Genomic DNA, 144,179 nt, shown 5'->3' with positions numbered 1-144,179 from the left:
CTTCTCTGCATGACTGGAGACTCCTGTACACCATCCATCTTCCAGAAACTCAGGGTCAACTATGATTTTTGGAGAGCAATTCTTTGCTGAATTCTCTGATTCTCACTACTAAATTTCCAGGTACCAGTTATTAACTTGTAAAACGGGGCAACTGCCTTCTCTGAATTGCTGTCTGTGGGGAGTAGGTACAAACACTGCCCATAGGTGTGGAGTTCTTTATGCACTATTGCAAGTAATTTCCCCAGACAGAGCTGCACAGATCTTGGTCCTTGTGTTCTCCCTTTCCCTCTGGGTTGAAGCCCTCGTCTCTGTACAGGTTGACCTTAGGCTTGCCCTGCCAGAAGAACAGGCTCCATGCTAGGAGACTGGGGGCTGTGTGCATAAAGTGAGAACTGGAACAGAGCATCTGCAAAGAGGGCTTGGGAGCAGCCTTTCTCTGGGCAACACCCTCGTCCCAGGGTAGGAGGGAAGGGGGCACTCTGCTCTAATCTTGATCACACGTGCCCTGAAAGAAGTGCTGTGCGTAGAACTTCAGTCTCCTCAGGAGGAAGGGATGGCAAAGCAACATGGTGTGCCACAAATGCTCCAGAATCTCACGGCTCTTGGCATCATTTAGAGGATGTTTTCCAATAAATGCTTTCCTCTTTGCTGTATGACCTTAATAATATTTCAGAGACTTGAAAGATTGACTTTTAAAAATAATTTTCATTGGTTAAACTGTTGTTTCCCTGAAGACGGTGTCTGCCCCATTTCTGCCACTGTCAGCCCCAGAGTCCCGCCATTTCTCTCTCCACTGTCTGCTATGCCTGCTGCAGGATCACTGTCACTGTAGTAACGTCTTGGGCCCCACCTGCTCACTCACGCCCACTTTCTAGACAGGGCCATTTCACACAGGGCAGTAACTCTCTGCTCATGGATTGAAATATTCTAAAAACATTGACCATATTTATTATTTTAAAATAATACATAACAAGTGTCCATGTTTTATTACAGTGAAAGAGAGATGTACTTTGGGCAATAATAAAAATATGATTAAACTTCATTAGTTTACCGTCACTTTAAATTTTAGATATTTAAATTTTAAATATTTTATGAGTTTACTAATTTTCCTTTATATATTCTTCCTTTTCAAGAAGGAAAACAAATGTTCTGCTTACTTTTAATCAATCTTCAAGATAAAGGAAACCCTAAGATTTTGTAATCAATACCTTTCTTAAAACATAAACAAAAAGTGAAGTTAAGAGATAAAATTAGAAGTTAATGCCACAATAAAATCAGTACAATCAATAAAACCTCTACTAAAAAACACTATAGTTATTTCGGTCAGTAGTAAAATCTTATATTGTGGGTGACTCTGTGGGTCTATATTCACTGAAATCAATTTGCTGTGTGTCTATATGTAAGAAATTGACTTGTAGAATAGACTATTACTGTACCAAATTGTATGCTTGTGTTTATATTAGGTATATAGACATATAGACTAAGCTTAGATGTGTATCTAGATTTAAATCATTCTCTTTGATATGCTAATATTTAAAAAACTAATAGAGTTATTTTTATCTTCTGTTTTTAAGACAGATATTAAACTTGGAATGGGTGGTAACATCACCTTTATATCACTTTTATCCCAGATCAACTGTTGTACTTATTTGATTATTCTAATAATTAGCAGTATGACTTTTCAACCATCACAAGTCATGTGGTGGAAACAGGAATCTCTAGTGCATGTTACAACACAGGTCAAAGAAAAGAAATGAATGATTTAAAGGGTCGTCTTCTGAAAGTAAAAACCCGCCATGCTGTGCAGCCATGCTGTGGAAACAGAGCTACACCATAAAGATAAATGAGAATAATTGATTTAATCATAATTGAAAAAATCTGGTTTAATAAATCAAGTCAGACCAATTCTCAAACCATATAGATGGTTACTCAACAATGGACTGTAATAATTTTTGCTTTTCATGAATAACTTTCCTTTGACTATCTAGTTATTTTTCCCTGTGTTTAGGCTGATAGTTATTTATCAACATTGCAAAGTGCTAAATGTAATGAAACAATAATTAAAACCATCTGTTACTAGGAGAGGAAAAGACAGATGGATAGTTGGGACAAAATAGCCCTGAAAAATACCATTATATAGAAAAATTCAGTACACTGAAAAGCAATAAAATAAAACTGATAAGGAAAAAGAAGTCTTGTTAACTACACAGGGTTTAAAATTTGGTTAAAATTTAAAGAAATAATATATATCATATGAACTCCTCAGTATATCACCAAGTAAATGGCAAATGAATTAATTTGTTAGATTAAAATACTACAGATAGCATGCAACTGAATAGTATTATGCTGAGAAAATCACTGTTTTCTAAAATTAAGAAAAAGCACAAGAAATTACAAAGCAATGGCTCAAAAGCATCTGCTTCTATAAAAATAAAACACTCCAATTCTCCTCCAAATTTTCCATAACAACAATAACAATGACAAAAGAGAGGTAATATTTATAGTAAATATGCTCATTTTTCAATTAGCTCACAACTAACAATGAAAAATAGTAAGACTGGTGAATAGATAGGAAATGACAAAGATATTTATCTTACAAAAGATAAATTAGAAATGCAAAATAAGCTTTTAAATTTTTACTCAATAATACCTCCACAAGACAAAATTCCAGTATAACCTAGTGGAGTTACATTCACTCATTCTATTTGCTAAGCATTTACGGAAGGAAAAAAGTCACACCCAATGTTGATGAGTCTATCGCTCACAGTGGTATAAATTGGTAGAATGTTTTAGAATGTAAATATATGGACATGCCTTACAAGGTATGAAAATAGATTTTTCTTCTTATTGGGTAATTGAAAGCATGAAAATTCTCAAAAGACATTATGCTGAATGCTATCATTGTTGTCTTAACTTTAATAATAAAAGAGATGATAAATTCACATGTAATAATTTAAAATCAAAATTATGTATACATATTAATCACTTAATGGCAATTACAAAGAACTTAAAATATCTAAGTATAGTGTGGCTTAAGAACATAAAAATAGGAGAAAGAAATAAAAATGTAAATTTTGAAAATATCTTTCAATGCCATTTTGACAAAGTAGGTCTTATCTTCTCAATACAATTTAAAAAAATCAAATCCAAAAAAAGTTATAAGAACAACAAATAATGACCAGTAATGGTTTATCTCTAGAATGCAAAATAAGCTTATCATTTGGAATTTAAGAAATGTACTTTGTCATATCAATAGACTAAAACTACCATAATTAGATGTCATTACGCGTCTACTAGATTATCTAAAGTGAAAAGCATTGACCATAGCTACTGTTCAGGAGTAGATGGGAACAATGGAAGCTTATATACTACTGGTAGAAGTGGAAAATGAAAAAGTTGTTTTGAAAAGTAGGTTTCTTAAAACATTCTTCCTTAAAGAAACTTCTTGAAACATTAAATATTTACCTGCCATATGATCCAGCCATTCCTTTCTGACATTTTTATCCCATATAAATAGGAAAAAAGTCTGTCCAAAGAATATTAAACAAATATTCATAGCAACTTTATTTGTACAACACAACTAGAAAGAACATAAACCATCTATTAAGTGAATGGTTAAACCCATACGATAGAGTAGAAAATATTTATAATGCAACCACATGTATGTATGTCTGTGATCCACATGTGAACTGCCTCCCATCCTTGACAATATGATACCTAATATGATTTGATTCATATGAAATTCTAAGAAATGCTACTTAACCAGTAGTAAAAGATGAAGATGGTTGATCTGATTGTCTGTGCTTGGGTGTTTAGGCACTTTGGGGAGTGAGGTATTTGGGATAAGGAAACTTGGGCATGCCAGATATGTTCATTATATTGGTCATAGTGTATTACGTTGTTACTGCACTTTCTGTGTGTGTGTGTACACATAAGTAGATGGTTATAGACTCTTAAGTATTTACCATTTATTGTATTTCAATTATACCTTGGTTAAAAATAAAACAAAGCAGAACAAGAACCAGAGAATAGAGAGGGATAAAGGGTGTTTTATCAATCTGCTCTTAGACTCTGAACTTCCATCTCTCTAGAGAAAGATCATAGAGCTAACAAAAACCCAGGAACTGGAGGTTCCATGTTAGTGACCCACACTTTCAATACTGAGAGACAGATGGATGGCTGGGACAAGGTGTCCCTGAGAAAACAATATTGTGTAGAAATATTAATTGAGATGAACAAGAGTAAGTCTTTTTGCTAAGAAAGAAGTCTTATTCAATACAAAGTTTAAATATTTGATTAAAAAATAAGGGAGGTAATTGATTTAGGGTACACTCTGTAACACATTGCAGAAGTAGTAGTAGTCATGTTGATTGAGTAGAGTTAAAAAGTAGGGCATAAAAACCCCAAAATGATAAAAGAGCCAAGCATATCACTGAATATGAGAGCTTTGGGGAAAGAACCATCTTTTAAAATAGAAATATTTTGCTGTCCACTCAGTGCCTGGACCCAGCATGTGTGTGAGGCTCCTGAGGGAATGACCGCTGCCCCTTCTGGGCTAGTGCTGCCCTCCACTGCCAGCCCCCACATCTTTGTACTGAATAGTGCTTAGGTTTGTTGTGTTCAGTGTAAGAGGTCAAAGGCACTGAGTTTGGTCAGGAAATAGGGGGATCGGGAGCCAGAAATCACCCAGAAGTCAGAAAGGAAGAACTAATGAGAGCATAGTTGAATACAGAGGCCAGAGGCAGTCCTCCCTGAAGGATGGGGCGTGTTTTCTGAGGGGAAACTGGTTGAGTCTAACCATTGAAGGTCCTGAAATTCTCTGAGGCTGTTTTTCGCTTTTCTGGTCTTAACCTGATCCATAAGACTTTCTAAATTGTGAGTCTCTCTGTCAAAGACATGGATGGGCCCTCGGAGATGCTGCAGGAAAGGTCACTGCTCACTGAATAATGGACATTTGATGACAAAGCTCAACTGCTTTTTTTTTTTTTTTTTGCATTGCTGGGGATTTGAACCCAGGGCCTTGTGCTTGTGAGGCAAACACTCTACCAACTGAACTATCTCCCCAGCCCCTCAAATGCTTATGAAGTAGAACTTGGCTATCAGAGAACAGCCCCAGCCTCTTACTTGTCCCAGTGTTCCCTGGGATACCCACCTCTTGGAGAACTGTGTTTCCTTGAGCGAATCCTTCAGTAGAAGATCAGGTGCTCATTTTTTTTTTTTCCTCATCCTGCAGCATTGCAAGATTTAGGCTATAATCAAAGGCATTCAAAATGAATATCATTCTATATAAACATACCTTTTTTTCAGAATTTATGTTATAAAAACATACATATTTTTCTACTTATGAAAATGTGAACTAAATATGAAGAATATTCAACTACATGACTAACAGCCAAAATCTACTAAAGTGTGGAAAACCTTTGCTCCTTCTTTGATCTTGTGTGTAATAACACTGCAATGATCATATGGAACAAAATGTTAGATTTGAAAGGAGTCTTGTGGAAATTCTCCCAAATTAGCTGTTGTGGTTATGATTGACTCAAAGACATTTCAACTACATATCCATACATTTGAAGTGAAATGTTTATTCCAGTGATGTGATTTAGTCATGTCTAATGATTTTTAATTGATTGAATATGTTTTGTAAAATTTAACATCGGCTATTCCCACGGTAACCTGTAGAGTGAAGGATCAGTAAAGCATATGGAGGTGAGGGTCGATTGGAAATAAAAGGCTGAAATAATAGTACTAAGAAATAAGGACAAAGGACACCAGAAATACAGTTTGAGCAGGTGCTTGACAGGTGGAAATGGTCTGATGGGTCTAATCCTAACAAAGAGTGAGAGTCCGCATGCTTTATTGATAGGGGAGCTCATCAAAGGGATTTATTGTGATGAAGCATTCTTCAAAATTAACAAAAAGTGAGAGGCTGTAGGAAGCTGGCCTGATTGAGGGCTGACCACTTGTGCAGTCAATCTTCTTCCTCCTGGCAGCTGGCACCTCAAGGCTCCTTGGGCACCCTGGTCTCTCCTTCCATCTCCGGGGAGTTGGGCTTGAACCTAGGACTGTCTGAATCAATAAATTCCATGGTATCACAGAATTCTCTTTGCTCAGGACGTTGCCAAGGCAACAGAGGGGTCTCAAGGTCTTAGATGGTCAGATGACACCGAGAGTTCTCCAAGGGGCACACCTCTGCTTAAAGATGGCTCAGACAAGCCAGCAATTCATTTGTGGCTCCCCAGAAGCCAAATTTAAATTTCTTGGCAATTTAAACACACCACATTTCTATAAAATATCTTCTAAGTTTAATTCATGATCAATATATACATGTGAATGGATGGGGAACATCCATATGTGGGTAGTGTTATAATTATATATACTAATATAGCAAATAATCAATCATATTACATTTCATCCTCCAAAATGGGTTATGTATGTGAATTTTAACATTTATATATGTTAGTCTAAAAGTAATTTTAGATAAATTATAATTAAGTTATTTCAACTGGAAAGAATCTAAACTTAACAAGAATATAGTACTGAATGGAAATGTTTAAAATCTCAGTGGAAATATTGGATTATCCTTTCAACTTTAAACTATAAATTTGTACTGTAAGTAACTAAATCTGTTTTAATTTTAGGAGAGGCTGTCTTCGATCATTGTATTTGTAGTATATGTGGAGACATCATAAAGGGACAGAAGAGGAGTCTTCCATCTCCCTGCAATGGTAGAGCCAGCTAGGGAAGCATTTCATCAATGCAAATAAAAAGAAGCACGAAAAAGAGGAACTTTAAAAAACTGTAGGAAAGAAGCAGGTCTGTGAAAACAATGTAGGGCAGGCAGAAGCTCCAGTCCCCTCTCACTGTGCACACATCTCTTGCTATCCAGGACAAGTGGTTGACCAAGAGATTCTCAACAGTGAAGTTCCATGCTCCTTGTCATACTTACACTGTCAAGTGATCTCTCTTAGTTAAGCCAAGAAGCGACCCATCTGACATAATTTTTAAGCAGCAATGTAATAGAAGATATGTTCAAACACCAAATTTTTAGTGCTTTTTTTATGTCATGAATCTTTTCATTTACGTGTTAGTGTTTAGATTCTGTATGTTAATTTAAGGCCAATAGTTGATATTCCCTAGATAGACCCGAAGTTTTCACTAGAAAACATGACATATTAGTATTTGAGTGGAGGGAATAGTCATTTGATATTAAATAGATTGGCATTATATTACATGAAACACATATACACACAAATGCACATATCACAATAACATTATTTATGTAAACGATTACACAAATCAACATATACAAAAGGGAAGAAAATGTAAAGCAATAGAAATATAGTAATAAGTGGGAAATAAATTCATGTTTGAACATGTATACTAACATGTCTGTATATTCATGGTTTCTATTTTAGTAAAATGAAAATAAAATTGAAGCATTAACAAATATGTCATTCAGAGATAGAATATCTGTTCTCTTCAAGACCCTTACTGTGGATGGGACTTAAGTCTGCACAGGAGTGGCTCAGCTCTATTTCTATGGTTTCGTTCTTTTGAGCTTTGCTCCTGTGTTTCCACTGATGGTCATGGTCTCTGAGAGCAGGGAGTCCTATTCCTGGCCGCTGCCTGGATTGCTCTAATTTGTTCTCTTAATGGGCTCCAGATGTCAGATTATAAAAGGAAGCTGAACCAGGCTAAAAGATTGTCATTTTGACCCTCTATTGGATTCCAAATCTCTTGCCCTTTTGTCTTCTGTGAAAATCAAATATTCACAGAGATGGTGAATGAAGTGGGACAAGCTGCTCTCCTCCTGTGGAAGCCATCACAGCAGAAGGAAGACGGATGCTTGGCACTTCTCTGGAAGGGCAGCATCTGCCACTGTTCTCTAAACTGTGCCTTGATGGGGAAGGTAAAATCAGAAAGAGGAGAAAAGAAAAGTGCTTGCAAGCTCCACTCCAGAGAAAGCTTTCAACGACTGCTAGTCTTACACAGTTGAATTCCCCCCAACCAGGTCTTTGACATCTTCCTTTAGTAAAAATGAAGAATAGATCTGAGATTTTGTTTTTTTTTCTCTTTTATTTTTCAGTAACCACAGTGCTAAAATGTATTTACTTATATAATGCATATCTAATTTGTAGCATTTGTCACTCCATTTGTCTTGGTAAAACACATTTAAATCTGAAAAAGTCTCCACAGAGTAAATCAAAGTGAATATAGTCAGATGCCTGCTGCTGTTGATAAGAGTACAAACTGGTGATAAAGTCGATCAACTAGTACAGGATTTACACGTCTGAGCATTTAAACCTCATTTTCATTAACTGATTTCCTACAGGATCATAAGGTTGTGTGCAACTCTCTCTGAATTTGTAATGAAGTTTATTCCAAAAAATTTCAAAAGGTTTATGCTTTCTTGTTATAAAAGGGGGGATTTCTGTTTCAGCTAGTATTCCAATAGCAGTCATATTTGTTTTCTGCAGTAAAGGTATAGTTGGAGGAAGAAAATACCACTTATTTTTTTACTGAGGAAAAGATGCATTTTGTTCTTCTCTGGATAATTAGGAAATTACAGGGAAAAAAAAGGAATTGGCTATTTATTCACACAACATGTAATAAAACTTTAAAAAATCAGATAAGGATCTGGAATTATTTCAAATTTATAATAATGAAATAATTGCTTAGTAGTGCTGAGAATGATATAATTTAAGGTCAGCTACAAACCTAAGGTGTTTTTAGGAATCACTGTCCTTTGGTCCCTGGAGCCTGAAAATATTCACATCTATCTCTAGACTCCTCCTATGCTCAGGAAACCCTGATTGCTATGCCTTTAGGTGGTAAGCACCCTGAAATCCAGGAAATGTTTATCCCTTGGGGGAATGGAATTAGGCGGTTTGGCGGAAATCACACCATCATAGCAAATACACAAGAGTGAATAAAAACAAATTCAGAAAACTGCATCTATAAAGTTAGGGGCAAAGAACCATTCCATTTAAAACATGTCATCTGAGCTCTTGGAATCGGAGTCTGATTTGAGATCAATTAAATTCAATCCAAATATGGTGAGCCCTGAGTCATCCTTGCCCAGCCTAGAAAGGGATGGAGAATATGTTGATACATTCCAATCTCTTTCCCAAGCATAGGGTTTAAGACTTCCAGAAATGGGTGTATCAGAATTGTCCAGCCAAGGAAGGAGTGAAACCCTACAGTGAAACTCTGCAAATGGATTCCCATAACAAGTTTGACTGCATAGGGTGGGAGCTGAGAATTTATGTAACTGCACAATAACTGAAACAATAGAAGGAGGGCATCCTACTTCACAAACCTCACCAAGAAAAATAGGGCTGCTAAAGAATATTGTAAATAATAATGTCTTAAATCTTTAATACCATAAAGCATTATTCTTAAGTGACCACAATTATTAGATTACAATCTCCTTTCAATGTGGTGTTAGAATCTGTACATAGTAATGAGCTCAACCTGAGTAAAATTATTAACACCAAGACGATTTCTCAATCAAAGATACATAGTAAATAAAAAGCATCTCACTAAAAGTCCCTTATATAAAGAGAGGAGAGAATCATTCCAGAAGATGGATAGAAATACTAAAAATAAGAAAATTAAGGGAACAAGCTAACCCAAGTCCCTCACAACATAACTGGTGCCATCTGTGCCACAATGGAGGAAATACCAGAAAAAGAATTTAGAAAGTTGATAATTGAAATGTTCAATCAAAAAACAGAAGATCTAAGGAAAGAACTGAGAGAAAATATGCACGTAATGAAAGAATATTTTAATAAAGAGATAGAGATTCTAAAAAAGAACAAAACAGAAATCCTGGAAATGAAAGACTCAATAAACCAAATAAATATTCTGTTGCAAGCATCAATAGATTAGGCCACATTTACAACATATTCTCAGACTTCAATGTGTATAATCTTAAAATAATTTTGACAATAAAGAAAAGATGTTAAGAGATCATGACTAGAATATTTCAATTTTTCTGGGATGATATTAAGAGATCAAATATAAGAATCATTGGCATAGATGAAGGCACTTAAATCCAAACAACCTTAAATAGACAAAATCAGAAAAAATCTTCTACTAGGCATGGTATAATTAAAATGCCTAATATACAGAAATTTAGAATTCTAAAAACTGCAAGAGAAAAATGGTAGGTCCTGTTTAAAGGGAAGCCAAATATTATTTTTACTGAATAATCTGCCCCAAGTCTAAAATCCAGAAGAGGTTGGAATAATATATACCAAGTTCTGAAAGATAATAGGTTCCAGTCAAGATTGCCATATTCAGGAAAACTATTGTTCAGAGTTAAAGAGTAAATAAAATCTTTCCATGATAATCAGAAATTAAAAGAATTTGTAATCACTAGCCAGAACTACTAAACATATTCAGTGAAGTATTTCACACAAAGAAATAAAAAATAAATATCCAACTCAGTGTATAGATAAATATTTTCAGATGAATAGTTACTTAAAGGAGAATTAAGTGTGAATAAAGCATCAGAAATCAATCAAAATGGCAGAAAATAAAAATCATCTCTCCATCATAACTCTGGATATAGAAGTTCTAAGTCTCCAATCAATAGACATAGATCGGGAAAATGTCTCAGAAACAAGACCCAAGCATACATTGTTTATAAGAAACTCACTTTACCAGCAAAGACATCCACAAATTGAAGGTGAAAGCAGAGAAAAAACTATGACATGCAAATGGAGACCAAAGCAAGCAGTAGTATCTACTCTCATGTCTAACAGTAGATTTCAAGTCAAAATTGATCAGAAGAGACAAAAAAGTCACTTCATACCAGGTAAGGGAATCATCTAACAATAAAAATAATGATTGAAAATATTTATGCTCTTAACATTGGTGCATCTACATTCATAAAACAAACTGTATTTGGTGCGAAGAATCAAGGAGATTGCAATATAATAATACTGGGTAAACACCGCTTTCACCAACAGATAATCCATCCTGACATAAACTAAAGATTTCAAAACTAAAAACTAGTATTAATAAAATGGACCTCCAATAAACAGAAAACCTAGAAGATACTGATATGATATCCCCTCTTCATGATCCAAACTCTCTTTATCTTCATCCTGCCCCAGTATGGATCAGTATCCACTAATCAAAGAATATATTTGGCCTTTGCTTTTTGGCATTTGGTTTATTTATCTTAGCATGAAATACTGTATGTCCATTTATTTACATGAAAATGCCATGATTTTATTCTTCTTTAAAACTCAGTAATATTCTTGTGTGTGTGTGTGTGTGTGTGTGTGTGTGTTTATACATATACCACTTTTTCCGTATCCATTGAATGCAAGTTTGCTAATCCTTTATTGTGGATTTCTGCATCTATGTTCATCAGGGATATTGCTCTGTAGTTTTCTTTTCTTGATGTGTCTTTATCTGGTTTTGGTATCCAAGGAATAAATGGCTTCATAAAATAATGGCTTCATAATAAACAGATATTATGTTCAATTATTATCTACAGCATAAAAAATAGGTTTGCAATAAGGTCTACAATTTCTAATGGTGGATAAAGAGTATGGGGAAGGGGTGTAGGATGTAGTGTTAATGAGGTAACAAGTGAGAATGTAGAAGGACTAGATTATAGGAAGAGTGAAAGCAGACTCAAAAGAAGGTGGTTGTTATCATGAGAAAGAGACTCCAAGGAAAAAGATAAGAGGAAAATAGAGTGAGAAAAATACAAAAATTAAGAATTAAAATTAAAATTAAAAAAATAAACTATAACAAAGCTGTTATATACTATTTAAACTTCCCAGTCTTCAGTAACCTGATGCATGAAAAGTACTTGATTTCAAAGATGATAGGGATATGAGAGTGGGAAATAAAAAAAAAAAGAAAAATATTTGTCGATTGGATTACTTGCATTCTTGGTGTAGAGTTTTTTGAGTTCTTTATAGATTCTCGAGATTAGTGCTCTATCTGAAATATGATTGGCAAAGATTTTCTCCCACTCTGTAGGCTCTTTCTTCGCATTGCTGATAGTTTCCTTTGCTGAGAGAAAGCTTTTTAGTTTGAATCTATCCCAGTTATTGATTCTTGCTTTTATTTCTTGTGCTATGGGAGTCTTTTGAGGAAGTCTGGTCCTAAGCCGACATGTTGAAGATCAGGACCTACTTTTTCTTCTATATTTTGCAGGGTCTCTGGTCTGATTCCGAGGTCCTTAATCCATTTTGAGTTTAGTTTCATGCATGGTGAGAGATACGGGTTTAGTTTCATTCTGTTGCATATGGATTTCCAATTCTCCCAGCACCATTTGTTGAAGAGGCTATCTTTTCTCCATTGAATATTTTTGGCACCTTTGTCTAGTATAAGAAAATTGTATTTATTTGGGTTTGTGTCCATTGACAAATGGGCTAAGGAAATGAATAGACACTTCACAGAAGAAGATCTACAAGCAATCAACAAACATATGGAAAAATGTTCAACATCTCTAGTAATAAGAGAAATGCAAATCAAAACCACCCTAAGATTCCATCTCACCCCAATTAGAATGACGATTATCAAGAATACAAGCAACAACAGGTGTTGGCGAGGATGTGGGGAGAAAGGTACACTCATACATTGCTGGTGGGGCTGGAAATTAGTGCAGCCACTGGAAAGCAGTGTGGAGATTCCTTAGAAAACTTGGAATGGAACCACCATTTGACCCAGCTATCCCACTCCTTGGCCTATACCCAAAGGACTTAAAATCAGCATACTACAGAGATATAGCCACATCAATGTTCATAGCTGCTCAATTCACAATAGCCAGATTGTGGAACCAACCTAGATGTCCTTCAATTGATGAATGGATAAAGAAACTGTGGTATATGTATATGCAATGGAATATTACTCTGCCATAAAGAATGATAAAATTATGGCATTTGCTGGCAAATGGATGAAATTGGAGAATATCATGCTAATTGAGATAAGCCAATCTCAAAAAACTGAAGGACGAATGATCTCGTTGATAAGCAGATGAGGACATATGATTGGGGGTGGGAAGGGTTAGTGTTAGGTTAGGGTTAGGTTTAGGATTAGGGTTAAGGAGGGTGGTAAGAATGGAGGAAGGAAGGACCGTATAGAGGGAAAATAGGGGTGGGGGGGGGAAGGGAAAAAAATGACAGAATGAATCAAACAACATTACTCTATGTAAATTTATGATTATACAAATGGTATGCCTTGACTCCATGTACAAATAGAGAAACAACATGTATCCCATTTGTTTACAATAAAAATAAATAAATAAAAAAGGAAAAAAAAAGAAAAATAAATAAAAATGGAGAAGAGAGAAAGAAAAAAAGAGTCTTGAAGGAAAATTGAACAATTGTTTCTGCTGGAGTTCAATATCTTCTTTGCCTCCCTTCTCTTCTGGTAGGCAGGGTTGTCTGGAGTTTCTTGGTAGCTGCACCCTCAGGATGATGAAAATTATTAATGAAGGAGGATTAGACTTGGAGGAAGGACTACGGAGGCTGGGTACATAGTAATTGCCAGTCCCCAGGATTCTCCTTTGGGATCCACTTTTGTGACACAGGAACCTGGTCTTAGCCCCTTCCCTCACTTGTGGACTCCACAATTCTTGGTCTATAATTTAGTCTCTAAGTTATATCTCTCCTGCCCCTGCTCTTTTCATTTCCCATTAAAGAACCTTTCTCCCTCTGTGTCTTGAGGGCTGAGCGCCGAAACCTATGTGCCACTCCCAGAAAGCTGTACTGTATTGGGCAAATCAGGACCAGGTGTTGAAAGCTGTGGGTCAGTTATGTAGTTGCAGGCACTGGGCCAGTTAGTAGTTAGGGATGGTTGGGAGCCCAGGGATTGAGAAGCCATAGGGCCCTGTTGATTGCCAAACTAGTGGGATCAGGTGCTCGGTGGAGTCATGGACCAGGGGAATGCTGGGTTCCAACAAGTGCTCCCAAGTTGTCTCTGGGATCCTGGTGGGTACCTGGCTGGTTGGCTGGACAGGTTGGGATCAAGATACTTTCACACCCTTTTCCTACCTACCGACCACTTACAAGGTTCTTTCCTGCCTCTGCAGCAAGATGGTGGCTATTAGCACACATAGCAGGAATACCTCAGGTGCAACCAACACTGCAGGGCCCTTGGTGATGATTTTTCGGTCCTGGCTCTTATCCCTGGTTGTAAGCATTCAAATCCCAGGTTGGTGACAGCAGCAGCAGGTAGTAGGTACCTTGATAATGAACTTCTTGTCTCCAGCAGGTGTCCCCAGATGGAAACAACCCCAACTAAGATGGCCACAGTGGTGGCACGGACAATCCAAGATGGCGGCAAAGACATCCCAAGGCCTTGGTAGAGGGGGAGTCATGCGAAGCAGGTGGACTGGCACTGGAGATCTTCCTATTTTTCTTATTTTTCCCCAAATGTCAGAAAATCCAAGTATGGTTAAGTTGTTCTTGAGATTATAATAATATTATAAGGTGATTTTGTTATTTTTGTAGTACTTTCTTTTATTTAGGATTTCTTTGAGAATAGCAACTATTCAAGAAATAAGCTTAAAAAAAGATACTAAGATCCTCTGGGACACTCACACTTCATTGTTGGCATCCTTAAATCTTGTTGATAGTGCGTACATGCATGCTAATTATTCAGCCTATGCTGTAGTACCCAGCAGCAGGTGTGCAGGTTGTTCAGTATTGAGCCATGTGCAAGTAGCAGGATGCACTGTCAGGACCAGGCAACAGCAGCTGAGAGTGTTCTGAATGCTAATGCTGGTGTCTCTTCCCTGAGCCTGTTGTAAGATGACATATAGCTTACAAGACCTTTGAAATTTAAGTTTTCTCATCTATAAAGTGGAATTAATATTTCCTGATTTATCAATATTGTATAAGATATATATGTATACACTCTGAAATAAAGTAGGCATTCTAATCAATTTTATTATAATATATATTATTTACTTCAGTAAATAAGATTAGCTATCTCAATTTGGCAAATTTATATGATTAATTCTGCAAATGTTATACAAATTTCACTGCTTATAAATATTTCATGTAGAATTGTTTAAAAATAATTGCACAGGTTTTTAAAATTTTTTTAATTAATTTTTATTGCATAGTTTTGTACCAAACAGTGAGATTTGAATTCCATACACAAATAGGAAAAAAATCTCTAAATATAAGCAGTTGAACATATTACCTGAAATGTTTGAACAAAATTATCATTATATGAAAAAAGAGAAGGTTAATTGCATCCTACCCTTCTTGAAATGTTTGTTGCTATACTTGACATTGGTGATCATTAAACATTTTAAAGATTTTAATTTGGGGGTCACAAATATGCTAATTTTATATGAATTTTATTTATTTGGCATTGTGTATAACAGAGTTCATACAGGGAATTATCAAGTATGATGTGTTAAAAATGCAATAGAGAATTTTTTTTGAAAAACAAGGCCATGATGAAAGTTATTTTCTGAGTAAAATATTCCCTAGCTAACCCACCTTTAATAATCACTTTGTTGTTTTTACATTATTCCTTTCCAAAGTCATGTTTCTCATTGCCTTTGTATGCTTTTTGCTTATTGCAGAAAGATTTTATTTTGTTTTTGTTTTATTGGTACTGGATATTGAATGTAGGACCTTTTGTGCCTGAGCTACATTCCCAGCCCTTTTTATTTTTCCAGACAGGGGCTCACAAACTTGCTACGATTGCTCTTCAACTTGCAATCCTCCTGCTTCAGCCTCCCTATTACAGAAGTGAGCCACTACACTCAGCAGAACACATTTTTATAATGTACTTTTAGCATTATGAAAAATAGCAATAATTTATTGACTTTTAATAATAATGGAATTTAAAATCATCTTGGAATAAGATATTTTCTTATAATCAGGTAAATATGCAGTACTATATTTGTAAATCCTTTTGACTATAAGCAGGTACATGGTTTTTAAGGAAGATGTGAATCATAATCTTCTACTTAGGGCTAGTGAGATAGACAAATTATACTAGGTAGTTAAGAATAATTACATTTATTACCCATTACTTTGAAATATCCTTGGCATTAGTCATCTGAGAGTTAGATTCCTTTTTAAGAATTTTCTAGCTGTAGTCCCCTGTTTAAAAAAAAAAAATTACTTTCTGGCAATGTGTACGTAAGGTAGTAATGTAGAAATATTGTCTGTGACAATATTTGCATGCCTTTCATCCTCACAAAAACACACTCAAGTCTTTACAGAAGACAAAGAAACAGGGTCCGTGGCCACAGAAACAGAGATGATGTAAGAACAATTCTTTCTGTCCCCAACCAAGGCTAAATTCATTGGGTCCTTCCCTTGTGAACAAATGAATTAACTTGATCTTGTCCTTGTTAGATTTTGTCACGAGGGAAGGAAATCCTGATTAGCACATCCCTGTATAAGAAACCCTGTAGAATGGTCCAATAAGGGTACAAAACCTGACTTATTGGTGTAATGTGTTAATTAAAGACATAGTTGAAATAGAGATTGTCATTATAGTGTTCTTGTGTAAATGATAAAGGGAAAAGCATCTCCAGATGTGCAGATGAGTTAAGAGAAGTTCTTGGATGATCAGGATCATTCATGGAAGATTCAGGGTTTAACGGAAGTTGGAATGATGGGAAAATACTAAGACAGATGATACACAGTCATCTTAACTTTGCAGTTGAGAAATTGAAGTGTGTATTAGTATAACAAAGTGATAATAGTAAAGAGGAAACAGGGATGCTCTCCAAGGAAGTCAAGGAAAGCCAGTGTAAAAGAAACCAAATATCCCAGCATAAAGCCAGAATCCAGAAGCCTCCACACAGCCTAGTTTTAATCCAGAAGAAGGGGAGGCAGAGGAGACCACCTCTGGAAAGTGCCCTGGTCATTAAGACACTGGAAAATCTTGACTTTCCCAGAGTGTGAGTATTGTATGTGGCCAGAGTTTGTAGTAATGAAGGACCTTTGGGAACCTAACAGTAAAGTCACAGATAGTGCAGATTGCAATTTAAATGGGTTAGCATAGGCTAATCAGGACAGAGGGACCCAGATGGGACCAGACAGGTGGGACTCAGCATGTGTGGGTGGGACAGCAGAAGGAGATTAGCTTTTTTGTTTAGTCAAACTGTATTCCACTGAATTACACAATGAGCTCAAACTAATCATTTAAAATCATGTCCCTCCTTTCAAATGGGAGATTCTAAAGTTGGTGGTGTCTCAAGGAGATGTAACTGCAATATTTAAAATATTAAATTTTATGAATAGTGTATTTACATTTGTAAACTTAGTGCTTTGATATGCACACAGGTTTTCAATGTGTAATTTAATAAACAAAACTTGGGAGTTTTATGAAAAATATTAATTGTGATTAGCCATGAACATTGGGATTATAGGTTATTAGTATGCTACCTTTACTCTTTTCTATTTGAGGTATATATTTATTATAAACAAATTATTCTTATAATCAGAAAATATTTTCAAATTTTTTAAAAATATGCTTTACAATTGATCCCGTTGTAAGTATAATTACAATGAGTGTTCTGCACTCTGACATCTTATGTTTGCATTCTCTCACAGGCAACTTTTCTTAAAAGTTCACATTAGCAGTCCACTAACATTTCATGATAATAATATATCAACAATGTTAGTATGCTATCTAGCACACAGTAGGTTCACAATAAATATCAGTTGAATATAAATCCACATCTATTCTATTTTCAGATATATCAAGTTATTTTTCCTCAATCTTTAGTTTATAGTTTGAAATTGCATAATAAAAAATGATGCATCAAAATACATGGAATCCATTTATCTCGCCTATGTTACTTCACTGAGAATTACTGCTCCCGGTTCTCTCTGCAGAGCTGACTGACATCTGGAACAGACTTTATCTATCTTTCTGCATTATTGGAGCTGCCATTTCAAATCTCATCTGAAACCATATCTTTTTCTTCTACTTCTATCATTGCATTCCATAATTGCATTATTTAATTCTGTCAAATGTACCGGGATACAGTTTCCTATGAAAATAACTTGCACACAAATATAGGCAGCAGCACACTATTTTAAAATTAATATCCTAGAAATGACTGCCCCCAGGTTAGAAATACTGTTTTTTTTTTTGTTTGTTTGTTTATTGGTATTCAGAAATCCAGCTGTATAAGCAAAGACAATATATTTTCAAAGGACAAAAAAGAATAATCTTAGAAGAAGACAAGATATTTTCCTTAATTTTAAAATGTGCTTAACATAATATTACATTGATGTGTCCATGCTTCTGGCCACATACCAAAAATTCATCAGGTGCTTGCTTAAAGATAATCTAATTCTGGAGATGGAGTTTAGTTTTGGGGAAAAAACTGGAAGAAAAATACCATCTCCTTTTTATTATTTCTGTTATCATTTCAGCTCCCATTGTATGAATTTTACCCAAAATACAGAAATTGTGTTCAAGTCATTGTTAATAATCTTGAAATAAGCAAAGATGAACCACCTGAGAAAAAGAATACCCAAAATAAAATGAGGTGACGCATTGAGATTTGGCTCTACAGGATGGGTGGCTATAATCACCTGCCTTTAGCAGAAACTCAGAAGTAGGGGTGGGGGGGCCTCTGTGTTGAGCCAAAGGGACAGGTCTGGGTATGTTCTGAGTGGCAAGTAAGGAAGCCAGAGGGGTCCAGCCAGAAGAGGTGCCCTCTGTGACTGGTCAGGGAGCATACTTGACCTTCTCTAGGAGGTTCTGAGTAAGAAGCAGAGACAAAAATTTAGTAATTGTCAGTCACTAATCAAGTTTTTCTTATCTTTCTGGCTTCTCAAGTGCTCCTTGAAGAGACCATGGCCAAGTTTTATCGTCACGCTATGTAGTTACCTTTGCCTATTAGTATATCTGGTCTCTCAGTAGAAAAAGAATATAATCTAGAAATGTGTCAACTTTTTAAATAAAATATCAGATGTAAATAACAAAATTTTTAAAAAACCATTTCCTTGAGGAAGATATAGTTTAGCACATATCTGATGGAAAAGTGAGAAATAGCAAAGTGAAGGAAGCTCAATAAGAGGACAAATTTAAAACAATTTATAAGCAAAAGGAGTAGATTCCTTAATGAAATATAAAGGATGACACTCCTTGCTGGGGAAAATGAGGGAAATGGATGGATTAGAATAGTGCCTCTCAAACACTTGTGTGCTGCGTTTGTAAGCAGGTAGGTCTGGAGTAGGCAGGTCTGTGGGAGAAACTGAAGACTGCATGTTTCCAATGGCCACTCTGGTGGTGCTGATGTTCACAAAACAGCCAATCACTGATGTTTGAGGAACAAATGGTAAGACATTTATTTTCCTGTGGTATGAAGCCATTTAAACAAAAAATGTTGCAATGCCATTTTTCAGCTTGAAACAGAATTCATTGATAAAATAATCCATGAAAACATGCAAAAATAAATTAAAAAGTGATATCAAATTAATTATAAAAAGAAAATGAAGAAAAAGTTATTTATTAAACTTTGAATTTCAGCATGAAAATATTCCTATATGGCCATAGTAGAAGACATATCATCCTTTTTCATAAGTATATAAACTTGGTATGTATAATAGTACTAAATGTATAGAAAAACAAAATGTTGCTATAAAACCTGTGGTAATACCATTGTGTATCTGTATGATAAAAAAATTAAGAATGATTCAAATAAAATTATCATATTCCTTCAATTTTCACAATGCTTTGTATTTGAGTGTCTTAAATCATGGAACAGTTTATTTGTGCTGGTGTACAAAACAGAGTAAGGTTCAAGACTCAAAATATTATAAAATTTATATAGGGATATTCTATATTTTATGCAAACTGGCAGAAAACTTCCTTATTCTGTACATTGCAGACTTGGCACACACATGGCCCCAGCCCAAAATATACCAATCTCAACAGCCTTACTTGCAGATGCCCAGTTTATTTCCAGTTTTTTTCCCCCATTATAAAAAAAATGTTTCAATAAAAATTGCGATCATGGTAACTTGTAGGAAACGTCTGGGTATGCGTGAAAGAAATTGCCAAATGTCCTCCACAAACAGTACCAAGTTAGAGTTCCATTATCAAACAATTCAAATAGAGGGGATGGTCTATGTTTAGTGAGGGTTCTACACAGATTACCTAATGGAAAAGAAAAAAAAAAAAAAAGAGAGAGAGAGAGAAAGGAGATGTATTAGGAAAATTTGTTCCCTCAATTATGAAGGCTCAAATGTCCCACCATAAATTGTTTGCAAGCTGGAAAACCAGGGAATCCGCTAGCAGGGTTCATTCCAGGCTTACAGGCCTCAGATCCAGGGAAGCTCTTATTCTGGGGCCAAAGGCTTGAGACATGGGAAAGGCAGGGAAGGGAACCAATTTGAGCACCAGGGTCCAAAGGACAGAGAAACTGTAGTCCTGACACCTCAGAGCAAGAAGAAAAGTGTGTCTTGGCTGCAAAACACAAAGCATGAATTTTGTCTTCCTGCCCTTTCATGTTCCATATGTGTGCTGACTGGATATGTCACCCACACTGAAGGGGGTGGGAGGCTTTCCCCCACTCATCACTGACTCACTCACCACTTTCCCCCAGAATACCTGCCCAGGCACACCTGGAAGACCAGTTATTCTAACCAAAGCAAAACAGCTGAATTTCTCTTTCAGTAGAAGAGAGATGGGGTGAGTCCCTTATTGGAGTTTGACAACACACTGATTTACCAGCTCTCTCAGTACCCTCTGATCCAGTCAGGTCGACACCCCAAATCAACTAAGGTAGGCTGACCATTAAAACATTTAGAAACCTGGAGGGGCTGAGGGAAAGAGCATCCCAAAAGCTCAATGTAAGCATTGCGAAGTCTCTGAGACGGAAACACCTGGTACATTGGAGGAGCCGGGAGTGGGCTAGAGCAGAGGGACATGGGAAGGAGCATGGCAGGAAGACAGGCTGTAAATTCAGGCAGGGCCAAGGCAGGGCCAGGCCACCCAGGCTTTACAAAATGACTCTCCAGGTCACTGCATTTGCTGCAGGAAGCACGTGGACCATAGAGGACGTCCTATCATCCATGTAAGAACTGAGTGCCACTCGTACTATTTTTATCTTAAGTCAGGAGGGGTCTCTTCAGAATTTGCTTCTATGAAGCAATATAAATTTCTGAACAGATGAATATTATTTATTTCTTAGTACAAATGTTTTAACATTATTATTTTTAAAAATGCAACGTGACAAAAATGTTTGTCAATTCCAGGAGACCTAAAATTCACCTAGACAATGGGATGACTCTTGACAATTTGAAATTACCTATTTCCAGAATTTTTGTCTTCACCCTTAGGCATGTTTATAGCAATATACTTTCTTTAGTTGGTAAAGGGATGACATAAAATTGTGCAAATCATCATGAAACCTATTGTTATGTTTTAAAAATAGAATATTAACATAAGCAACAAAATATATTTTTAAATTTATGAAAAGTTATAAAATCAACATTCATTAATTTATACACAAATTAAGAAAGTATTAACTGATTTTTTTCCTGGGAATCCCTAACTATTTTACCAACCATTTTTCACTCTATTTTTCATTCTATGTTTTCTACATAGTTTTAGAATACATATTTATTTATGATATTGTTACCATTTGAAATATTTGTATTATAATCTACAAATCCCCTTATTTAAACTTGAAAACCTCCATCCCCACTTTTCATCCTTTGTAAATTTTCCTGATTTGATCTTTCCACAGTGCACCCATGTAATAAGGTATCACGTCATATCCCATAAATATGTATCATTGTTGTCGATTTAAAAATAAACTTTAAGATTGATGTGTTTGTAGAAATAAGGGGACTGAAATTATCCAGGTGATGGACAGATGATGAATAATACAAACAGTATCTGGATGAATATACTTCTTATATCTTTCAAATATATCTCTGTGAGTGTGTATAAAATGGTTTTATCTAATAGCATCAAACACATTTTAAATTTATATATGTGACTGGTAATTCAGACAAAATGAATGGAATTTAGGAAAACTATCTGACAATTTTAATTTTTAAATTTTACCATTTCTTCTAAAGTTGCAAAATTTGACCAATTCCTATTTTTAAAACAATAGACAGCAATAACTGTACTCATATGATAATGCAAATCATTTCAGAGAGTATATAAAACTAAAACAAAGCTGTTAAAATTCACAAAAAATTTGTTTGCAGTTTATCCAGTGATGTCTAAATTATTAATGTGCCACTATAACTCAACTAGTCTAATTAAAGTGCCATATTTCTAAAATCTAATTATGCAACTTTTTTGCAGTTTAGTTAGTATGAAAACAAAGTCATTGTGTAAGATTTTTAATTTTGTTTATTTAAGACTGTCTTAAGTATTGAGGTAATTTTAATATATTTAATTTATGAAACAACAGAAATATAATTTTCTTAGATAAATGCTTCTTGCCAATATTAGATATTAGGAAAGTGTTATTGGGGAAAAAAGAGACAAAATTGGATACTAAGAGCAGGTTCTCCCTTCTTTGACAAATTATACACCACATTATTATAGTTACTAGAGCCCAATACATTTTCATCAGGTATAATCAATTTCATCAGGTATATGCAGTAAGTGTTTTGGTTCATATTCTCCTAATGTATTTCAAGTCTAAGGGAACTTCAACGTGCTGCACATTGAACATATGAATATGTCATTTAACAATATGCAATTAATTTTTTAAGTAACAATGAATTGATTACATGCAAAAAATAAACAATTATATGAAAAAGAATTTACTTGAATCTAGGAAGTTATGCAAGCCCAAAATTAATTTAAATAAAAGAGCAAATACACACATTGGGCCTAAGATAGTTAAGAATAGAAAACTTGATAGGAGATCCAAAAATTAGGAAAGTATAAATCAAAATGCAAGGACATAAAAAAACAAGACAATTTGAAGCTAATATAATGATTAAAAGAAGAAGAAGAGAAGAAAGTAAAGAAGGAGGGGGCAGGGAGGAAGAGAAAGAAAGGAGAAAGAAAAGGCATCATGTATAAGACAGCAAGTACATGAACACACTTGACCCAGGTGCACCTGCTGAGGGAGGTCACAGATGGCCTCTCCAGCTCTGCACCTCTTCTAGGAGTGCCATCAAATTCAGGACTAACTTCCCGATGGGTCTTCATGTTCCACACCTGCACCACTGCATTTTCTACCCTGTTTGCTGCCCATGCTTAAAAGTCTGTATTTTTTCTGTATTATTTTCTTATTCATTTATCCACTTCATCAGCTATCTTGAAGCAATTTTACCCATATAAGTTCTCAATTTTAATTATTTCATTTTTCTAATAGAGTTTCTAATTGTATTTTATATCTAGATCCCAATTTTCAGCTGAAATTCTTTATCTTGCTATCTATCATATGCATGTATTCAGTACAACTCTTATAAGCTCTTCCTATTTTGTGTGTATGTGCTACAGATTAAACTCAGGACTTCATACATCCTATACCTATTCTGCCTTTAATTATGTCCCCAGCTGCCAGTCAGTTTCTAATACCTTAAATGCATAGGTTAGCTCTGGTTTTGTTTATTTTTTTTCTAAAATCTTGATTGTTTTTATCAGATGTCCTATTGAATGTCAGACATCTCATATGAAAATCCACAGTTTCCTTCAGTGTAGATGTATCTGATGGGTTGCTGGAGTGAGAACAAATCTTCTCAATCAATTTGGGGACCATACTTATTCCTGGCTGGCATGTAATGTTTGTATGTACCAATCTAGCTTTGGTTCACCTTCAGTCCAATGTGGGAACCCTTCTGGAGTATCAAACAAGAAACTTGGATAATTATTAGGGTATGCATTTCCTAAAACATTCCAACACTATGGAATTAACATTCTCCTTTAGTTTTCAGCTACTTTTCTGCTTGGCTTCTTAGTTTCTCTTCCTAAACCTCTAAGGAATGTGGAATGCTTCAAGAATATCAAATACCAAGATCAGTTTTCTGGACTTCTCTCTCTCCTCTCCATAATCTTGGCCTTTCCAGTGCTGCTTGTCTGAGAAACCATAAAGTACATGTCCCCAAGGTTTGTGAACTCTCTGAGACCTATGCTCTGGAGTCCTTGGCCATCATGAATGTGTGACTTCTCAAATTCTCACCCAATACGAGGTGTCAGGAAGTACCTGGAGGAAAAAGAGGTGTACAGAGTGCTGGGCTCACTCCAGGGAGCACAAGTCCTCTCAAGAATTTTGGTCCTTGCAGTATTCTATGCCCATCCTGACATCTATTGCTACTTGATGTATTTTCTTGGCTTCTGTTGTAGTTATGGAAGAGCACGCAGAAGCTGCAAGCTCTCTGTCACAGCCAGTGTTAAGCCATTATTGCCTTTTAATTCTGACAGGTATTAGCTAAATACCTATGCATCAATTTCAAAGAAAATTGAATGAAAATGCAAAACCAAATTCTAGTAAATGAAAATAAACTTTTAGACATAACTAACTAACATAAACACCTATCAATATCAGATGCCCCCAAACTACTAGGACTAAAGGAATTAAAGAGTGAGTATGCAGTCCCATTTACCTCATTCCCAACAAAGTTCACGAACAGCTGACAGGGAGTTGACAGACTGTCAGTTAAGTTTCCATCAACCTGAAAAGTTCCACATGTGCATCAGTGAATATAAGATATGAGATGCTAGCAGGACCATTTTCAGTAACTTTTCTATAACTTTTGCCTGTTTTAGATGGTCCATAAATACCAAATACCTATCAATCACAAAGCTCCTTTGTAAGGACTTATTAAAATGAAGGAAGCCCCATATGCATATGTGAGGGGGGGCTGCAATTTTAACTTTCATTCAATGTCAATTTAATTTCAGTATCCTTCCTACACCCAGTTTATGGTTTGTACAAATTACAGCGGTGATGTGTTTGCTAGGGTAATGGTGATGATATGTCATTAATTCCCCAGAGCGTATCATATTTTCTGAACACATGGTGTAGGGAAGGTCACATTGAATCCATCTATTTTACAATACTGAAAATAAGCCATCACCACTGAGCTGTTGTGGTAGGGAAGGACACAGACCAAAAGCCATAAGCATGATGTCATTATGCCCTTATTTATATCTTCTCTAGCATCACAATTTAGTTTGTACTTAGATGATAATTTCACAAAACCTTGTTATGCTAAATTTTGATAATTAAAAAAGGGGGAGAATCAACATAGAAAATTGGCTAATAAAGTTGTCTCAGTGTATTAAATACTCTATACATTTGATAAGAAAGAGAAAGTGACCACTCGTCACAGGAACTTTTAGCCCCAACAATAGCAGCTGTTAGTTGGAGACTAAATACTAATAGTGAGACAGTGCCCTCTGGGTCCCTACTGAGTACCCAGGAACCGCAAGCTTTCCTTTCCAAGACTGGACACACTATATATTCCTGGTGTTACCTTTGGTAGCCCTGTGGCTACCTTTGGTTGTTTAATTTTCTGGCACCAGGTAGTTGCCACTTGCTTATACTCTAATTAGCCCTCAGCTGAGGATGTATGGGACCCTCTGGTTACAAATAGGGAATGATTATGGGTCTCACTTTCTCTCTCAAGTCTCTCACGGATTATCTTATGTGGCTTATTGACCCATATCTGGAAAAACTTTCAGTTTTTTAAAATACTACTGAAAATTCAGCTCTTATCATCTCATCTTGAAGAATGCACTATGTCTGTAAATATTATTTTGACTCTAAAAATGCTCAAATATTGTTGGGCAGGGTGGTGCATAACTGTAATCTCAGCAACTGGGGAGGTGGAGACAGGAGGATTTCAGGTTGAAGCCTAACTTCAGCAAATTAGTGAGGCCATAAGCAACTTGGTGAGATTGTCTCAAAAAAATGTTTAGGGGAGCAGGGGAATATAGATCAGTCATAAAATGCCTTGTGCCCCCCATAAATTTTAAATGTTGATTTCCCCAAATTTTAATAATTTACAAATACATCCAAAAGCAAGATACCCTTTCCTTTTAGAAAAGAAAAAAAGTTATCTGCTTGATCTCTAAAACCTGTGTGTGTGTGTGTGTGTATATATATATATATATATATGTATATTCTTTCATATTCATACATTATTCTTATTTTCTTTTGAAATACATAAATAAATACGTTTAAGTTTTGCCCAAAGTAATTTCCTTTTGTATTATATGCAATATATACATTAAAAATTTAAATCAAAATGGAATATCTAACTTACATTGGTATATAAAATATGAGTATTCCAGAACCACATAGTTCTAAATTTATTAAATTTCTTTAATATGGCACTTCCAAGTAGTGTCAAATTTTATTCTATGTGCTATTCATGAGATTCTTAATTACATTTTCAACAATTTAATGTGTCTGAATGAGTTCAAACTTATAAATAACACAGATTTTTTGGAAACATCTTTATATAAATTCTATAAATCTTAAAATTACTTTTCTGTATTTTTTAAATCTTGTACTTTCTTTTTTGACTGTGCTCATCTATACTATTTTATCTTCCGTTAAACATTCCATTTTTCCATGAAAATTATTTATTAAGATATTTTACATGCATGCATTTTGAAAGTTCAAACTAAGGTTAAAGAGAATAGTTCCAATTGTTCAAATACTTGACTCAATCTTTCTTGTAAAAAATCTACCATCTTATGCCACATAGACATTTCTAAATTTCTAAATCCTTCTTGTTTTAAACAACTGAATATTAGTATGAAAGTGTCTTTGTGGTTAGCATAGAATCATTGACTTACCTTTCTGTTGGTCTTTTCTGTTTATTTAAGATATTGGATTAAAGAGTGTAACAATGCATCTCCTATGCCATTGCACAAAGATACATGGTATCCTGGACAGATGCTACATCTTCTCTTCCTGAAGTTGTAGTTTCTAATCAAGAATGAGTTTGTTTCCAAAGTACACTTGAAATGTTTGGAGACATTTTTGCTTTTATTACTGGGGCTACTGCTGGCATCTGTGGATCTCAGCCAAGGATCCTGCAAAGCCTACATCCATAAACACAGGATGACCCCCTGGTACAGACCATTATTCAGTTCCAAGTGTCACTGTGTCAAGGTTAAGAATCCTGGTTTAAAACAAATAGTTCTTAATGTCCAATAACTAAACATATGATACAGTAACTAAAAAACTACAATTCGTATGTAATTCTCAGTGTTAAAAATTCATTATCTATTAATTTATAAGTTAATCTTAGTCTTCTGAAAGAAATATCTCTTCACCTTTTAATACTGAAGAAACATGAGAAACTATATGCTAGTAAATTAAACTCTTTAGCTGAAAAGGAATAATTCTATGAACAACACAAATTACTAAAATAAACTGACAAAAATGTAATTCTGACAAATTTACAGCAATGAGTTGCTTAATTCTTTGAAAATTTATATGCGAAAATTCCAATATATGATTTCACAGGAAAATTCTGGTAAATAATGCAATGTTATGCTAGTTCTACATATTAATTTACAGAATTTTGAAGGAAACAAACATGTCTACCTTTATTTTAGCTGATCAATATTATTACAATTAAGTTGCATATTTTGAACATTTGTCAACACACTTTAAAGTTTCTGTTCAGAAATCTTTTCTAAATTGAGAGCAATCTGTTAAATAAACTTATAGTTTCTATTCAGTAGAAACTATTTAGAGACAAGGTTTCAGTGAGTCAAATAATGCTAACTGCCAACTTGGTCAGATCTAAAACACAATAATGCAATTAAACATAATGAAAAATATATTCCTAAGTATGTTTTAGACAATTGATATTTTCATCAATTTTATTCTCATTTGTTTATATATTTTATGTCATATCCCTTCAGTATCTGGCTTAGTTTACAACCATATTATAGTTCTTATGTAAAAAAAATTATTAAATTCTTTTATCTTTCCAATGTTTGTTATCGGTCCAAATTAAAATTGGTAGCAATATGGTTAAAGATTAAACAGGATATTGCAAAACTGTGGGTCTCTGGATGCAAATCAAACAGTTAACTGCACAAAATCCTGCATCTGAAATGTATTTCTTTATACAACTTAAACTGACAATATCAATATAAAAAAAGAACAACATCAATAATTTTGCTTTGTTGGTTGTGAACATTTACATCTTTTGGATACATTCAGAAAACCCCAAGTCGTATTTAAAATATTTATTGCATTTGTTTCTGGTACTCCAGCCAATTTCAGACTGCCCATTTCATGAAAAAATTTGATACCATCCAGTGTAACCATCTTCATGTGTATTCAATTTCAATCATTATATGAGGAAATACTTTAGAATTCTAACTTCCACATGTACCCATCAAGAGTCAGGTCCAATAATTAAAAAAAAAAAAAAAAAATACACTGCATTCAGGAAACAGATTTAAGGAAGAATTCTGTGTATTTATTTGCATTTAGATTTGGTCTGAATCAAATACAGCAGAGGCCACAAGTGTTTAGAGCCATTTGCCCTGCCAAAACATCTACTATCCTCCCCAGACCTGAGTTTCCTACTTAAAAAGTCTCTTTGTTCTCCATGTGACAAGAGTTAGGAAATGGGTTGAAGGTGCTGGCAGGATGTGATGCCAACAAGTAGAGAGAAAGCTGAGTGGGGTCTCAACGAAGGGTCAGAACTAAAGGATCACCCAGGAGCCTGTCCCATCTCCGGGGTAAGAGCTCCAGGGTAAGAGTGGGAAAGGTCAGAATGGACCTCTGTGACTACTCCACGCACCTAGCAATTTGTCCACACTGAAGAGCAGACTGTGGGCTCCATGCCGAAACTATCATTGAATATTTTTGTTTGGGATTTTGGAAAAAAAACATATCTTTCTAATACATAATTCTCTGGATCAAAACTGCCACATCTGGACATGAAAACAATAACAAAAACAAACAAATACTACTCACAGTTCCTGAAAGCAGAGATTGGAACACAGTGTCTCTTCCCTGGGGAGAGCGTGCTCAGGCACAGCGAAGACAGGAATTGAATATGTGGACTGCAGTGACCCTCTGGACTAGTCTACTAACATTTCCTGCTCTGCTCCTGTGGGCCTCACATGTTTTCACTGCCTGCTCTACGAAGACCATAAAATGTGAGTAAAACCTACACTTGTCAGGTCTGGTTGGAAATTTAAGGCCAGTGGACAAGATATCAATCTTCCCTTCTCTGGGCCTGTACTCAGACATTTAGTTCAGCTCACCACAGTGTCCACCCTTTTCACAGGAGGTGGGGAGTCAGGAGGGTTCACACAGCGGTGTTTCATTGCTGTTAACAATTTTAGAGGAGGAAACATTTATTTTTCTCAGGGTTTCATAGGTCTCAGTCTAAAGATGTCTAGCGCCATTGGTTTGGGCCCAAGGTAAGGCAGAATATCATGGCAGAAGAGTGTGGTGGAGGAAAGCAGCTGAGAACATTGAGAACATGGCACCAGGAAGCCCAGAGAGCAAGCTTCACTCAACAAGAACAAATGTAAACCCCAAGCCTCTCCACCAGTGACCCAACTCCTCCAGCCACACCCTACCTGCCCACAGTTACCACCCAGTTAATCCATTCAAGTGGATCAGTTCACTAATTAGGTTAAGGTTCCCATTCCTCAATGGTTTCACCTCTAAATTTTCTTACATTGTCTCACACATGAGCTTTTGGGGGAATACCTCATATCTAAAACACAGTGCTGTGGGTACAAAAGAATCATGTGTTTGTGATTTTTTTTTTTAAACCACAGTCTTATTTAGTCTATCCTGATAGATAAAACCAACCCTTTCCTTTTACACCTTTAACAAAGGTGTGCAGGGGGAGGACTGGTAATTTACTTTGACCCAGTACTGTATTTCATGTTAGTTAATTTAGACATTATCTCAAGGCTAATAATGTATTTGTATACAGAATATGCCTCTTTAGTTGTTACATAAAGAAGGAGTTATTAACACAGCGCCCATATTCTGCAGTCAATAAGGAAACTATAGCCATAGTGAAGAAAAAGTTATTCTAAAAAGAAGCAAAGCACCGTGTACTGTGGATTCTAGTGCAAAGAAACATCCCTGTTCCCCTGTACCTATGGAGAACTTTACAAAAATGTCAAAATAATACATTTTGCATACTTTCCCCCCCAGTAACAATGTTGTTTTTAGACATAGAAACTACCTAGGTAGTACATTTTACATTTAAGAGTGTTTCCCAGTGAGAAGCAATCAGTGAGGCAATTGTTATCTTGTTGCAAAAAAATACATACCAGGAGAGCAGCACAGAAAATACAGCTTGCATTGTAGCTATCAATTTTATTGGTGAAGAAAACAACTACTATTCATTGGTTTAGGTTAGAAATACTTTTTGCTACAGATTTCCTTTACATGAAGATGTCCTTCTTGGGATTTTTCTAAAAGACATACTGAAATGGAAAAAAGTAAGTGTTTGGACATAAATCAATCTTTACAAGTAAGCTGCTTCCTAGGAACTGGATTTATTATTGATAATATATAGTGAAAGCAAAATTTACAAAGAGAGAAAAAATAAGTTTTGAGCGGTGAAGCTAAATTTAGCATATCAAAAGACTACCAGTTTTTTAGTTAAAATGATTTTGTGTGTTTCTCAACAAAATCATATGCCAAATAATATTTGAGTTGACCAGATCTTTAACAGCAAAGACTCTTTCAAGTGCCTTTTAATTTAGTACATATTTATAATGTTTACATGTAAATGAGGTTAAGATTCAGTAACATATATGAATAAACTCACAGGACTATAATTATATCTTGCATTTCAGTTTTTGTAGAAACTAAACACCAATTTTCTTTGAATGTGTATGAAAAATGTGCTATGGTTTTCATGCATTTGAAATAACTTTCTGAAGGATAATTTTATTCCTAAACTTGAATATGCACATCAGCTGTAATATTAATATGAAACGACTTGAAAACCAGCCTAGAATGTTAGAAACACTGTGCATTATGTTGAATTACCTCATATATTTCCCAAGGGTAGTGTGCAAGTGGCTCATGGCCAACCTTATAATGCTTAGTGTCATAGCTTGTTATACAGAACTGCCTTTATCATGTCTTATAAGCTTTCATATTTTTGATATTTTATTGAATATCCAGGACACCACTAAAGCAATTTAGTTATTTGTATCATCCAACTAAGTCAAGTGCCTCTTGTTCAGTCATAAAGTTCAAGTGCAGACATCCCAACTAATGAATTAAGACATCCATCCACACATGCAGAAACTTTGGTAACGATACCTTTGTGAAGTGCACAGTAATCATTTTAGTATGAAGTGCAGGTTAAGTTGACAAAAGTACCATTGACTGTAGAGAAAGTGCTTTTGACAATACTTGCTATCTAACAAAATTACGATAAATACACTGTTGCAATATAGGCAAAATCTTAAAAGCAAAAGGGCTGGATCAGAAATGAAAGAAGCATAAGATGTTCTACTTAGGAAAATACAATGACAAATGTCTAGTTTGTTTTTGTTTTTGTTTTAATACCAGGGTTTGGAACTCCTGGGTGCTTAACGACTGAGTTACATCCCCCACCCTTTTTTATTTTGAGACAAGGTCTTGCAAAGTTGCTAAGGGTTTGCCTAAATTATGGAGGCTGGCTTTGAACTTGCAAACCTCCTGCCTCAAGCCACTGGGGTCACAGGCTTATACCACCATGCCCAACTTGCTTTTTCTATTTTTAGTGTTCATCATTCCTACCATTTAACTCCACAGTAGAATGAATCTTTAAGTAGAGGTATATTTGTCTGTGCATCTTTCATTTCCATCTCAAGCAATCTAAGGAGGGATCAACCTTTACTGCACATTTCCCTTCACGCTCAGCAGAAAAGGAGAGTTCAGGGTTGGTACACCAGAGTTCTGGATGAAATCAATGGTGGCAGAGAGCAAAGACAGTAGCAGATGCCCTGCCCTTCCAGATGGACAATAACTGGAAGACATTCTGAGTATTCTTTGCTTAGTCCCTGATATTCACGTGCATCCAAGGTCAAGTAAATGATCTGAACTCAAAAAGTTCCACCAAAAGTAACATTGACATTTAATATTAATTTGAGTAGGACATCATTTTTAAGAAAAAAGAAAAGAAATTTCCTTTTGCAAACTTCTGGGTGTTTTCATGATGTTGACCATGAGAATCTCCCATATGGTCTACCATTGCAGAAAGCATAGTTTCCTGACCTCTCTGGGTCTCAGCCCTCTGGTCTCACTATCCACCCATTTGTGCTAACTTCAGAATTTCCCCAGGCTGCTGCAAGCTGGTGACCCACCACGATGGGGGCACCATTCTGGGTCCTTGCTGAGGAACTTGAGCCTTTCTCAGCAAACTGCTGTTTTGACTCAAAGTCCTCACATGAGCTCAGCACAGCCTTACCGAGTGGTACTGCAATGTTGGGTTCATTTAACTTAATCTTCCTCCCTTTCTGCTCTCCTTCACAGGCATCAGGTTTGCACTGCGATCCAACTGTTCTCTCCACTGGCCTCTGGATCCTCACCCTCATCCTTCCCAGACATGTCCTTCAACAAACTGCTTGCACATCTCATCCCATCTGGATCTTGGAAGATGGGAACCAACAAAATTATGTATACATTAGTAAAAACATGAAAGCAAACACTTTCTTGACTTTCCATTGACTGTTATTGATACCACATAATGCTAGTACAGATCAAACCAAGCTATAGTAGTGATTTGTTTACCTTGACATACTTCGTTATACATAGTGTGATATATGTACATATTAATTTCTGTAATCGATACTACAGTGGTCTTACTACTTAGTTTTTGAAATATGACTTCAGAATCTATGTGTCAGACATGATTAGTATATGAAACATCCTGAGAATGAGTCGTGTTTCAGTTAGAAATTTTGCTGCTGTGACCAAAAGCCCAGACAAGAACAATTAGAGGAGGAAAAGTTTATTTGGAGGCAAAAGTGGTGTCAGAGGTCATAGTCCGTAGAAGGTCATCTCCTTTCCTGAAGGTTTAAGGTGAAGCAGGATATCATGATGGAACAGTGTGGGGAAGGAAAGTGACTCAGGGCATTGTGCCAAGAAGCAGAGAGAGACTGCACTCAAAAAGGACAGAATCAACGCCCCAACGGCCCATGCCCAACAACACACCTCATCCAGTCACATTCCATCTACACGGAGTCACCCACTCAGTTAATCCCTCTCAGGGGATTAATGTACTGGTTAGCATAAAGTTCTCATAACCCAATCATTCCACCTCTAAACTTTCTTGCATTGTCTCACACATGAGCTTTTGGGGGACAGCTACTATTTAAACCATAACAAACCCACACTCCTGAGGTGACCACAAACAGCACATTGAAAGTTGCTGTCTAAATACGCATGCCAAATTCAAAATAATACTTCAATTTTCTTGTGATTTGAAATGACTGATGTTGAAGCAATGTGTGTTTTTTTTTTTTTTTTTTGGTCAAAATACCCAAGTACATTGACGGTTGCATGGACCCAATATGATGTTAGCCAACATTCAATGCCTTCTAGTGACTCTACTGTAAATATCATGTATTGTAATTTCCATGCATCACTACCCCAGAATAATGGATCCTTATTTCACTATATCATTTCATGAATTTGCATTAAGTTATTAATGAATTTGTGCAACTCTGAATCTTTTTTTACAAGTTTTGTGTGGCTTTGAAGGGAAAGCACTGTATGTAGAGGGCATAGCAAATTAAAACAGAGATTTTTTTGTACTTTGTGATGCACAGCAGTGGGCCTGTTGGGTGGAATCGAAGTAAAGCGAGCAAGCAGAAATAGAGTATATGAGGGCAATGCAATGTCTAAATGAATCGCAGGCCCTCTTTGGTGAAAAATTGTTGGTATTAAGTAAGAATGGTTATAGACTAGAAAGATAAAAAAGGAAATTTGGATAACGTAATGCATGAAAACAAGATTGTGCAAAATGTCCTTGGTAATGACAGATTCTGGGATATGACAGCTGGCTAACATGAAGTGGAAAAGCCTATCAGAGAACAGTATTTCCAGGTACAAGGACCATGTAGGTTGCAGGAGTTCTCCTGGAAAGATCTGGAAAATCTTGTTGGAGAGAATACTACTATTACAAGAAGTTAGGACCCTTATGAACTGAGAGAATAGGACCCAATTTATTTGGGGTCCCTGTTAGGAGGGGGTTATACACAGCACAGCTGGGATCTTGGAGTGAGATCAGTTAGGAACAAAAAGAAACCATTCTGGATTTCAAGACTTTCACTTCTCATGATATGGGAAACAAAAATGGAGCCGCGAAGATCACTGTGAAGCAGTATACTCCTGGAGAATGAGTCTGGTTAGAATGAGAAACTGAGAATACGTTCGTAAATGATATTTTTTTTTGAAATTTTTTAATATTCGACTATAAGTCCAGAAAGGATTTTGGAAGGAGAGAGCTCTGTGGTGACGAGCTTCAGGCGACAGGGGATTCCCTGAGGGTCTTAGAATTATCGTGCTAAGAGCAGATTTAAACAGCAGAGTTGGAATTGGACTTGCTGGCCCCCAGGCAGATGCTGAAGCTGTCCATGCTGTCAGAGGGAAGTGGAGGGTTAAGGTCTTTGCAGGGAGTATAGGCATCTGAAACTCTCTGCTACCCTGTCAATGCCGTGGTAGAGGTTGAAGGTGTGTGTGTAGGGTGCATTCATTCAGAGAATCAGGCCTTTTGTGTTTATTATTGGAGGCAGAGACGAGAGGGTGGCATGTGTGGTCTTATCCACGTGTTTTTTCTCACCTAATCCCTCTGAAGGACATTTATGTAACCTAACCTCACAGAGTTTCAAGCAAACTGACTTAAGTCAATTTGCAACACAATCCAATCTTTCATGGTACTGGCAGCAAAACATTTGCATTTAACTGAGAAATAAGTGACAGTTTGTCAGCATGAGTAAGAAGCTTGCAACAGTTTGATTCATATTTTACAGTCGAATATTCATGCAACGCTATCCACTCTATGGATAGCAAAAAACAATGAGTTGTCCTTAATCATGCATCTTAGGAATGGAAGAGCTGAACTGGAAATCTGTTCATAAGTTATTTCTAAGCTTTTCTAGTCAGTCACACTCCATTTCAGAGAGTGGCTCACCCACCATTAGTCAATTTTTCAGCTGTACCTCTATATACTGACTTTGGCTTTAAATAGACAAAAATCTGGTTCATGATCTCAGTATCAGAGCAGGCATGAATACATTTTTCAGTCTTCAGCTACCTGATGGGCAATGAACTATGTGTGGAATCTATTACTGACCTTTGCAACTGTTGTAGTGATGAGTGTTTTGTTTTATTAGTGGAAATATCCTAAAAGAGAATTGTTAAAAGGAAAAGTCATAGGAGTAAGTATCCCTGAAACACACAAATATATTACCAAACCTTCATGGAATTTAAAAAAAAAAAATTTTTTCCCTGAAAAATTTGTTTCAGATAGCACTGATTTGTCATTTATTAATCTGTGTCCTGAGGACAGAAAATTATTTTGCTAAGTTATCTTGGAAAAGTCCTTTAAGAGTCACATCATCATGTATAAGTTCTGAATGTTAAGTTTTAAAATTAAACTCACATTTAAACTTAAATAACCTTGGTTGCACTTAGTAATGTTTTCCTCTAGTTCATAAGCCTCATTCTCAGTATGCATATCTTTGACTTCACATTAATTTAAGAAACACTTTGAAAATATCAAATTAAGAGCTACTTGTAAAGCAGAATCTTGCCTCAGGAATATTGCTTTTTATGGCTAGCCTTTGACACTGACTTTCATGTATGACTTCTGACTTCTAATGTCCATGTACTGTTATTTGGTCAGAAGATAAGAACTAAAAGACAGAGTCGCTTCTGGAAGGAAAATACTTCATATTAAAAAGTATGATCTTAATAAATATTTATGATATTTACTGTATCAGTGTAGAAATAATATATAGGGCTATTGATATAAGGTTAAATAAAGGTCTGAATAATTAATGAAATAGGGGCACATTTGAAATGAGTTAAGAAATACTATTTATCAAAGTTTTATGTCCGTGTGAAGAGACCAGTATGAACGGCATACATCTACTAGTAGTAGCTGATTCCATGGAGAAGCAGGAGTCAGAGGAATGGTTCCTAGGTTGCTCTTGTCTTAGTTATCTTCTGCTACGTAACAAGTTACCCCAAACTCGATGCTCTGAAATAACACACACTTACTATTCCCCAGTGTCTGCCGGTCAGGAATCCAGGCAGGATTTATCTGGCTGCTCTGCTTCAGGATCTCTGCCAAACTGCAACTGAGGCAATGGCTGTTGTCCAAGTTCATTTGTACTGCTGTAACAAAGTAACCTAAGATGGGCTAATTTCGAAACAGGAGAAATTAATTTCTCACAGTTCTCGGGTCTGTAACTCCCAGTACACGGTGTCATCAGATTCAGAGTCTGGTGAGGAACTCTGCTTCCCGTAGGGCACTTTAAAACCACATCCAAGTCAGGAGGCATGGAAGAGGTAAACATGCTGCCTCAAGCTCTCTTATAAGCCATTCAATCATGCATGAGGGTGGACCCTCATCTTGGCCTGATCTCCCTCTCTAAAGTTCATTTCTTAATACTATTGTGCAGAGGATTCAGTTTCAACATGAATTTTGGAGGGGACAAAAAATTGAAGGCCATTGCAGCTGGGGCTATGGTCTTTCTCATCTGAAGTCTTGACTACAGAAAGTCCCTTTCTAAGGTGACCCACATGATTGTTGGTGGGATTCAACTACATGGGGACTAGTAGACTATTGGGCTCTTGTTCTTCTTTGGCAGTTGGCCAGAGGCCTCACTCATGATCTCTTGGACCTCCTCTGCATGCTGTATTGGAGAAAGCATACAAGTAGAATCAGAGAAAGAGACAGAGACTGCAAACAAAAGAATGAATCCCATTAAGAAGGAAATCACAGTGTTCTGAAACCTAACAAAAAAGAGGCAACCCATCACCTTCATCCGATGTGATTCCTTAGAGGTAAATTACAAGATCCAGCCTGCACTCCATGAGATGGAATCATAGAGAGGTGTGAATATCAAAGTGTGGGGTACATTTGAAGAACGCTAGCCCAATTTTCATGAAGGCATATGTAAGTATTAACTGAACATTTACTGGGCACGATTTACTGTGATAGTTAACAAGCTTGTTTTCTGATCACAAGGAATGTGAAATCTATTCAGATATCTCAGAAGATCTAAACTTGAGCAAGTGATACATACAGAGATTTCATGACTTCACAAACTCTTCTATTGAAAAATAAATAAGAGGAGCTGATATAATGATTATAGTAAAAATATCATGATATTTCTTTTTAGCAGGATAGAACAATAAATATTAGTCAAGTAAGGGTTAGTCATACAAAAGGTGAACATTCTCAGTTTCATGCCATGTTAAAGCCACGGAGCCTGGAGAGGGGACTCTCTTGATACTGCAAACTACACACACATATATACTTATCTAAATAAAAGAGAATGATTGCTTTTCTAGGTTCTAGGACAAATTATTGCATGCCAACCTAACTATACAACACAATGCTGTATTAAATATCTTTTATAAGCGTTCTTGAATCTCCACAAAATTTGAGGTCAACAAGTAGTTCATTTTGATAGAGTTCTTGAAATATTTCAGGTAATGAAGGAAATATAGGTGGACTCCAATTTTTCTATTTACATGCAGTCTTAATTTAGAGATGAAACACTGTATATGTGGCAGAACACAAGTATTATCTATGTATTGCCTTAAATATGTTCAACATTTGACCCACACAAATGTAAATAGATTTATTGAGAAAATACATGATAACCTTCAATATAATCAGAAAACTAATCAAATGGTACTTTAGCAAACTCAACTAGTAATGTGTAAGGAATAGATTCTCGTGGAATGCACCATCTCTAATTTACACTGGGTCTAACAGTTCTTTTTATTTGAAGATTTGGATTTCCACTTTTTAGTTGGAATCATAAGAATATAAAATTACAGAATCTCATAAAATCAACTATTTCACAGTAAAGAATATCATAGAAGAATAATTTGATACAAATTTCTGCAGCTTTCACTGGGGTAATCTTCAGTTACCTGATCCAGGTAGAATCTGTTGCCATCTCATGCAGCTCAGTGCAGGTAAGCAGAGAGGTACTGTGGAATTTTGTTAGCAAAGTCAAGTTAGTTGCCAAGGACCACTGGATATCCTGGGTGAAGACTTAATAATTACAGCTTTCTGCTTTTCTTAGATCTTTTATGACTGACTGATTTTAGGTTTCTTTGGTATTCAAAACAATCCCAAGCAATTTCACTGCTGAACTCTTGGGATAAATCTATAATCAGTAGTTCCACAATATATAGAAATAGTTTTTCAAGTCAGGCAAGTTGGTGCAAGTTTAGAGAAGAATATGTATGGTAGCAACCACAGGATGATCATAAATTTTTAGAATATTTTGGAGTCTGACTAATAAAGTTTAAAATCTGTTGTTGAATGTACCCAGTTGGGTGATCTTGGTGTACACCATGGTCATCTTCCTTGTATCAAACGATTCAGTACAACAATGCACTACATATAGACAGGGGGTTTCCATGTGGCTGTACAACATGGACATTTTATGATGGAGGAAATCTTTGCCCACTTACCTGAGGCAAAGAAATTCAGGAAAATATTTGAAACATTGGTTTTGAACATCAAGGAAATGTAACCAAATGATCTCTGGAGAAAAGGAAAGTGAGAAAGAAAGTTACCTTTATTTGGGAAAATAATGAGTGTAATGTATAACACTGCTCCCCTGCCCATTCTGGTGCAGTCATTTTACCCGCATCCCAACCACTTGTCAGTCTGTGAACATCCTGGCTAGCTATTGGTTCATCAGTCAGTTTGCAAGTATCCTTCTCCCATATTGGTCCCATTAGCCTGGCGGAATTCAACCGCCATCTTTCCTCTCTTGCTTCTCTCTCCTACACACTTGCTTTTCCTCCTCCTCACTTTCCACTCTCTCTAGCGCGTGCCCTTTCTCTTTCCTTTCTCTTTTCCCCTCATTTTCTCTCTTACCATGCAGGGAGACACTCTGTTTGCTTAATAAACTCCCTTATGTGATTTCCCGTGTCTGGCGTGGTTTCGTGGGAATTCCTTACAATGGTGCCATGACTTGGGATGGGTCCTTCTACTGTTGCGAGTGGAACCCCATCGATGCCCCAGTGCCCCTGCACACGGCCCCACCTTCCATTCTGCCCAGATGCTCTGCTCTGCATCCATCACTGGACTTCAGGTTGGTGAGTCCTCTAGGTCGGTTTCCCTAGGCCAGTTTATCCGGGACCCTCGAGGCGGCTGAGGGGTGGGGGTACCTCCAGCCACAACTTTTATAGTTACGGCAGCCCCCTTAGTTGGTCTTATCTGCCGGGTGGATTCCTGATTTCATGGTGGAGATTCTCTCAGGGTTGAGGCTCATCTCGCACTCGCATTCACACTTGAAAACCCTGATATCAGGTCCTCAAACCCATCTCAGCTTTTGCCTGGCACACACATTGGTGCTTGTGTGATGACACAATCAATGTGCTGCCCCTCATCTCCAGCCCAGTACTCTGGCCTCGGGATGCCCTGGCCACAGCCTCGGCTGCATCAGTCCCCACCATGGAATCTGGGTCCTCCAATCTGGCAGATTCCACCCTGGGAACCCTTCACCCGACCCCTGGTACTTAAAGCCATCAAAATCCATTTGTGTAATGGCACACAGCTTCCGTGAGCGAGCGGGCAGATGGAAAGGGATTCCTTATCTTCGAGTCTCTTCTTTCTCGCTTCTTGGCTTTTCCTGCAGGCTCAGGCGCCTCCAGACCCTGCTTCTCCGTCTTGCCCTGCTTCCCCATGTAATGTAAGCAGCCCCATTCGCCAAGTAGTGGGAGAAAATTGTTTGACAATTTTCTGCGTGGGAACCTAAATTAATTACTAACCAGGAAAAAGGGTTAAAAGGACCTAAGCATCAAGTTTCTGCTAGAACATTTTAGCCCCTTTCAGATTCAGATCTCAGTCAAGGCTTACATTGAAATGTAAATGAACACTGATGTGGCTGTGTCTCTGTAGTATGCTGATTTAAGTCCTTTGGGTACAGGCCAAGGAGTGGGATAGCTGGGTCAAATGGTGGTTCCATTCCAAGTTTTCTAAGGAATCTCCACACTGCTTTCCATAGTGGCTGCACTAATTTGCAGCCCCACCAGCAGTGTATGAGTGTACCTTTCTCCCCACATCCTCGCCAACACCTGTTGTTGCTTGTATTCTTGATAATCGCCATTCTAATTGGGGTGAGATGGAATCTTAGGGTGGTTTTGATTTGCATTTCTCTTATTACTAGAGATGTTGAACATTTTTCCATATGTTTGTTGATTGCTTGTAGATCTTCTTCTGTGAAGTGTCTATTCATTTCCTTAGCCCATTTGTTGACTGGACTATTTGAATTCTTGGAGTAGAGTTTTTTGAGTTCTTTATAGATTCTGGAGATTAGTGCTCTATCTGAAGTATGATTGGCAAAGATATTCTCCCACTCTGTAGGCTCTTTCTTCGCATTGCTGATAGTTTCCTTTGCTGAGAGAAAGCTTTTTAGTTTGAATCTATCCCAGTGGTTGATTCTAGCTTTTATTTCTTGTGCTATGGGAGTCCTGTTAAGGAAGTCTGGTCCTAGACCAACAAGGTGAAGATTTGGACCTACTTTTTCTTCTATAATCTGCAGGGTCTCTGGTCTGATTCCGAGGTCCTTAATCCATTTTGAGTTTAGTTTCGTGCATGGTGAGAGATATGGGTTTAGTTTCATTCTGTTGCATATGGATTTCCAATTCTCCCAGCACCATTTGTTGAAGAGGCTATCTTTTCTCCATTGCATATTTTTGGCCCCTTTGTCTAGTATGAGAAAATTGTATTTATTTGGGTTTGTGTCCGTGTCCTCTATTCTGTACCATTGATCTACCTTTCTATTTTGGTACCAATACCATGCCGTTTTTGTTACTATTGCTTTGTAGTAGAGTTGAAGATCTGGTATTGCAATACCCCCTGTTTCACTCTTCCTGCTAAGGATTGCTTTAGCTATTCTGGGTTTCTTATTCTTCCAGATGAATTTCATAATTGCTTGCTCTATTTCTGTAAGGTACACAATTGGGATTTTAATTGGAATTGCATTGAATTTGTATAGCACTTTAGGTGGTATGGCCATTTTGACAATATTAATTCTTCCTATCCAAGAACATGGAAGATCTTTCCATCTTCTACGGTGTTCTTTAATTTCTTTCTTTAGTGTTGTATAGTTCTCATTGTAGAGGTCTTTCACCTCTTTTGTGAGATTGATTCCCAAGTATTTTATTTTTTTCGAGGCTATTGTGAATGGGGTAGTTTTCCTAATTTCTCTTTCTGAAGATTCATCACTTATGTATAAAAATGCGTTGGATTTATGGGCATTGATCTTGTAACCTGCTACTTTACTGAAATCACTTATGAGTTCTAAGAGTTTTCTGGTGGAATTTCCAGGTTCCTCTAAATATATAATCATGTCATCAGTGAACAGGGATAGTTTGAGTTCTTCTTTTCCAATTCGTATCCCTTTAATTTCTTTGGTTTGTCTAATTGCTCTGGCCAGAGTCTCAAGAACGATGTTGAATAGAAGTGGTGAAAAGCCACATCAATGTTCATAGCTGCTCAATTCACAATAGCCAGACTGTGGAACCAACCTAGATGCCCTTCAATTGATGAGTGGATAAAGAAACTGTGGTATATATATATACAATGGAATATTACTCAGCCATAAAGAATGATAAAATTATGACATTTGCAGGCAAATGGATGAAATTGGAGAATATCATGCTAAGTGAGATAGGCCGATCTCAAAAAGCCAAAGGACGAATGATATCGCTGATAAGTGGAGGATGACACATAATGGGGGGGAGGGAAGGGTTAGAGTTAGGGTTAGGGAGGGGGGCAAGTATGGAGGAAGGAACTACTGTATAGAGGGTAAAGAGGGGTGGGAGGGGTGGGGGGAAGGGAAAAAATAACAGAATGAATCAAACAACATTACTCTATGTAAATTTATGATTACACAAATGGTATGCCTTTATGCCATGTACAAACAGAGAAACAACATGTATCCCATTTGTTTACAATTAAAAAAAAAAATGTAAATGGAGGAAGGCGCAGTGGGAGACCAGTCTCAAACCCAAGGGAAAAAAAAGTGTCCATTTTAAATTTCTCCTGGGCTACAACTCAGAATACTTTTCTCCCTTTCACCTTTTCTCTCCTTCTCATTTTCTCATGCTGTAATTAATGACCATTATCATTTTTCTTCTAGGACTTTTGTTTTTCTTAAATGCTATATTTTTGAGCTCACAATTTTGATCCTACATACTTAGGTTAATAATTTTTGATCAGTTCTTTTTATCCAACTCAAGAGTTAGTTTTGAACACCCGTTACATTGCAATGGAGATAAGCATTACAAGGCCTTTGATTTTGTGTTAAATATAAGCGTGCATAAAAATGGATCCAAATGTTTTTAATTCACGTGATTTAAAAAGGTTCAATTTAAATTGAGTAAACTAATAGAAGTAAAATGTCCTTAAAATTAACTCGCAAGTCTCTAGGTGGTCAAACTAATAAAATGTTGATGTTAATAAAATGTCTAACATCAATTCTTCTAGGACTTTTCTTTAACAGGAAAGAGACGACAAATAGCGTTTACACTTGTCTGACATCTTGTTTTTGCACACTTGTCTGATATCTTGTTTTTTTTACAATAAGATGAGTGAATTAGAGTTGACATGTATGGGATTACTCAAATATGTTTGTTAGAGACATCTGATTAATTTACAAAGTTATTCCATGGGGTAACATACTTGAACATTATTCTTTGTATATTAAATGTGTTCATATTTTCCAGGTATACAAGCCTTTAAAGCAGAAAATTTATCAAGCTGCTATTCTTCAAATTAAACTTGTCTGTAATGGTAAACAAATAATTTAATGTTCTATATAGGACCTGCCATCAATAGGGTATATGTAAATTTTGTTAAATGTATTTCTAAAACTTATGGAGAGCCTCATTTGTTTAAAGGTTAAGCATGAAAGCATTTTACCACTTTGCCACACAAAAGGAAACTTAAAAGCTCTCTCAGCCTTTCTTTAATTCATGTTTTAGATATAATGTTAAATTGTGTTAACTAATGTTCATATAGACTCAGGAGTCAATATATGTAAACTTCTTAAAATGACATTTAAGAAAGAGTGTAATGCGCACTAGAAAAAATGGGACAACAATGACTGAAATTGGGGTCTCTGATGACCTCATGACTGTGGCATGCCTGGTGCCTGGGAGTGCTCCTGTGCAGGGGCACAAGATGCCTAACTGCTGTGGCAGTACATTGATCTCAGCACACAGCTCTTGGGCAAGAAGGAATTCTTTTGCTAGGTAACCAGTGTCTCATCAGCAACCTTCTCTGATTCCTGCCCACCTTACAGTAACTTTGGAACCTAACATTGCACATATATAAAGATTGCTGACATAACTCTAGATCTCTATTTCCATCAGAGAACAGAGCTAAAAGCTCCGGCTCACCTGAGATAAGGCTCTGCCTCACAACCCTGCTTCATATTAGAATGACTCCAAAGTAAGCCAGACTTTAACTCATCTAAAGTTTTGTTCAAAAGTTTGGTGTTTGTTGTAAAGATTACTGTGATCTCAGACAGGGGATATAATGAATAACTCAGCCAAAATTCAAGATAGCTATTACACAATCTGAATGTTTTACTGTTGGTGATTCCATTTTGTATTTTCCTTGTAAACTCTAATTGTTGCCTGATCAATATTTTGCAGAAGTATTGCTTTAAGAGTGAACATCATAAATTAACTTGGAATAGTAAGCCATCAGCTATAGGACAGATAATGTAAACCCCAATTAGATAAAAGGGGGTAAATAACTGTAAAGTCATAGACATTGAAGCTAAAGCTCAGTACTCTTACTTTATGACTGGTGAGACTGACTTGCTTGATGGTTAAGATCAAACTTAGAGATTGAGATTAAATACAGAGGTCAAGAAAAGTCCATATTTTGGTCTTGCCCTCAAAGTCAGCCTGAACCCAGGGAACAAGAGGACTTCTCTAAGGAGGTTTGCAACTCTGGGTCACACAACCTCCTGATCAAGGAGACTGATAAGGCCACTAGAGGAAAAGCCACTCAGTGCACCTGCTGCAAAGGAGGGTCAAGGAAAAAGGTAGACATCCCTGGTGCTTTCAAGGGAAGCCACCTCATCGACTAGACCCTGCCTAACCAATGGCACTAATAGAGCTAAGAAGCTGCTGTTAAGTCCTCTATGAGTGACCCCTGTGGGAGCTCAGCTGACTCTTTAACAGATAGGAACAGGTCACTTTGACCAGCTTGATCGTAAACATCTAGAAAAACAGTTAAAACCAAAAATATAGCCATTCTTGGGCATTTAAAAGTAATAATACTTAAATGTAACTTAAGATGTACACTTGTGTTAGCCCACTAGAATAAAGACTAAAAGCTACAAAAGAGAGATTCTTAGGCAAATGTGCCTGATAAATATCAAGAGAGACTGCCAGAGTCAGAAGTCTTAGTCAGTTTAAGGCCTACAGACACAAATAGGCTTAATATATGTTTGCTAGTAACAGAAATATAGAGAGCTCTACTAAATATTGGGTTTACATTCCTGAAAACCTGGACAATGTTAAAGTTCCCAAATAAAGGCCTTGTCCTCTCCAGCCTTTGCTAGGCCTTGTTATGGGAACAACTTCTCAGTTCTTCCACCCCCTGGTGAGGAATTATTGACTTCTGTCATCTTTATGATATGCATTAGCATGTTCCAGATTCTGCAACATTTATATTATATCAATCTCATTTTGGTACTCATGTCTTTTTGTTCTTCTCTCATAGAAGCACCCATCCCCAGATGCCTTTACAACCTGCTCTTCCCCAACCAGACTTCTACCATAGACCCCTCAATTGACTCGATTTCTAAAAAGGGAACTCCAAACTGCTTGCCCCATGCTGCCCCCTTTCAGCTAAAAGAAGCCAGAGCAGTCATCGACCCCCTTTCCCTACAGCAAAGGAGTTCCTAAAATTAGAGGAGTGAATGAAGCCAGAATTGGGGACAAGCAGTTAGTGTAAAAATAGGGGATCAGTCAAATCGAGGAAATGAAGTCCATGAAAACCATCTGCCGCTGGAAGTCTGGAAGGAGAATGGACTTTTTACATCTCACCTGCAAATCCAGCCCCAGTCACTTAGCAGAAAGGAGAGAGAAGGCTTCAGGAAGAATTGGACAGAAAAGATTTTCTTATAAAACAGAAACGGAGGAATGTAATGTATAACGCTGCTCCCCTGCCCATTCCGGTGCCTCCCAACCACTTGTCAATCTGTGAACAACCTAGCTATCTATTGGTTCATCAGTCAGCTTGCAAGTATCCTTCTCCCATATTGGTCCCGTTAGCCTGGCGGAATTCAAACGCCCTCTTTCCTCTCTTGCTTCTCTCTCCTACACACTTGCTTTTCCTCCTCCTCGCTTTCCACTCTCTCTAGCATGTGCCCTTTCTTTTCCTTTCTCTTTTCCTCTCATTTTCTCTCTCACCCTGCAGGGAGACACTCTGTTTGCTTAATAAATTCCCTTATATGATTTCTGGTGTCAGGCGTGGTTTCGTGGGAATTCCTTACAATGAGTAACTAGTATTTTATTTATTTTAATTATAGGGTAGACTAATTCAAGAAGTCAAATTAAATAAGCCGGCTTGATTTAAAAGGTTACATTGGATCATTCAATGTTGACAAAGAATTGTCACTCACTGTTCCAAATGATTCCACAACTGTCTGGTTATTTGGTATCTTGTTCCCAGAACTTTTTTACTTTAATATTGAAACTGCAAAAAGATAATTGAAACTAAGTGCAAAATTTATTTTGTGTTCTATTTAGAGGGAAAGGAAAAGGATAATAACAGGGAAACGAAGCAGGATAAAAGAAGTAGGAAGGGGGCTATGCTATTCAAATCCAGGGCAAAAAATGAAAAACAAGTGATGTTGGGCTTTGTTTATTCATTTTTTTTCAACATAAATTGATTGAATTTGTTCTTTCTATGGGCTTTGTACAATGGAAATGGCACTTAGTGTTGGCAGAATCTTTGTTTATGATGCAATTGAATGGCATAAAACAAAAGTATTTCCTCAAAATTTAACAATACAAACAAAAACAATTAATAAGTATACCAGCAGCAATCAAAAAAAGTCAGTGAAGGAGGCAGACATGTAGATATTCTTCTAACACTTGCAGGTTTGTTTAGATGGTGACCTGTGCTGCTTCACAACCCCTCCCCCCCATAATCTCCATAACAACACGCTTTAGTGAAGAGCAACTAATATGCATCCAAGGGGGAAAATATTTCCCTGTCTCTGCAAGGTGCCTGTGTTACCAGCTGTGATAACAGCTGCAGTCAGACATCTTGCATCTCTGATTTAGCAAAGGAAGGCAGAAAGGTAAGAGGTGCACAGGAAGTCACAGCTCATGATTTAAAGAAGAAAGAAAGAAATGCCAAGCGAATAAAGATAAAATGTTTAAGGAATTCTGAGGTAGGGGTGATTGTGAAGAGTAACAAGGAAGCCCTCAGTGAGTCTGAGTCCCTACTTACTGGTAAGTTAAGATAAGTTTACACAGAGACATGCACATACCTACAAGAGTTTATCTCTTTGAATAAGCTGAGAATGTCTAATGATGAAAATAAATTCAAAGCAGGTATAGCAACCTAGAAAGAGCTTCTCTGATAAAATTGATGAGTCCCCCCTTTGCAGGTTGAATTTAAAATAAATGACTAGGTAGATAAATAAATAAAAATACATGTTTTTTGCAACATGAAGTCAGACATCACCTGAAGACTTGAGAGTATAGTCATTTTTCTGAAGAAAGGGAGTGAACTTGGTGAAAGAGCATTTATTACAAAAGCAGAGAACAACTTGGAAGCACTTCTCACAATCAGGAAGGCCCCACCCTGCTGACTTGGCCTTTCAAACCTGAGCCACTAGGGCAGCAGGTTACAGGTAAAAGAAAATAGAACTCACCTTCCTCTATTTCTGTGAATATGAACTCTGTACAGACCACACCTATAACAGGACTGTGGGAAATGAATTATAACAAGAAAATGAAAACTGACATATGTAGTTCAAAGAATATTGAATAATTTTAGATTTGAAGAGTATTTTAGATAAAAATGTAGCCCATGAATAATATTGTTTATAGTGCTTCTTAGTACCAAAAAAAAAAACTGTAAAACATAAATAAAACAAAAACTGTAAAACATAAATAAAACAAATCTTCATAATTAAAATGTAATTAAAGTGAAATTGAAAGTGACTCCAGCTAAAGAAACAAGTTGAGAAGTGATTAGAATAAAAATATTTAGGAAAAAATAAGGAACACATGATAGAAGCCAAAAAAAAAAAAAACAATTAAGAAACAAGTTTTCACAGGATCACCATGAATGAATTAACAGACTCAATCAATTAAAACTAACACAATTTATAAAAATAAAGTGAATTCTGCCAAACAATGTCCTTAAAGAACAAATGCCTAACTAGCAATTAGAGAAATTTTTCAAAGATAAAGTTTATAAAAACAAAAATGCATGTATAAATTCTAAATACCAAGTAATAACTGGTTCTGCCCATTGGAAAGAAAAAATGGAAATACAAAGATTAAAAATAATAATAGTAATAAAAATACCATATGGAACAATTAACTCCAGGGTGAATAGGGATGCTATTATTGTGTTATTGAGAAAGGTAATATAGCAAGATGATCTTAAACTTAAACATAAAACATTTCAACTGGAGACAATGGGGTATTAACGACCATGAAGTAATAATGAAGAGAATGTGTTGACAAAAACCCACAAACTTCAAACACTGAAAATGAAAACTATAAAAGTAGACAAGTGGCCTATTAGTCAGCTTTGGTTTCTCAGTGAGGAAAAGACCTGACAAGAACAACAGGAAATGCTTACGTGGGCTCAGGGTTTCAGAGGTTGGATCTGTGGCCTACAGACTCCGTGGCTCTGGGCCTGAGGTGAGGCAGAACCTCATGCAGGAGGGTGTGGGAGAGGAGAGCAGCTCAACTGATTTTAAGTCCTTTGGCCAACTTTTCTGAAACAGTTTTCTGAAAAACACAAAAGTAAATTGGTCTGGTAAACTTATGAATCTATTTTGCAATGTAACATAAGAAAAGTATAGATTGGCTGTTATCTCCATTATTTAGTTACATGTAGTCAATTTTATAATTGATTATCAAATTAGATTCCCATTTTTAAAATTCTCATATTTTTTATAGATTTTTCTTAGCAGGATTTTCAATTTTGGATAATTTTAGGAGAACAAACAACCCCTGGATGTGGAGCTGACTAGTGCAACTCTCACAGTAGTGTGAGCTAGTGAACAGAGGTGTAGTGGGCAGTGTCCCCTGGAGTCAGCTGACCTGTAGGTTTGAATAGCTGACCTTTCATGCACACTGGAGTCTTGGTGCGTGCTCTTCCGTGGAACCTCCTTACTTGCTGTGAGTCAAAATGGAATACCTCAGCTTGGTTCTTGGTTATTTTTAATGGATTGCATTGCTCTTGCTGGTTTATTCTTGCCTTTTAAAATTTCACTTCAAAAACGCACACTTTTCTAAATTAACACTAAATTTCTTATTGATTTTCTACCCAATTGGACAATAAATATTCCTTTAGTTTTACTTTGTTACTTTTTTTAATGATTGAAGTTTTTCTCTTGGTAGCATGCTTTTAAAATGGCTGGTTTCTTGTCAACTTTCAAGTATGTAGGCAGTTTTTGTCAATTCACTAATGCTGTTTTGAAAAATCCTAAAGTACTATTACATGATTTCTCTATTAGAAAATTAATTTCATATCAGGAAAAAAACAAAAAGTCAAAATCCCTATTTCAATCATTCCCAATTGCTCCAAATAATTTTAATTAACAAACAAATAAAATTAGTTTCATATTTGTAGTCAAAATATATATTTTCTGCCTCTGTAAATAAACTTCCTAGCTATAGTTTTATCCTTTAAAATTCAGAGACCACAATCTTTTATCTACATAAAATTCTTTTATCTGACCAAATTTTTTTCCAGTTACATAATTCTGTGATTAGGATTTAATAATAATTAACAATTATTTAAAATTGTGGACAATATAAGTAACATCTACAAATTTGTAAAAACAAATATGACCTATCAAAAACTGATAAACAAGTCTACTTCCTACTTCCTAAATACAGGTTCCATTTTCTCTAAATATAGTGGTATGTGGAGCCATACTATGACACAATAATAACCCATAAGTACATTACCCGTCAACTTGTCCCAGGCCACCAAGAGTAACAGTTGAGCTAAATTGTGTCCTTCCAAAATTCATATGTCAAAACTCTAACCCTCTGTACCATGGGATATGATGATATTTGGGAAAAGTGTCTTTAGACAGGTGATTAGGTTAAAAATGAGTCATTAGGGTCAATGTTTATTCAAAATGACTGCTATCCTCAGAGGAAAAGAAATCAGTACACAGTGGAAATGTGTACACACAAGGAGAAGTCCATGTGAGGGCCCAATGAGATGGTCACCATCTACCACCCAAGGGGAGACCTTAGGACAAAAACCAAGCTGTGAACACCTTGATCTTGGACGTTCAGCCTCCAGAACGATGGGAAATGTTTTCTGTTGTTGAAGTCAACCAGTCTGTGGTAAACCAAAACACAATGAAAGTAAACTAAAACAGAATCTTGATTTCTGTTCATGTGATTATTTTTAAAAATGTATTTTCGTTAGGCAGGCGGAAACAAGGGGAAAGGGATGGCGTAGGTTGGGAGAGGGAGCAGGTATGGAAGAAGGACTCTAGCTAAGTTAACACGGCATCCACGTGTCCTGTTCTCTCTCTTTGCCAAGTCAACTTCCTTGCATCATTGTGCTGGAAAGGACGGGGGAGAGGATTGATCAAGGGGATCAAACTCATGGAAGCTGCCTGGGACCAAGGCTCACACTCACCATATCAGAGGGATGCAGGGATTTGGCACCTGGTTCCATTAGTTAGCTGGCTTTTATTGATGATTCTTGAGTAAAAGTTACTTTAGGTAAAAATTATTTCCACTCAGGGTGGTTGATTTAATACATAAAATCTTTGAAGTGGTCTCATATATTTCATATGCAAAGAGCACATTATGGATATGGAGGCCGCTGGTGTCTCTCTGATGCACTTGGTAAATGTGTCTTGGTCTTTCCTTTCATATCTATGTTAAGAGAAATTCACAGGTTACTTAATTTAGCTTATCAAATCTCATAAATTATTATTTTATAATATCTTTATACTCTTTATAAATTATTCCTCTGGCTCATCATTTTTAAAAAAAATTTTTGGTGCATTATAATAATATTTAACAGTGAGGTTTGTTATGCCATATTTGAACATGCACATAAAAATTTGACCAACCTTATTTCCTAGTTACTTAGTTTTATCTACCCCTCTTACTTTCCTGTCTCCTAAAAGATTTCACTGTTCTAACATAGGGCAGTAATTACATATTAAATGTAGAGTATGCAATTTCTCAGATAAATACAGAATAAAATTTCAACACTAGGTTTACTGTTTCTTTTGACTATTTTTCATGATACTTTTAAAATGGGAAATAATAAAATGATTGTTCTGAAGTTCTATTATGTCGGAGGTGGTGATTTTAGCTAAGTGAACAGAAATAATGAAATGTTCAAAGTCCTTCCAAAAAGTTAGCAATGTAGATACATTTAGCCATCCATTCAAGATTTATTGGTTTAATGCCTACAATCCAAAGATTTGGAAAAGGTCCTATCAGAGAGGAACAAATGAATTAGATAATCTCTTACTTCAAGTTTGGCAGAGGCAGTATGATGAATTCATCATAAAATTTCCTGTCTCCGAATACAGAGAAGGATATATTTCCCAGTCTCTATTTCAGTTATGTTGGGGCCAAATGACTGAGTACTGACCAATGAATTGTGATCATAAGATTAGATATAAGATACTGACAGACCTGGACCTTAAAAAATACTCTGCATAACCATCTATTGTCTCTTAATTTTCTGCAAGTCGCTTCATAGTTTTCTAGAATGTAGAGACGCAAGACTGAAACATCCTGTATTTCCAAGTCAATACTTAGTAAAGAGCTACTTAGGAAAGCTGTGGTCTGAGACATTAATGAAACTTCTAATGTTAGCAAAATCTTATATCAATAGATATTCCAATGCAACATAGTAATTGATGTGCAGTGATTCAGTATAGAAAAATTGAGTATTGGGGAATTGAGTGTAGGAAGATTGCTCTTCAAGTTAAAAACCATTTAAGAATATGTAGAAATGTCTTTCAGGTGTGGATTTGGCAAATTTAGAAGCATAAGAAATGGGTTTAAAAGCATGGGAGCCAGTTAACCATGTGAATTCAGTCCGTATGCTATAAAGAGCAAAGTTCTTATTGAAGCTTCCATAAGCCCAGTTGGACAACTGGAAGGAGATATATTTAGAGGTTGCAAATATATTATATATTTCCAGAGTATTTTTTGTTTGTTTGTTTGTTTGTTTAGGTTTTTTTTTTTTTTTAAACATAAAAGTGGAGATGGGATTTTTGAAGAAGAGTGTGATGGTAGCAGAATTATGGTTAATGAACATAATCTAATTCCCTCTCCACATGAGCTGCATGCTTTGTGGGACATTGTAGAAAACAAAATTCAAAAATCATCAGGAATATAAGGATTCCTACAGCAAAGCATTAAAGGAAGTGTGAGGTGGTTCTCAATAAGGATCCCTGAGGGACTACACAAGTCAGGTGCTCATGAACCGTGTCAAAAGAAGATAATGTCTTTAGGTGGAGTTACAATAGTGTGTAATGTGGATAGAAAGAAAGTGTTCCCCATTCTCAGAGAAAAAACAATACTGTTAATAAAATTCATTGATAAACCAGTAGGGATGGAGGATGTAGACACCAAGATGGAAACTAGTGTCTAACACACATGTTCAAGATGTAAAAAAATACACATTGACCATACAGGTATTCTCTTCTTACAGTGGGAATAAAATTCCCAACTTACATATGTGGAAAACAAACAAAAATAATATGCTGCGGGTATAAAAAAGAACCTGTGATTTTAACCATTTTTAAAAAAATGACTGATTTGGTTGATTGGCTGACTGCTCAAATCCATTTTCATTACTGTGAGTTCTGAGTGTCTCAACTGTATTCTAGTAAACCAGAAATTGCATAATATTTATAAGCTGTTCAGAATCACTATGAGGAGTTGGTTTGATTCAATAGGGTGTCCTAGATAAGGTTATGTGGTTCATTGGATAAAGTTTTCATTATTTTTTAATTAATGTTTTATTTGTTTTAATTTGTGGTCTATGACAGTAGAATGCATTGGTATATTTTGATAGATCATATATAAATGGAGTATAATCTCTCATTTTTCTGATTATGCATATTGTAGGATCACATCAGTCTGCAGTCATACATGTACAGGAGGTAACAATGTCTGTCTCACTCTACCATCATTTCTACCCCCAGACCCCTTCCCCTCCCTTCATTCCCTTCTACCTAATATAATATTATCCTAATACAGAATAATCTGTGTGGCTACTTATCTTGACAGAATCTACCTCTGCTAAGAAAAAGTTTTGAGAGGTGAATATATTTGCATTTCCTTTGTCATTTATAAGAAAATATTTAAATCTTTTTGTTTGCTTCTTTCTGTGGTAGTCTGGTCAAATTGTATTAAAGTGTGCATCATGCAAAAAGTTAAAGATATAACCTGAGGTAAAATAAACATTAATTTCCTCCATATGACCTCCATCAATCACAAAAATAAATACAAGGTTGAGTATATAAATTGTTAAGTGAACAAATCTGTTCAGAAGAAGCATGCTTTTAGCTGAGAAAACATAATAAATACTAATACTTGCTGTTGTCATAATGAAAAGTCTCTAGTTTCTTACATTGTATATTAAAAATCTAAGGAAGGCTTGCCATTAGCCATGGCACATACCTGTAATCCCAGCAACTTGGAGTCTGAGGCAAGATAAATTTGGACAACCAGATGAATCCTGTTGCAAAATGAACTAAGAAATTGAGTGAGGTGTAGCCCAGTGGTAAAGTGACCCTGAGTTCAGTTTTCAGTAGTGATAAATAAATAAGTAAGCAAACAGATAAATAACTAGATAGATAGATAGATAGATAGATAGATAGATAAATAAATAAACAAACAAATAAATAAATAAATAAATAAATAAAATAAGACTAAGAAAGAAATAAAAAGGTGCTTAGAAAGAGAACCAAAGGCAGCTGTCTGTCGTTTGCACATGCCTTGGACCAGTTGGTGCTCATATTGTGAGATCAGATAAGAGAGGCTTAGGATTTATATGTTAAGTAAAAACAATCCTAAATTCGGATAAAAGACTTTACCGAGAAGAAAGACTATCACCGTAAGGGGGTGCCCCCACTTCAGAAATTAGTCAATGTCTAAGGTCAAAAAGAACAACAGTTCTTTAGAGTAAGGAAGGACAAGCAAGGATGAGCTAAACTTCCAAGGGAAGCTGGACAGTTCTGGAGAAAGAGCAGCTTGGTGTGACAGGAACAGACTCTCCCCATGGGGGACCCAGGAGAAACTCATCAGCAACTCGATTCACTTTTAGTGCTTGCTCAGACTTGGGGCAAGCAGAGTTCAGGGCCTGCAGGGAGGAGGGAAGGCTGCAAGACAAAGCCAAGGCAGCAAATTGGCAGCAGTGCCTATTCTATTAAGTCATTGCTTTTGATTCAAGTAAATGAAATTGGCATGAGTGGAAGGGTTATCACTGCTTTGACATGACATATAGTACCCACCCTTAGCATCTAGGCTTATAAAAAAGTCTGTTTAGAAACATTTTACAAAGTGTTAATTTTAGTGTGTTCTGTTAAGTATTAAAAAAAAAACCTTTACTGGTGAATGGATGTATATAATACAGTTAAAATTGAAATTTGACATTGTAGAACTGCTCAGAGTCACCATGATGCACATCCCAGGGGACTCTAATTGAAGAATATTAACATGACAGTGTCCCTGAGGGCACAGCCTGAGACACTACACAGCAGCTTGGCTCTAACCACAACTCTATAAGGAGTACTGTGTTTACAGAAACAAACCAGGTTCAGATCCAAGTACAGACGTAAATGGCACTTATGATTATCATTTTTATCATTATTTCACAAACTACATATATTATTGATATTTTCCCAGATTTGTTTTTTATCTGATAATTAGCAAGTGCAATTATTTGAAAGCAAACCACCTGTGCTTACATTTGACATTACTCCTAACTCACACCTATAAATTCCCCAGAGGTTATAGGTTGCAATTGTAGATTCTGGTTTCATTCTTCCTGGGCTTGAATCCTGATTCCTTCACCTGCTACCTGTGCAACTGTGAAGAAGTTCTTAACCTCATTCTCTGGAAGTCTCTTCTGCACTCATATGGGAAAAGACATCTGCCTAACAATGCTGCTGTGAGCAAGCAGTAAGTAAAATACTATGTGGAAAAAAACTTTATAAAAGTAGATGAGGTAAAATAAATAATTGTTTATATAATTTGGTTTCTATTACCTGTTATAAAAGTATAGACAAATTTCAGGTGCCAAGTTTTTCTAGAAATGGCAAGTATAAATGGTTGGGCAAAATCTCCATCAGATGTCAATCCTAGATGTCAAATTAGAATCTCAACATAATATAGAAATATAATGTGTATATATGTGTGTGTCCAGCTTTGTTAATAACCATATATAAGCTTTTAAAGCATGTATATGCATGTATGTAGGTATGTACAGTGATTTAAAGATTTAAATATAAAACACATTAGAAAATATTTTGAAATGAATGATAATGAAAAACATATCCAAATTTCTGGGTTGTAGCTAAAGCAGATATTGTATAAAATATTTTAGGGCTATAAATATTCATACTGAAAAACAATGAAAGTAGAAAATGATATGTGACCTTTTAAAGAAACTCTGCCAGCAGATTTTCTTGTTGAAAATACAGACATTACAAAACATAGCAAATGAGCTATATCTGAAAGTGTGTCATTATTTTTCTATGGGTAGGAAGATGAGAGTTGTGAAAGATATGAAAAAGTAGATGTAAGTACTGTTAGAGGGCATAGAGGAAATATTTTAAAAATTAAAAAGTAAAACCTGGACCAAAGGCCTGAGCAGACATCTCACCAAAGAAAACAGAAAGAAGAAAGTTTATAAAGAGGATTTCAATGACATATGTCATTAGGGAACTGAAAATGGAAACAAAGATGAAATATCACTACAGACTTATAAAAATGGTCCACATCCAAAACACAGAACCCCATGATGCTCAGAATGTGGATCAATAGGAATTTTCCCAGAGGATGGGACTACAGAGCGGTGCGGCCATGTTGGAGAGCAGCATGGTCGTTTTTAATAAAACAAACATACCCTTAAAAGAGAGTACAGCAACTGTGCTTCCTAGCATTTGCCCAAAAGACGTGAAAACTTATGTCCACACAAACCTGCACATGGGTGTTTATAGCAGCTTAATTCATAAATGTAAAAACATGGAAGCAACCAAGATGTCCTTCACCAGCAAACAGATAAACAGTCAGATATACAGACAGACAGTGTCACTGTTAAAAGTAATCTATCAAGCCACCACGAAAGGACATGGAAGAAATTTAAATGCATATTTGTATGTGAAAGAAGCCAATTTGAAAGGTTACATATCGTGAGTCCAACTCTGTGACATTCTAGGAAAGGTGAAACTGGAGGCAGTAAAATGTTCAGTGGTTGCCTGGTTTAAGGGAGAAAAGGGGATGAATAAATGAAGAATGTATGGTATTCATAGAAAAAAACTACTCATAATAACAAAAACACCATTGTACATTCATCAACAATTCACAGAAGGACAACACAAAGAATGAGCCCTAATGTAAACTGTGGCCTTGGGGTGACAATATTATGTCTATGTAGGGTCACGTTTGTATCAAATGTTCCACTTCAGTCTTGGATGTTGATAGTGAGGGAAGCTTTAAGGATGTGGGAGCAGGGGTTTAGGTCAATTCTCTTTACCTATCACTTTATTTTTCTGTGAACCTAAAACTTCCCTGAGAAGAATATTCTACTAAAAATTTAAAATTACACACCTAGTTTACATTATATTTCTTTAACATTTTTTTCAATTTCTAAAATGAATAGAAAAACAGATTCATGATGGTTCACTTTGTGCAGAACTATTAGGATAATATCTCAGAGAACATAGCTTGACAATCTACACCAAAAGCTAAGTAAATAAATTTTTATAAACTAACTAAATAAACTAAGCTATTAGTTTATAGCTATTTACTGCATTTGACATTTAGTATATTTTAGAATATATAGCAGCATATTTTTTAAAAAGTTAATATTTCATTTAGTCCTACTAATTCATTGACCCAGTGACAGGTAAAATTTTGTAGAATAAGAAAATTTCTGCTACATAGATTTGGGTTTTTAATTTTCTATTTATGTGTGCACTCACATACACACATATATGTATATGTATGTATACACATGTACTGTGTTGATCACACACATATATGATTTAACTTTAAGTAAAGTATGTTGTATATAGTAACTGAAAGTTACTGTATCACATGAATCAGAAACAAGTGTAAACTTCCCTGCGAATAGTTAGATAGTAACTATGTCAGGTTCCAAAGATGAAGAACTTGGCTCCAAATACACATCCCTACATTGTAGAATAAAAGCAGCCAAGACAATACAGAAAGTAGGTAAGCAAACTCCACCTAACACTTCCTTCCCAAAATTTCTGATACCTACTCTTTTATCCTGGTTCTCTGATTTCACCTTTTTAGATATCACATATAAGGAGATAATATGGTATTTGCCTTTCTGATCCTGGATTATTTCTATCAATACACTGTTCTCATTTTTCATCCATTATTTCATAAATGTGTGGTCCATTTTGGCAGAATTTTCCTTAAGGATGAATAGTACATTATTGAGTTTTTATACCAAACTTACTTTATCTTTTCATGGGCTGATGGCTTCTTAGTTGGCTTTCATATCTTTGCTACTGTTAGTAATACTGCAATGATCATGGAATGAAGAAATGCCTTTGAAATACTGACATCATTTCCTTTAGATATATAACCAGTAATGAGTTTGCTGGATCATATGGTTGTTTTATTTTTAATTATTTGAGAAACCTCCATAGTGTTTTATGTAGTGGCACCCTCTAATCCTGTCCAAGTGCTCTCCATTTTTCTACATACTAACACTTATATTTCATAATTTTTATATACTCACTGTAACACGGATGAGGTGCTGTCTCCTTGTGATCTTACTTTGCAATTCTCTGATGATTAGTGATGTGTAGCATTTTTTATATAGTTGTTTGTCAACAAGGTGTTCTTGGATTGGAAAAATTAATGTTGTACAAATATTCATTCTGTACAAAGCTACCAGCAGATTTATTAAAATTGCTGTCAAAATTGCAATGATATTTTTGACAGGAAAAAAATACTAAATTTTGTATGGAAGCAGAAAAGACCCCAGAAAGTCAACAAAATTTTAAGACAAAAAAAAAAAAAAAAAAAAAAAAAATGGGTAGAGATATTCCACAACTTCGTTTTAAAATCTTTTACAAATTTGTAATAATCCAAACAGATAGTCAGATAGTAAAGCATAATACAGGCTCATGGGCCAACAGAACAGAGGAAGAAACCCAGAAATAAATCCACGCATTTATAGTCCATTGATTTTCCACAAAGATGCCAAAACACACAACGGGTAAAGGACAGTCTCTTCAATAAAAGGTATCAAGGGAACTGGATATCTGCATAAAGTAAAGTAAAATTAGATGCTCATCTTGCACTACACACAAAAATTAACTCAAAGCGGACCCAGTTTCAGAAAAACCAGTCTAACAATACTGTTCAGTGGTAAAGTTTTTATTTATTAAGAATAACAATAATTGCATTTTTAAAAAAATATTATTTTACTTGAAATATATTATTTTTATTTCTACCAAACACAATTATCTTTACTAAAACTATTAAAAATAGTGGCAAGATCAATTAATAGTTAGTAATGGTACTAGTAATAACATAGGAGTTATATATCAAGAACTATGCTCAGTATTCCCATAATTTATTATAATAAAATTGTATTTTTTCAATTCTCAATAAAAACTTAATTATGGAAAGTACATTGACTACAAATGGTTAATAAAAGTCTTGTTTGTCAATGTGTCTTTATATTATCTATCACAATGCCTTGTATATAGCATCATGATGGATGTTAGACAGTTTGATACTTCATATAATGTCATTATAATTCTAAATTATAGTATTATAATTCTAAATAATTCCAGAGAGAATGTTTTTAAATGCTGAGACCCATAAACTCTAGATTTTATAAGCAGCCAAAATTTTACAGATCATACAATCTCTTCCAGAAATTAAAGGTCCACATTTTCCTAGTGACTCAAAAAGTAAAAACTAATCTTCAGTCTCTGAGGGGGTTTTGTCTAGGTGAGAGTGTTTCTGGTAAATTCTGGGATTATAGCCATGGGTCAAAGGTGAAATACTTCTCTTTGTTTGCAACTGAATTTAAGTATTTGAGAGAGAGAAGAAGAGAGAGAGAAAGAGAGAGAATATGTGTGTGTGTGTGTGTGTGTGTGTGTGTGTGTGTGTGTTTGTGTGCATGTAGTGTGTGTGTATGTGTGTGTGTATTTCCTGTTACATATATGTGAATTTTAGAGAATGGACACTTTTGTTATTATAGAATTACTTATTGCCAGTTACTACAATGAATTTCTTCTATTAGGGAAATATCATTGATATATATAATATATATATATATATATATATATATATATATATATATATATGTATCCCCCTTAGATTCAGGGCCCAGAGCAATGTCTTCTCAAAGAAAAAAACAATAATAAAACAACACAGAAAGAAAATAAAGAAAAATATTGAAAATGGATCTTTAGACAGATATATAGACATATGACCAGCAATGATTTAATCATATTAGACAAAAGGCTGCTGTAACTAGAATTGAACAAATAATCTCCTAAGATCTTGCAAATGGTGCCATATTCAGGAGACTGTTTTTTAACTCGAAGCCTAATTTCTTCTGAGTGTGGTAATAGAATATTTTATAGTGTTTGAAAAATATGGATTAGCTGGTGTTTGTTTATTGTCTTTTCTATTATTATGCATTTTGTTTTCTTTTCCCCTGATTTATTATTGTGATATACACTCATTGCTAAAAGCAGAAAAGAAAATCGGGCAAATTGGAGTATGGGAAAAAAATAACACGTAAACACTGCCCATGAAGGAAAGTTATGTCTATTTTCATACTTTTCAAAGCTCTTTTAGGTAAGTGTCTATAATGAACAGTGTTGGGTCCAAGCAGACTCCCACAACCCACAGCTGATTTGGGGAATGCATATTTTTCACCAAGTTCCACCTGGGTTCAGCAATAGCTTATTGATTGAAGTGGACCTATTTGTTAATATATAGAAAAATGATAATTTTAGTCAATGAGACAAAAACGGAAGTGTTCGGGGTCTTTGTAGAAAAACTGATTACCCTTAAGAGAACCACAGAGAGAGAGAGAGAGTCGATGGACTGAGGACTGGGGGGCAGCTAGCCCTTCCTCTTGTTCATGTCTGCTTTTGAATTTTACTTGGATTTTCTTATCTGCTTGTTGACAAAAGATTCCTAAGCGATACAGTGATATCATAGATATCCTCAAATACCATAAGCCTTTTATTTTTTTATTTTTTTTATTTTTTTTATTTTTTGAGGACTGTTCTAATCCACACAGCTAAGCCCATATAGTTGAGCCAGGTGGGGCCTCCCTGCCTTTCAGCCTATCTACCAGTGACCTTCTCTTCTAGGGAGCATCGTTATTTCCTAAATTAGTGCCTCGAAAACAAATCTACTTGGTCTCTTTACATAGACGCTTTATAACACAGCTTTAACTTAATAAAATCACAAATTGCTGCTAATGGTATTTTATATTAAATATATAGTTTCAAGTTGTCAATTTGGAATAAAATGTAATCCTGTGTCAGTGTGGTTTCTGTAGTGCTGATTGCCCTTTTAGTGCTATTGCAATAATCAGGGAGGTGAATGCTGACCACACTCGCTCCCTTATGCCTTAAAATAATCCCTGGAGACATTGTGATGAACTTGCACTCTCAGTTTTAAAAAAGTACTCCTGCAGTGGAAACAAAGCTGGGCGTCAGTTCCACGTCTTGATGGAAAATGGCACTCCGTAACATGTTAGAGTCTTACTGTAACCCTAGAATACATCGCACACTAGCAAGTTATTTAAAGAGGTATTTTCTAAATAGGTATTTCAACATGTATTCATACTTTTACATATATAAAGGGGGAAATATTTAACCATTCCTCTGACATTGTTGGTAAAATTTCTTATTCTTTCCTGTTCATTAGTATCTTGGAAATTTTAAGAGAGTTTTTCTTCTTAAAATATTTTTTTCCACATTATTCCTGCTGTGGTTGTCTGAAGATTTATTCTCCCAGATCCATCTCTGCAAAATTTGCGTACAACTTCCTGCAACCATCTCATATGCATGCCTGATGGGAAGTGCAATTGTGTGTGAACGTGTGTGTGTGTGTGTCTTTGTGTGCAGGTCCTCTAATTAAATCACTGCCTAAAAATGAGAGGTTGGAGTAAGAAGACCAAATGATCTGAATTTGGAAAAAGATAGAATATCCTGCTCCTACATTAAACTTTATTTTATTGCACAGGCAAAACAATTAACCATATTTAAGAAATTCGCTTAACTATTGTTTTGCTCATTGTTTTTACCAAATGGAATAACCAGTTAAAATATATAAATATTAAAAAAAAGCAAACCAAAATCCAACATAGAGATGAGAGACTCACTTTCTAGAACAAACTTCAGCACCAAGCAAATACATAAACTACTACCTATCTATGCAAACAAGAAGATGCCTAGCACTGTAGGGGATTTGACAAGTACTCCAAGCTTACGTGATAATAATGATACTAAATAAAAGGGTGATTTTGAGAACATGTTTAAGGTAAGACTGTGATAACAGCAGCAAAAACAAGAAACAAAAACAAATATAAAGAGGATTAGGTAGAAAAAATGATTATCAAAGGCACACCTGGAGTTTGCAGAATTGGAGGGAGCAAAGATTTGGGGAATGAACACGAATGATTTATTCTTCTTTAGAACTTTAGCTTGAAGTTTTCAACAGTTTCTTACTGAAGAGTCTGGGAACATCTACAGCTGTGTACCTAATGCTGGCTAATTTGGGGAATGTTTTCAGGCAATAAGTTTTGACCTTAATTACATTTTTCTTTTGGGCTATTCTGTACTGCAGCAATTCCGTTTATTACTCTAGAAGGGAATACAACCCAAAGAAGGTGCTGATTTACTGAATGGAAGTTTAGACTACCATACATTAGGAATGTTAAAATGTCAAAATGGTCAATATTTTTTGAAAGACAAAGATTTTTATTTGCAAGAGCTTAGCACTGTGAAATCAACATTATTAGTTTTACTCATATGGTGGTTCCTGTCATTTACCTTTTGATTTTGAAGGAGATACAGAACTGGATGCGAGAACTGGATGTTAAGCAGGGAATCAGAACTTGGAGCACAGTGTGTATAGAAATGATTTATGATGATGTCGAGACTAGATTTCACATTATCCCAGTAGATGGGTTAGAACTTGGGAGAAAAAGAGAAAGGAACGTGTGTGCTTTTTCTCCCAAGTTGCTTCTCCTAGTCAAGTCTCAGGGATGTTAGATAACTACAAACATTTCCCCTTTGTTTAGGGTCTTGGAAATGCCAGAAGTGTTGCCTGGATTCTCAGGTGTTGAGGACACACTGAGACTCACAGTGAAGTTTTGTCCCCACATTGCTGTGAAATTTGAGGAGCAAGGCTGACGTGGGGTCGTCGCTAAGGAGATTCATGAGTGTAATATGACTTAAGGTATCAGCTTAAAATATTCTCCCATGCCCTGCTCCCCCATGCCTAAAACTGGCTAAAATCAAGGTGTCACAACCATGATATTCCTATCATTTGGAGCCCAAGGTGGAGGCCAATTTCTAAGTGAGAAACTGTATGTTCTGGAGATGTTCACCACCAACTCAGGAACTGAAACGCAGACCAGAGCAACACACACGTGGTCATAGAAATGCAGAGAGACTTTCAGCAGGAATAGAATCCTTACTTTTAAAAGGGTTGCCTGTAAAAGTCAAAAATAAACATGTGATTAGTGGAACTGAGCACCAGTGACTTAGTATAGATTTAGCTGCAGTGATTAAAAATAAAATGTTCTGGAATGCTGTGACTGAAGATTTACACCAGTGAAATGATGTGAAGTGATGCATTATTGATGAATTAGTTGTGGATTTTTTAATAATATCCATGCTTTAAGTAAACTGTACCTGTCTATAAAAAGTTAAGATGATAAGTAAGTAAATAAATACATCAGAGATTTAGGAAGTTGCACTTTGTACATAATGTTAATTGGCAAAGTTTATTTTTGTTTGGTTTTGTTGCATGTTACAGAATCATCTCACATTTTTTGGCAAATAGTGACTAATAAGATTTGGTTGTTGTATATTCCAAAATGATATAAACAGATGAATCTTCATAAGCCACTAGTTGTAATATAATCCCTTTTCCACTCTCCTTCCCCAGTAATTCTAAATTAATAGATAAACAAAACAGTGGACCTGCACGTGGTCTCAGTTCTATAAAACTCAAGCATATTTCTGAAATTGAAGGCTGTTTTCTTCCCAATAATTGAATATTTAAAAATATTATTTAATAGGCATTAATTATGGTTTATGACACTGTTTACATTGTTTTTTTAACGCATCTCTGGTTTAATTAAATTGTTCTGAACTAAAAACAACTTAAGTAAAGAGCATGAAGAAAAAACATATTTCACAGTAGATCGTTTGGTAATAAAATTTATTTAGGAATAAAGTAATAAATATCTTAATTTAATAAATAAATCAAGGAATAGAAGAAGATTGATTATAATTTAGAACTTGCCCTGCTATTGTGTATTCTACTTCATTCCCGGCTAGAAGAGTCAGAGTCGAGGCCTAGACATATGTGGACAACCTTTTTGCTTCTAGTAAAATGCCTGTGTCTGCTCCAGACAGATCACTTGCTTCATAAGCTAACCCCCAAGCAGAGGGCATGTCCTTTCCACTTGCAGAATTCTCTAGCATAAGCTGAATTCCCTCCTTGTCACCTCAACTAGAAAGTACTTTAGTTTCTTTTAATTTGTTGTTGTTAGGAAGATGGCCAAAAAAAGAAGAAAAGAAAAAAGAAAAAAGGTAGGGAAAAAAAAGAGAGAGAAAAGGGGAGGGAGGGCAGGCGGGGGTGGGGAGAGAGAGAGAGAGAGAGAGAGAGAGAGAGAGAGAGAGAGAGAGAGAGAAAGCCCCAGTTCACCAGTTCATCCCCTTGCTTGGCGGTCTGCATATTCACCCTAGACTATGAAGGGACATCAGGATGCCCTTATGATATTTTGCACAAAAGGCTCAGTGTTCGTGGCTCCAGGAAGAGAACCCAAAATAGCATTCAGTGAGCGGTGACATACTGACAGTGCTGTGGTACAAAAGCACAGCGTGTGTAACTCCCAGCAATGTGGCACATGGAAAGTTTTCAGAGACGCCTGTGAAGCAAGTTTCCTTCTCTTCTTGGGTCTTATTAGAAGTTTGGATTTCAGTTTCCTGGGAGACCCTAGAATTTGAAGCTATTACCGGTAAGACTGTGATAATCAAGATTTTTTGAATTACATAAATCATGTCTTATTGAAAAACAAGACCAGAAATACTTGAAAAACTGTTGTTAGTTTGTATTTCATTAGGAAAAACTGAATTTTGAAATAATATGTGTACTGAATTTTCTTTAAAATACAAATATCCATGAGAACAAATCTCCATCGTGACAGTAAAAATCAAGGGGGAAATGTAGCTCAAATCTCAGACATATAAAACTTAAGTTTCTTGATGAATGTATAGCTACTGCACATTTTTCTTTCTCTGGGATTTTAATTGTTAACTTACCATACATTTTCTTTGTACCATTGGGCATTATGAATAATGAAGTTGTTATCACCTAAATTAGAGACAAATAATTATTATGAAAAAGAGTAATGTAAAACTTTATTTCTTAAACATGTTTTTTCAGAAGGAAATTTTTCACTTATTTAAAGATGAGCTGTTATTGAAGTTACCATATGATTGTATTGTTTTCTTGCTCTTTCCTGTCTTCTTTTCTTTTTTGGTTAACAATATTTTAATTTTATTCAAAGATTTTAAGGCCAAATTCTTTAAGTAATTCAAAATATTGTTGCACTTCTAATAGAAATAAAATATGGAGTCTTATGAATACAAAAGCATTCATAGCTATATGTTCATATTTGCATATACATGTACATGCATGTGTACCCTGTCAATTATATGTAATGAAATAATAATCCATCAAATATGCACAATACAAAGGGAAAATTAAGAAAATGCAAAAGGTAAAAGTCATCAAACATTGCCTCATTCTGATACTATTAATCATATTACTTATTTGAATAAAATTTTCAAAGTAAATTTGCCAAAGGGATATACTCAATCTAACCAGAACATTTAAAAAAAAACATAAAATGTCCAGCAACAAAAGAATAATCCTTAGAGGATGGCAAATGTTTTCTTTATAGAAAGTTATACTTCAGCTCTATAAATTCTTCTGCAAGGAAGACATTATTTAGATAAAAATGTGCAGCTTTAATATTTTCTATATTTTGAATATTGTTGCAATAAAAAGTGAAATTATATGCTTTATATAATATTTACATTATAAATTTTAAATATTTCAAATTATCATAAATATGATACATACTAAAAGTTGCATGCAAAATATTTTAGACATAATTCATACCTTTTTATTTATCCAATTCAAAAACTCAAAATATTTATAAAAGTAGTACACATCTCGACATTTAATTTAATTTGTCTAGGATTTTTTAAAAATTAACAAATTCATGTAATTTAGAAATCACCTGACCTCCTGCTCTTTACAGGTGTGTTTTTGGTTGTCAAAGCTTTATAAAAACTAATGAAATACATCACTTTATGTAAATTAAGTATGCATTTTATGGCCTCATATTTTAGTAATTTTTAAAAAAATTTGTGTTCTCATAAAGTATTGCTATTTTTCTTTTTATACACACACTAAAATACACAATTTATAGACATGTTTAAGCATATGTGATTCATTTACACTTTTTGTTTTGAATTATTTTCCATTTTGGAATATTTCCAAGTTATCCATAGGATTTTAAAAAAATTTATTTGATTGAAATATCCCAAATTAAACATATTTTAACATGATGTTAATTTTGAAAGGATTTACCATACAGGAGTGATGTTCAAGTGAAATAGAAATAGGTAATCTAACTTAAAAAAATACATATACATGTATTTAAATTCATAGTATCCCTTTAATATGTACAATATTTGTTTTTATACATCAGTTAAAATGGATTTGAATTTTAAAATGTAAAAAGTGATGTGCATAAATGTCTTCCCTGTATTTTTTAAAAACTAGACCCTCTTTCAGGAGTTTCTCATAATTCAGCTACATAAAATATGATAAGTAATAATCTATAAATAAAAACAAATCCAGATGTTTTTGCAACTCATGATTTAATATGTGCACTTTAATTTTGGTTGTTTCCATGTTAAAGAGTATTGCTTGGCATGTAATTGAGTATGAGTACAGTAGGATAAATGTGTTCCTCTCTGAGAGGATTATGATTCTTTTCATACACCTTCTTCTCATGAACAGGGGTTGCTCCTGGCATGGTGCTGGTGAATGAAGGAAAATAGAATTCTAAATCTTTTTTTATTTTTCACGATGACTTTCCTTAATATCCATATCTTCTGACACAGGTATCTTCACCTTGGTGTAACAGATTGAGACTGAAACAAAAATGAGTGTGGAACCTACTAATAATCACACAAAAATCTTTCCTATTACTACTGAAGACAGATCACAGATTCAATAAGCTACCTTTTCCAAATTACCCAGAAGATATTTAATACCTGAAAAACAAAGCAAAACAAAATATACCTTTTAGTTTCTTACACACTATAGTCACCCCTTACTTGAAAAAACTCAGATAAATGCTCTAAAACTTGTTTTCCAAAGTTTATGATAATCAGTTTCTTTTTCAAATGATTCTTCTTTTGAAGATTTTGGAATGATCCATTAGCATATGCTTGTCTGATTTTAATCAATGTCCTAAAATTAGTAAAACACAAATATTTTTGTCAGAATTGTTATATTAATTACCAAATAATAACATTCAGAATCAACAATGTCTTAACATTAAAGCAAAACTCATAGTTTTTAGACATCCTACTATGGCATATCAAGTCAAATTTTAAGTTATTTTAGAACTTATGAATATAGAGGATCAGTCCATCCACATTTTATCTGGTCTTTAATGCTAAGAAATTGCCTGATAAATGGAATTTGCAAACTCTCAAGACAGCATATTAAAATGGGAATAATTTTACACACCAGTCTTGCTCAAACTAACCTAGGTAATTTTCTCTATGTGTACAATTTAGAAATGTAATTCCTGTGGAGATGAGAAAAGTATGTATAAATCACAGGAATGGAAAATTCTACCATTTTTCTATTCATAAATTATATTATAGTTAAATTTTTCCAAAGAGTTTTCTGTTTTTTTTTTATTAGAAATCTCTAGTAGAGAGACTATGACCTTCTTTGATAAAAAGATAAGTTTGTAAATATACAAACATAGAATGTAAGCATAACACTAAAAAAATAAAGAGGGAAGGATACAGACACATCTCTGTTTGAATCTTGAACAGAGTACTGTTATTTGTCACTAAGAAAATAATTCTTGACAGTGCTTGAAATTGTTCTTCAACTGGGAAAGCAAAATCTAACCCTTTCTCTATAGTGTTTGATCAAAACAAAATGGGCTACATTATTATTTTCCAGTTAGATATACATGTGTCTCTTTCTTAAAATAATACTTTTATTTATGGGGCTTATGCAGGACATAGGTTTCTCTTCCTATATTTTCTCTCTTCCATGCAATGTCTCTAAATGGTGCCCATTCTACTGGACTATCAGTATTTAACTTCGAATTTATTGGTTAATATTAAGTAAGCTTATGTATATACACATGTATATCTATAATCCTATGATTTTTGTGTGTAAGATAGATAATTTCAAACTAATATATGTATATATACTTTGATAATTTTATGAGCATATAATCTTTGTTAAAATGTACAGCTTTTTATAGGATATGATTTCATAGTTACTTTTATGAAATCTACATTAGACTAAATTTAAATATATGAAGAAATGTTATCATTGTGTCTGTGTATGTATGTACAGGTGTGATCATTTGTATCTAAATACTTATGCATTTTAGGTCAATGTTTAAAACATAATTTTTAATTTGAAGTATAAATTTTATGAGCTTATGATACTGAACTTTTTTGTGTGAAGGAAAGCAATACACTTTTAAGATTGCATATGTGGATGGTAAATACTATAAAGCTCAGCAAGATATCAATTAATTTCTTTCTATATATTTTAAAAGTAACTATATTAAGGTTACTGGACTGATGATGAGGACTTATTTTTATATAATTCCTTCTCACAGACCATATAAAATGTCTCCCTACCCATTGACAAATTAAAATGGGCTATGGCCACATGATTTAAAATTTTAGGAGAAAAGATGCATTCATCTACTCAATAATCCTTTAAGCCATTTCTCCAGGTTGTACTGAATACTTCTACACTGAATAATTAAAAGGAACTTGTTTTTGTGTTTGTTTGCTTTTCTGTCTGGTATCCACTCCTAAGAATTCAAATCTTAAAGGAGGCATCCTTCTTTTCTTTCTGTATCCTTTCTGTATCTCAAATTAACTATAATCAGGACTTTTTTGTTATCTTAAATTGATTTGTGTTTTTAAGCAATCCTAGTCCTTGGAAATACACTTAACCATGGTGTGTAAAAAATTACTTCTGTTTTATTTCTTCTCACAGATACTTTTATTTGAAATCAAGGTGATGTACCTAAATTTCCAAGTTTAGGAATCGTACAGTAGGAAATTATTTATTCTCTATGCATGCCATTCATGATAAATGACTTAGCAACTTCCCTTATGGGATATTTCCAATATCATATTTACTGAATCACCTTATTTATCAATCTTTTTAATTGATACTTACTTAGAATTACTTATTACTTAGAATTATGTGTGTAAAATCATTTTCCCAAAATAGATGGATTGAGCTCATCAAGTTCCTGGATTTTATACACTTTAAAGATGGAAGTATTCATTATCCATATGAATCATAGAATTTTAAACTGAAGAAAATATGAAAGATTATAGTGTACAATAATGAGTTTTGTATGTTTGTTCATTTAAAAACAATTACTATTACAATGGTCAAATATGTTGTTCTTTGTTAGGGGCAGAAGCAATGCTTTTAATATTCAACCCAATTCATCTGAATTAGATACCATGTGGTTTTGTGACACAATTACATTAATTTTAGTTTTTACAGTAATTCTACACAGCATGCACACATATCTATATACAAAGAAAAGCAAAATATCAACTTGTTTCACTTTTAGTTTTTTCAATTCACTAAAAATTGTGCCTTTGAAAAATCATATTTTATTATGCCTTTTCCAATACCAAAATATGTTTTCCACACCATTTACCAGTGATGCTTACTAAGTATTTCTTTTGACATCAGAATAAGTTTATGGATATTGTAGTTATGCAGAATATGTAGTGAGAAAGAAATCAATAATTGGAGAAAGGAACATTTGCTTGATATATTTGTTTAGGTATTATGTACTAGTATCAAACATCAGCAAAACTGTCTAATGGAACAAAATTCTATTATTAACTCTAGTAACTTGTGGCTAAAAAGATTTTCAACAAGTAGAAAGCTAAAAAACACCTTAATAACAAAATTGAAAACAAAAATATATGCTTTAAGAAATTCTTGAAACAATAGCACATATAGTTGGTAAGAATAAAATGATTTTCCCTCCATACATTGTCTGTAGCTAAGTATATGAGTCCAAATTGTCAGATATTATTCATGTGAGGAAAATGGTTAATTATCCAAAATAATGTTTTCACAATTCTGTGATTATGGAATTCCCTATTATTAACATTTATATTAACTGATGAATTTGTCAAATTGTCATGACTTAGTGATGCTTTATGAAGTTTCAACCTCTATTTATGGTTTTTACTTTCCTAAACTTTTTAGTTAGTGATTGTTGGAAGTACAAATCATTTTTTGTTGGTCTGAAAACCGTTCATTCATTAAGACCAGAGTGAGAGTAAGAAGAAGCATATAATGAATGTTATGTTTTCCAAATCAGTGGTGCAGTTTCATTTCTGTATTTATTATACTCTGAACTTCAAACTGTGAATTTATAGACATTATAGACAGTTGGAAAAAAATACAATGTTCTTATTTGTTGAGACACAATTTGTGTGGGGGGGAGTGTGTTTGTGTGTGAAACACAGAATAGATTGTTCCTATTCATTAAAATAAAAACAGACTTGATCCAGTTAAGCATAAAGGTAAAATCTACTTCAGACCAATTAACAGGTAACTCCATTCTCATAAAACAAAATACAGTGATTTAAATTAGACATTTCCTCTCCATCAACAGTATAAAGTTTATATATGACATACTCAAAGAAAAGATTATGGGGAAAAATGGAACTTGTTTCTTCTAAAATCAGTAACAAGACAAGGATGTCCACTCTCACCATTCCTATCCAATATTGTACTTGAAATCTTAGCCAGAGCAATTATGCAAGAGTAGGGAAATGAAAAGCATACAAAAAAGAAGTCAAAATTTCAGTGTTTGCAGATTATATGATCCTGTGCTTAGGAGATCCAAAAAGCTCCACCAGAAGACTTCTACAACTGATAAATATATTTAGTAAAGTATAAGAATACAAAATCAATAGCTTCCTGGACCCAGTGGTGCATGCCTATAATCTCAATGGCTTTGGAGGCTGAGTCAGGAAGATCACCAGCTTGAGGCCAGCCTCAGAAACTTAGCAATACCCTATCTCAAAATAAAAAGGGTTGGGATGTAACTCAATGGTTAAATGCCCCTAAATTCAATCCCCCAGTACCACACACACACACACACACACACACACAATAGCTTTTCTGTACACCAATAACCAATATTCTGAAAATGAAATCTGGAAAACAATTCCATTCACAATTGTCTCAAAAAGAAAAAAAAAAAAAAAACCCTTAGGAATAAACCTAGGGGTTCTAGGGGTTCCATATATCTACAACAAAAATCACAAAACACTGAAAGAATAATCAGAAGTAGAACACCACCAGCTAATGGAAATACCTCCTATGTTTGTGGATAGGCAGAATTAATATTGTTGAAAGGTCTATTACCCAAAGCTCAGGAGATAATATGAAAAATGAATAAATGGATGGCATCAAATTAAAAAGATTCTGCAGAGCAAAGAGAATACGATCATGAAGAGAAAACCTACAGAACAGGAGAAAAATCTTTGCTAGCTACTCTTCAGTTAAAGAATTGATATCCAGAATACATAAGGAACTCAGAAAGTTGACACCAACAAAACAAATTACCTGATCAGTAAGTTGGAGAATGAGCTAGATATATACTTCCTGCAGGAAGAAATTCAAATGGTCAATATATGAAAAGGTTCAACATCTGTAAGAACCAGGTAAATGCAAAACAAAACTACACTAAAATTTTATCTCACTCTAGTTAGAATGACAATCACCAAGGATAGAAGTAATGATAAATGCTGATGAGAATGTAAAGGAAAAAAGAACACAAATACTTTTGTTTGGATTGTAAATTAGCATACTCACTGGGGAAATCAGCATCAAGGTTTATTAAATAATAGCAATGGGGCCACCATATGTCCCAGGTGTATTTAGCTAGCAACTAATCAAAGGCAATACACTGTAGGGATGCCTGCGTACCCACGTTTACAGCTGAAGTTCTACTCAGCTATAAAGCAGAATGAAATTATGTCATTTGCAGTAAAATGAATGGAACTGGAGAGCATCTTGTTAATCAAAATAAGTCAGATTCAGAACATCAGGGATCGTACATTTTCTCTGGCATGCAGAAAATAAAGGAGAGGCCAACAGGGTAGAGGAGGTGGATCAGGGAAGAAAGCAGGCAAGGGAAATTATTTGGGAGATGAAGTTACATCACCTGCACATATGTGTGTGTTATAATGAATCCCATTATTATGTGTAATCACAATGAACCAATGAAAATTTAAGAAATACTGCAGTTCCTCATCTAAAGTATATAGATATGATTAATAAATACCAGTGTAAGGAGGAAGTAAAAGAAGATCATGTGAAACTATGTGAAAATAGTTTGGAACTATATGCTAAGTTCTTCTTATACAATATATAATCGAGAATGGTTTTTATATATTTATACAACTAATAATATTTTTAGAATATTAGAATTACCACAAATACATTAATGTGTAATTTAGACTTTGTTTTCATCTCATTTTATATTTACTACTCTTAACTGTCTTTTTTATATTTATCATAATTTACATTTTCCACTGGTCTCATTTTCAACATGTAAGTGGTATTATTTTACATATTAATTAACATCAGAAACTAAAAACAACTAACAAAGTTATTTTCTGCTTGCCATCTCATGGGAACCTGCATATGATGGTGACTATACAGGTACCCATACACTGGTGTGAAAAATCGTCAAGTATGACTCAAAAACTTTTAAGTTTTGAATGGCATACCCAAAACTGCTCTTAACATTTCACACACTGTGGGCACACGTGTGAAATGAAATGTCAAAGGACTGCACTAAAAGCTGAATGCTCTGAACAAATAGGGACAAGACATGGAAAAATTGAACTTACGTCAAAAGCTCCTCTAAGCACTTGCTTTTCACGTAGTGAAAAAAAAGGCAGAATAATTAACGTAGTACGTATTGTGGTAGAGAAATAGACTGGAAAAATGAGGACTGAGTTGAACAAGAGAGGCGAAGCCCTGACATATACCCAAGAGGAAATTAACTCAATTATATACTCTGTGAGGACCTCCAGCCTTTTCACCCTTAGTATGTGCTCTTAGAAACGACTTAACTTGGACGGCTGTCTAAAATAATGGTTTTGAAATTAATATGCAAAGGCACTTTCCCCCCAACTTTGACCATGCTCAACCCTTTGTATTCTTTTGAGTTAAGCATTTTTATCTATTCCATAACCGAAAAAATTTTTACTGCAGCTATTATGTATAGTTGCCCTGGATGACACTATTATTTTTTGTCTCATGAATTCACTTTGATATTCTTTCTTGATTTTTGAAATGGAGATAATAATTGCTCTCATTGAATTACAATGGAGGATGAACAAGAAAATAGATGATCTAGCATCTATTTTTTTGGGTGATAAGCTATGTTTCAGTAACTAATGGGCTTCCCAGTTTTCAGAAACATCCTATCACAAACGTTTAGCAGAAATGAATGAGGTGCTGGGGTACTAAGCTTCACCCAGTCTCTCAGTGATGCCAGTTTGGTATAGGATCCACCATTTACAAACTACAGCCTCTGGTAGGTAAAGAAATGGAAGTAAATAAAAGAGCATTACCCATAGGCCTCTCAGTGCCTTTGTTCTTAAGGGGTGTGCATCTTCATCTTTCAACAGTAAAGCGGATCGTGTGAACCTGTCCAGTTGCAAGATGGATATTGATAAATAACTTTCTAACATGAAGAATTTCAGTTATTTTTAACTCCTTTCTTTCCTTGCTAGACACAGTAATTTTGGCTGACCAATTACTCAGAGATTAGAGGAAGTACATAAAATCCTGTGGAGGGATAGCATTGAAGGAAGGAGATAAAATCTTAGTATGGAATATCCATGGTCCACTTAGGACATTCACTTTTAGTTGTGAATATATGTTCATGTGCTGGTATAAACAATTACTTTGGGCATTCAATCAGTCAGTAGATTGTCAGTTTTCTCCATATCATTATTGATTCTTTTGTTCGTATTATCCCTTTCTGGGGAACAGAATTAGTCTGAATATTTAGACAGGTTGACACTTTCATGTGGTTGATAGGACTCAAAGTGTTTGATGGGTGAAACAAACAAATGTTTCAATATCTTGAAATTACACATGCTTCTAAGTACTGATTAGAAGATTCAAATTATTTTTTGAAATCTAAGATTATAGTGCAAATAAAAATATTAAATATTTTATAATAAGAATATAAAATAAAACCAAATATGAATTAAATAATAAGGCAATATTGAAATACGAAATAATATAGAAGGTAATACAGAATCCCAAAGATATATCAACCAGGATAGTTTCACAAGGAGATCTGATTTTCTTTACCTAACATGTGTTTCTATTATTAACATCCTTCTATCTGGACATTGAACTTCATTTTTTTTTTTCTTTTCATTTTGTTGTTTTTGTGTTCCTGTTAGATTTTTGTAGCAGGATAATTCTGGCCTCAAGGAATGGGTTTCAGGATTTCAATTCTATGCAACAATTTAGAAGCATTGATGTTGGTTCTTCTTTAAATATTTGATAAAATTCAGAAGTAAAGACATCTAGCTCTGGACTTTTCTTTCTTAGGAACATTTTCATTACTAATTCAATCTCATTACTTGCTATTATGATATTCAGGTTTTAAAATATCCTCTTGGTTTCACAGGATCATAGCAATAGATGCAGAGAGAAGATTGGTAAAATCCAACATCCTTTCATGAAAAACAAATTCCCTGAACAAATTACATATAGACAGATCAGACATCAAAACAATAAAGACTCCACCAAAAAACTATTAAAACTGATAAACAAATTTAGTAAAGTAGCAGAATATAAAATAAGCATGCAAAAATCAGTAGTTTTTTCTACACATTAATAATGAATTTGTTGAGACCTTCACAATGGAAATTTAAAAACACTGAACAAAGAAATTGAAGAACACCCTAACAGTTGGAAAGACCATGTTCATAGACTGGAAGAAACAACAGTATTAAAATGTCTATACTACCAAATAAATCTACAGATTTAGTACACTCCACTCCCCATCAAATACCAGTATTCTTCACAGACCTACACAAAGCAATTCTAAATTCATGTGCAACTGCAAAAGATGCCTAATAGCCCAGAAATCTTGAGCAAAAAGACTAACACTTAAGGCACCACAATACTTGATTTTAAGACATACTGCAGAGTCATTATAACAAAACAGCATGGTTTTGACATTAAAACAGACACATTGCCCAATGAAACAGAATAGAAAACTGAAAACTATATTGATTCTTGACAAAGATGTCAGAAGCATACATTGAATAAAGAACAACATCTTTTAACAAATGGTCTGTGTAAACAAGATATCCACATTCAGAAGATTAAAGGTTGACTACTATCTCTCACCCTGTATAAAAATCACCTCAATATGGAACAAAGAACTTAATTGAAGACCTCAAATATTGAAACTACTAGATAAAAACACTCAGAAATATTTTAAAGAATTGGAACAGGCAATGAGTTTCTGGATACAACTCCAAAGTATAGGGGGAAAATATTAAAAGCAAGAACTGACAAAAGGAAGTATATCAATCTAAAAAACTCTGTATAACGAAGGAAACAGTGAACAGAACAAAAAAACAACCTAAACAATGAGAGAAAATCTTCAACGGCTATTCATCTACTGAAAGGTTAATCTCTAGAATATATAAAGAGCACACACAACAGACACACACACACGCACACATGCGACACACCCACAAATCAGTAACAAATCCCAAGGGCTCCCTAGTAATCCAAATTTTTAAGTGGGCAAATGAGCTGACTAGACACTTCCCCCCAAAAGTAAATACAAGTGACTAATAAATATATGAAATAAATATTCAATGTTATTATTCATCAGGAAAATTCAAGTCAACAGTACAATGAGATGCCATCTCACCCAAATAAAAATATCTATTTTCAAAAAACAAACAAAATATCACAAATGTTGGTTGGCTAGGATGTGGAGAAAAGAGAACACTTACAAACTCTTGGTGGGAATTAATCAGTACAGTCACTGTGGAAAATAGTGTGAAAATTTCTCACAAAACTAAAAATAGAACTACCATGTGATCTAGTTTCCCACTCCTGGGAATATGTTCAAAGGAAATGAAGTCAAAATATAAAAAAAGATAAGTGAAAACCCATGTTTACTGTGATACTATTCACACAGCTAAGATTTGGGATCAGCCTAAATCTGGGGTCTGCTCATTATTGAGCAGATGATACACAATGTATTCATCCAGAATGACATCCTTTTCATTTTCAGAAAAATAAAGAACTAGAAGTAAGCATGTTAAATGAAAAGAGTTAGGCACACCAAAACAAGTACTGCGTATTCTCTCATATGTGGAAACTAACAATAACAACAACAAAAGAACCTGGAAGTCATAGAGGGATATTAGGGACTAAAAAGGGTGCTGGGGCAGGTGGGCAAGGGTCGAAGGAGGGTGGACGGGAAGGATATGGTAAGTCAGGATGTATGCATGTATATCAAGACAAACAGACTTTGAGATACAGATGGAAACCTGCCACCAACCTTCCATATTGTTGCTCTGCAATGTATTTATTTTATATGTGCTTATAGAATAAAGGCTAACTGTAATTAGATACTTCAAAGCCTTTATTTATGAAGTATCCCTGAAACTGAAGAGATAAAAGAGAGGTCTGTTGCTGTTTCCCAAAAATCCCTCATTGTGTTTGCTTCACATAAGTCTTTATAGTATTTCTTTGTTTCACACATTTAGATCGTGATATATGAAGTTGTATGTTCTTCTTTAAATTGATGTAAAGAAACTTTTAATCTTGTTTTAGCAGCATTTTAGAAAACTTTAAGAGATTTCCTTAGTTCTTTTTTAAGCTTTGGGACTTCCCGATCCTCACAAATTATGTCTTATGATGTATCATTTTGGCCAAGCCTAGTCGATAGTTTTCCAAAGATGGGGCCATTACATTAATTGCCATCTGCTTTTCTCTATGAGAAGCTGAGTTTAGTGACATTCAGTATTTCAGTTTTCCACAAGCCTTCCAGAATACATTATATTTTTTATAAGTTTTCACAGATGGAATAATTATCTTTATGTAACCAAGAAGAGGTCATAGAAAAGACAATTTCTAATTAGATTCAGTTTCAAACTGTATAAGTACATAGATATAATATTTTCCATCCCTAAAGTCATAATTAGTCTTCTTTGAAAATATAATTGTTCTGAGTCACCCCGGGATCATTTTCAGCTTATATATGTCCATGCAATATTATGTATTGCTTCAAGCATGACAATGTTTATTTGTCATAGTCACTTAACCATGCTTAGAAAAAATGATATTGAAGAGGCCTAAACTATATTTGCAATAGTCATTTATAAGGATTTTTTTTATGTGTGTATTGTTGCAGAAATAAAAATAGCTGAAGATTTCAAAGTTGAGAAATATAGAAAACACCTGATCTTTACCATTAGGCTATTGTCAGCTATTTTTATTTAATTTGTTAACAATACTTAACACAGCCACTTCAGGCAAAATTCTCATTTTATCAAGAGCATGATTCTGGGGATAAACAATTATTATCATCAGTTTTCAGAGGAGGCTACTGAGGCACTAGAGATGAAGTCATTTACTCAAAGTTGCATAACTATTATAGGAAGAGATGGGTTAGCTGTCTCAGGACATCACAGGAATGTCAATGGGAGGGCCCTGCAAAGTCAAAGAGGGCATCGGAGGAGGACATATGACTCTGTATCACTTTATCTGCAGCCAAGGGCTTCTTTGTGACAGTAAATATGCGAAGCACATGCTTCATGAGAGTTTGGAAATGGGACAGAGAAAGATCATTCATATTCCAGCTCTGTGGAGTGAATGATTTTGGAGAAGGAGTTGGCACATCATTTATTAACAGTCTCTGGCCTAGCGATATCGCCTCCTTTGCACTTACGTATGCAAGCTATTTCCACACACATTTCTTTCTACATTTCCTTCTGAGAAAGCCATTTCAAAGTCTTTATGTCTAGTGCCATTCTAGGAGGCTGCCAAGTTTCCCTTGATTTTTAAGAGATCACAAATAGGATTAAGTTTCTATATTTATCCTATCCACTTTTTGCAGCTTCGACTTTTATCTTCTTCCACCAGCCACGAAATCCATCATTTTGACTTATTTTTACCACTTTTTTTTTTTTTTAACCTGAAAACCTCAGAAGAGGGTGGGGGAATAGAAGGCATCTGTAAGGGGATAATAGAAAGCATTTTACTATGTCTGATTTCAAGAATGGCCCAAAGGTTAAAATTCAGTGTACAGATCTTTATTCAATGTAAACAAGGAGACACGTCAGTGACAGATGTCACAATGCTACAAACTGTGTACTTCCTGTCTCCTGTTTCAGCAAAGCACCATGTGGTTTTCAGTCCTCTTTCTACACTCAAATAAATATTTGATATTTGGCAGGTCACTTCTGAATATAAATCCTTTCCCATGTGATATAATATATTAGATGAAATACATTTTTTCAATACTAAATTCGTATATTCTATTTGGAGACAATATTTCGAAGATGCTTAGGATGTTATTCCAATAGTAAGATAATTATAATAGTTATCTGTTATTGTGCCTTATAAGTTCGACACCATTTATATGTATTATATATTTTGAAATTTACTATACTGTATAACCTAATAAAATATTTAATAGTGTACCTACACACTAGCAATAAGAGAATAACTCAAACCAAACTAATGTGAGACACAGTATTAGCATGTTTCTTTCCATATTGAAGTATTATGAATATTTTTATTAATGTATTCACCTGATTGGAAAATATAACCAGGATTGCAAATGCAGGGCAGAAATGCCACTGCTGGTTTCTTCTGAGGCCATTTCAAATATAACTAATTGTGAGCATTTTTCCTTGCATGCCTAGACTCAGCCCAGAGTATTTCTCAGTCTTGCACAGCTGACAGCTGTCATCAGTCTTCAATCAAAAGTACACCATTATTTGAAAAGGATTTTTTCCCTTACCCTGAAATATATGACCATTATAGAAAATTTCAAATATATAAGTATAAATAATAAATAATAAATAATATATAATAAATAATATAAATAATAAATAATAAAACCATAGTATTTCATAAGTCAGATATAACTATTGCTTCTATTTCATTTATTCTTTGCATATATGAATATATATTTGGACGTTCATGTTTTAGAATTATAAAATGATATGTTAGCTCTTAATTTTAAATGTAGCTATTAAATATTTCAAATATGAACTTAATTTGAAAAACATGTTCACATAGGAGAGACATAACTCACATTTAGTGACTATCATTATATTTGACGTATTTACTTTGGATTATTTCAGGTAAAAGAAAAGGTGAAATTTTTCTAAACTTCAAACACTAAAACAGCATAACTTCCTACTATCATGATAGTTACCATAATAAATGTTGTGGTACATTTGTATATGACTAGACTTAGTATTATATATGATTTATTCATATATTATGGCCTTAAAATTTAGAAAAAAACTTATACAGTGAATATCATACAGAATCCTAATTTGAACATTATTTTCAACTTTTTTTTCCAAATTCATCCAATGTATACTTTCCTCATAGTGGACAATTTTGGACATTTCTTTAGGTGTGAAACTGTAAAATATAACTCATACCTTATACATTATACACCTTAAAATATATTACTTGGCCAAACTATTCTCCAAAATGCTTGTCCAAATTTTCATTTTCATGAATATTATGGAGTACTCCTGCTTTCTGTGTATTTTCATCAATAGCTGTTATTAAAATAACTATTGATTTTAGTCTACCATATTAATTTCAAAATGATACTTATTATTTGTGTTATTGTTTTAATATATGTATTTAAAAAATGAAAAAAATAAAATAATAAACTACCCAAATACTCGTGACCCAATTTCAACAATTATTATCTAGCTTTTGCCAGTTGTTTTACTTATCTTAGTATTTTATTCTGGAATATTTTAAAGAGAAGTTTAGATATTCTATTTTTTTTTTCCAAAGCCAGTATGCACCAGATACTGAACTATACATAACCAAAAATATGGCATGATTTTATATGACCACAAAGAAACTTCCAGTCATTAACAACGTAACCTCATTATCAGTTAATATAGTACTGCATATGCATTAAATTTCCATGCACCCTAAAAATGTAAGTATAAAATTACAGTAGTGTAAATCATGATCCAGTTTCCTTGTTTTCTACCAGTTTTTGTGTTTCTTGAATTTCTTTGAATCTAGAATATTGTATTCCCTATTTCTCTACTTTGAAATTTTTTCTTTCTGAAAACATTGACATATTGAAGAACCTAGATCCATTTTCTGGTACCAGTGCTGTTCAGAAATCCTGTCATATATGAACCTCAAGGGTAGTGTGACAAAATGCTGACTCAATGTCACTGTGACTGGAGATGCTGGCATTCACATATGCTTCACAAACAGCTGCTATTGCACAGGTCACACTGGGTAGGAAATCTCCAGAGAAACTAACAATTGGGATACATTTCGTTGTTTCCTTTGGTTTAGTTAAATGAGTTCTTGCTAAATTCCTATAATTTGGAAATTATTTTCAAATTTCTGGTAAAAATACTTGTCAAAAAGTGTTTATTATGTCAAAATGTAACATATCAGGATATCTATTATCTATTGTGGCACATATCATGTAATTTATTCCTCTGAGATTGACAAATAAAAAATTTTAAGAATAATGATGTGGTATAACTGGCACAATAAACTTTATATATTCAATATCAATTGTTGCTGAGATTTTTTCCCCTTTGGATATTTTTTTATCAGCACAATCAAGGTAATGAACAAAGCCATCCCCCACGCTCTATAGTTCCCTTGTCCCTTGGAAATTCCTTCCTTCTGTTCTTTCTCCCAATCTCATTGCCTCTCAGATACGAGGCGAGGCTGATTTCTGTCACTGTGATTGATTTAAACTTTCTCAAAATCTGCATACATAATGGGAACATACAAACTGAATTAATTTTTGTCCGGTTTCTGCCCCTCGGTGTCCCTGTTCCCTCCTGTGTGCATCAATTCTTCATTCTTTTGATATTGAGTATTACATTTCATGGTTTCTAAGTTGCTTTCAATCCATTGAGGGAAATCTCCTTGGTAATGGTTTTTTGCTGCTGTGCAGGCCTGACCATTTGATCGGATGTCAGACAAGGAATTTTACCTTGTTTGTTGTTGAAGTCTTCATTTTCTTAAAACTATTCTTAAGATCTGTTCAGAGATGCTTTTAATTTACCTGGAAACACTGACCTTTAGGGTCTTGCTTTTAAGATTTTCTGGAGAAACCAGGACATGGTTTATCTAGAACCACTTTTTTCTACTGCCTAGGAAAAATTACAACAGAGTACCCCACATAGTACCCATGAACCATAAGTCTTCTCATTTTCCCTGCTGATGACAGGCTTTGGGGATACTCCTCCAATGCTTTCAGGTGGTGCTTTCCACAGGAAAATATAGTTTCTTCACACGCATGATTTGAGCATTAGTCTATTAAATATTCAATGGAGATACTCTAAAGATTGCTGAAGTTCACTGGTTATACAACTGTCTCATCTTTAGTGGTCTCCCTGTGACCTGTGGATGCCTTGGTACCATGTTTCCAGTCCTCATAAACTCAGAATGTAAGCTTCTGTCTGACTTCCCTACCCCTCAGAACTGCTACCTGGACTCTTATGCATTCAGTAATTTGGGGTAATTTTAGGACTTGTCGCTTTTGTTTCTTGTCTCTCATGCATCACCATCCTCCAATGAGTGACAATCAGTATTTCCAGGAGCACTGTTGCATGTATTTATATCTTTGTGTGTTATCTCACTCTTTGTTTGAACAAAGAACATAAATATAGCCCTATGTCTCTTTCTTGGTAAAAAGAACAAATGTAAGCATTCTAGAAAAATTATATCACAGTAAAATTTGATCTACTGATGTTTTAGCAATATTCCTATTCTCTTAATAATTATTTTCTTTCAGCAGTATTTTCTATTTTATATAAAAAGATCTTGCCTATAAGTTATTTTACTCTCATTAGAGAGTATTTCAATGACATTGTCCATGGCATTTACATTTCATTTTTAATAGTATGATTCTAGAATATAGAAATGTAACTTTTGCAGAGCTGGTGTGCTATATACCTGCTTTCTTCATTGTTCCTGTTTCTACAATACTTAACAATTCACTTTCCATTATGTTACTATTGTCTCAAGACAGCCCATTTTTCCTTTTCAGAAATTGGCTGTTCTTAATTGAAGATATTTTTCTTTTTGTTTTTCACTGAATTCTTTTTCTTCTTTATGGCACTTGCTAGAACTGTGTAGAATAGAGTGTGTAAGAATAGAAGTCCAGTAGGCCTACCTCCTTGTAACTGTTTCTAATGTTAGTGGGAGAATGTTCATTTTGTAATTTAAAGTAAAATGGTGGGTGTGGATTTTATGTAATTGCCCTGCGGGAATACTAGTGCTCTTCTTTCTTTCTACTGTTATGTGTTTGTGTTATATATAGGGGTGCTGCATAAGGGTGCTGCAATTGTCCAAATGCTTCTTGTGATTATTGAGATTATGAAAGATTTTCATTCTGCAGTCTGTAATAGAGAAAATTATACTGATCAATATCTGAGTCAGAATCAGCCTTTTGTTCTTCATATAAATGACAGCATGTTTCTAATGCATTTTCTTTTTAAAAAATACTTTGGATTAATTAGTGATTAACATGTTCAGGATGTTTGCATTGATATCCAGGAGGCCACTCAGTAGTTTAAATTGATATTGCTTCTTTGTTTTGTTAATCATGTCATACTAGTCCCATAAAATAAGTATTTTACTTGTATTTTCTGGAAGAATTTTCTAAGATTGGTAGTATTTCTTCCTTAACTGTTGCATTGTAATGTACCTAGGTCTATGTGTTTCTTTGCAAGAATATATGTATTATAGAAAATATATTTAATATCTTTAAATATTTTCTAATATTTCCAATTTTCTATTCTTTATGTAAGTTGAATAATATTTATTTGGATATTTGTTAAAAGTTATCAAAGTTATTGTCTTAAACTTTTGCACAGTGTTTTTCTCATTCCTCTTCTAAATTTGTAGAAAATATATTGCCCTCCTCTCTTCCATTCTAGTTGCTAATTTGTGCCACCTTTTAATTTTTCCTCTATCATTCTTGCTAATCATTCATAAGTTTTATTGATATTTTGAAAGAAGCAATTTCTGGTTTTGCTAATTTTCTTTATGATATTACCATTTCAATTTTAATGATGTCTACTCTCAAGCTGTTTCTTTTTCTGATTGAGATTAATTCAATCTTCTTTTACTGATTTCTTAATTTGTGTATATAAGGATACTTTTAATTTTGTTAATGCATAGCTATTTCCTGATATAATTTTGTTATTGATTTATACTTTATTGTATTGCCGTCATAGAGTGTACTTTGTAATACTGAAAACCTTTGAAAATTATTGAAAAAAATTTAATGGCCCAGTGTGTGTTCTTCCATTGCAAATGTATCTTGTGTCCTTGAAAAACATCTGTATTCTACTAGTGCAGCACTCTAAAATGGCTTCATTCCTAGAAGCTGGTTGGCTCACTTCTTAAATCTTTCATGTACTTCATAATCTTTTTGTCCTCTTGGCATTTCAATGAAGGATAACGGTGTTACATAATCCACCATCCACCTCCATCCTGACTGTGTCTACTTTTTGTCAACCCCCATGGTGTTTGCTTCATGTATTATTAACTTCTGTAATAGGTCGACTCATACTTGGATGAATGTATCTATTTTACCTTTAGTAAATGTCCCTTCTTATTTTAGATAATACTGATTGTCCTGAGATTTTACTTCAAAGGTACTAATATGGCTATTTCCACTTAAGGTATAATTTTAAGTGGATTTTTTTGATAATATCTTTATCTTATTTAGTTTTGTATGTGGTGATGAGGGTCAAACCCAAAACCTCATGCATGCTAGACAAGCGCTCCACCCCTGAGCCACAATCTCAGCTCAAGGTTTGATTCTTATACTGTCTTCTCACCATCCGGCTGATGATTTTTTTTGTTTGTATTTGTAATCAAAGTGACCCCCTTCTGAAGAGTACATAGTTGAATTTTTTATTTTATCCGCCAATCTTCTTTTCTTTGTCAGGATTCATCGATTCCTTTCTATCACAGTGATTGATTTTGTTGGGCTTGCTGATATAATCTTGAGTTTGTTTTCTCTGGTGAAATAAGCTTTTATAGTATCACTCTATACTTTGTCTTAATTTTATTCCTTTTGCATGTTGTCATTTGTGGGATCTCTCTGCTCTCCCCATCATGGTCGTCAGTTGAACTGCTACCACGTCACTTCATTCCTGATGGACGGAGTTGACCAGCAGGTGTTTCCACTTTCCCTATCTCACCCTTTGAGCCACTATCATTATAAATTCTGTTTCTTCATGTGTTACACATCCCATAATACATTGTTGTTATTGCCTCAATGTTTAAAAATATTAACAAAAGTGCAAAATGCCCTTTAGTTTCATTCATATTTAATATTTCTGTACGATTCATTACTTTTGTTCATATGACTTCTTTCATCTGAAAACTTTCTCATTATTTTTGTAATCAAGTCGTGCTGCTGAGGAAGGCGTCCGGTTTTGCTTAATATTGTTCTTACTGTGTGTGATGCATAACTATAAATTGGAGGGTTTTCTCTCAGAACTTGAGGCATAACATTATGCTGCCACTCACTGTACATTATTTCTGATGAACATCTAACAGATATTGTTATTGCATGCTATTTCCAACAGTGATTTTAAGGTTTTATATATATATACATATATATATATATGTCTGATTTTAGTATTTTACAATACCTAGTATACTTAGCTTGATCTTGATTTTGTTGCTTTTGTTTTTTCCCACCTGGTGTTTACTGAAATAATTTTTTTCCTTTTCTGGATGTGATAATGTAAGGCATTATCACATTGGCCACTCAAAAATGTTTTTAACCCTCTCACTCTTTCTTGGCGTTCCAATTATATATATGTTATACCACATGATATTGTCCCAAAAGATATTGAAATTCTCTTTATTTTTAAAAATAATTTGGGTAGTGTTAGTTTTATCAGTGTAGTTTAGTTTGATTAATTCCTACTAAGTTGTCCTCATATCCAAAGGTATTTTCTTCTGCAATATTCAATCTTCTGATAAAAATCATCCTTTGATTTTTTTCAAATGACATATTATGAAATTCTGGTAATTACATTTAGTTCTTTTTGAGTTTCTATTCCTTTATTGTGTTTTGCACTGTGGTTACTGAAATATTCAATTTAAGCAATGGGTATCAATAACTAGTAAAATCTTAAGAGAAAGTTTACTAGGAAATTCATACCAAATAATTTCTCTGATAATATATCATTTGCTAATACATCTATAGAATAAAAACTTACCCCACTATAGCAAAAACGAGTAGTGAAAGAATTCAGGTGATTTGAGTCACTGGATGTCATTGAATAAGAAGCGTACAACATTTGCTGTGGTTATGCTTAAAATATTTTAAATTGCATTGAAGAAATTTATAGTGTATAGGATAAAGAGACATGTCTGATCATACCTTGGGAATACATTGAGTAATATCCAGAATGTAGGGGACACTATAGGGACCAATGATTTTATTTATCATATAAGTAGAAAGGAGAATGAAAACCAGAAAGAAGAAATCTGTGTAAAAACAAGGCACGTGTCTCAACACACCATATTGTGTGAATATATTTGAAGCATGATTCAAAGATGCTTGAAGATTTTAAACACTGAATGCACATTCGATTGATTCACAATCTTAATATTAACTTTAAGAGTCCGATTTTGATTTTTAGAGGGGCATATACATACACAAATAGCACTTAAGCTCAAGATAGTGTGTCTGGCATGGTTACAATGATGTGGCATCTGAAGTCATTTTTAGTCTCAGGAAGTGGCATATGTATCTATCACATAAGATCGGCCCTGTACTGGTAATTGTTGAAGCTCTATAGTGATACATAGTTGTTCATCATGTTATTTTCTCTATTTTTAGATGTATGAGAAGGTCACAATATAATGTCAACAGAAATGTCACTTGATCAAATAAGACAATTACACCTTCATATTGCCCCTGGTGATAGTTTACCAAACATTAACAAAATGTCTTTCTTATTAAGTAAATCATATTTGTTAGAAATGATTGTTCACTAGCTATCAAAATACATTTTTTCACTAATATCTAAACAATAGACTTTTTATGTCTAAATAAAATATTCAATGTAAGGATAAAATTCATCCTTTTCACTTTAACTGAATTTCTTCATGACCTTCGTTAAGCGAACTAGTAACAAAGAAGACATCCACTTGAAGGGACTACAGAGGGAACACAGAATCCCTGTGTTCTTTCTGAATTAGGTTTTTTTTTTTTTTTTTTTTTTTTAGCTTTTAATTTTTTACAGACTGCATTTTGATTCATTGTACACAAATGGGTACATAATTTTGTTTCTATGGTTGTACACAATGCAGATTCATACCATTCATGTAATCATACATGTACATAGGACAACGATGTCTGTCTCATTTCACCAATTTCATACCCTGCTCCCTCCCATTTTCTTCTACATATTCTAAAGTTCCCCCATTATTCTCTCATTCCCCACCCCCACCCCCATTATATATCATCCTCCACTTATCAGGGAAAACATTCGGCCTTTGGTTTTTTGGGGTTGGCTTATTTCACTTAGCATGATATTCTCCAATTCCATGCATTTATTTGCAAATGCCATGATATCTTTCTTTATGGCTGAATAGTATTCCATTGTGTATATATACCAGAGTTGAATTAGGTGTTTTTTAACAACCTTTCCTAACAAAAGTCAAAGACCCCAAAACTCTCACAGAAATCATTCAAAAACACATGCAGAATATTCAAAACAAGATCATGCAGAAACACTTGTAAACCTGGATGAATGGTTTCCCTGATGAGTTCATGGAAGTAAATGCTACTTCGCATCCCACCAAATTTTCCTTCATGGTGGCTAAGAAAGAAATCCCACATAGTTTTATGGAAGACTAAGCATATGAGAGAAATATGAAGTTATGTGATTACATTTAAGGATGAGTATTACCAATTGTGAAAGAGACGGTTTGTAAATTAGCTTCCATTAAATGGGTGGTTTTGAATGCAAAATTCAGTAGGCTGAGTGTTTAATTTTACTATTTCAGTACTAGAACTTACTTATCATGGCCATTATACATATTCTAAACCTTGAGTCTTTTTACTCTGGCATCATAGTTTGTACTGAATTCTAAAAATGTCTTTTTTTTGTTAAGATGAGAAATAATTTTGCAAAATTTTTAAAAATATACAAGGGGAGTATGTTGCACAAGCTTTTTATTTAGAGTGTTTAATAATTTAACTTATTACATCTCCCAGGTTTTAAGCTGAATTATTATTTTGTCTATTTAACTAATGAAAACATCATAATTTTAGAGATTGTAGAATAAATCTTATTTTTGTTGCATGAAAAGAGGTTTGATACAGACTTGGCGTTTACTCTTGGCTTGATGGTTGCTTTAAAGGAATAATTTGAATTTTCCTAAACTGGCTAGGAGGAAGTCAGTAAATTAAATAATATTTTAAAAATCTTTCTCAATGTCAACTGTCAGTCAAGGAGATAGCTAAGAGTAACTTTTCAACCTTGAGGCAGATTTGTGATTGTAGTTTAAAACAAGTGGTCCTTGAGCACTAATTTATAATTATTCCAATCGGATTATTGTTGGGCTACAAAATATAATTCAGTAGCTTCATTAAAAGGTAAATCAAATGTATATTTTTATTCCATTTTCTCAGAAACAAAAGCTGTAACCTGTCTTTAGTAATTATGTCAGAAAAGTTTATTTATTAAATGTCAACTTTTTTTTTTTTTTTTTCCTTATGCTTAAGGGATAGAAGAGATATTTAAGAGTGAAAAGGACGATAAAGAAGCACAGGATTTTTGTGGGCAACACAAAAGAGTGACAGCTGGAATCCACGGAGACATCAGAATGCACCTTTGCTGGCTGCTGCCTTGTGTGCTGGGGTTCCCCCTCCTTTGGACTGACCTTGCAGCAGCAGGAGACTCCAGCACAGAGATGATTAAGCAACCAGTGGGATCTCACTGGAGAGTGAAGCGAGGTTGGGTGTGGAACCAATTTTTTGTACCAGAGGAAGTGAATGCCAGCCTTCACATTGGACGGGTACTTATTTTCTGAAAGTCTTTCAGTACGTGGTTTAGGTGTTTGCCAAGTTTGGCATTTTTACAGTGGAACCGTTAGAAAACCTCAAACATGAGCATAATTAATTATTTAGGATTTGCAAGCACCTCAACAGGACTAAAAACTTGAATTCTGGGTTTCAAATTTCATTCTAGTCTCCTGTATGAAAAGGGTGCCTTCATTTATCAGTATCTGGAAATTCAGTGGTGCTATTTTGGATAATGAATCAAAGCAGCTTCAATGAGACAAATACCATCTACTAATGTTTTTTTTTTTTTTTTTTTTTTTTTTTTTTGCCAAATTTTCCCGCTATGCTAAATAGCTGTTGATTTTTCCCTCATTCATTTTTACTGAAGCAGTTTAATACTATACCCTTTTGCAGCCAAGGAACTTCAGGAACTCACATGCTTCATTTGCTTAGTGAAGTTGAAGTACAAAGAATAGTTATATTCACTTTCTTGAAGAATATATTTTAAGGAAATTTCCTTAATGAGACAGAACATCTCCAATTTATGTTTTTGGTTTTGATTATTATTTGGTTTTCTTTAAACACAGATAATTACAATATCATGTCCTTTTCCATAAGGTTCTTTCTCTAGATGAATGAACTGAAATAAGTTTAACTGCTAATTAACTGGCACTAAAATTTAATTGGGCCCAAAGGGTGAAGCACTCAAAATTCGTTAAGTGTCTTCTAGTCCATTCAGGAAAGCTACAGCTTTAGTGTGGTGTCTGAATCGCCTCTACTCTATCCATCACATGTAAGGAGCACATTCAACCCGAGACTGAGATTAGGATCTTAGGCAAGGGGACTTTAGAATATTTGGGTGTGTCTGTGTGTTTGTCTGCCTGCTACACATATTCCTCCTTACTCTTTTCATTCTCTGAGATGTCTGCAGGTAAATCACATCCCTGGTGCACAAATGAGGTTCTCCTTAAGTGGCTGCTAGTTAACTGAGTCTACCTACCCCATTTGCAGTGGTCTCCAAGATGCCTTATATTCTCCTGTCACAGGCAAATCTCATTCAATGACTTTTTATAAATAAGATGCTTCCAGAAAGTGTTCCAATGTGACTGGAACAAAAACTACCTCCTTGGTTGTTCACATTACATAGTATTTTTCTGCCCCTACACATACCTCTTGTTTCCTCATCTCACAGAATGGTTGGTTTTGCCTGTTCTTTTCTTTCTATTAATAACATCCATGAAAATACACTAAGAGATGTTTTCCCTCTAGACAACCTCATGACTCCTATTACACAGAGAGAATGGCTTTGGAAGATAACTGTAGTCCAGGTTTACGTGCTTGCAACTAAAGAGCTGGTAAGACACAAAAGCAGATGTGTCTCACATAACTCTCTTTTGACACATTTATTTAAAAAATAAAAATTAGGAAAGAGTTAAGTAAAAATTTAAAGTGATATTACTTCGTCAAATATTTAACAGCTGCTTAATTGAGAAAATATTTTAAAATAAAATTGTAGTAAAATTTTACAATTTCACAATATGTAGTAGAGTCTGGAGATCAAAATTTCCAGAGTTTAACACATATATTTTGAAGCATTTAGAGGCAAATGTTCAAGTAAACAGTTTTGGAGTTTTAACCCTTTAAATCTGTGTCTTTAAAAATATCAAGTTCTTTGGTCTTTGAAATTTATACTTTAAATAAACCTAGCATACTCCTATTCCTTACTAAATTTAATTTGCCTTCATTTTAACATTGAATAAGTTCTCAAACTACATTGAAGTGATGTCATTTTAAAACATGGCCTATTAACTTCTCATTTGACACATTCATTGGAAAATATCTTTCTTATTCTGAATTTAATAATATCATGACATAGAAAATCTCTTCTCTTTATAAATGATTAAGGACTATCAAACTAAAGCTATAACCAGAATGTCAAGTTGGATACTAATTTTCCCAAATCTGTTTCTCCAGGTGTGTTGCAATAATAATACAAAATTAAAATAACAACAATAATGATATATTATTGTTGTTTTGATTATATTTAGATTTTATTCACAAGTGCATAGAAAAATTTTGAGTTAAGGAGAAATAATAATTTGTAACTGAAGCCATCAGACTAATTATGAATTGTTTTAGGATGGTATTTCATGGTTGTCTTTGTATTTTCATAGGAGATCTTCCTTTGAAGATGACTATATTCATGAATGGTGAATCAAGAAAACATACATTCATAATAACAAAGGCACCATTACATACAAAAGGGGAATTATTTATGTAAAATAATTTAATTATGATAAATCACATAGCTGATTTAACTATACCAATTTGACATATTTTGATGTATAAATTTTAAAATTTAAATAATTCATCAAAACTATGAATGAACAAATTTTTTTGCAAAATGAAAAAAGTATGAGCACAGGAATAAAAGTGTACATTTGAGAACCAAAAAAATTGTGTTAGAAAGAGTGTGCATTTTCTAGCTCAAAATTAAAGATTTTAAAGCATGTTATATAAATGTCATCTGGGTGGGATCTTGGAATCCACACACCTGGTCCAAATCATAAACCTTCACAGAAATCTGAGACTCTGGAACTTTTCATAAAAATGATTGAATACATCAAAATTATGTAACTTGTTATAATGAATTGCGATAGTAGATATAAATCAAAATGTAGATTTTATCGTCTTTAATAAATACATTGTGGATTGCTGAGATTATCTTTTCATTATACTCCTTAATTTTCTCCTAAATATTCTCATGTTTTCTCTGTATTTTCAGTAAACACATAATACCACTCTTGAAATTATATCTACAAAATTATTAACCTAATTTTCTCTAGGTTTCAACCAAATATAAATATTTGGGGGTTTGATTTTAGTGACCAAAAATGGAACCATAGAACAAACATGGACCAAATACATTGTGCATAATTTATGAAAGAGACTTTTTTTTTCAGTTATATTTTCTCATTAGAATTATCTATGTAGAAGAATCAAATTCCTGATTCTTTATATTACAAAATCTAACTCCTCTTTCTGATAGTAAATCTTAATTTTGAAATTAATGTGCATTAAAATGATGTAGGAATTGAACCAAATTGGGAACTTGAGAAACGGTTACCATACATGCAAAGAAGCTCATGAAACGGATTTGTCATTTTTGGCATGTCTGGAAACTCAGCTGTACCTCCTTTCACTTGCAGCTCAGGTCTGACTTAGACAATGGAAACAACTCTTTCCAGTACAAGCTTTGGGGAGATGGAGCTGGCAGTCTTTTCACCATCGATAACAGAACAGGTGACATTTATACCATACAGAAGCTCGATAGAGAGGAACGGTCCCTCTACACTCTGAGAGCCCAGGTAATAGACACCAGCACTGGAAGGGCTGTGGAACCTGAGTCTGAGTTTGTCATCAGAGTTTCGGATATCAATGACAATGAACCAAAATTCCTAGATGAACCTTATGAGGCCATTGTCCCAGAGATGTCTCCAGAAGGTATTGCATATTAATTTACATCAAAGATATTTTAACAATGACAACAGATTTAAAATTTTTGAGCATATGCTTTGGAAGTGGATTATCTCACTATTGCACTAATACTTCCTTCTAGAACCTGTTTAAGTGAAATATTAAAAAACTAGACAGTGGTAAAATTTGTAAAAAAAAAAAAAAAAAAAAAGAAAATAGTACTGTGCATTAGTACATTGCCTGTGTTATTAAATTTGTCTTATTCCAGAAAGCAATAAAAAAGTTGACACATGTTTATTTGAGTAATTCATAAAATTCTGTAGGATATGCATACAGAATAAAGAAAGTCAATTTGTTAAAGGAGAGCTACTATTGACATCAAAACCAAGGAATGTAAAGGCTGAAACTGAAGCAAAGAGGTTGAATACCCCTGTGCAACTGTTTGATTTCAAGTTTCTTTTAAAGTCCAATGCTATTGCTATTAATGATTTAAATATGACATATTAATGATTTAAATAGAACAGGTGATTTCCATAAGAAATAGGAATTTGTTGCCTTGAAATCCGGAAGTGTTTTTCTAGTAGGGGAAAAGTTATGGTTATGCAAAGATTTTGCTCTCATTCCATCAGTGTACATATTTTAAAAACACAACATATAGTATAATTTAATTCAAAAATTTACTTAACTGTGACAAATATGATTCCATAATGATCCTTTTAAATTATGCTAACATGTTTTAAAACTGCTTTACCTAAATATGTGATTCATTATTCAATGATGCTAAAAATATATTCCTTCATATAGTTTCTTGATTTCTTATATTTTAGTATTCTGGCTAGAAATTTTAAGATGTCTTTCTACATCATTTAGCATACAGGTCTTAACTAATGGGTAACAAATCAAGCTGTGAAATGTGTATCAAAACAAATTATTATTAGATACTGAAAACTCTTTAAGATCCTTCAATTTTGTTTGCTAAGCAAAGGGATAGTTCTTTGCCTCTCTTTTCTCTCTGCTCCTGCTTGCCTCTGCCTCCCTCCTCATTCCTTTCTCCTCCTCCTTCCTTCTTCTTCTACTTCCTCCTTCTTCCTCATCAAGCATATCTTATGGACTCATGTACTAGGAACTTTTCTGTAAAACTGAGAATAGAATTTTAAAGAAAATATAGAAGTTAATTTCTAGCAAGGACTATATTTTAATTACACAAAAACAGAAAGAAATATTTAGCCAGGCATTGTGGCACACAACTGTAACCCCAGTCACTCTGGAGGCTGAGGCAGGAGGATCACAAGTTCAAAGCCAACCTCTGTTACAGTGAGGTACTAAGCAACTCAATGAGACCCTGTCTCTAAATAAAATGCAAAATAGGGCTGGGGATGTGGCTCAGTGGTCAAGTGCCCCTGAGTTCAATACCCAGTACTCCCCCACCAAAAACAAAAAAAGAAATAACTAATTTTAAGCAATATCATTACTGACAAGGCATGTTATGAAAGTGTTAAGTATAAATGAATGATGATGATGAATTACATGGAGAAGTAGGGGGTGCTTTAAAAGGTGGACTTTAAAGTACGTGACACAAAGAAGACAGCTACTCCATGTCTCAGGAAGATTTCCATAGCAGAGTGATCAGGATTGCTTACAGCAATGGGTGAGTCATTGACCTGTGGCAATAAGGTAGCTCATAATTGCTATCCTTTTTTTTAAATTCATTTTTATTGTAAACAAATGGGATACATCTTGTTTCTCTGTTTGTACATGAAGTAGAGTCACACCGTTTGTGTTATCATACATTTACCTAGGGGAATAGTTTTTGATTCATTCTGTTATTTTTTTTTCTTCTCCCCCACCCCTCCCACCCCTCTTATCCCTCTATACAGCTATCCTTTTAGCAGAGAATGCAGCAGCTAGGGAGCTCAAAAGCATCCAGGCTGTCTCTACTTCTAAGCAAAACAGGGTTGACTGGCAAATTAGAATGGGTGGGACTGGAGAGTGAGGTAGGAGAAAGAGAAAGCACAAGAGATCATGAAAAGCAGGTGTTGTTCAGAGTTGAGTGGTGCTCTCACAAGGGGAGTATTTTCAATACACTACAGTTTGGGTAGCATGGCACCACGCAGCCTCACTGTGGCTCCCAGGAGACCCCACGTCCTGGTTTGGTCTATTCAGTATCTCCCATACATCTCTTTGTGCACTGCTGTTTGAGATGCATAGACAAATCTTCTAGGCAATCTGTGTAGATCACTGCATCTTGTGAAAGTGCCAGCCAGGCTTCAAGCTTCATAAGGAGTCACAGTAACACCATTGAGCACTTTTTGTACCTTTCAAGGAAGTAGAGGCCAACAAAATGTGTATCATCAAGATGTCTACTGTGGACACAGGGAGATATTCCTATCGCTCCTATTGTTACCCATGGTTACCCTCTGAAGCATTTCTGCACTTTTGTTGATTTTGATTAGATGTAAAGAAACCAAATAATGTAATTAAACATGCTCCTCTCAATATTTAATTAATAAATAATGTGAATTATTTTACCTAAATATATCCTTAATTCATCAGCCTATTTTTGTATTCACTGCCAACCAATGGGTTATTGCTGCCAAATTCCACGTTGCCTTTGTTTTCAAATTCATTTTGCAACTATTTCATGCTTTCAGAACTAGCCAGTGAAAATATGTATTATTTTTATTTAATATATTGTTTTGCATTGGAGTCAACTACTAATTATTAGATTTGGGTGTGCACTTTGAATTTAGGATTTGGTTTGGATTACTGAAAGAAAACTACATTTGTATGTGTCATGAGAAGAGAAAACCAAAAACATTGCAAATTATTATTTTACCCTCTCTTTTTTCCTCTATAAAAATTATTTTTGATTGACAATATTCATACATATTTACAAGTACCATACGAAGCTTTGATTATTAAGCATACATGTCTTTGCTTATAATGTTGGGGCTTGACTGTGTGTACCTTTGAAATGCACTTGTTTTCAAACTTGAACTCTCAAGTGGAATGGAGATAAAACATTATGTGATCCCACCTGTCACTCTGGATGGCAAAGTCATTCTCTTCCTTCCACACAAAAATGTAATAGCAGGACATATGGGAAGCCTCATGTTTGGCATGATCAAATAAATGAATGAATGGATACATTTATGGTTGTATATAATGCTGTATAAGTGACTGCTTGGTAGCTGATACTGGTGGCGATGCAATGCAGGAAGACTTTGCTGACTGGATTGAGGCATACAATGACCCAAAAGCTGCAGGTAAATTGTTAAATACTGACTCATTTTTCTGCAGTTTTTATGTGCAGAAACTGCATGTTCCTTTTTATGCCTTTTCAATGGTACCTGAATAACAGTCTATCAAACAGATAATCCTTAGATTTTTACCGAAAACATTAGCATGCCATAAAAGGATAGGGCATTTAAAAATAGATTTTGAACGCTGTTTAATAAGCAATTGAACTTCCTTTGACAAGTTCTGCTAATACCAAACCAAAGTCCTATCTCAAAGTATTTGTTTTAAACACTGAAGTCTTGCCTTGAGGATTTTAAAATGCAGACTCAGGTGATTTATTTTCTGCAGATCAGTACAAAATCCTGCTAAAAGTGAATCATGCTTCAATAAGTTAGGGCATTGTGTGAAAAACTACAATCATAAATAAATATTTGTACTTTACATGCCTCAAATGCTAATTAGGGTTGACACTATTTATCACATATGTATGTATACACAAAAGAAGATTTAAAACCTGACTATTTTAAAGTTTGGTTTTATATATTTTTTCCCTGCCTATAGATAGTAAGAATAAATTACTAGTAAGTGTTCTCTATCCCCATGTTTTGAAGTGTTATCAAATAAATACTGTCCATCCAATTTTTCATAGCACATCAGTTTCAACATTAGCAAGGGTTCAGGATTTCTGATCTTTATGATGGGCATTTTACATTTTATCAAAGTCAAGATGTTTTTGAAAGTGAAATGTCTTCTGAGAACTCTATTTTTCCTTATAAGAAAGACTTTAATAACATTTAAGATTTGAAATGTGAATCAAGTAGGTTATACTGAATTTAAATTAACTTATTTTGTTTTTTTGGAATAGCAAATAGAAAACTCACTTTAATGATTTTATCAATATGGCACAAGTATATCATAATCAATGACATAATATATTTAAATTCAATTTAATATAAAATGCATATAAGTTCAATTTCAATGCTTTCTCAGAAAAAATAATATTGTCATTTCTTGAAATTTATCACATTTTGAAAACTGATTCTAAGAATCTTATGCCTTTGGACACATGAGTTGAAAATGAATTAGACTGCGATAAATTGTTCTTTCTACTCTTTCTGAAGGTATTGTTTTATTTTTTACATAGTCTAATTTGTTTGACTTAAATTATACCATCTCATATTATTAAGAGTTGAGGTGTCAAAATAAAACACAAAAATAATAACAATGACCTATTTTCCAGGTGGTTGTGGTCAGAAAAACAGAAATAATTGAGGAATACTTTGCACAGTTAAGGTGACAAGTGGGAAAACAACATCTGTTTTCAGAGTTTAATTTGGACGTTCTAGGTTGTAAAGTAATTGCTTCTCAAATATAAATGTAGTGAGGATAGGCCAGTCAGGACTTGTGAATAAGTAATAGTCTCCACTCTAATAAAATCAGGTCTCAGTTGAAAGGTGGTAACAGGGGAACAAATGAAACTATTATTTTCATCCTGAATTTGACCACTAAATTCTCTAATTAACCTTCTATCTCTTTTATGGTTACCAAAAATCACAGATTTTGAGTACAGGTAAAAGTCATCCTTTAATCTGTGCTGCTTTATACAAATCAACATCTCAAAAAATTTATTTGAGGTTAATCAAAGTACACTTGTCCTAAATCTGCAAACTAAAACAGCTTTCCTATTAGGCAATTTATATTTTCATTCTAAGAAAAGTCTGTTAACCTTTTAACACCAAATTTAAAATCAAGACTATATTACGTACCAAAATAAATGAGTTATTTTGAAAGTTTAGTTTGAATTCCACAAGGACTAAAATAAACTATAGCAAATGTGTTTACTTTAGTGTTCTGTAATGAATGCAAGCTTTAATTATGAAATGTCCTTACCACAGGTTGCTCACTTCCTTATTACCTACATGCTATCAAATTACTCTCATATAAATATTCTCTCTCCTTGATGCTTTTGTGTTTGGATTCTCCCATAATTAACAGAGATTAAAGCATTCTATGCAATATATGACAACACCATTTGATAAAGCTTTATTGTAATGAAAATAAATGTTTGTGTGAGACTTGTTCTGTCTTGGTCAAAACTCCTTGATAATAAAATGCACATAATCAACATTGACAGATCTACACTTTCCTTACACAAGGTTTTTCTCAATGATGGCAGAATAAGTCTGATGTGCTGAGAAATTCTGTTATTGATGGTGTCACAAACGTTTTTGATTTTCAAAAATTTTATGTAGGTTTACACAGTTAGTACTCATTAATGTTGCCAAAAAATGTAATTTAAGTGCAACTTTATATACATAATAAGTGTTGGTATGGGTATACTGTTATTCTAATTTTCTGTCTGTGTCAGAACTAATTATCAACAAAGGCAATTTCCAAAAGTCTTCTAAACCATGCCTTTTTATTAAAGCGCTTGGTGCAAGGTGACATCCTGTATCACCTATATAGCATTAAGTTTCCACAAATGGCGTGATTGATAAAATGGGCATAGTCAAATATCAAGCTAAACTTACATTCAGGAGGATTTTTTGGGACAGTTATAAAGATTCAGAAGCTAGCTACAAAGACAAAACCATTATTTTTAACTTCACTTTTGAAAAAGTCTCTCTACAGAGTAATATAGATAACTGATGCTAGTAATCATTGTAAAATAGAACCCAAAATTATTCTAACCATTTTATTTTATGTTTATTTATTGGAACAAGTAAGACAATTGATAAGTTACTGTTATTGCAATGTGATTCTGAGCAAGAGTCCAGTCATTTTAGCTCTTTGCATTTCCAAAAAGCTCAGGGATCTCTGACCAAATAATACTGACTTCACAAATAAATGCACATTAACCTTTGGACTCCTTAGTAACCAAGTAAAGGATTTTCCACCCTCTGTTTATTCCTCCCTAATGAGAATCAAGGACCTGGCCAATTTCAATTTTTGAAAGTTGCCATCATCTATGCAAATACAATCAGAAAATGATGTCCTAAATCAGAACAGTAGTAGTTAAAGATGAAGTAAGGATGAAGCTATTTAATGTATGTTTATCCATTCTGAGTTCTTTATCCCCATGCCCATCTAAATGTATTAATTTAATATTTTTCTGTAAACTATTATATATATATATAGCTTATGCTTAATTTTCTAACAAAATATTTTTGCCTTTAAACATCATTATAATTATTATAGTTTTACATATTCTTTTCCCATATCTATCTGCTATCTATTGTTTCTTTATAAATACTTAGTATTAACATTGCAATTCAATACAATATTAAAAAGTAGCTGTGATAGGAGGTATTGTATTTTAAAATTATTTCGGGAGCAATGCTCTAGCACTTCCAAATTAAATACAACTGCAGACCAAGTTTAAAAAGATGTCCATGTTCAAATTTAGACTTTTATTTCTGATTTTATAAGGGTTTTATTACAAATAAAAGTCACATTTTTTTCAGATGGACTTTATATGCCTATGTAATATTTTATATTTTCTTCCTTATTTTATTAATGCTACAATTTATATTGGTTGCCTTTCTACTAGTAAAACAACCATGTGTTTTAATGGTCATATATCACTAAAACTTTATATTTTTCTATTGAATTATCACTTCATTTGTGTGGAATAATAGACACAAATTTTTAGAATCCTAATTAGGGTCCCTTTCAATAGTTATCTAGATTATTTTTTAGGAATTTACATAGATTCTATAATGTATATGAAAAACAAGCTAAGTGATATAAACACACATTGATAGGGCACATTGACATAGAATATAAATGCACATACACAAAACATACTAATATGTATTGCCATTGAAAAATATCCCATTCTTATGAAGATCTTATAACTATCTTATAACATGGAATATTTAGTTGTCATTTGAATTTAAAAATTCACAATGCATTTTTGTATAGAAATAGCATTTTTAAAACAATTTCAAAAGTAGACAGACATGGGCATGTAAAAGCAATGGTTCTTCTGTAGAATCATTCCTGCAATATTTTACAGAAAATGTACAATTCATGGCAATGATTGGGATGTTGGTATGAAACAGATGACCAGAACATGGGACCCACATTCCTTATAAACCTAGTGGGAGTAAGTCTAGCAGGAAGCAATGATCCTGACATAAAAGAAGTAGTTATGGAAGTCTAGAAACCTGGGGTTCATTGAAAAGTACATTGCAGAGTTTTCATTAAGACTCAAATCTGAAGCATCTCTCTGACATTGCTGACGAAGGAACGGAGGATGGCATGCATTCTTATAGAAATTAGTGTAGAAATGAATCATTTGTTTGGCTCATTCACTAGGTAGCTGTTAATGTGCATGCAACTGGTAATATGAGAAAGAAGGGATTATGAGACCGTCCATAATTTATATTGAAAGATATGTTGTTAGTCTCTTAGAGATCATATTATTCTTATGTGGACTGAACAACTGATTCCTAACTATATGGAAAATGGGAATATATAAAATCTTATCAAGTGATTTTATATTTCTGAATGGTTTTGATGTTTATTTATTATTGATGTTCTTTTCTGTTGGTGCATTATAATTATGCATCGTTGTGAAATTCATTATGCTCTATTCCTACATGTCTCTCATTCCCCAGTACTTTTCTCTTTCCCCTCCCCTCCCATCAGCCTTGTAAGCTCTTTCTACTTGACTAATCTCTCTTCTAGCATTATTATCATTGTTATTCTTATTTTTAATAAGTGTCTTATAACTATATGTTTAGGTGGGATTCATTGTGGTATATTCATAATGTATATAGCATAATTTGGTAGATTTAAGTCCGCATTACTTCTCTATGCTCTCCCATCCTTCCTCCCTCTCAATCTCCTTCTTCCCCCAACTCATTTCTCTCCCTTCTAATTTCATGAGATCCTCTTTTTTTATTCCTTCTCTCTCTCTCTCTCTCTCTCTCTCTCTCTCTCTCTCTCTCTCTCTCTCTCTCCGCACAGGGTGCACTAGGTTTTCCATTTAGTAGAGAGCAAGGGAATGATATATTGAAACATTCAGGAGGTAAGTTTCATTTAGAAGAAAATCCCACAACTTAAAATGTGCTATTAAATCACTGGACTGGGAAACAGGATCTAACGCCTGAATTTATATTTCTATAAGCCAAATGTGACTGATCTGTGAGAGTCAAAATGCTTCCAGTTCTTCCCAGTTCTCATTTGCAAAATCCTAGGGTCAGAACTCTAAAGACTTAGATTAACAAGAGCATCCTTAGCAACAACTAAGGACATTATGATTTTGATGGGAGCTTTGTGAAGCTAAAGACTGGTAGTACAGGATTGTACACTAGGGATGGAAATCGCCATAGGAAGAAATGATAAAGAGACACAATGATAATGAAGGAACTGGAAGCAAATGAATGTGTACACAGAAGGGTAAATAAAAGAATAATTCTGACTGATTTGATACAGACTGATCAAGTAATGCTCCCTCTGAACCATTGTATTGCTCCCTCTGAACCACTGTATTTGAATAATTCATCATAATCATTGTATAGATATGTTTTAAACATGAAATTAACAAGTGTCTACATGTTGTGTGTTTGGGATGATTAAGTATTTAGAAGGGTTAGGTAAAGTTTCCTTTTCATGTATTTTATTAGTTTAACTTTTTTCCATCTGGTGAAAGCATTGCCTAATTAAAATTATGTTGATAAGAAGGGATTCTTTGGTAAAATATGCTGTATGACATTAAAATAAATGTTAATTACCAACATAAAAAGCACTAGAAAGTAGAGTGACAAATGCATACTATTAAGGCCCCGCCTTCATTGAAAGTGTCAGCAATTAATGAAGGACAGAAGTAATTCCTATTAGAGTGTCCCAGTTTATACAATTGGATTGTGATGGAAGAAAAAAGGTTTTGTTTTGTTTTCTTTTCTTTTTGGTACTGGGAATTGAACCCAGGAATGTTTTCCCACTGACCACATACCCAGCCCTTTTTACTTTTTTTTTTTTTTTTTTTTTTCATTTTGAGATAGGGTTTCACTAAGTTACTTAGTGCCTCACTAACTGACTGAGGCTTATCTTGAACTAGTGATCCTTATAACTTAGCCTCCCTAGTGGCTGGGATTACAGGCACATGCAGGTACAGGGCTACTGATGGGGAAATTTATTATGTTAGTTGTAAAGAAAATCACAGGGGCTACTGGATTTTGTGCCACTGTGAGACAATTCTTTTTGAAAATGTATATTATGTTTCAACATTCAACAACATTGGTAATACTCATTTTCATTTTTGTAGATATACTTTCAAAGCTCAATAGTTTTTGCAAATATTTTGCAGTTTGAGCATTTATATTAAGTGTACAAACAATTATTTCACACAGTCTATTGACTATTACTGAATATTAGTAAGGAGACTTACCTTATCAATATTAAATAGATTTTGTTTTGCTTTTTTTGTTGTTCCTTGATGCAAGTAGATATAGAGGAAAGGATTTAAACAGGCCTAATCATTATTACTAGCCTCCATTGGATATTCTTTCAAGCTCATTTCAATAATCTTTACAAATATTTTTCAACATTCTGCAATTTGAAGTTCAGACCACATTAAGATTTTTGATGAAAAGCATTTTTAAGTTCTTTTTTTACTTTTACACTAACAAATCTTGGAGAGATTATGAATTACACATTTTAACAAACTGCTTAATACTTGTAATGTTATAAATCTACATCTTAAGTTCTATAATGCATATAAAAATCAGGACTAGATTGTATGTGTTATATTCTCTTGCCTAAAATAATATTACTTCAGTAATTCAGAGAAATGAGGTAAACTGGGATTGTTTATAGCATGAAAAGTGTTTTGCAGAATTGAACTCATATTTAATAAGACTGAAGTCTTAACTTCCTGTCAATATGTTCTTCCTTCAGGAACATTCGTCATCCAGGTGACAGCAAGTGATGACGATGATCCTACAAGTGGCAATAATGCACGTCTCCTGTACAGCTTACTACAAGGCCAAGCATATTTTTCTGTTGAACCGACAACAGGTATTTGTGGGGAAAAAATGCAGTTCAACATGATTCTAAAACAGACAAATATCAGTAAGAATCATCTGCTTAAAAACATGTTTTATAGTAGACTCGATGCTTCAAAAAATAAATGGTTTATAATTCCTAAACACTTACTTACACTTTGTCTTTAAGTTGTTTTTCTAAGATTAGACGATTGGATTTTCCATATTTATATGACAAATGATCTACGTGTGTGGTCTAAAACATATGTAAGGATTCTTCTAATTCAAGTAGGAAAAGAATAGACAAACCAACTGAAACATATGGGGAGAAACTTTTACAAGCAATTGACAAATGTGAAGTGGAGAAGGAGTGTAAGCATATTAAAATGCTCAGCCTCATTAGTCATCAGGGAAATACAGTGGGACACCTTTGCATAGCAATCCAAATGACCCAGATTAAGTAAGAGTAGAAGACTGCATGAATTGGTATGACATGTTGACTTAAAAATTCCGAATCTATATATTTTATTCAGAAGAATACTACATTTGATTCTTATTCTCTCTTTGCTTGAATGCCTTATCAAATCTACATAGCACATACTTTTTTTTAATTTTTAAACATACCTAGTGGATGCATAAGGATTACATAACACTAAATCATTTAACAAATATTAAATCTTGTATTCAAAACAAAGTTAAGATGGTGTAGCGTTGGATGCAGTGACACATAAATCCCAGCCACTTGGGAGGCTAAGGTGGGAGAATCAAAAGCTCAAACCCAGTCTGGGCAACATAGCAAAATGCTATCGCTAAAAAGCAAAAATTAAACAAGAAAAAAGACATCTGCATGAGTCTTCTCTCAAGGAGCTTATAATCAATGCAGATAAAAATAGAAGTACATAACTCATTGCTAAAATATGTGCCAAGTACAAAAAGACATAAAATTATGTGGTTGTTATCAAGAGGTAAATATTATCTCTAGCTTGATTACATGAAAGATTAAAGATTTAAAAATTCTTTTTAATGCTTATTTATTTCTAATTTCTTCATTCATTTAGCAAATATTAAATATCTCAGGCGTTCTCAAAGTTCTTGAGAGAATTGGACTTGAATGAATATGACTTGCATGGCTATGTTCTTATTTCTCCCATAGAGGGTACATATATTTTATTATTCAGGATGCCCGGGAGATACATTATTTTATTATAGGCAGTATATGCCTTAAAACATTAAGTTTTAATTCCTTCACACAATCCTGACTGCTAATGACTGACTAGGTACAAAGTGGTACACAGCATACAGGATTTTTAGAGGTTTGATATTCCAACATTTAAAATAACAATAACAAGCTGGGTACAGTGGCACATGACTATAATCCCACTGACTTGGGAGGCTAAGGCAGGAGGGTCACAAGTTCAAAACCAACCTCAGCAATGGTGAGACTCTGAGCAATTTAGTGAGACCCTGTCTCTAAATAAAATACAAAATAGGGCTGGAGTTGTGACTCAGTGGCTGAGTACCCTCAGTTCAATTTCCAGTACCAAAAAAATAAATAAAAATTAAAATTAAAATAAAAAAAAATAACAAAAAGAAAACTTGAACATAGGCTTTTCTCTCTTGGCACTTACAGACAGACATTGAATGTGGTTATTAGTAAATATGTACATTTAACTGGTGAATAATCCTAAAGTAAAACAAAGGATACAATAGGAGAAAGAAAGAAAGGAAAACTTTACACTGTTTGGTCAAAGTAGAGTATCTGAAACCAGAAGACTGAGATGAGCCTATGACCAAGGAGAAGAGAGAATGGAAAGATATTGCAGATAATGGGGAAAATAATACAGGGTTTCACAGCAAGGCAAAGAGTAAGCTCCTAGACCAACATGGTGCCAGTTCACATAGTATTTTATTAATGGTTTACCAATGTTCTTAGCATTGACTACTCTAGACTGGAAGCAGAGTTGGTGTTAAGTGCATTATTATTACCAGTCTTCAGGTAGTGTCAGACAGAAGCAGCAGATAATGAACGTTAGGCAGAGTGGCTGGGAATGTGCATGCTCATATCAAATGCACATATCTAAATAATGTAGACCACTCAGCTTAGTGACTCAGCAGATAGAATGAGAAGAACTGAAAGGGGGAATGTTTAAGTGATTTTCTGGAAACATGTTATAATAAGTAATAAAATAATAATTAGAATTCTTTTGCATTTTTTAAGGAGTCATAAGAATATCTTCCAAAACTGATAGAGAATTGCAAGATGAGTACTGGGTAATTATTCAAGCCAAAGACATGATTGGTCAGCCTGGAGCACTGTCTGGAACAACCAGTGTATTAATTAAACTTTCAGATATTAATGACAACAAGCCCATATTTAAAGAAAGTAAGTAGAAACATCTGGAGTCATTATAGAAATGTAAGTGTTTTGAATACAAACAGATGTTGGAGTTTTGCATTCTAAAAGCATTGCATCACCACAAGGATCACATAAAATGAATGTGATAATTGTTCTAAGGTATAATTTTCATTAGTGTGAGAAGTCAAATACAAAATGAAGGAGTGATATGTTAGTGCTCTGTCACTTCTGTAATAAGTTGTGACAAACTTCATGGCTTAAAACAAATCGATTATCTTAAAAAACAGTTGGTATGCATGTCACCAGGCTGAGATGAAGGTGTCTACTGAGCTCTCCCTCTTCCTGTTATCTCCAGGGGGAGTCCACAGCCTTGTTCACTTGAGTGTCCACAGAAATTATTCTTTGTGTTTTAGAAATGGAGTCCCTACTTACTTGATGGCTGTTAGCTGGGGGACATTCAACTCTTGGAGGCCCCTTTCTGGTGCCCACATATCCTGCATGTCTGAAAATCAATCACACAGCCCTATCAAGTATCTCTCACACTGACATCTCTCTGCCCAAACCATTTGGCCCCTTTTCCACTTTTAAGGGCTGGTATGATTATGTCGAACACACTTGGATAAACCACAATAACCACTTCATTGAAAAGCCAACTGATTAGCAGCTTGAATTTAATGTGCAACTTTAATTCACCTTTGCTGCTTTAAGTAATGAACTTATGGAATCAGTGGCATTAGGACTTGGATACCTTTGTGAGATTATTCTTCTGCATGCCCCAAATAATAATTTAAATGACAATTTTTATTTTTCACTTTTATAGCAAGAATAGGACACTTGTTCTGATCATTTAACTAATAAATGTAAGTTAAATCATACAACAATTCCTTTTTCAAGGGGGAAATGTCTTTTTGAGGAGATTCTGTCTTAGCTACAGAAAAACATTTACAAGCACTTCCAGAAAGCATGAGCAATTGTCAAAAGAGGAAAATATGATAAATATAGAACAAAGAAGTAGCAAATAAAATTGTGTGTGTGTTTATGTGTATTCACACATATTCAAACATAGCATGATTTCCTAGGTATTGATTATTGAAAAATGGAACAAAACTGTTGATTGCCTCTTCTTTTATCCCCTTCTCCCTGCCTCACTCACTGTGCCAAAACGAAATCGTATTGATGCTGATGACCCAAGTGAAGTGTCACTTTCACTCTTTCCCTTCTAGTAGAATAGTCTCCGTACAATCACAGCAAATCTGCATATTCAAACCTGTTTTCACGTCCCAGGTTTCCCATTGATTAGTGGTGCTAGTGAGAATGGTTGGTAATGTGAGATTCTAGACTGATGCACACATCTAAATCGTGTAGACACTACTCAGTTTAGTCAATTCTTGCCAGGATTAGGGTTATCAGATCTTCTAACTTGTCAAGGAAAACATGTATGTAGCACAAAATGTTTTGGTCAACAATGAACAACATATGTGGCAGTGGTTCCGTAGGAGTATCATGGAACTGAAAAATTCCTAATTTTTTTTTTTTTTTACTGCATCATTTTTTATGTTTAGATATATGTGTCCATGCTATTGCTACACACTCATCTATTCAGTTCAATAATAGGCTGTATGGGTTTCCAACTCAGGAGAAACAGGGTTTACCCCCTAGCCCAGGTGTGTAAGAGGCTACACCATCTAGGTTTGTGTAAGTACTCTACGCTGTTTGCACAACATTAAGACATTTCTCAGGACACAGGTCTGTTGGTAAGCAACACATGACTATATTGCAAATCTGGATTTTTAGTTTTTTCTCTGTCAATCAATTTTACATTGTTTTATAAGTCAATGAAATAGTTCTTCTTTGCATAGAATGCAGATAACAGGATAATCGTCTATTATTTCATTTCCATGTACATAAATGTGAGAAATTTGATTATCTCCACATGAGTCTGAAGTCCTAAAGGAAAGAGATGAATGGTGTAGTTAAATTTGAAATATCCACATGAAATATTTCATGTGTTATGAAGTCATTAACACATAACATGTAGAAAAATTGTGACTGGATTTCTTGAATAAATATAACCCAGTTTTTACATAGACAATGGTGAAAGAGCAAATAGAAGACCCTGGAAAGCATGGGAACTCCCAAGGATACTTGATGAGACCATGTAACTTCAGGCTACTTTTACTTTTCTTAATTTCTTTCTGATTTTTTTCCAATTTATGTCTTAAAATATATTAGATCACTTAAAGTATCTGTTTAAAGCTCAGTTAAGTTCTTAAGAATTCGCATATAAAACGAGGATGTTATTACCTTCAAGTGACATCCAAATGTGGGTGAATTCTGTGTTTGCTTCTTTACTCTTGCTCACATTGGGTTCCCATTCTGAAATCCCATTGCCCTCCTCTGGATTTAAACATTCTCTATGCATCCCCACTGTGTAGATGGCATTTCTTGCAACCTGCCTATACCCTAGTACTTCATGTTAATGATGTATTTCCTGCTGGTTCATTGCTATTAGCATCTAAACAGATTTGTTACTATTTTTTTTAATCTCATCTTAAAAACAAAATACGACACTTTTTGACATCACTTCTATATTTATCTAATAATGTTTGGTGGGTTTTTCTTCAGAGAAATAGCTTAAAAGTGTTAACAGTCATTGTCTTCAACTACTCTCCTCAGTCTCTTTGAAACCCACATTCCATTTGGGTTCCATCCCTACTTGATGAAATTGATCTGATCATTTCTATCAATAAACGAAACTAAGCGAATCCAAAGTCGATTCTCAGCTCTACTATAATTTAATTTCTCAGTAGGAATTGACACAGTTGGTCACTCCTTCTTTGAACCATTCAATATAACATTCTCACTAGCTTTTTCTTTTTCTTCTATTTTATTGGTCAGTTTTTTTAAGACTTTTCCTGGTCTTCAGACTTTCAGTCTCTAGATAGTTTAAACCATTAAATACTGCCTCTGTGCCTGACAATTTCCAAATCTATACCTCCATTCTGAACTGTCTCTTGAACTCACAGGTATACATCAAACTTTTTACCAACATCCTCATTTACATACGTTATAAACATTTAAAAACAAAATTCATTTTATTGAGCTTCTGATCTCATCTGCCTGCCTCTTCCTCCAGATTCTCTCATCTCATTTATCAACAAATCCAGGTCCAATATTGCTCAAGCTGAAATCTCATTTATTCATTTCAAACACCACTGTGTGTGAAGAATTAATGACCCAATTCACATTGAACTGGGCCAACTCCAGGTCAATTCTAATTTCTCTGGAGCTGAGTTGATGACCAATTCTGCACATTTGCTGATAGCTTCTGATTTTCATTGTTCTGAGAGCAAATACATATACACTCTCAACTATTTAAGAGAAGAAGACTTTGTTAAAGTTTAGAAGTCCCTTTTTTTCCTGTTCTCTTCCTCGAACCAAAAATTCATCTTCCGAAGATATTGTTTATTTCTGACTTTCCAAACAATCTGGATGCTTCTCACCTCCTCCATTCCTCCCACATTGGATCATGCCACTATTTTAATTAGTTTCTGTTACTGCAATAAGCTATTACCTAGTCTCTCAGATTTCACCATTGCTCTCCTTCAGTGTATTTCAACACAGCTGTAGTGATCTTGTTGCATGCATGTCACATCTTATCATTTCTATATCTTCCCATCTCACTGATGAAAAGTCAGAACCCTAAGTAGCAACTAATTGATCCTAGTGTTCCTCAATGATCTGTCACCATTCAATTCTGTGCAGGACCTCTGAAGCCTCATCTATATTCACTCTACTCTGCTTTCCAGAAAACCAGAACCAGGCAATAAACATGACTTCTCATCTTCTCATTCTTCAGATATTTCTTGCCCTATTTCTGTTCTTAACCAACAGTCATATCAAGAGTGAGTTCTTTCCACTGCATCAAAGTTTAAAACCATAGCAGTATCCAGTTTATTATATGCTTCATTCCTGCTAATATGAACACAGGGAAGCATCTCTCTATGTATTCTGCCTTGTTATATCCCAACTACTAGAATAGCAACTTGTGAAGAATTTATGTTGAAAGAAAATTAATTTTGAATATAAGGTAAACCGCAAAGACTAAGTGCTTATGGTAGAAAATTGTTTGTTTTCTAATTTTAAAAGCTGGTGGTTTAATATAAACTCAATAATATTTATGTGTGAAGCATCTGCTTTGAAGTATATGGTAGTATCATTGTTTTCTCTTGACTATTTGTTGACAACTTTAATTTGTGCAAATAAATCTGATTTTTTAAAAAAAATTTCCACAAGGAAATAATTACCTTCACTAAAAAAAGTGAAAGAACAAAGAAAATAAAAAATGAGAGTAATATATTAGCAATTTATAAGTAACTCTTCTCCCACTTTAAATAATAGTCTCAAAATGCAAAATGTTAAGTGACTTGCTATATACTTCCTAGTATTCTAGAAACCTAGAATATCTTTAAGTAATTCTATTACATATGCTCTATTTTAATTCCAAGTAATCTCATTCATTGGAATATTGACGTGTAGGATTATTTCTTACATTTCAGAATAAATCACATGGAATAATTTAAGAATGGTATAGTCTCCATTAGTTTTATGCACATTTCTCCTGAAAAAAAGATCAGTGATTAGCAGTTATACCTATATAGTTTAATTATATCTGCCATCATTTTCTTATGATCAAACCAATCTAGGCCTGTTCAACTCCAACATTCTTATCGATTTACTAACCCTTTTGGATTCATTTTTCTTTACTTTTTCAATATGACTAATGTAATCCAATCTCAAAAACTCAAAATCAAAGTATGATTTGATTTTGCAACACTTACTTACTTAATCTACACTTACATTCATCAGTAACTTCAAATATCAAGAATTATTCAAGTAAACTTGAAAAAAGATTATTTTTTGTCAAGTTAAATTTGTGATAGTTGAAGTATGCAATTAAAATCAATCAAGAATTTTAAGGTGTATATGTAAATGGGACTCTGGTGTTAAATATACTGGTGGTATGACTAAAATATATGAGACAAAGAGATATTCAGGTAAGATGGGAAGAAAATGTTCAGATTTTATAATAAAGGTATAAAGTATGTGTATGTTACACAGACACACATACACACACCTGCACACATTCTAAGAAGAGAGAAAGATAATGAAATTTAGAAGAATAACTATGTTTTTTTTTCTATACAACATACATAAAGAATGCTATAATTGGGAGTTTCTTATGTTAAGTGTTTATCCTACGTTCTGAAATTTTGTTTTTAAAGGTTTCTACCGCCTAACTGTCTCTGAATCTGCACCAACGGGCACATCTATAGGAAAAATTATGGCATATGACAATGACATAGGAGAGAATGCAGAAATGAATTACAGCATTGAAGAGGATGATTCAAAGACATTTGACATCATTACTGATGATGAGACTCAAGAAGGAATTGTTATATTAAAAAAGGTAAATATCTTAAAATTATTTGCTTTGCAGAATAGTGCAAAACCAAAACAGAAACATATGATTATTTTGGGTACCTGGTTTGTTTTTTGTTTCATTAGGTACTTGAAATGAGAACCCTTGATTTATGGTTTAGGGAGAAAATGAACTGAGAGATGAAAGGATTTTTATAGTTTCTTGAATTGTACAGACAACTGTTACAAATGAGAAGATTTTGAAACGAAGGACTTTTTCTTGAACAAAGATCTTAATTATTTCTCAATTCCATGAGACATTTATGCTCATAAAAATTTAAATTTAATCCTAAATGAAAAGATAGTTACTTCAAATGACTTTATGATAGAGATGCGTTTGTGAAGACATAAATTTGTGAAGCCTGTTTCATGGTAATATAAGAGGGACTCATGTACATAAAAAGTAAATCCTAACTGAAAAATAACTGACTCTTTAATAAGGAAAGCACATTTTTCTAAGTAACACCTTGGGTTACTGAAACTATTTCTTCTCTGTACACTCCTTTTCTTTGCAGAAGGTGGATTTTGAGCACCAGAGTTACTACGGTATTAGAGCCAAAGTTAGAAACCGCCACGTGGATGAGGAACTCCTGATCCACCATGCTGACGCCTCCACCACTTTCATTAAGGTCCAAGTGGAGGACGATGATGAGCCTCCTGTTTTCCTCCTCCCCACATATATATTTGAAATTTTGGAAGGAAATCCACTTGGAGCTTTTGTAGGCACAGTATCTGCCACAGACCCAGATCAAAGGAAATCTCCAGTTAGGTAAGTCTAAAATGTCAGCTTTGCATCCACAAGTCACTAAATCAGTAGGAAAATAAAGCTCAACTCAAATGTAAACAAGTATAGATCTAATCTATATTTCTCTGCCTGGTATTTTTTTTTTTATCAGTTTGTACCTATTTAATTAAACTAAGAGAGGGATCCTCAGTGTTGGCTAAGATGCAGTATAATAGGGGACTGCAAATACACAAGAAATAGGCAACCACCCACAAAATTCAGTGCAATTGATGCACTCTTAATCAGAGTAGCAGAGGGAGAGAAATGAAACCCTTCTTTATACCAGATCAGATCAAAATCACTGCTCTTTGACATGTGGCTGATTTAAATAGTATTTAATTGAAATGACATGCAGAAAATGAAGAAGTAAAAAGGAGTAAAGTGATATAGATACAATGGTTTGGAAATACATTTTCATGTTATAATCAAATACATACTTGGTACATATTCAAATAATCTACTTAGTTTTTAAATTGTGGTTTCTTCTTTCTTTTTTTCCAAGTATGAGTTATAGTCTAATCGGATAACAAATTGTGTATATTTCTTCTTACCTTTTCTCTTGTCTCACCTATTTTTCACATATGGTTTTCTCAAACTAGAAGAATACAAGATCATTTTAAAGTTTTACATACACTTATCAAAAGAACCAGCAATCCTCCTCTCAGGCACTTGTTCAGGAATAATGAAAGTGCAATGCTCTGAGTTTAATCATGTCTCCAAAAGATGGTGCCCAGTCCAACACCATACATCAGAGTGCAGCCTGAATGGGAGAGAGTGGTCAAAGTGATGTTAGGAGGAGGTCACAGAGGAGGAGTATGGGCCTTTAATCCAATAGGACTCATGTCCTGATAAGAAGATAGAGGTACAGGGATGAGTGACAGACAGGTGACACTGGAGGCAGAAATGGGGGAGAGAGATGACCAGGGAAGCAGAAATTGAGACAAGGTATCACAGGTGAGGGAAGCAAGGGATGCTGACGCACACCAGAGTCTGGTGAGGAGGGATTCTCCACTACAGGCTCCCCAGGGAGCATGGCCTGATGGCACTTGATTTTGGACTGTGAGTCTGTAGGGCTCAGAGAATAAATTTCAGTCATTTATAGCCACCAGGTTTGTGGTGTTTGGGTACAACAGGCCCAGAATGCACTTGTATTGACATGAAGCTTTATAGATAGAAGTATGTAGCAGTTTCGTTCATCAACTCCGAAAACTGAAAGCATTATTCCAATGACACATAATGTTTAATGGGCAAATGGATTAAAAACCAAAACTAAAGCAAACAGACAAAACCTGTAATATGTTTGAATTCTGAGATAATACAGAAGAAGAAGGGGTGATAAAACTGCTCTAGGTCATCACCAATATGGTGGACACAAGTTTTTGATTGTCCAAATTCAAGGAACTCTCTGTCACAAGAAGTGCATATATGTAAATTTGGGAAAAATCAAACAGAACTTTGGAGATATTCCAATGGGATGCAAACTATAGCAACTGTATTTTGCTGTAATGTAATTAAATAACATAACAAAATCAAAGAGATAACAAATGCAAATATAACCAGTGTTTGGGGGAAATCATATTTCAATTGTAAATATATAAATAAAAATGAGTAATGTGTTCTGCATGCTGAATTGTTTTTATATGACTGTTATTTAGAAATTGTAGTGCTACATGTAATATACACTAGGGTTGAACAAATAAGTAAATACACTTCAGATAATGAGAACAAAACTGTTATAGCCAAGGTTAAGAGAAGAAATGGGAGAGGTCCTAGATAAAAGCTGTGGTATAGGATTGGAACCTTAAGCCTTCTAAGTGCAGAAATCCCTCAGTATCCAGGGGGATTCCTTCCAGAACTCCCAGGGATACAATATCTGTGGTTGCTAGAGTTCCTTATATAAAATGACATGATATTTGCAAGAAAACTATGCACATCCTCTGATATTGTTTAAGTCATCTCTTGATTACTTATAATACTGTATATAATGTAAATGTTACTTAAATAGTTGTCTGTATTGTTTAGAGAATAAAGAAAAACTTGTACATCTTCAGTTCAGACACATTTTCCAAATGCATTTGATCCACAGTTGGTTGAGTACATTGACATGAACCCACATATGTGAAGGAATGTGAAAGAATAACTATATACATATAGGTGTGTGTGTATGTGTGTATGTGTGTGTGTGTGGTAAAAACAAACCTATATTTATTACCATATTCATTATTCTGTATATGTATGTAAATATATTTACTCAGGCGGGTTTAAAATGAAGGAAACTCAAGAAGTAATGGAGATCTTTTTCTTGCCTAAAATACTCTTCTACAATTAAATGTAGTGAAACTCCCTAGAGAATAGGTTGAATCTACAGTTGTTGGAGAGTGAATACTTAAGTTCCAAGAAAGTAAGAAAATATCCATAAAAGAATGAATAGAAGTGTTGAAAAGGCCAACGCACTTAACACTCAGTATACAAAACTGAATATTTGAACAATAAATAAACCACATTTGGTTTGTGTAATGAGTTGCTGGTTTGAATCATTAGAAACAATTCTCATGAATAGATACTGATGAAGATAAATAAAAGGGCACATTTTTAATAAAAATGTAAAATTACTGTGATTAATAAACATATAATAAAAGGCTAAAGATCATCATTAGTACGCTAAAGTGGCAATTATTGTGGTCACATTTATCTATGGATACTAAAATCAGTAGACTAATGTTTAAGAAGAAATCATATGATTTTGGAATATCTTCCTGAGATCTTAGATAATTATAAAAACAGTAATTTTACAGTGAAGAAACCTGGCAGATAGTTTGATCAAGAGTCCAAAGCTAATATCACCATTACTAAGAAAGGATGGACATCATATACCCTGATATGATCCCCTAAGAAAAGTACCACCCTGTGTGATTTTCTTGCCAACAATGTGTAACCTTTATTTGATCATGACAAAACCTCAGACAGACACAAATTGAGAGGCTCTGTATAAAATCACCAACTAATGATTTTCCATATCTTTTAGGACATACCAGGCAAGGATATTAACACTCTGTGGAGGGGACTAAGGAGACATAAAATAAAAAGTGCAATACAGAATCCCAGACAGGACTTTGAAAAAGGGAAAAGAACATTAGTGGAAAAACAGGCGAAATCCAAAACTATAGCTTGTATTTTGGTGATTAAAATTATAGCATTCAATTTGTCTTGAAATGATAATACCATTATGATCATATGGAACATTTTAGAAGCAGAATCTGTGTGAAAGATGCAAGGGAAAATTTTTACTCTTTTTACAATGGTCCCAAAAGACTTGAGTTATTTAAAAATATGTATTGAATTAAATTCATGAGGAAATTGCCAATGTGACTAAGAGGAGGATAGTACAAACCAAAATAAAATAATTGTTTACTCTTGATTAGTTTGGCAATGTTTCCTCCTAATTTAAAAGAAAATGTTGTAAAAGGAAATGCATCCATATGTAAAATTTGATTAGCTACAACTTATCTTAAGGAGCCTTCATCTGGTGAAGATGAAGTGAGGAAAAAAAGTCTACATAATCAAAATTGGTGGCTCTAGATAGAAACACAGAAAATAATTTGCATGATCTATTATTGCTAAAATCACAGAGTATTATCCACTCCTTCTAGGGACTGCATATGATTTTACTCTGTTTTAATGTGTCAATAGGATCTGGATCTATTTATTATCTATTTATTTATAAGAATCTATAATTTCTTATCAAAGTTTAGCAAGTTTTAGATGTAGGGTTGTTTATAGAGACAAGATTAGATGTTTAATACAAAATGGCAACTGTGAAAATCCACTTCAATTTTGCTGACAAATATATTCAGTGGGAAATGTGATCACTTGTAGGTATTTAAGTAAAATGCTTCTGAATGTTTAAATATATTTAAAACGGAACTCCTCTGTCTTCATTCTCTCTAATTTCTATTTTAATTCTTTCTTGAACACCAAGGTAAAAACTAGTATAATATTTTTAGAAATCTGTCAATTAAAGATTAAAATATTCTCATCTTTGCCACAATTATGGCAAATCTCACTGAAATCTCTTGGAAATCTTCAAGAATATACGCACAGTGAGAAGCCGTTACTAGAACCTCTTGTTACTCTCCTTTAATTTTCATTATTAATCATTTGCAAGCTGATGAGACACTCCAAGCACTTCAAGGCTTCTTTTATTGTAGATTTGACATCACTTTGCAGACTTTCACATAAAGTGCTTTGCACCTTGCCTTCCTTTATGGGAGCTGCACTACACATGCAATCAATATGTGCATCAGAAGTAAAGGACAGTGGATGTAGCTATTTCCAGGATTTGAGTTATTTTTAATTCTGGAATAAAATTAAAGGTCAATCTGTTTCATAAAGTGAAGTTGTTTTTATCAAATACTATCAAATTATTTTGTTTACATAAGCAAAACGAACTTTTTAAATCTAATAGTAATTAAGTAATTGTAATATAACACACAGAGTCTTACATAGAACAGCTAGTGTAGGAAAGAGACCAGTAGCAGTCTAGGCAGAGAATATGTTCACTTTGCTACAAGAGAAAAAGAGAAAAGAAAAAAAGAAGAAGAAGAAGAAGAAGAAAGGTTCACAATCATTCATTTCTCTACTTACTTTTACTTCTTTATTTCACAAGTTTTGTGGTGTGCAGGGGTTTTCTTTTTTATACATATTTTAGTTGTAGATGGACATGATACCTTTCTTTCTTTCTTTCTTTCTTCTTTCCTTCCTTCCTTCCTTCCTTCCTTCCTTCCTTCCTTCCTTCCTTCCTTCCTTCCTTCCTTCCTTCCTTCCTTCCTTCCTTCCTTCCTTCCTTTCTTTCTTTCTTTCTTTCTTTCTTTCTTTCTTTCTTTCTTTCTTTCTTTCTTTCTTTCTTTCTTTCTTTCTTTCTTTTTATGCGGTGCTGAGGATTGAACCCCGTGCCGCACCAACGCTAGGCAAGCGACTACCACTGAGGTACAGCCCCAAACCTAGGCTTCTCAACCACATCATTTTAAAACATTCTCTCCTGGGCTTGAGAATGAGTGACATGTGTTTAGATTTAGCATACACCAATTTAAATGGAACGCTGTATCAGTTTCTCTTTTCTGTCACTGCTGGGTTGATTAAATATGTGAATGTGCCATTTTTAAAACTGGCATCACATTAGCTACGCAGAGTGTGCATTTAATAATTAATCCTGTGGCAGGAAGTCATGTTATATATCCATGTTACACAGCAAATATGATAATACTAGGGATTCTTTCCTCTTGGTGCAGATATTCTATTACCAGAAGCAAAGAGTTCACTATCAGTGACAATGGCACAATTATTGTCACTAGCCCACTTGACCGGGAAGTCAACGCATGGTACAATCTAAGTGTCACAGCCACAGAAAGATGTAAGTACTAATTTGGAAACTGTATATTTCATCACTGTATTTTTAATGACATTACATAATTCCTAACCATGAGGACAGGACCATTTTTAAATGTCGTTGAAATTTATAGTTAAACAATATTACATATGTAAGGATGTGTACATACACATTTCATTTGATCATGAATTGCTTGTTTTCACTTCTATTAAAGTTTTTATAGGGTTGACACTGAATATTTTCTAACTTGTTTTTACTTATTGTAACAATAAATAATATTTAATGCAAAAAATATATGGAGTAAATCACAAGGCCTGAAATTTTATGTCCTGACAATCATGTGCACTAAAATATTTTGTCAGTAACTAAACACTAAAAGTATAATTCTATAAGTTTTTGAACAGATAATCTGAGTGAGTTTAGTTTTAAGTCATAATTTTAATTAAAAAGGAAAATCTTATGTACTTTCTAAAAACAACTTCATCTGAAAAGACAGTTTCAAGTGGAAGCAAACTGTAGTACGTACTTCATAGGACTGGTTCCCCAGATTGTCAAATTAGGGAAGTATTTAATTGATTTTAAATGTTGCTTTACTACTATGAAAATAATAGTAAGTCTATAAAGTCTGAATTAAAATTTCAAAGTTTAAAATAATTTGTTTGTTTTGTTTAACCATAACCAGTTTAGAGTAACTATCAGTTAATAAGTGAATGTTTCAGAAATCAAATACTGAATGCCTGTGCTTTTTTCCTTTGTTTAGGATAAAATATAAGAGTTAATTCTTCTAGAATTTAGATATTTAACATAAATCATATTTCAATATAATTATAGTACAGAATATGAAGGATACAAATAACATTGCATATCACAAAAAAAGTAATTCATTTTTCAACTGAACTCCCATTTGAAGTTGTGCTGATGGGTCAGATTTTAATAATTAGTAATGACCAGTTGTCTGCTTGTTTATTTGTTTCAGAGATAAGCAGAAAATTTCTTTGTTAAGGTATAAAAGTGGGTGAAATAATACCAATTTACCATTTGAATTGTATCCATAATATTTTGAATGAATTGGTTATTCAATCATGTGACATAAAACACAAAGGAATAGATATAACACAAGAGTAGAGACAGTCAAAATGATTACCATTACTTGGCCCATGCATTTAGTATAACATTGTGAAGGATTAAAGTGTAGTACAGCAAAGGATTGAAGCTGTGAATTTGAGATGTTCTAGAATGTACCCTTTCTTATAACCAATTTTGCATAGAACTCCAATAATCTTCTTCAATTTCTTGGATCTCTTTAAGACTTTAAACCTTAGTCTGCTTTATTCCTCATGTTACTGAACAGCTGCAGGTGATGTGGCAGAATGGAAAGTACCTCTCACATATTCTTTGCAATATGTTGAATAGATCTGTGGAAATGGGGCAGGAGGACTTGGGTCAGGGTTTGAATTTTCTGTCTAACTAGACAATAAAGGACGAGGAACAAATGTTACAATAGAACAAATGCCTGCTGTGGTAGAAGAAATGCCAAGGATTTTCCTGTCAGAAAGCACAAAGGTGTTTATTCCAAGAGCGAGAAGCTTTTATTCATGGCGTATTTATTTCTGAGAACAAATTATTCATAATGTCACTCTCTACAAAGCTATTGTGAAAGTGAATCCAAATCAGTTCAAGGGAAGTCTAGACATCCTCAAAAATAGATTTCTCTATCAAATTGTTCTCAGCTATTATAAGATCATAATTTATTGAATTTATAGAAATATCTCCCCTTTCAGCTTATTTTGTCTGCTAAAATAATGTTTGTGAAGATATATAATTTACTTTCTGAATGTAGATGCACCACAATGTGAATTATTAGTAGGCAGAGTCTTTAAAATTTACAGTTTGTATTTTTAGATACCAAATGCTCTAATCTCTTATGAATGAAAAGGATCAAAAGAATAAATCAATGGCACAAAAAAGTGCAAGATAATTTAATTGTATCCTATCTTACTAGCTATATAATTACTTTTTTATCAGAGGAGTGCCTTTCTATGAGAGAAGATCCCCAGAGGAAAATTGTTGAAGTATTTTTTGATTCAACATTGTAAAACAAAACAACAATAACAGAAATCTTTGAGTTGTAAGATTCCTGCTGTCTATAAAAGTAGTTACTTCAACACTTGGATATTTACATATGTACTAGGAATAAAGTGTATAATCTGATCAACACTATAATTATGTCATCATATGTCTGTTCAAGGGTGATGTTCAAATATTGAAAGACAGCACAGCACAACACAGCCTATCAGATAAGACCTCAGCTGCTAAACTGTATTGGTGTTTCCCCAGCTTACCCACTGACCCGACAGCACTAAGGAAAGAAACAGCTTCAAATGCTTGGCACAACTTACATATCTGCATGTGTGTGTGCACATATATTATTCAGTTAATAGAACATAAAATTCACAGTTTAAAAAGATTACATATTCCAATGCCTTACACTAGAGACTATAGATATTACAGTGATGTGTACGTTGAACTAAGTAACCAAACAGCAATGATAGTAGACACTGGATATTTGAAACAATTAAAGCAAAATACATTTATATTTCACTTATAATTATAGATTGGAAAATAAAAAAAATGCAGATAGCATAAAAAGAACAAAGGAAAAGTCTTGAAAATGTTTTAATTCTCCTGAGGAAACCAGTAAGCCTTCAAATTGAATTTAAGGAAAAAATTAAAACATGAGATTTAATAAAAGTAGATACGTAATTGAAATACAAATTCATCATATGTTATTACATCAATGTTGAAATTGATCATCTGAAGTAGATCAACATTTTTAAAATATTAAATTTATTTTTAAAATCAAATTTTAATTTAAAAATTATTGTATGTTGTAGAATATTCTATTTAAATAACAATTTTATTTTTAAAACCTGCACCCAAATTTTAGTGATTAAGAGCATTGACTGGTATATACTGGTGTGTGTATGTGTGTGTATATATATATATATAATTTTTTTTTTGAAATAGGGATTGAACCCAGAGGTGCTTAACCACTGAGCCATGTCCCTAGCCCTTTTATTATTTTATTAAGAGACAGGATCTTGCTGAGTTACTTAGGGCCTTGCTTCACTAAGTAGCTGAGGCTGTCTTTGAACTTGAGATCCTCCTGCCTTAGCTTTCCAAGTCCCTGGGATTACAGGTGTGCGCCGCCTGGCAAGGATTGACTGGTATATTCTTAACAAGCATTTCCACATCAACTGAAACCTCAGGCAATGTTGAACAGTAAATGGTTTCTCAATTGTTCTATCAGTAAAGTCAGGGAAATTAATAATACCTACATTCAACAGAGTTAAGTAAATTTATATAAATAATTCTGGCAATTACTAGAATTAAGCAAGCTGTGCTTACACCTAACGTTTTCCAACGATAACCACGTCTGATAAAACACACGTAGTAAATATTACTTGAGTAGATGTGTTGAACACAGAAATTTTCCTTGGCCATATTATTGAAAAATACATGAATCCTATAGTTATCCTGTCCTCATGTAGAGATCCTGACCTTTGGTTTTTCAAGTGAAATAAGAAAACTACTCATGTAGTCTTGAAGGCAATTTTTCATGATTTTAAGACATTATTAAAGTATTGTTTCATTGTATATTTTTCAACTTGTAGACAATATTCAACAGATTTCTTCAGTCCCTGTGTATGTACAAGTGCTAAACGTCAATGATCATGCTCCTGAGTTCTCTGAATACTATGAGACTTATGTGTGTGAAAATGCAGCCTCCGGTCAGGTAAGAAATCTTCATAAATTAAACAAGTCTGAGCAATACATCATTATTTTATATATTATATATAATGACTACATGACTTATAATACTAATATCCATATACGATATTATATAAATTATACTATAGTAATTCTATATTTTACATATTAGATGTGATTAATATTTTATATGCTACACGTAAATTTTGTTGTATACTCATTCCATTTTGAAATGTCATTGTAGATACTTTAACTACATTAATTATATGTTTCTATGTTGTGTATTCAATATAATAGTATAGATTTATTTTTATTTTAAAATAACATAAAACTTAAATTTTCTACTCTAAATTCCTTAAATGTTTAAAGAAATTTCCAGAACACTAGGGATTCAATAGTAAATATTTTACACATACACTGAAATACTTTGTCATTAACTCACAGTTTATTTAACACACTCCTTTTTCATCAAGAGCTCATGTTTTTGATTGTAAAATTGGAATGTTCTTTGTTCTTTTCATATCTCTCAGCTCTAGTACATAATAATCTTACATATGTCTGAAGACACTCCGTAGGAAACAGAAGTGAGTTAAATATAGCTTATTTTTCAAATAGTCCCTAATTTCAAAAATTTTATAGTCTTATTTTCATAAATACATGAAATCAATATATTCTATATAGCCTTAAATTTCTTAGTGAAGCTAGTTGGAGACCATATGGATTTTACAAAAGCAGAAATTATATTTCTTTACCAACAACTAGTAGTAACCAACATTATGTTTTACTTTCAATTTCCTAATAAGGTAGCTGATAGGAAGATCTTAAGAAATAGCTACATCTTAACTGTCTTTCATTATTCAACCATAAGATACTAGAAATCATTAATGGTTCTTAAACTGTGGAGTCAGTTGTGTTCAATTATGTTCATGCTTGAACCATTGTATTCTGAGAATCTCAAATCTGACCATAAATACTTTAGCATACACTTCTTTAAAAATAACATAGTTATAAATATGAAAATGACTTTTAATAGTTATTTATTGATTTTTGATTAAAACCTATAGCTTTGAGAAAGTGAAAGATATAAAAAGTTCTGAGTTTCTCCCTCTTACTACACTGCCCCTAATTTAAAAATCAGGGACATGTGTAGAATAGTTGGGATCATTAAAATAAAATAAAATAAAAAAAGAATGCAAAAGAACGGGGACTCACAATTCCCAAGGAAACTAGGCTTACACATTTTTAAAAAAATTTGTATTATAAGTAGATTATTCCATTTGAAAATAACACGGGTGATGTTTCAGACCTTTCAAACACACCTGATCGCTTGGGCATGGAGAAAAATCTATTAAGGAACTTTAAAAAATCACTTTAACTAGTTTAAGTCTCATAAATGATACTTTAAGTCTAGTAAATCCGTTTCCTTCAAATTCAAATAATTTGAAAAGAACAAATGTATCTTACAATTTTCTAATCAATACATATTAAATTCATGCATTGAAAATAAATCATTTTATAATGATTGTGGGTACAATTAAATTTTAAAGTTTCATATTTCAAATTTTTGATTAAAATATTCAATTTAAAAATATTATTTTTAATGGGTGCATAAACATTAAAATGTGCTTATTAATTGATACTATATCATGTTTCAACTAGGTTAAACAGATATGTCCTCAAACATTTATCATTTCTTTGTGGTGAAAATGACAAGATTTTTTCTAGTTTTTTGAAATATACAGTGTGATACAACTTTAATGTCCATAATTCATATGGCAATTATTTTATAATAGCTATAAATGTATTTAAGTTATCACCTTTATAAAAGAACCTATTTCTAATTTTTTTAAAAAATGGTTTAATTGACTTCATCTTCTATACACTTATATCTTACAATGCCCCAGGTGGCAAGTACATTTACCAAATAAAGCTGCATTTTCAGTGCCCTCAGTTGGGCTAAGATCACTGAGTAGAAGACTTGGGAAGACAGCACAACCTATACATTAGGGACTTGAGGTCTAGATCAGAGTATTAGACTTGTCTTATAAACATTTCTTGAATACAGTAAGTTGATTCCAGTGACCACACTGGATCTTTCATTTTAACTTCTCAATTGTTTACAATAACAATTATAAATAGCCATGTTAATGGCAACCTTTTTTCTACTTTTGCATGGTGTGAAAATGAGAAATATACATTGACAGATTGAGTTTCCCTTGCTATTACATTTGAGTCCCTGCCTATCTCTACCACCTAAGTGGGTGACACATTCTTTTTCCAAGATCCTGGTTTATAACCACAACTCAGAAGTCATCATATTTGTAAAATGAGGAGTAATCACATTTTTTGTAAATGAGAGTATCACTCAGGGACCGTGACACCATGCTGATGGTTGGCTTTGGGCAAAAGGCTGAAGAGAATTTATGGCAAAGGGGGAGCAGATGAACTTTCCCAAAGCAAAACACTCTAACTTCAGGGCCCCAAACCTTCAGTCATTTCTCTGATAGCAGCATAGACACAGGAAAAACTCCCTGATATGGTATTTCACAGTCATTAATTTAGTTACAATTTTATCTCTTTTCTCATCTTAAAAATTCTCTTCCCTTAGGTAGTAGAACAGACATGTCATATAGATTGCTGGATACCAACAGAACATTTAGGGGAGAAATCGTTCTAGACATCATAAGTTTGAATTTATCAGTCTCATATGTGATATCCAAAGGCCTGAGTTGTGTTGAGATCCTGGAAGGAGTTTGGACAGAGAAAGAAGGAGTCTAGAGAACCAGACCAGGTTGAGGGAATGGGAAAACCCTATGGGAACCATATTATAACTAACACTACAGAAGAGTGTGGTGACCTAGAAGCCTAATAAATAAAGGGTTCCAAGGAGGAGGGAATGTTATTTATTTTTATTTGTTTCTTGATATATCAGATAAAGACAAAAACGTGCGGCTTAAACTCGAACATATTTTGGAGTTAGGGCAGACTGATGGCCAACAGAGGATATCCATCCAGGAACTAAATATATGTAAAATAAGAATATGAAAAGACAGGGGAAGGAGTTTTAGGGACAGTAATATTTATAGATTAAGTAATAGAAGAGCAGTTCACAAGGGGACTGAGGATGTTTGTCAGTGAAGTAGGAAAGAACGAACTTGTGACAGTGCCAGCTAGAAGGTGGATACTTTTGAAGGAAGTGTGAACAGTATTTATGCTCACTGCTCTAGGGGGAGAAATTTGTCTCAGTTTACCATCTGGTTAAATTTCCTCCTTCTGAAACTGGTCATCTGTCAAAAGTTTACACTTATAGGGGTCAAGTGAAAGTAGAAACAACTTATTAAAATGCATGAAAGAGAAATTTCACTGGACACTTTCTAAAGATGTCAAGCAAGACCCCTCAAGACTATTGCAGTAAGAGTCAAAATTACCCTAACTGACAAGAGAGGTGAAGTTTTTTTGTTGTTGTTCAAACAAAAGAATGTAGAGATTTTTAATTGTTTTTGAGCTGGAGTATTCCTATATTGTCTAGACTGGTCACCAACTCCTAGGCTCAAGGAATCCTGCCTGCATGTGTCACTGCACCCAACTTCTGTAGAGTTCTAAGTGTTGCAAGGATGAGTGGGAAAGTTCTGGAGGACACACTGGTGGGGAATTTGCTCAATGGGATTTTGTCATCTATGTTTTTAATTGGCTCTTTATGGAAGTTAAGCTTCTCCTCTCCTATTGGGACTGGGAAATGGGGACACTATTCTTGATATGAGTGGCTCCCAAGTTTTTCGGAAAGATTGTCAAGAGTTGTAAAATGGGAGAGACTGGAAGACGATTCATCTACATTGCAGAGGGGAAAAGAAGAGTTAGCAACTACAAGTTATCTAAAGTAAATGCTTCAAAAGCAGGAGCCAGGGGCAACTGCTTTCAAAAAGAAAGCTGTTTATACTCTAGCTAAGCCGAGGAGAATGTTCAGGTTCTACTGGACAAGTTACTAAAATGCAAACCTGGCAAATGCATATTTATAAATATGCAATACTTCGTTTTCAAATCTTTAACAGTACATGTGTTGCTGAAAAGACACTATCTTTATTCCATGATAGCAAGAATTTATTCTTCATATTTATAAACACCAACTAGGATATGTGGTCCTTTTAGAATATTTTTCTAATGTATCTTTTTCCTCCTAGTCACGTTTGAACATATCTTTTAAGATAAATCAGTAAATTTGGGTGCAAACATCTTACAAAAGAAGAAAGGTAATATCACACTTATGTTTAGCAAAATGGAACTACTCAAATCAAAATACTGTGTAATGAAATCCCTGCTTTGTGACTTACAGGATGATTACCACATTTTATCTTTATCCATAGAATTATAGTGTTAACTCACAGTTTTTGATTTGAGAAAAGTCACCTAGTATACCTTCACCTGAAGTCCCATAATGTGAATATTTGCTTTCATGGTGAATTTCATCAGTGTCCTGAGTCTACAGTGTTAGTTTCTGCTTTGGTATTCATCTTCTAATTGACCTAAATTTTGTGAAATGTCTTCCCTTTTCAGTTTTCTTTTCTCTGTATTTATGATGAAGTTTCAACTGATTTTAATGAAGGCTAAAATCAGACTAAAATGACAGTATGTCAGTCTATTTTTAAATCTCTTTGTGAGTTTAAGTAATTTTAGAAGCAATGCCATTAAAAGGATAATACTATGATGAAAATTTATTTCATTATTACATCATCCTGGTATTCATTCATCATTCCAGTTTTGAAATCATATAACTCTTTAAAAGTGTATTTTGAAAAATTATGAACAATGATGAAATGATTGTCTTGATGATGAAATATCTTGACAAAGTTCAAGATATATATTACTGTTTTCATAATGCACCCTAACTTTTTAAAACTGCAATGTATCCACATAGTAATTAAAAATAGAATTAACCTTTTTTCAATTAAAATAAGTTAATTCTTCTTTATTCATTGGAACATTTCTAAGAATAAAAAGAAAAAAAACCTGAAATATCAACCTCTAGATCTAGGTAGAACTTTTCAAAATGAAACTCAAATACTAATGTTTGGTATAACATACTGTCAAGGCATAGCCAGTATTATCTACTGAGGGAAAAAATGTCTTTTGGATGTAGTGCCATAGATTTCTCCTTCACCCTGCTAAAAACTTAAATGTAAAGTTGTATAGGAATATCTATAAAATAGCTTGCCTTTTCTAATTTACAGATGCGTATTCTGTCCTTCAAATAGTTTAAGTCACTTTTCACCATCATGTAATTTATAATGGATTAAACCATGCCTGCATATGTACTTGTCTCCAAGAAGGGAACTAATGGTAACTACTTGTGCCACACTCATCTAACTGCTATCCTTAGATTATTTTCATAATGAAAAACAAACCTGAAAATAAGGATTTTCTCTACCCTTATGTGAAAAGAATTATATCCATGATGTTAAGGTGAAGAGTAATTTTGATTGACCCTCACCCCTCCTGTCTGGGATTGTCATCATTCAAACTCAGAATGTCACATGGATCAGCCCTATTTTATAATCACTTTACTTTGAGGAGGAAGGATAGACATCATCAAATAATCACTAGGGGAACTTGGAGATATGACTCTCTCAAATTGGCTCAGTCTTATAAGTATCTGAAAAATGACATATGGCCACCTGTAATGTTACTCCACTCAAATCAAAAGGGAAACCTAAACATGCTCTCTGCCTGCTACACTACAGGTGATGGACTGAAATCCATGGACAGGAGATTTGAATGCTGCCACTGAACATATCACTATAAATACTGTCTTTTGTGTTCACTGAGATGCCTTATTCATAAGCATTAGTGCTGTGACGTCTACAAGATTGTCCTTGTTTTTGTCACAGGTTTCTTCAGATGTTAATTGTAGATTCAGACTGACTTGAGTTCAGATTTCTGGTTTAAATTTTTCTGGGAAGATTTTCCTCAATCTAAAACCAAAACCAAGCACTAAGTGAATAAAAAAAATGGACTTCTAAAAGGGTGACTAAAGACTTTCAAACATGCTCTTAATCATTCCTAAATTAAGATAGTAATATTGAACCTTTATTTTTCATAAAAAATGCCATTGATAGAAATTAACATGTTATTTACTTCTGTCAGGTCCAGAGATTGTATTCTATTACACATTGATGAACTGTCTAACATCCTTTCAGTCATAGCGGGATATATGACGCTAGCCCCATGATGCCTAGGTGTGCAGTCTGCTGTATTACCTAGGTGGGTGTGAGTTTACTCCATCATGATCCCCCCAGTGGCAAAAGCTCTGATGTCCCATTTCTCAGAACATGTCCCTGTTATTATGAAATACATGGATGTATATCATATTACATCAGAATTTTTATTGTTAATATTCATGGGAATCAAGCATTTTAATAAATGGGTTTTGTATACTGATACCATCAAAGAATTTAAAATGTGTGTAATTTACATAAAAAGATGGTCTTTCTTAATTTAGCACTATTATCCAAGATAAAGGGTGTTTTTGCATGCCATTCACCTAATAAAGCACCTTAAACCCAATAAAAAGTAGAATAGTCTTTCAAATTGGTTTCTAAATTAATAGAGCAACCAGATTAATGAGTCTTGAAGTAACACAATTTGAGGCAATTAGATTCTATAACAATCAATAAATCATCCTAGAAAATCAATTTTCCCTTATTACCTTGATGTTAACATCAAGATTATCAGATTTTTAAAACTTGTATTCACAAATAATTAAGGGAAAATTCTCTGAATACTGAAACTCATTCTTTCAAGATCGTGATGAGACTGTGTCTCCAAGTTCTTAGCAAGAAGCCTGTTCCCTCCTGTGAAGAGGAAAAGGCGCAGCCAGGTGCACTGGGCTTGCATGGAAGCAGCAAGGTCAGAGTGGACAGCAGAGGGCAGCAGACCCAGGCCCATGTCTTTAGCAAGATGTGGAAGGGTATCTGTTCTTTACAATAAAAATGCCAAGTTAAGAACCCCAGAGTAACATCTTTGAGGTTGACTTTTGCTGTTCCATTAGCAGGACGTGATGTTAATTGTGTGCTATGGTTACATCTGATGCAACCCTTGAATGAGGGGTTGAATAAGTGTTTGAGATAAGTCTATGGATTATTTTTGCAATTTCCTGTGAATCTATGCCCATTTCAAAATACGAAATTAAAAGAATCATCAGGTTAAAATGAAAAAAAAATAACATATTCAAGTAATGCTGTAAGCAACCTAAGGAGAGAGGATTAAAACAATAATCATGAAGATTATTTAGAATGTGTCATATCAAATCAAAGGGATAACTTAGTCAAGAGAACTGTAAAAATGAATACTTTAAAAACTGTAAATTGAAAAGATCCTCATGCTATATAAACTTTCCCAAAATAAGGAAAGAATCTCTAAGCTATTTTAAGTATCTTTAGTTATGGCAAAAAAAAAAAAAATATATATATATATATATGAAATTAGACATTTGCACTCATTAATTCCAACACAAAAAAGTATTACAAATATGGTGGTAAACAATATGTAAATTATTATTAAGAACAAGGTCTGGAAGAATTAAAAGACAATATCCAAAAACATGATGTTTTTAGGAAGGTAACAAAACTTTATATTTTGAATTTATTGAAATTTTACATAATGTAATTATATCATTAATTTCACTAAGGATCATTTTACTAATAAAACAATGTTTCATTTGATTCTAAGAAGCCCTTTGATAAATTTGAACCAAATTCGGCATTACAATGAAACAAGTCAAAATGCATATATAATAAATATGATGAAAATGAATTATTATAACTAGTGCTAAAATCAATGATCAAAATCATATGCTATACCCAAATCTGTGATATAGTAATTGTAAAACTTATGAGAAAAAAAGGCCTTCTTTCACTCTATTATTTTTCAGTTTTCTGAAAATATCAAAAACAAATGTGTAATAAGGTTGTTGAAAAGGAAAATTATTAGAAAAATAAGATTTTATAGAGCAATACTGATAAATGAATGCACTAAGATTTTCAATTTTCCTGTCACTTTTAAGAACATAAAAATAAGCAGATGGAATCTAACTTTAATAATGTTTATTTAAAAAATATATCCAAAATATCATTTTCACATAGGATTAATTTAGAATCATTATTGAAACCTGTTATATTTTATATATTTTTTCATACTGTGAGGATAATTCTTGTCTCATTTTCCACAGAATCAAACAGTAGGCAAAAGGACAGATTGATAATTGTCTTATATCTGTATTCTTTAATTAGATAATACATGAACTGAAGAGTGACTCACATCTGGAGGAAACCACACATTTTCTCAAAGACTGAGTTAATAAGGAATTTCTGTTGTGGTTCTTAATGTGTAAGTGATGGGAGTGAGGAGCAGAACAGGGAAAGAATTTTCATTGGTTTTCAGAAAAGTCCTATTAAATATCAAATTTGCCTTATCAAATTTTGGTATAAATCAGTCACTTTTTGAATTAATGATTCAAATCAATTCAAATTAATAAAATTTTTCCCAGAAGCAAAGTATAATGTTGGTGATTTTTTAGATCTTTGATAAAGTAATTCTGTCTAAAAACATGTAGTGTGTCTCCACACACTGTGACATTTTTGTCTTGCTTAAATTTCAATGATTCCATATTGTGATCAACAGGATTTTTCTTCACCTTCCTTACCTTTCTGTGTTTTTCGTTTTCATTTTCCTAAATTCACTCTTTTCTTCTCTCATTCACCTCTACCTCTGAACTACATACAGCTCATATCCAAATGATTGCCACTCATAATTTTTGCTGTGTTTCAAACCTACATATGTTCAACTACTAGGAAAACCAAACAAACAAAAACTTGTACTCAGATGTTCTATGCTAATATTAAGTTTGCTTCCAACTCCATATTTTGTCAATATTCCTAGCAAAATTATTAAAACCCATTAGTTAATGCATGGAAGATATATGGATATAATTCTTAATACATTCTAGTGTTCCTTTTCCAGATGCAATAAGTCACCAAGTTCCGTTGATCCCATCTCCTCCATTTGTCTTTCATGTATCAATTTCTGTGTCTTCTCACACATTCTACACTACCAAGGACCTAACATCTCTTTTGAAGTGGATTCTACTTTGACATTTATGCAGAGGAATGTTTCTGTAATGTCAAACTTTGCTTCTTTCAAAATCACAGCACATACATGGTAATATGCACTAATTTATAATCAGTTGTATTTGTTGAGGCTGTAGGCATGAAGACAGTTCCCTGGAAAATCAGATTTCAGTAATTACATAGACCTTTTGTAAATGGGAGAAAATATGACTTTGGTGACATCATGTGGAGCGTAGCATACCTAATGGAAAACTTTGGGACTCAGAAGCTTTGTCTTTATCTGGAGTCATGTAGATTGATCTTATTCATGAAAACACTTCAGCAATTTCTGTACATTCCTCATTAAAAGTCACTTATATCTTATAATTGTGATTGTTAGTATCTTTGGTATTTCATATCAGGAACTCTTCAATAACCATCAGTGGCTGCCTGTGAGCATGAGACAGTGTTTTCATACCTGCCCTAAAGGTGTGCTCAGAAAGAGTTTTGCAAAAACTAGTTAATTTCCATGGGTCATAGGATGCCAATTAAAAATGAATGATTATGCGTTTCCCCAACTTAGAATTTGTGTTGTTCAGTATGGAGTCTAAACCCTCCTGGAACGCTCACGATGCCCTCGCCATGCAGTAGGTTTTCTAACTTCAGTGTATGTGCCAGGTCCTCCGACCCTACTTACTCTGAGTATTATGGAATTTAGGTGTCTTACGGACTTTAAGTGTTCTGTCCTTCCTCAACGCTTTGCAGGTCGGTAGTTCTGTTTCACACTCTACTCCACTAGAATCTGAACCACAGCAACAGGCATCGCACAGCCAGGCTCTGGGAGTACTTGGCATGTTTTCACCAGAGCAATATGTGTCAAATAGATAGATTGAGGTATTAATCAGATATTTTTGTACTTTAATATTTTTCATTCATATGTTTATTTTGTATAAATTGTATAAATGATAAGTTAAAGGAAATTCAAAAATATACACTGAGATAAAATGTTAAGAATCTATAATTTTTAACTGAACAGAGATATATTTCTACCAGAAAATGGCCCAAAATACAACCTCTATGGTACTAAATGTATGTAATACAATTTTATGAGATACAGTTTTTGAACTTGGGTATTCCTCGACCAAATTTTAAGACTACCATGAGCTTCTCAAAAAAGTTTTCCCAGTAACCTGTTAAGCAAATAGGCAAAACTAGAGAAAAAGCACTAGTCTGTATTTTCATATTGACTCAGCTACTATTACTGTATTAATTTGTACTTTGAGTTTTTCAACAGATTATTTTAAAATCCTTTTGAGTTGTATAGATTATTTTTGTCAAAGCAGGTCTGTTTTAGAATCATTTTCCCAATAAATTAATACATAGAGTAATGGTCTTGTTCAAATTTATGAACAGTGATTTCTTGACACTGGGACACAATTTGCATTTTTAGCCTAGTGCAAGGTACAATTGCTGTCATAAATACATAATCAAATCATTCAGATGAATTTTTTAAAAAAATTATTCCATTTATTTATTGCAATTCCTACTTTTTCTTTGACATTTTTGCACTGAGAAACATTGCTTACTAAGTACATTTTATAAAATTACTAATAATTTATGCAAATTACTCCTGAATTTCTGTCTAGTGATTCAATTTATCTTATATAATCTTTAGCAATTTACTCCTAGATTTATTTTGGAAGTAGGTTTCATTGTTATCTGAGCAGCAAGAAAGGAAACAGGCTCTAATATATTGTTGGATACAATAGCAGCTTCTTCTTAGACTAGCTGTCAAAAAAATTGCATGTGTAATAAAGGACATGTGGTTTGTGGAGAGTGAATATTGTGTTTTTTGAAAGAGGATAATTAATCTAGGAGTGACATTTTAGTAACTGGGCCTATGCATGCCTCTCTTGTAGAAAAATACATAGTGCAGTGATTGATAGCAGGAAAACGATTATCTTTATTCCCATGATTATCTTCAGAGTCAAACACTGTTTGAAGTTCCATCCAATAATTAAGTGGAAACTTATGAAACTGCCAATATTAGACCATCTTTGACCCACAAATGTTAATCTCATTTATTTCAACCTATTTTATCTTTGCCCTCCTGGTTTTCACAGGCTGTCATTTGGTCGGGATGACACGTTCCCCATTAATTCATATTTTACTCAAGAATTAGTTCACTTGCTGTATTCTTCTCTTTCACATGAAATCTCAGATTATTTTCTTACTTTTTAACCATTATTGTTGATCTACATCTACTCTATAAATTATATTATAATTGTATGTCTCTTTTACTTAAGAAATGTTCTTTTTGGCCTTTTCTGTTTCATCTCTGTTTTCAAGAACTTCATTTGCTACCTGCAAGGACAGGAACAAGCCCAGGGCAGGAGTGAGGTACCTGAGAAACCTCCCGTACATCTCCTATCTCATCTGAGCATCAGATTGCATTGGCATTCTGACCCAGCCCTTTATTTATCTGAAACTCAAGGTTAAATGGGGTCAATAACAGGATTTATTCTAGAGGGTCACTGTGAAGATTAGTGGAAATAATATATAGTATAGCATCAAGTCCATAGATGAAGTCCTATTAAGAGGAAGTTAGTTTTAGATTCGCTAGGATGACACAATGCATTTCCATTACAGAATTCACAGTACTATAGATAGGAAATTGAATGTACTGTGTGAGAAAGAAACTGGGCAAAATTCTACCCAGAGAGAAAAGAGAAAATTAAAAATATGAGCTCTTGACATTTGCGATAATAGGGAGTTATTCTTATTGCCGCTAATCCCAGTCTCTATAATCATGGTTGCTTTTTATACATGTTCTTGACTTTTCAACTTGTCTTTGTCTCTCTGATAAATTTAGGAGAGCATAAATAGTTCCCAGCTTAGTCATCATAAGTAAATACTTTGGACACCTGGGCAGTGTAACAAACAGAGGTTTTTCTTAGGATTTTATTGAAAAATTAACATGAAAGTTCTTTTCATTGTTATATTGAAATGAAAAAAAAAAGAATATTCCCAGTGAAGGCATTTTAATGTTGTCCTTTGTTAAAGGTTTTTTGTTTTCATGAAAAATGTACATGTCACATGTTCAAGGTTAGTTCAATTGAATTAATGGTACCTCATATGGACTGATTGGATTATGTCAATGTTTCCTATATTTTAAAGCAATGGAATCCAATAAAGTATATTTTATTTGAGGTCCAATTTATAAAGCAACTAGAAGTGTAGTTGTGTTTGTTGAAAAGGAAACAGAATTTTGAATCTGTGCACACTCAATCTACTAATACTATATTTGGGGTCGTTTGATTAATTAAAAGTATGTCTAAATACATTCAAAGTCAAAGTCTGCAGTCTTCTTAAGCCTTTAGATTCAAAACCTATATTTTCAACTTATACTAAAAACTCTGTGTTAATATACAGCATCAGGTGTTAAGATAAAGTATTACTTGTCTAAAAATCTAGCATGCATACAACAAATTAAAAGTGAATTTTATAGTTTATCATCAATCTTACCTTGCTATTCAAATAAGGAGATTAATAACAACACATAGGATACCATCCTAAGCAAATATTAATGAGTATGTTTTCATGAAGAAAACATAATAGAAATACACCTATTGTGCAGAAACTCTTCCATATGCTAAGACACAGGATCCTAAAAATGAATCTGAAAAGTTAAGTGTTTATTTCTCCATTTTTTAAACATAGAAAACTTGTAAGTAGCAAAGCTGAGATTCAGAATGTAAGACTTCTGAGCCCCTGTCCTCTCCCTAAACAACCTACACAAGACATATATTTTGAAATAAAAGTACCATCCTGATATATGATTCTACACCTGCATTTATCCATGCATTTATCCATTATACATTTAAGCATGAATTGAATGAAAATGTTTTCTTTTATTGTATTATTTAGTTACCACAAATTTAATATTGACTTAGGGATCCTATGAAGAAAATACAAATAAGTGCAGAGAAATATATGAACTGCTTTGGCATCACAATGTTCTTCATGCATGTAGAGAGAGATCTGTTATTGGAAATAACATAAATTTGTATTTGCCATCTTGCAACCGAGGATAGTTTTGTTTGGCACATTGTTAAAAGCACTTTAATTATAGAAAATTTAAAACACTAGCTCCTATACTCAATTTGCTTTAATTTTCAGAATTAATCATAATCTCACTATGCTATCTTGACAAGCATATCTTTTTTGACAATAATGAACTACTTGACTGACACATTCATGTTTTGAAATAAAATAATTTATTCAGAACTGATTTGTTCATATCTGCATTACTTCACTGTTTTATGATCTGAAATAAAGAGTGGAACACATTTTGATTTGAAATGCTATTCTTATAATCTTTATGGGTCAAAGGAAATCATATACTTTGCCCTTAAGCTTTAAATGCCTTATTCCCTCAAGTCAATTAAAAAAACTCATTACTTTAGCAAATACTTTAGTGAGAAAATAACTCAACCAGTTTTGTTCTCAGGGTAAAAAAGAAATGTATAACTTCAGCAGTCATAATGACTGGATTTCAGAAGAAGTAAGAGTAAAGAAGGACTGAAAGAAGGGAAAAAAGGGAACATATAGGAAAGGAGGTTAAGAGATGATTTCTATATATAGCAACAATGTTTTGGAAACTTCCAACAAATTTAGCTTATGGAATCCACATGATCTATTTATAAGAATGTATTATGTAAAATCATAACCCTCTTTAGAAATCAGAATAAATTATCATTGGCTAAGAAAATGGTTTAGTGTTCTCCATAATTTGACAATTAGCATCTGCAATGTTCCTATTTGGGTAATCTAATTAATAAAAGCTGAAAATAATAATAGCATTGATCATTGTCCTGAATCCATACAATGATACAAATCTATTCCTATTTTCTTGTAGGTGATTCAAACCATCAGTGCAGTAGATAGAGATGAATCCATAGAAGATCACCACTTTTATTTCATTCTCTCTGCAGAAGACACAAACAATTCAAGTTTCACCATCAGAGATAATCAAGGTAATAGTATTTACTCATAAAGATTTTTGACCCATTCTTTATAATCATGCTTGATTTTAACGGAATTTGATTTTCATACTGTTTTTATATCATAATGTCAAGAAATAAAGTAAAAGAGTAACAACTAAAAAGAAAAAGGAAAAACAAAAAACCCTCAAAGTCTTATTCTGAAAATTCTGGTCACACTTCACTGCCGTTCTTCAAATTAGAAGCAGGCTTTGAAAGTCACGTGGCCGTCAGCCCTTTGCTGTCTGACTTTGCAAACTTCCTTGCAGTCTTGTCATCTCAACTTGTTCCTTCCCATCTTAATCCTCAGTCTGTCTGAAGAGAGAAAAGTTCATGCTTAGTCCACTGTGAAGTGAGCTCTATTGATTCACAAATATTTTGAGTCATCAATCAGGAGCTATAAATACATGAAATTCGTGTAATTTTGTTTCTTTTTCCTCTAAACAAAATTATTTTATAAATGGAAGGATAAATATTCTGAAGGATTTGGGGTAGAGAAAGGATTTCTCTTCTTTTTGTGTAGCAGTGGATTAACTCTAAAAGGGTATTCTACTCCTTTTTTATTTGCTTTAGGAAGAGATAGTTGGCTATAATATAGATTCCTATTTAAATTTTTCTTTTTACCTCAAATATATAAATTACTCAAGTATCTATATACAGATACCTGAGCCAGCCCTCCCACTACAGAGGTTAACCTTTGATCTAGAGGTGTTTTGGGTGGGAGAGGGCACAGACTTGTCTCTATTTTATTTGTATCAAATTCCTAGTGAAGTTTCCTCACATGTATTTAGGATGTAACCCACAAATATCAAATATGCTGTGGCTTAAACTTCTTTGTAATAATTCCAAATAAGTTGCTGAGGCAAAATAAATATACCGAAACCTCATGAACATGGGTTTGGTTCAGTATTTGTAGTCACAAGTAAGTTAAAAAAACACATATTGAAAAAATGGGAACATTTTTTCGCCACTTATATCTGCCTAGTACATAAATTTGCATGGGTTTTATGGACTTCAAGAGCATTATCTTTTTAGCATTGAAAAGATGATTTGGGAAAAGTTTTACATACACACACATTTCAAAGAGATCTGATTTATTTGCATTTTACTCTCCTCATCTTATGAAGTCAGACTGATGGACACAGAATATAATTGGGCATGGCAAAACAGTTCTGAATTTTAAAAATACAGAGAAAATATAAATCTGAGACCCAAGGAATTACACTGACAGACATTCTTTAGGATATTTTGAGACTTTGGAGAAGAACAATTTCACATTTTGAGTGTATGTTGATCATTTTCATTAATATTTTGAATGTGTTCTCTAAATGAAAACTCAAGATTCTCTGAATTTTAAACATGAAATGAGGGAAGTCAAATGAGATAGTCTAATATTATCTTTTCCTCAAAGTAAAATTACTTCCTTTTTAAAATGAGAAAACCTATTATTTGAAATCACATATTTTAATAGTTGTATAATGAAAGAAATATATATTTCTAGAATGTATGAAAACAATGGGCTCTAGATGTTAGAAAAATCAGTATTAATGCAATAGGTCCAAATAAAACTGGTAGCCTCAGCATAAAATTAATGCTGTGAACCCCTAGAAAACCTGATGTGTGATTATAGAAATGTTTGCTATGTTCTGATTTTGTTTTCTCTATTTCTCAAAGACATTTTGGAACTGATTTAAATAATTCATCTCACGACACAATTAGGTAATGTCAAAGCAATGATGAATTTTCAGGGGACCTTCAAGTCATCTTTTAATCAGAAATTTTCTCTTTTATTTGAACTTGTTTAATCATCTCTCTCCAGTTTTGCCTCTAATACACACGATGAACGGATTTCTTTTAAGTGGTTGAGAGATGGTGTGCATTCTGTTTTAGATAACACGGCTACAATTTCGACTAATAGAAGTGGTTTTAGCCTTCAAGAAGAGCCGGTCTTCTCCATCACCATTTTAATTGCCGACAATGGAACCCCATCACTCACGAGCACAAACACACTCACCATCTACGTCTGCGACTGTGACGACCGTGGCAGTACACAGACCTGTGGTGATCGGAAACTCATGCTTTTCTTGGGACTCAGGGTGGAAGTAATAATTGCCATTATGGTATTCATTATGGTAATATGTGGTAAGTAGTGCTGAACTGAACATATCTCCATTTATTTAAAGTAACATGGTGAATATATAATTATGTCACAGCAGTACCGTTTAATTGCCATTCTAAATGTATTAAAATTTTTAAACCAAATAGATTAAAACGAAAAATAGAATGGACAAACCAACATTTCAAACTGAACATCACAGACCAGTAATTTAAGAGCCAGTAATTGTAAGAGCCTGTGTGTGCATGCCAGTGTGCAAATGTTTTTGACTTGTGCACTGCAACAAATATAAAATATGAAAATATATAACACTATCCATGTACTTTTGTTGAGTGCTCACTCCTCTCCAGAAGATGGTCCTCATTGCTTTGCATGTGTTAAAAATTCAATTCCCACGCTGACCGTAGGATGTGACAGCGGTCTTGGTCACTTTCCCTGTCCCCCCTGCTTCCCATCTCTTGTGGAGGATTTCTGCATCTGTTCATCGATGATGTTGACCTGTAGTTTTCTATACTTGCAGTATCTTTTTCTGGTTTCTCTATCAAAAATGTTGCTGGCCTCATAAAATGAATCCAGAAGTATTCCCTCCTCTAATTTTTTATAATTGTTCAATAGAATATAATTGTTCAGTAGAATTCTGCATTGAAACCATGAGGTCCTAGACTTTGATGTAGATTTTTATTACTGATTCAATATCCTTACTACTTATTGGTCTGTTCTGATTTCTAGTTTCTCCTTGGCACAGTCTCGATAGCTATATGTTTCAGGAATTTATCCATTAATTCCAGTTTGTTGGCCTGTAACAGTTTACAGTAATGTCTTATGGTTCTTTATTTTTTGGTATCAGTTATAATGTCTCATCTTTAATTTCTAATTGTATTTATTTGAGATCCCTCAGTGTTTTTTTTTTTTTTTTTTGTATGAAATAGTACCCAATATATTTCTCTTTGTGAAAATTCTAATAACATTTCTTCATATTTGTTTCAAATCCTAGTTATGAAGTGCTGGAAAGATATGTAAGAACCGAGGTTTCAGAAGGGTTGGGTAGCCTAGATGTGCTGGCCCACACACACACACACACACACACACACACACACACACACACACGGGTGTGCACACGCATATGCATACAGTTTTTCTTCTAATTAAAAAGTGTTCTGAAATTGTTCTATATCTATATTTTGCTAAAATTATCTTATGTAATAAATATTGATCAGGGCAAACCAGTATTATGATTCAAATACTAGATAGTTTTAAGTTTCTGAAATTAATGTGGTATCATGGGGCCCAGGCTCTGAATCAACTTTCTCTCAATTTGAAGATGATGACATCTCTCTCCTAGCTGTGTCTTTCTGGGGATGTGATTCAATGGTTTTGAGTTTTACTTTTCTCCTGTTAATATATATATATATACATAAAATATATATATATAATATATAATATATATATGAATTTAATAAGAATCAAATCAATCAATAAATACAATTTTTTAGAAAGAGCCTGACATATATTTTGTGGTCAATAAATGCCAACTTAAAAAATAATCATGTCACAGAATTTTGCCTTAATGTGGACTCTCAAACTGTTCTGTTCTGAACTTCTTTTAAGAATCATTGGTCACTAAGATTGCCAACTGTATGCATATTGGAAAATGCTCCATTAGTTTACTTTGTTCTATTTTAATATTTGAGAAAAGTAAAATATGAATTTTAAATTGATCTCAGAAAACATTTCAATGTATTTGTCTGTGTTTTCCCTTGAAGTCATCAGCCAGTCAGAATGATTGTTAGCTAGTTTCTTATGTCATTTTCCAAGTCCAGTTTTTAAATGTTTTGTCACATAATCTTCAAAACCAAGGTTGCGTCTGGAGCTTGTAACAAGTGCAAGGATGGTGAAGTTTGTTATGTTCTGTATGTACTAATCATCTTCTGATACGCTTCCTCCATCAGGGTTTATATTTTTGATGTTGGCTCTGAGACAACAAAGAAAGCAGCCTCTCTTTCCTGAGAAAGGGGAAGACTTCGGAGAGAATATATTCCGCTACGATGACGAAGGGGGTGGAGAAGAAGACACAGAGGCCTTCGACATCGCGGCGCTCAGAAGCACCGCGGTGATGCGCGCAGGCAAGGCTCGGAGGACCACCTCGGCCGAGATCCGCAGCCTGTACCGGCAGTCCCTGCAGGTGGGCCCCGACAGCGCCCTCTTCCGGAAGTTCATCCTGGAGAAGCTGGAGGAGGCCAACAACGACCCAGGCGCCCCACCCTTCGACTCCCTGCAGACCTACGCCTTCGAGGGCCTGGGGTCCTCAGCTGGCTCCCTGAGCTCCTTAGGGTCAGCAGACACCGACCAGGATGAAAATTTTGATTATCTTAATGAGCTGGGACCTCGATTTAAAAGATTAGCCTGTATGTTTGGTTCTGCAGTGCAGTCAAACAATTAGGACATTTGATCATGAAAATCCCCAACGTGCTAATGTCCATTTGGACAAAATGAGTTGTGTGGTTTGGCTTTCTGCAGCGTGGTGAGCCGATGTTATTTCAGACTACCCACATAATGTCCTTGAAGAAGATGTTGGGAGAGATGCAAATAAACAGACCTCAGATGCTAGTGCAAGCCAGCACTGCACGTGACTACCACGTTCCTCAGAAGTTTCCATTTTATCCAGTGCCAATTTCGTGCCAATTCTCCAAGTGTTTGAATGCCTAACCTGAGAAAGGGAATAAGGCTCTCCAATATTGGTTCATTCGTTCCATTTTTTTTTTTTTTTTTAATTCCTGCAAGGTAAGAATGTTGGTGTGTGTTAGGTTCCTGATGATACACAGAGATAGTTTAACATCTGGGATAATCTGCTGATTACAAAGAAGTGTAAAGACTTTTAAGTTATGTTGCTAAGTGGGACTGTGACTGAGATTCTATGAATCATTGGGGTTTGATATTTTAAAATTTTTTTCAAAAAGACTCTTTAAACTTCATTTAAAATTTGTACATATATTTGCTATAAATGAATTACTCAGAGTTATATATTATAAATTTGTGCTGTTTTGATATCATAGTTTGGCATAAAAAAGGTGCAAAAGAATATGCTTTGGAATTTTTCATAGATTATTTTCATATGTAACCCAATATATACTTTTATCATGCCAAAATACAATGGCAAAAACATGTCAACATTTATTGATCATTAAATTTAAACTTTATGAAATTGATGTAAAAATTTTAAATAAATTTTGATTTCTACTAAAAATGACAAATGTAATGATTCATTCTGATCAAACTTGAACTTCTTTTATCCTAAATATTATAATAAACCACACCACTCATAATATAAGGCATAATATAATTTTCAGCCTTTCCTTTTCTATTAACAGCTTGCATTAAAACTGATTGTGCTATTTCCAAATGTAAAATTAGGTGCAATAGTTAACTTTCATTGTGATATTGTGAAGAATAAAAATGCTCAGCCATTGGCAGAAAACTTTATGGTAACTAGACTATAAGATAATACAACACTTGAATTTCAATTAACTTGTTTATAATGATCCTTATGATATCCTAATCAAGATGGACTTCAAAATTTATAGTTTGAAATTAAAACACTGAATATGCTGCTCTACCAAATGGTTCATAAGAGCATTTTTATTAAAAGCATATAAGAATGAACTGAACCAAAGTGGCAATATATGCTTAAATCAAAATCAAATATTTCAAGTAATTTTGAGCTTTGGTAGGGTAGTGGAATGGTCATAAATTTTTCCTCTGTATTTTGAAACTTAAACATCCATATTATATAGCTAAAGTAACTTTTCATCAAAATGATCTGGGAATCATTAAGTTGGTGACACCAATATTATCTTTATAAAAGGATGAGAAAATCAGATAAGAAAAATAACAATTTAAGAAGATATTACAAGAGGATGGGAAGATAGAAACTGCAATAAGTTCAAATGCATTAGCATGATCATGAATTTAGAAAAATGTAAAAACACTGAACACAATTTTTTTAAAAGCAAAACCTTGTAAATAGAATATCAATGTATGGATTGAGAGAAAGCTTATACTTATATCATATTGACATGGAAATCAGGAGGATAGTTAGGGCGCTGATGGTGATTGGCTCCATGCAGGCTTGCTCCTTGTGTTCACAAAGCAGGGCGATGTCACCTTGGTTGCAGAACTGGAAAGTGTGATAAACAACAGATGAATCAATTCATGGAAAACAGGTTAGAAAAACAAAAATGGGGTCTGCCGGGATTATGGTTGGTTCTGCCCTGGATAAAAGGCTGGTGTGTTTGGATGAACGACTTATAAAAAGGATGCAATATCTGCAAAAATAGATTTGGTATTTGTGTTCAGTGACACTAAACAGATGTTGTAAGCAGGTTCTGGATTAGCTGATGTTAGGATTGTCAACCACAGGATTCACTGAAAAGAGCATCTGCATCTGAATATGTGCTTCCTAGTCTAAAATTGTCCCTTTTAACCATATTGAATAATGCTGTCTGATTCTAGATGAGAAGTTGCAAGTTCCTAGAAATTACACTCATAATATTTCAGTACCTTTTGTCTTCTATCTGGTCAGATAGTCTTGCAAACATATAGCTGTTTAGTTCATTACATAATTTTTGTAAATTTTAATAAAGTCTAAATTAATGTAGATATTTACAAAAATAACACAGCTTCACATTATTACCCATGGTACTAAAATATCCCCCTAAGGGGAAATGCAGTTTTATAGGTAAGCTTTAAATTACTAATGGTTAAAATAAAAAAAATATAAAGTTCTTTTAGGAATCAGAAAATACTAGCGGTACTAATAGTTTATGCAGTGCATGCACTTGAGTCTCTCAGAAGTAAGTTTGAATTTGTTTCCTTTTATTTCAGTAATTATGTAAACTTTGTCAAACTGCCTAATCTTTCTGGACCTCAGTTTGAAAGCTATAAAATAAAGTCTATTCTAGCTATTTAGCCTGTTTATAAACAAATAAGATATGTAAAGCAAACCCCAGAAGCAGTAGCTGACAAAACGTATACACTCAAAAAATAACAAGGTGTCTTTAAAACAGCTGATATGATTCTGCTGGAAGGTGGATTCCTTTATTTCCTAGTATGTGGTGATCCCATGGCTTCACTGCACATTCAAAATATAAATCAGCTTTTGACCTGACCCATGTATCACCTATTATTCTCTTCTATGTACTTCTGAGTTCTGTCCTTGCCTCTTTCCACTTCTGTTAATTTACTTTTGCAATCTCTAGTTCTATGCTTGGAGTGATCTTCTCCCAAACCCTTCTATTTTTCATTCTTACACTACATTCTGAGATCAGCTGTGACTTGCTCAGAAAGATTTGTCTGAACACTGTTCAGCCCTTTGTCTCTTGCTTCATCAAATCACATATAACTTAATACAGTATAATATAATATAAATGGTATAATATAATATAATATATATGTTATCTCTCTCCCTCACTCAAAAGTAAACCCTATGTGGACAAGGAATCACTCCCGTTCCTTTCTTTCTGTTTAAAAAGGTTTCTGGCACATAGTAAGTGAGCAATAAATATTTCGTGACTGAATGTAGTGATAAATCCCAATCCATTTTATTTAGTCATGTATAGAAATCCTGTTTGTTTTTACTGCATATTAAGGTGGAAGAGTAATATAAGATTACTTAATACACGAGAATTTTTCAAAATAGGTTAGTACAAGATAGTTATTGTGTACAGCAATCATTTTTTCAAAATCTGCCTAATAAGAAGTGCATGAATTTGACATTTCAGCTTCTTTGGACTCATTGATAAAATACTTAGGTGGGGATAAAGTTGATGGAGTTTTTCTGTTCTGTCAAAGCAAGTCCTTTGTTCATTGCTACAGCAAGCCTCACATGAATAAGGTCCCAGAAAGAGTAACAAGTATGAAAAAGTGTGCCACTTGTGAGAACCCTGTTTCATACTGTGCAGCACAGTTGGGAATAAGTGCATTGTAAAGTGCATGGGGTTACTCAAGACCCATGAGGTAGTTTCAAGTACTCCTATCTGCTGTGAAACAGCATTAGGTATCAAAATGTTGACAGGCAAGGACACCAATTAGATAAATGGAGGAACGGACTACATGACCTTCTATATATTCAAAAATGTCCATGTCTGTCTATCTTTCAATCTACCAGTGAAAATTGTGATATTCTGGGAAAGGAGAGACTGACATCTCAATCACAATGTAGTGCTTTGAAACTTACAATGTTTTGCTGCCTTTTGAACCCAGAGAACTCTGAGGAAAGCTGACTGATCCTGAGTTGGCAGGGAAGGGGACAATGCAGGTCCTAGTCTTCAACCAGGCAATGCTGTGTAAGTTTCCCACAGATTAAGTGATTGCTTCTGTAAAAATTGTGCACAGATGGTAGAAGCTTAGAGGAAGCTTAAATCAGTCATCAAAAGAACATGTCACATAGGTCAAGGAACAAGAAAAATCTCAAGTCCTTGAGATGTGCCTCTGATTACCCCATGCATGTGTGCACCCTAGGATAGAGGGCAGGAATCGGGTGCCTGCCCGATCACAGAGGACACTGGCTGTGAAGTTATGATTGCTCCAGCATATTTTTCATGCCCCTTACCTCTCTTCTCCTCAACCCCATCCAGACCCAGAGAACCATTAGCAGCCAAATGACATAGAACTCACCTGGGGTGCGAGGTTAAGGTCTTCTATTTTTTTTTAAGGTCTTCTACTAAATGGAAAGTAGATTGTTTTTCTTAATAATTGAAAGTTCCCAGAAGTTGGGGAAACTGGCTGATATTTTGTCATGGTGGGCATCAAAAATATCATTGTTAATAGGTCTAAAATTGAATAAAAATATTTTTCATGATGATCCTCTTTAAGTTTTCCTTTAATAAATACACTGGATACATTAAGAAATCAAATCAGTTTGTATTTCTAATAGTTTCAATAATAATTTGAAACTCCATTTTCTAATAAAAAATAAGAAATCAACAAAATTATATATAATGTATAATGTTCATTAAGTGTATTATTAAGTGTATTGAAGTGATTTACACACATTCTTTCATACACTACTTTGCATTTGTTCTTTTAATATTTGGAATATCAGATGTACTATTGAATTCCATAGTCTATGAAGTTCATTTTCAATTACTTTCTACTTGCTAACTTTTCTTTGCTGTGTTACCTTAGGCAAGTTACTTAAAACCATTTCTCGTAGCTACAAATAAGACTGGACATGGTAACTACAATGATTTCATGATACAGAAGTACAAATCACACAACATTATATCTACTAAAGGAAGTAAAATGATGTATAGTATCATATGTAATAATATTAAACATTTCACAACCTTTTTAAACTTCATTTGTAACCGGTATATTATAATGAAAGCAGAATTCACTGTGATATATTCATGCATGCACATAACATAGTTTGGTCAATTTCATTTCCCTATTACTTTCCTTTTCCTTTTCCATATTCCTTCCCAATTCCTTCCTTTTACTCCACTGTTATTGCTTTGATTTTCATGGGCTTCCCTGTTTCCTTATCCATTTATCTGTTGATGGGCACCTAGCCTGGTTCACAGGTTGGCTATTGTGAATTGTGCTGCTGTAAACATTGATATGCATGTGTCAAAATACTATACTAATTTTAGTTCTTTTGGATAAATACCAAGGAGTGGGATAGCTGGGTCACACTGTATTCCATTCCTAGTCTTCTGAGGAATCCTTATACTGTTTTCCAAAGTGGTTGTACTAATCTGTAGTCCATAAACAATGTATGAGTGTACCTTCTCCCTCATCCTTGCCAGTAATTATGGTTACTTGTATCCTCAATGGATGAAATCTCAGTGTGGTTTTAATTTTCATTTCCCTGATTGCTAAGTATGTTGAACATTTTTTCATAAATTTGTTTGTTATTGTCATGTCTTTTGAGAAATATCTGTCTAGTTCTTTTGCCCCAATACTAGTCTGGCTATGTATTATTCAGGTGTTAATTCTTTTGAGCTCTATATGTATTCTGAATATTAATCTCCTGTCAAAAGAGTAGCTGGTAAAGATTTTCCCCCTTTCTGTAGATTCTGCTTTCACTTTGTTTCTTGTTTCCTTTGATGTGCTGAAGTTTTAAAATTTGATGCCATCCTATTTCTTGATTCTTAGCTTTATTTCTTGATCTTCAGGAGCCTCATGAAGGAAGTTGGTGCCTGCACCAATATGTTGGAAGGTTGACTCTGTTTTCTTCTAGCACTTGTCAAGTTTCTGATCTAACTCCTGGGTCTTTGATCCATGCTTAGTTGATTTTCACGCAGGGCGAGAGGTCAGAGACTAGTTCCACTGTTCTACATATGGATATTCAGTTTTCCCAGCACCGTTTGATAGAAATGCTATCTCTTCTCCTATATATGTTTTGGAAAATCTGTCAAGGACCAGATGACTTTGTCTATATGGATTTATCTCCATGTCTTCATTTTCTATTCCATCAGTCTTCATGTCTCTTTTGATGCCAATACCTTACTCTTTTGGTTAGTATAGTTCGATAGCATCATTTGAGATCAGATATTGTGATGTCACCAGCATCACTCTTACGGTGATATAGACTCAATGTCATGTCCACCAAAATACCATTGACATTCTACCTGGAGCTAAAAAAATATACTAAAATTTATATGAAACAATAAAAGACAGAATAGTCACAGCAATCCTGAACATTTATTTCAATTATCTTAGCTTATTTGCATGCTGGTTGATTGAGTAGTCTATGAAGTTCATTTTCAATTATTTCCTACTTGCTAACTTTTCTTTGCTGTGTAACCATGGAAAATATATTTAAAACCTTTTCTCTTAATACCTTTATCTGTACAATGGGGATATTAAGAATA

General features: G+C 34.0%; 1 protein-coding gene across 1 annotated transcript; it reads left to right on the top strand.

Moving 5' to 3' along the window:
- Nucleotides 1-63,643: 63,643 nt before the first annotated feature.
- CDH19 (cadherin 19) lies at nt 63,644-138,548 on the top strand. The gene is made up of 12 exons (XM_079109210.1): nt 63,644-63,881; nt 87,285-87,577; nt 90,773-91,067; nt 101,187-101,306; nt 103,491-103,655; nt 108,914-109,098; nt 109,625-109,878; nt 115,182-115,303; nt 118,954-119,075; nt 133,067-133,184; nt 135,081-135,332; nt 137,256-138,548. The coding sequence occupies exons 2-12, from the start codon at nt 87,386-87,388 to the stop codon at nt 137,744-137,746; spliced, it is 2,316 nt and encodes a 771-aa protein (XP_078965336.1). The 5' UTR covers nt 63,644-63,881; nt 87,285-87,385; the 3' UTR covers nt 137,747-138,548.
- Nucleotides 138,549-144,179: the final 5,631 nt, after the last annotated feature.

The sequence above is a fragment of the Sciurus vulgaris genome (assembly GCF_902686455.1).
Source record: "Sciurus vulgaris genome assembly, chromosome: 13".
NCBI classification, from domain to species: domain Eukaryota; kingdom Metazoa; phylum Chordata; class Mammalia; order Rodentia; family Sciuridae; genus Sciurus; species Sciurus vulgaris.
The sequence above is the reverse complement of the archived record's forward strand: the minus strand, read 5'-3'. Positions and strand labels throughout refer to the sequence as shown.

Bases quoted from the DNA above. Each gene is read 5' to 3' on its own strand.
- CDH19 (XM_079109210.1), top strand. From the start codon at position 87,386: ATGCACCTTTGCTGGCTGCTGCCTTGTGTGCTGGGGTTCCCCCTCCTT. The intron at 91,068-101,186 runs GTATTGCATATT...TTCTTCCTTCAG, and splicing joins CCCAGAGATGTCTCCAGAAG to GAACATTCGTCATCCAGGTG. The intron at 133,185-135,080 runs GTAATAGTATTT...ATTCTGTTTTAG, and splicing joins CACCATCAGAGATAATCAAG to ATAACACGGCTACAATTTCG.